General features: G+C 43.0%; 3 protein-coding genes across 7 annotated transcripts in view; 1 reads left to right on the forward strand and 2 right to left on the reverse strand.

Moving 5' to 3' along the window:
• LOC135527397 (serine/threonine-protein kinase 38) overlaps positions 1-2,943 on the forward strand; it is a 16,732-nt gene extending 13,789 nt beyond the window's left edge. For both annotated transcript variants that reach the window (XM_064955919.1, XM_064955920.1), the window contains exon 13: positions 1-2,943. This exon is cut by the window's left edge and continues 549 nt beyond it. The gene's annotated coding sequence lies outside the window, so the exon portion shown is untranslated.
• A 20,107-nt stretch (positions 2,944-23,050) lies between these two features.
• LOC135527398 (mitochondrial carrier homolog 1-like) lies at positions 23,051-61,800 on the reverse strand. Of its 3 annotated transcripts, none has more exons than XM_064955922.1 (12): positions 61,556-61,800; positions 60,861-60,945; positions 60,660-60,766; positions 60,329-60,406; positions 59,302-59,359; positions 54,924-54,975; positions 54,473-54,532; positions 51,935-52,028; positions 47,353-47,400; positions 47,096-47,163; positions 29,950-30,025; positions 23,051-29,830 (listed from the first exon to the last, which is right to left on the reverse strand). In XM_064955922.1, exons 1-12 carry the CDS (start codon positions 61,724-61,726, stop codon positions 29,756-29,758), a joined length of 972 nt encoding a protein of 323 aa, XP_064811994.1. In that variant the 5' UTR covers positions 61,727-61,800; the 3' UTR covers positions 23,051-29,755. The 3 variants fall into 3 exon arrangements, with proteins under 3 accessions (XP_064811994.1, XP_064811995.1, XP_064811993.1); XM_064955923.1 differs by having other exon boundaries at positions 47,100-47,163; positions 51,926-52,028; XM_064955921.1 differs by having other exon boundaries at positions 51,926-52,028.
• Positions 61,801-114,992: 53,192 nt separating this feature from the next.
• Positions 114,993-137,325, reverse strand: LOC135527399 (serine/threonine-protein kinase 35-like). Of its 2 annotated transcripts, XR_010453431.1 has the most exons (3): positions 136,619-137,325; positions 130,225-130,997; positions 114,993-119,761 (listed from the first exon to the last, which is right to left on the reverse strand). XR_010453431.1 is itself a non-coding variant. In XM_064955924.1 (2 exons), the coding sequence occupies exons 1-2, from the start codon at positions 137,166-137,168 to the stop codon at positions 130,282-130,284; spliced, it is 1,266 nt and encodes a 421-aa protein (XP_064811996.1). In that variant the 5' UTR covers positions 137,169-137,325; the 3' UTR covers positions 129,972-130,281. The 2 variants fall into 2 exon arrangements, 1 of the variants encoding a protein (XP_064811996.1); XM_064955924.1 differs by lacking the exon at positions 114,993-119,761 and having other exon boundaries at positions 129,972-130,997.
• Between the last annotated feature and the right edge of the window lie 6,854 nt (positions 137,326-144,179).

A 144,179-nucleotide genomic window follows, 5' to 3' on the forward strand; every position in this document is an offset into this window, starting at 1 on the left:
TTGCTATGACCTTAGTTTGGGGACCATTTCTCGTAGATCTCCACTAGCATCGGTCCAACTCGGCCAAGACTGATTCTCTATCCTTCAGTATCCCAAGGGACTGAACCAAGATACCAGCATAACCGGTCACCTTAGGGGCCAGAGCCCATTTTCACATCAGAAGAACACACTTGACTGGCTATACCAGCCTTCTTCACTTCTTCCTCCACAAACAGGCATTGAAGTCTTTAAGTTTAGCTGGGCGACCACCAGCATGGCACTAGGATCCAATATGCCTCACTTTTCTTTCAAAGGGCTAGCTTTTCTCTCTTCAGTTTCTTTCTTTTTTCCACACACACAATAGAATTTAATCTTTTTAGAAATGAGTTCCGCCATTAAAAACATTAGAAATAGTGTAATTTGACAAACTAATGATGCTTTTCAGGGAATATATCTCAATGTTTTTCATGTGTTTTTAGGGAGCTCTCTACTGAAGTATCTTGGATGATGGTGTTTCGGACCGGTTGCCTGTTGCAACAAGGCAACTCATAACCAAAAACAATGAGAGCTGAGAGTAATTGTTGTAACTCTTCAGTCTAATTTGAGGGTTTCAATGGAATTGCTTTGTCTCCATTTAATTGTCACTTCCCTACTGCCAATGGTGGAGCTGTTGCATGGACTTTGGCAAGTGTTTATAGCAATATAATCGCCTCTCTTGAATACTATTCCATTTGAAATGGAACTACCCCTTCCAGAAGCCCACATTTTTAGGGTCTTAGTTTAGGTTCTTAGTTTGACAATCATCCACTGTTAATATTAGCACCTTCATGCTCTCCTTCAACTCAATTGATTTACCAATACTCGTGGATATGTCCTTTAGCTAGAGAGCAAAATCAAATACAAAAATATGTTGAATGTACTGATTGAATGCTAAAATGTGGTGCATGTACCAACCTTTATTTATGGTACTTTTGGTGCATGGACCTTTGGAGTAGGGGAGCTATAAGTAAGGCCAAGATATTGATACTCTTATCTTTCCTTGTCTTTTTTTTGTCCTGACCACTGGTCTGTAAGGGCTTGGTAGGTGAGGTGGCAGAGCAAATTTGTTCAGCGGATATGTAAGTTACAGAGAATAGAATAGGAGCAGCATTTAGAGTATTGAGACACTCAGGCTCTGTGACCCTAGGTTAGGGTCATTAACACACCCTTTCCACTTCCTGTCTTGTCTATAGTTCCGTCTCTTCCTGTTGCTTGGCTATTTCTTAGCAAAAGTACTTTAAACATTTGTCTGGCGTTTTGTGTCAAGGATATGCCACCTGGTATGTCCTTACTTTTCAAGAGGCTAAGAGGTGTGAGTGAGAAACTCGACCTTAACTCTGTAAATAGGGCTATATGCGACTCACTGTTCTTAACACAATCCCAAATGCTGTCATTTGAATCGAATGTAATCCCAAGGTGTAGTTGAAGATGAATTTAATGCCATGTTAATTCCAAAATGCTGTAATTTGAATGGAATGTACCTAAACCACAGGAGTGGTAGGTTTGTCACACGGTGAAGATGTCTGGTATTTTGTTAAATATCTGTACGGTGTTCTGGGTAGTTCAGACTACTTGCTGAGATTTAATATCCAGACTTTTTTTTGTAGTTTTTACGACTGAGCGACAGAACTGATTTTGAGACTGGTCTCACCTTTTACTGATGCTTGGTGCCCGAATGATCCTGTTGTAATTCCGGGTTTAACAAGTATTGAGCGGATGAGTTGGCAAAGTGCGAATAACGTTTTGGAATATTTGTATTTTAAATGTATGCTGCTTGGTGTGTGAGATTTGCATGTCTTTAGAGGAATGGGTGATGTGCTCAGTAAAAATAAGATGCTGAAATATGTTGTGCTCGATTAACAAACACTGATAAGGTGGGTGCTCTTTTGTAGATGTCATCCAACTGTGTGTGTCTGCTGTTATTTCCCCCAGGCACACAAGGTGTGGGAAACAGGATGTACAAACCTTTTTATAGGGAACATTCAATCAAAGGTAGGGGAAGTTGTATTTAATCCACTGTGGTGTGGGGTTTCTATTGTATATTTTCTGCCATTTCACATTGAATAACTGCACTTAATGTCTGTGGTGTTTCCGTTTGTACAGCAAAATAATGGGCCGCTCTGAAATCTTTGTTTTGTTGGGTGAGGGAATGTCATTTCACTGGTTGAATGGGCAAGCTAGCCACGTGCAGGAGTTACATTTTCTTCTGGAAATTATTTTATCTGACAAACTGAGGTGGAATAATGTAAATGGTGAAGAAAGGTCTTAATTAAATATTCAAACATCCCTTGCTCCTCAAGACTCATTAACAACCCTTCGCCAAGAGCAATGTTTTCATCCAAACGGGAGAAGGGTGAGGTTGTCTTTTTTTTTTTTTTTTGACCAAAGCGAACCCTACACCACAAACGGGGCTAGGAGTAAAGTTAGCAGGACCCACCAGTTTCTCAAGCCCCATCATGTAAAGTCACCCAGTCATTGCTCCGTCATCTCTCAATAGTGCAAAGCAGTTCTTACAGGGCTGTTGTCATGCATGCAACCATTTAAACAGCGTAAAGTAGTCTTTGTGTAATAGATGGCACATTCCACCTGTGAAAACTAACATGGTTTTCAGAGAATTTTTCAGTGTTCCCCAAAGGTGCTACTAGGCAGCATCTCTGGTTAGATTTGGAAGCTAGTAGCCTACTACCATAGAGGATTAGAAACTACATGGTTGAGATGTGCATTTCACCATGTATCCTTTCAGTATGTTAAGGCAGAAAGTGGCTAAATTGTGTGGGTATTGGTTCTCCAGTTAGTTCAAAGGGCACATTTATTTTGCCAGTCAATGGCAGACCGCTTGTTTCACTTCTGGTAGAAATACTCACCTCCCTATTATGGTGGTAGACCTTTAACAGCATTAAATAAAACACCTAGGACTATGTTGAACCAGTGTCTGTCTTTTTCATTCCTTGTCTGTGTAGAATAGGTCAGCTAGGGCAGCTCTGCCTCCAGGGAAGAAACAAGTTATTATAAGGCAAGAACTGTGAGGCAAAAGTTATCACAGTTGGCTATGGTAACGGGTTGGGATGCTCAAAACACATCCTACTGCGGAAGATGTTTTGATATCAGCCTCACCCTCAAACAGGTTTTCTCTTTAAAAACGTGATGCTACTTATCCTTTTACTTAGCTAGTTGTGCTAGACATTATATATGTTAAAAAGAGAACTACATACAGGGCCTTGCAAAAGTATACATTCCCCTTGGTGTTTTTCCTATTTTGTTGCATTACAACCTGTCATTTAAATGGATTTTATTTGGATTTCATGTCATCGACGTACACAAAATAGTCCCAACTTGGTGAAGGGAAAAAAAACTTGTTTACATTTTTTGCTTTTTTTAAGATGGAAGATGGAATGGATGCATATGTATTCACCCCCTTTGCTAGGAAGCCCCTAAATAAGATCTGGTGCAACCAATTACCTTCAGTCACATAATTAGTATGCACACAGGTGGACTTTATTTAACTGTCATATGATCTGAGTATACATACACCTGTTCTGAAAGGCCCCAGAGTCTGCAACACCACTAAGCAAGGGGCACCATGAGGACCAAGTAGCTCTCCAAACAGGTCCGCCACAAATTTGTGGAGAAGTTCAGATCGGGGTTGGGTTATAAAAAAATATCTGAAATTTAGAAAATCCCACAGAGCCCCATTTAAATCCATTATTAAAAAATAGGACCACTTTAAGCCGTACACTCCACAGAGCTGGGCTATACAGAAGAGTGGCCAGAAAAAAGCCATTGCTTAAAGAGAAAAATAAGCAAACAGATTTGGTGTTCGCCAAAAGGCATGTGGGAGACTCCACAAACATATGGCAGAAGGTACTCTGGTCAGATGAAACTAAAATTGAGCTTGTTGGCCAAGGAAAAATGCTAATTCTGGTGCATACCCAACACCTCATCACCCCAAGAACACCATTCCCACAGTGAAGCATGGTGGTGCTGTGGGTACGTTTTTCACCGGCAGGGACTGGGAAACTGGGCAGAATTGAAGGAATGATGGATGGTGCTAAATACAGGGAAATTCTTGAAGGAAACCTGTTTCAGTCTTCTAGAGATTTGAGACTGGGACAGAGGTTAATTTTCCAGCAAGACAATGACCCCAAGCATACTGCTAAAGCAACACTTGAGTGGTTTAAGGGGAAACATTTAAATGTCTTGGAATGGCCTAGTCAAAGCAAAGACCTCAATCTGTGGTATGACTTAAAGATTGCTGTACAGCAGCAGAACCCATCCAACTTGCTGGAGCAGTTTTGCCTTGAAGAATGGGCAAAAATCCCAGTTGCTAGATGTGCCAAGCTTATAGAGACATGCCCCAAGAGACTTGTAGCTGTAATTGCTGAAAAAGGTTGCTCTCTCCAAAGTATTGACTTTGGGGGAGGGGGGGGGTTGAATAGTTATGCACGCTCAAGTTTTCTGTTTGTTTTGTCTTATTTCTTGTTTGTTTTACAAGAAAAAATATTTTGCATCTTCAAAGTGTGTAAATGTTGTGCAAATCAAATGATTACAACCCCCCCAAAAAAATCTAATTAAATTCCAGGTTGTAAGGCAACAACATAGGAAAAATGCCAAGGGGGTGAACACTTTTGCAAGCCACTACAGTACCAGTCAAAGCCACTCTCTTAACATACCCTAAGGGAACATTTTGACAATCACCGTATGGTTAGTGAGAAAGTCCCTATTGGAACTGTACGGTCCCTTACTAGACGTCCGAAAACATTTTAAAAATTCGGGGACGGCGTCGGGCCGAGCGGCAGGGCCAGACCTACCGGGAAGTCATCAAATGAACTTTGTCGGACATTCAGTTTTCGTTTAATAAAATAAACAAATTTTGGCCCATTTTTGCGCTATGCCGGAATATCCCACAAGAGGGCATAAGCAATCATATTGCTATTGGACAAAACATCCCGAATCACGACGTGCCATATCTCGAAAACTGAAAATATTTCGAAGCCGAAACTTGGTGAGCGTAGGTTTGGCATTATGGGAAGATGGCCCCGAACAAGATGGCGTCTAGGCCTCAACGGTTTTTGAGTTATGGCCATATTTCTGGGATTAAAGGTCCAAAATGAAAATAGAGAAAAGATTTTTTCACTTCACGTCAAAGTCAAGGAGCCTCCGGTGTCAATAAAAAAAAAATCGGCCATTTATCTATCGTCATTTACGAGAAATCGTACGGTGACCAGATCGTGATGTTCAGATATAGGTGGGGGTTTTTTTCAACGGTTACAGATCCAGTTGCAGGGTGTTCATACGAATATTTTTAAAATGTGCTGCGGAGCTCTGCGACATTTCTGTGATTTTCTATGATTTTCTGAAATAACACACACTCACTAAACCCTCCGTAAATAACTCAGTTCTTAACGTAAAGACTTAAAACTCAGGATTCTGTAAAGGCATACCCCAATGAGGATATGAGTTTATTTATAGCTTCCTGTGCCAACCGGAAGTGCCATAATTGGTGTCTCAGGGGCTGTTTGGAAGGGTTAAAAAAATCAGATCTGTCCAAAACTTCATATGTGTGATTAGACAAACCCCATGAACTGTAAATCAGTCATTTTTCCCAACAGATGTCAAAGAAAAGCTCTCACACACACACACAGCAAGGATGGAGTGACAAAGCGTGGTGTTTAAAGACACAGAGAGCAGGCAATGGCATAAACATAATCCCAAGGCAGGGCCGAGTCCAACGAGGTGCCCCGCTTGACCGTAGCTCACTCGGTCTGAGCGCAGCGACCATGAGAAAAATAGGCCCACAATGAAGCCTGCACCACAATGTCATTTGATTTTGGGTGACAGCGGCGGAACCGTTAGGTTTAGAAGGACAATTCAAACACAGGACTGTTCCTAAGGTCCTCCCGATCTGTGCAAGCCTAACCTTGACTGTGTGGCATTAACCTTTCACAGTTAAAAGGTGTTTACATAAAAACAGTGTGCATTGACTTCTCTCCCCATAGGAATACATTGCCTGCTCCCCTAAATACAACCTGGGGTCTTTATGGGTTATGAATGCTGTATGAACCTGTCTTCTATGACATTCCATCAGACCACTATGAGGTCTACCTGTGTCGATTCTAAGCTTCCTGGAGCAACCGGAAGTGGTTAAATTGACCCAAAAGGTATTTGGATGTACATCAACTCGAAAGGTGAAAAGGCCTCTGCATTATTCAACCCTGTGTAGATCAGTCAATTCTCAACTTAAAGACTTAAAACTCAGGATTCCCTAGGTTTCTATGTCAGTCAAGACATGTGTGTATTTATAGCTTCCTGTGCCAACCGGAAGTGCCATAATTGGTGTCTCAGGGGCTGTTTGGAAGGGTTAAAAAAATCAGATCTGTCCAAAACTTCATCTGTGTGATTAGACAACCCCCATGAACTGTAAATCAGTCATTTTTACCAACAGATGTCAAAGAAAAGCTCTCACACACACACACAGCAAGGATGGAGTGACAAAGCGTGGTGTTTAAAGACACAGAGAGCAGGCAATGGCATAAACATAATCCCAAGGCCGTGCCGAGTCCAACGAGGTGCCCCTCTTGACCGTAGCTCGCTCGGTCTGAGCGCAGCGACCATGAGAAAAATAGGCCCACAATGATGCCTGCACCACAATGTCATTGGATTTTGGGTGACAGCGGCGGAACCGTTAGGTTTAGAAGGACAATTCAAACACAGGACTGTTCCTAAGGTCCTCCCGATCTGTGCAAGCCTAACCTTGACTGTGTGGCATTAACCTTTCACAGTTAAAAGAAGGTGTTTACAAAAAAACAGTGTGCATTGACTTCTCTCCCCATAGGAATACATTGCCTGCTCCCCTAAATACAACCTGAAGTCTATATGGGTTATGAATGCTGTATGAACCTGTCTTCTATGACATTCCATCAGACCACTATGAGGTCTACCTGTGTCGATTCTAAGCTTCCTGGAGCAACCGGAAGTGGTTAAATTGACCCAAAAGGTATTTGGATGTACATCAACTCGAAAGGTGAAAAGGCCTCTGCATTATTCAACCCTGTGTAGATCAGTCAATTCTCAACTTAAAGACTTAAAACTCAGGATTCCCTAGGTTTCTATGTCAGTCAAGACATGTGTGTATTTATAGCTTCCTGTGCCAACCGGAAGTGCCATAATTGGTGTCTCAGGGGCTGTTTGGAAGGGTTAAAAAAATCAGATCTGTCCAAAACTTCATCTGTGTGATTAGACAACCCCCATGAACTGTAAATCAGTCATTTTTCCCATAAAAATTCAAAGGAAAAATAAATCACACAGATACACAACTTGGATGGAGGGACGTATTGGGGTGTGTAGAGACTGACAATGCCTCCAATAGTTAGCTTTGTTCGAGCTAAAAAAGAACCGTCAGACCTAGAGTTCCGAAACTTTAGAATCCTGTTCTAGACCTCAGGTAGATAGTGCGTGGTGAGTTACGGCGCTCTAGGAGGTTCTCGGACCGAGAAACAGCGTCGAACATTTGCAATGACTTCAATTCATTTTGACCATTACGAAAATGGCGACATTTAGAAATGTCCCAGAGACACAAGACTAGGTGCATTGTGACCGTCTCGGCCCATAGAGACAGAACCCAACATCTCTGTCCGATAGCTCATTCAAGGACCCCGTAGCAAGGCATGGAAAAAAGTGGATTTTCAGCACCAATTAGGCTTTTACTCGGACACCAAATGACCTATCGAGCCGAAACTCGGGATTCGGGGTCGCCTCACATAGGACTACACATAATGTCCGAACTGGCCCCGCAGCTAGAAAGTAACTATGTGTTTTATGGTTTTTTAATGTTTTGTACCGAAGGCCTTGTGAATTTTGGGCCAGCTCTGAAGTATGTTATACTTGGCTCCTAAATGAGTTGGGAAGAGTGGGTTTGGTGTCAGTTTGTATCAGTTTGGTGTCAGAATGATATCAAATTGACTGATGGACGGTGACTTGCAGGTGACTCTTGTCCATTAGCAATATGTTTAAGCGGTGAGGTACCATCACCAAAAGCGACATTCTGAAATCAACCCAAACGAGCGATGGAGAGGTACCAGTATCACTGCCCAGCCATCCCTATGGCATCGGGCCAGTCAATTTGGCATTCCTGCATGATTTTTATGGCATGACAAATTGGTGATGGTGAATGCCCAGTTAACCATATGGCAAATGCACAGTGACTTTGAAAGAGTGAGAAAACATTACCAAATGGACATTCTGAAATCAACCCTAATGAGCGATGGAGAGGTACCAGAATCACTGCCGAGCCATCCCGAGTTCATCGGGCCAGTCAATTTGGCATTCCTGCACAAATTTTCAGTGACTTTGCAAAAGTAAGGAACATTTGCAATATGTTTAAGCGGTGAGGTACCATCACCAAAAGCGACATTCTGAAATCAACTCAAACGAGCGATGGAGAGGTACCAGAATCACTGCCGAGCCATCCCGAGTTCATCGGGCCAGTCAATTTGGCATTCCTGCACAAATTTTCAGTGACTTTGCAAAAGTAAGGAACATTTGCAATATGTTTTAACAGTGAGGTACCATCACCAAAAGTGACATTCTGAAATCAACCCAAACGAGCGATGGAGAGGTACCAAAATCACTGCCCAGCCATCCCGAGGTCATCGGGCCAGTCAATTTGGCATTCCTGCATGATTTTTATAGCATGACAAATTGGTGATGGTGACTGCCCAGTTAACCATATGCCAAATGCACAGTGACTTTGAAAGAGTGAGAAAAATCACCAAATGGACATTCTGGAATCAACCCTAACGAGTGATGGAGAGGTACCAGAATCACTGCCAAGCCATCCCGACTTCATCGGGCCAGTCAATTTGGCATTCCTGCACAAATTTTCAGTGACTTTGCAAAAGTAAGGAACATTTGCAATATGTTTAAGCGGTGAGGTACCATCACCAAAAGCGACATTCTGAAATCAACCCAAACGAGCGATGGAGAGGTACCAGTATCACTGCCCAGACATCCCTATGTCATCGGGCCAGTCAATTTGGCATTCCTGCATGATTTTTATGGCATGACAAATTGGGGTGCGTAGAGACTGACAGTGCCTCCAATAGTTAGCTTTGAATGATATCAAATTGACTGATGGACGGTGACTTGCAGGTGACTCTTGTCCATTAGCAATATGTTTAAGCGGTGAGGTACCATCACCAAAAGCGACATTCTGAAATCAACCCTAACGAACGATGGAGAGGTACCAGTATCACTGCCCAGCCATCCCGAGGTCATCGGGCCAGTCAATTTGGCATTCCTGCATGATTTTTATAGCATGACAAATTGGTAATGGTGACTGCCCAGTTAACCATATGGCAAATGCACAGTGACTTTGAAAGAGTGAGAAAAATCACCAAATGGACATTCTGGAATCAACCCTAACGAGTGATGGAGAGGTACCAGAATCACTGCCAAGCCATCCCGAGTTCATCGGGCCAGTCAATTTGGCATTCCTGCACGAATTTTCAGTGACTTTGCAAAAGTAAGGAACATTTGCAATATGTTTAAGCGGTGAGGTACCATCACCAAAAGCGACATTCTGAAATCAACCCAAACGAGCGATGGAGAGGTACCAAAATCACTGCCCAGCCATCCCTATGTCATCGGGCCAGTCAATTTGGCATTCCTGCATGATTTTTATGGCATGACAAATCGGTGATGGTGAATGCCCAGTTAACCATATGGCAAATGCACAGTGACTTTGAAAGAGTGAGAAAAATCACCAAATGGACATTCTGGAATCAACCCTAACGAGCGATGGAGAGGTACCAGAATCACTGCCAAGCCATCCCGACTTCATCGGGCCAGTCAATTTGGCATTCCTGCACAAATTTTCAGTGACTTTGCAAAAGTAAGGAACATTTGCAATATGTTTTAACAGTGAGGTACCATCACCAAAAGCGACATTCTGAAATCAACTCAAACGAGCGATGGAGAGGTATCAGAATAACTGCCCAGCCACCCGAGTTCATCGGTTCAGTCAATTTGGCATTCCTGCATGATTTTTATGGCATGACAAATTGGTAATGGTGACTGCCCAGTTAACCATATGGCAAATGCACAGTGACTTTGCAAAAGTGAGACAACATTTGCAATATGTTTTAACAGTGAGGTACCATCACCAAAAGCGACATTCTGAAATCAACCCAAACGAGCGATGGAGAGGTACCAGAATCACTGCCCAGCCATCCCGAGTTCATCGGGCCAGTCAATTTGGCATTCCTGCATGATTTTTATGGCATGACAAATTGGTGATGGTGAATGCCCAGTTAACCATATGGCAAATGTACAGTGACTTTGCAAAAGTGAGAAAAATCAACAAATGGACATTCTGGAATCAACCCTAACGAGTGATGGAGAGGTACCAGAATCACTGCCAAGCCATCCCGAGTTCATCGGGCCAGTCAATTTGGCATTCCTGCACAAATTTTCAGTGACTTTGCAAAAGTGAGAAAACATTTGCAATATGTTTTAACAGTGAGGTACCATCACCAAAAGCGACATTCTGAAATCAAGCCAAACGAGCGATGGAGAGGTTCCAGAATCACTGCCCAGCCATCCCGAGTTCATCGGGCCAGTCAATTTGGCATTCCTGCATGATTTTTATGGCATGACAAATTGGTGATGGTGACTGCCCAGTTAACCATATGGCAAATGCACAGTGACTTTGAAAGAGTGAGAAAAATCACCAAATGGACATTCTGGAATCAACCCTAACGAGCGATGGAGAGGTACCAGAATCACTGCCAAGCCATCCCGAGTTCATCGGGCCAGTCAATTTGGCATTCCTGCATGATTTTTATAGCATGACAAATTGGTGATGGTGAATGCCCAGTTAACCATATGGCAAATGCACAGTGACTTTGCAAAAGTGAGAAAACATAAACAAATGGACATGATGAAATCAACACCACGAGTGATTGAAAGGAACAACAATCACTGCCCGGCCATCCCGAGTTCATCAGGCCAGTCAATTTTGCATTTCTGAAGGATTTTTGAGCATGTCAAATTTCTTATGACATTTGGCCCCCACAAAACATATGCCTTATGCACAAGCAAAAAAAAAAAAAAAAAAAACATTATGATAATAAAATATGACTAAAGTATGTTGATACAGTTCTTATACTTGTGTAACTGACACAAAATTCGAAAAAATTTCGAAAAACGGTCCAGAAAGCACTTTTTTAGGGGTGTGTGAAGTTTTTTATGAAATTTAATAATTTTTGACTTTTGACTTCTGACTTCCTATGAAATCATATTGCAGATGGACAAAACACATGCAATAATGCGCAAGTAAAAAAAAATAAAAAATTATGATAATAAAATATGACTAAAGTATGTTGATACAGTTCTTATACGTGTGTAACTGACACAAAATGCGAAAAAATTTCGAAAAACGGTCCAGAAAGCACTTTTTTAGGGGTGTGTGAAGTTTTTTATGAAATTTAATAATTTTTGACTTTTGACTTCTGACTTCCTATGAAATCATATTGCAGATGGAGAAAACACATGCAATATGCGCAAGTAAAAAAAAACAAAACAATTATGATAGTAAAATATGACTAAAGTATGTTGATACAGTTCTTATACGTGTGTAACTGACACAAAATGCAAATTTTTTTCGAAAAACGGTCCAGAAAGCACTTTTTTAGGGGTGTGTGAAGTTTTTTATGAAATTTTATAATTTTTGACTTTTGACTTCCTATGAAATCATATTGCAGATGGACAAAACATATGCAATGATGCGCAAGTAAAAAAATTTAAAAAATTATGATAATAAAATTGGACAAAAGTATTTTCATACAGTTCTTATACATGTGTAATTGTCAAAAAAAGCGAAAGAATTTCAAAAAACGGTCCAGAAAGCACTTTTTTAAGGGGTGATACGTTTTTTTCAAAAAATTCATTTTTTCAAAATTTGGCTTTTGGATGTTGACTTGGAGTCCAATATCAATATGAAAAACCATGGTGGAGCGCAATCGCCACCTGTTGGATTTTTGAAGTGTTACAACTGGCAATAGCCATATGGCAATTGAAGTAAACTTTGCATGAATCAACGCCGCTTTGGGTGGTATTGGCCAATGTGTACATGGTTTGTCCTATGCCAATAATTTGCCATTCATTTTTGTCCACTACGGGGGTGAATTCCCTTACTTCAGTTAGTGCTAAACGCAGCCGCTAGAATCCTGACGAGAAGCAAAACATTTTTATCATATTACTCCAGTGTTTTCCTCTCTACATTGGCTTCATGTTAGGGCTGATTTCAAGGTTTTATTGCTAACTAAAAAAGCATGACATGGGCTTGATCCAACCTATCTCTCCGATTTTGATCCTGCCGTACATACCTACACGTACGCTACGGTCACAAGACGCAGGGCTCCTTACTGTCCCTAGAATTTCTATTTCAAACAGCTGGAGGCAGGGCTGTCTCCTATAGAGCTCAATTTTTATGGAATGATCTGCATATCCATGTGAGAGATGCAGACTCAGTCTCGACGTCTTTACCGAAGTCTCCTCTCTTCAGTAGGTCCTATGATTGAGTGTAGTCTGGCCCAAGGGTGCGAAGGTGAAAGGCAAGGCACTGGAGCGAAGAACCGCCCTTGCTGTCTCTGCCTGGCCGGCTCCTCTCTCCACTGGGATTCTCTGTCTCAGACCCTATTACGGGGGTGAGTCACTGGCTTTCTGGTGCTCTTCCATGCCGTCCCTAGGAGGGTTGCATCACTTGAGTGGGATGAGTCACAGACGTGATCTTCCTGTCCTGTTTTCTGCCCCCTCGGGCTTGTGCAGTGGTGGAGATCTTCGTGGACTATTTTGCTTTGCTTATTTGAGCTGTTCTTGCCATATTATGGACTTCGTCTTTTACCAATATCTTCTGTATACCACCCCTCGTCAAACACAACTGATTGGATCAAATGCATTAAAAATGAACTTTTAACAAGGCACACCTGGTAATTGAAATGCATTCCAGCGGACTTCCTGATGAAGCTGGTTGAGAGAATACCTAGAGTGTGCAAACCTGTCTTTCAGGAAAAGGGTGGCTGCTTTAAGACCAAATTCTTCTTTACAATGACGGCTTACCAAAAGGCAAAAGGCCTTCTGCAGGGACGGGGGCAGGGAGTAAAAGTAAATATTTAGGATAAAACACACCATGACAATAGAATAATCACAACACTACATAAAGAGAGACCTAAGACAATAACATGGCTGCAACACATGACAACACAACATGACAACACAACGTGACAACGCGGTAGTGACACATTGCAGCAGCACAACATGGTGGTAGTACAAAGGGGTGTAAATTTGCTGGAATTTTCCAAGCTGTTTAAAGGCAGTCAACTTTGTGTATGTAAACTTCTGACCCACTGGAATTGTGATACAGTGAATTATAAGTGAAATAATCTATCTGTAAACAATGGTTGAAAAATTACTTGTATCATGCACAAAGTAGATGTCCTAACCGACTTGCCCAAAACTATAGTTTGTTAACAAGAAATTTGTGGTGTGGTTGAAAAATGAGTTTTGTTGACTCCCACCTAAGTGTATGTAAACTTCAGACTTCAACTGTAAGTTTTGTAGCTACTCCTATGTTGTTGATGTAAAGAATGTTTTTTTGGTATGTAGTGAGGAGCAACCCAATGCTGCACTAGACACATTTATGAAATTGCTTATCCCATTTACTAAGAAAATTACTGTAAAAATTGTTAAATCCCAGTGGATCGATGAGGAATTGAAAAACTGTATGGTTGAGAGGGATGAGGCAAAATAAATGGCAAGTAGGTCTGGCTGTACAACCGATTTGGCGAATGTACGGCAAATTGAGATCATTTGACTAAACTGAATTTAAAATAAAAAAACACTATGAATCAAAGATGAATGATAGTAAAAGCACCTTAATTAAATTGCCTTTTTGCCTAAAATGTTAACTCCACTCCATCATTCATTGAATCAGATGGCTCATTCATCACAAAACCCACTAATACTGCCAACTACTTTAATGATTTTTTTCATTGGCAAGATTAGCTAATTTAGGCATGACATGCCAGGAACTAACGCTGACACTACACATCCAAATATATCTGACCAAATTATGAAAGACAAGCATTATAATTTTGAATTCTGTAAAGTCAGTGTGGAAGAGGTGAAAAAATGTGTCCACAATGTCAAGCCACCTGGGTCTGACAACTTGGATAGGAAATTACTGAGGATAATAGCGGATGATATTGCCACTCCTATTTGCCATATCTTCAATCTAAACCTACTAGAACGTGTTTGCCCTCAGGCCTAGAGGGAAGCTAAAGTTATTCCCCTGCCTAAATCCCCCTTTACTGGCTCAAATAGCTGACCAATCATACTGTTACTAACCCTTTGTAAACTTTTGTAAAAAATGGTGTTTGACCAGATACAGTACAGTGCTATTTTACATTAAACAAATTGACAACTGACTTTCAGCATGCTTATAGGGAAGGTCATTCAACAAGCACAGCACTTACACAAGTGACTGATGATTGGCTGAGAGAAATTGATGATACAAAGATTGTGGGGGCTGTTTTGTTAGACTTCAGTGCGGCTTTTGACATTATCGATCATAGTCTGTTGCTGGAAAGACGTATGTATTATAGCTTTACACCCGCTGCTATATTGTGGATAACGAGTTACCTGTCTAACAGAACACAGAGGGTGTTCATAAAGAGTTACCTGTCTAACACTGAGGGCTTTCTTTAATGGAAGTTTCCAACATAATCCAGCTAGAATCAGGAGTTCTCCAGGGCAGCTGTCTAGGCCCTTTGCTTTTTTCAATCTTTACCAACGACATGCCACTGGCTTTGAGTAAAGCCCGTGTGTCTTTGTATGCGGATGACTCAATACTATACATGTCAGCTACCACAGTGACTGAAATGAATGCAACACTTAAAGAGCTCCAGTTAGTTTCAGAGTGGGTGGCAAGGAATAGGTTAGTCCTAAATATTTCTAAAACTAAAAGCATTTGGGACAGATCATTCACTAAACCCTAAATCTCAACTAAATCTTGTAATGAATAATGTGGTAATTGAGCAAGTTGAGGAGACTAAACTGCTTGGAGTAACCCTGGATTGTACTGTCATGGTGAAAACATATTGATACAACAGTAGCTAGGATGGGGAGAAGTCTGACCATAATAAAGTGTTGTTCTGCATTCTTAATGGCACTATCAACAAGGCAGGTCCTACAGGTCCTAGTTTTGTCACACCTGGACTACTGTTCAGTCGTGTGGTCAGGTGCCACAAAGAGGGACTGGTTGAGAACAGGGCAGCACGGCTGGCCCTTGGATGTAAACAGAGAGCTAATATTAATAATATGCATGTCAATCTCTCCTGGCTGAAAGTGGAAGAGAGATTGACTTTATCACTACTTGTATTTATGAGAGGTATTGACATGTTGAATGCACGAGATGTCTGTCTAAACTACTGGCACACAGCTCAGACACCCATGCATACCCCACAAGACATGCCACCAGAGGTCTCTTCACAGTCCCCAAGTCCAGAACAGACTATGGGAGGCACACAGTACTACATAGAGCCATGACTACATCGAACTCTATTCCACATCAAGTAAATCATGCAAGCAGTAAAATTACATTTAAAAAACAGATGAAATACACCTTATGGAACAGCGGGTGACTGTGAAGCAACACAAACATAGGCACAGACAAATGCATACGAACACACTTTAACATACTCACTATACACACATGGATTTTGTGTTGTGGATATGTGGTAGTAGAGTAGGGGCCTGAGGCGGGACACTTAATATGTTGCGAAATCTGTTGTGAATGTATTGTAATGTAAAAATAATAATAATATCTGCCTTAATTTAGCTGGACCCCAGGAAGAGTAGCTTCTGCGTTGTATTTATCTATAATAAATACAAATACAAAAATTGCATACTGTGCCATTATCTCTTTGTATGTAAATGCATTGTGTAATATTTGTAAAATGAAGTTCTAACAATTCCAGTTTGCCAGATTATCTGTGCCATTATTTTTAGCTACCAAGTGTGAAGTCTTCGTGTCAACAGTAAATCTATTTTAGTTTATGAAAACATTCCCGATTATGCAAATGTTTCTCATATCACTGGCTTTTACAAAAAATGTACCAAGACAAAAAACTTCCATCTCTGTTTTCATAATTTTACTTCAATTTGCAAGTGGTTGAATGTATCTCAACGGAGAAATTTGTGCGAACGAAACAGCACTCCTCATGTCTCAATATGTGTAGGACATCTATCTGATGCTGTCTGGTCAAAAAGACTATGACAATGTTAGCGATCATAGCATTGAATGCAAGGGAAGCCTGAGAGCATTTGTCTTCCCTTGATAAAAATAAATAATAGCCAATCAGTTAACTCAACTGTGAATGGTCCTGGTGCACCAAAAAAAAGTGTAAAGGGAAGCCAGTTTGGATTTGGCTTCACCCCAACCACATCAAAATCACACGTAATTTACAGAAAACTTTAATTGTTGCATTTTGTTTTTGTCCTCCGGTGGGTAGCTCGCTAGCTAAAATCGTCCCTTTCATAAATTAGCCATGGATGGAGATCTGTGGCGACCCGTCATTCAGGGTAGGTGGGGCAGAAAAATAATAATTGAGGTCCTAAAGCGGCATTCAAACTTGGTCTGTTTTTTTGCTTTCTTGACAAAGTCAGCTCCAAAATGCAGGTGATTCAGCCTAACCCTGTGCTTTCTGTGGTGGTGGGGCAGCCAGTGGAAAATACGGAGCGTAGGGGTTGGTAATGTTCTCTAGTTGCGCTGTGATTGGCTCAGTGTTCTGTCACTCGTGTTCCAAGATGGCGTAGCAGTAAGACGTGACAAGCATCACCACCCTGGATGGGTGGGTGACTAGCATCACCACCCTGGATGGTTCCGACCTAGAATATGTGGACATCTATAAGTACCTAGGTGTCTGGCTAGACTGTAAACTCTCCTTCCAGACTCATAATAAGCATCTCCAATCCAATATTAAATCTAGAATCGGCTTCCTATTTCGCAACAAAGCCTCCTTCACTCATGCTGCCAAACATACCCTAGTAAAACTGGCTATCCTACCAATCCTTGACTTCGGCGATGTCATTTACAAAATAGCATCCAACACTCTACTAAGCAAATTAGATGCAGTCTATCACAGTGCCATCCGTTTTGTCACCAAAGTCCCATATACTCCCCACCACTGCGGCCTGTACAGTATGCTCTCGTTGGCTGGTCCTCGCTACATATTCGTCACCAAACCCACTGGCTCCAGGTCATCTATAAGTCTTTGCTAGGTAAAACTCTACCTTATCTCAGCTCACTGGTCATGCACTCCAACAGGTATATTTCACTGGTCATCCCCAAATCCAACACCTCTTTTGGCCACCTTTCCTTCCAGTTCTCTGCTGCCAATGACGGGAATGAATTGCAAAAATCACTGAAGTTGGAGATCTATATCTCCCTCACTAACTTTAAGCTTCAGCTGTCAAAGTAGCTTACCGATCGCGGAAGCTGTACACAGCCCATATGTAAATAGCCATTCCAACTACTTACCTCTATTTATTTTTGTTTTTCTGCTCTTTGGCACAACAGTATTTCTACTTGCACATCCTCATCTGCACATTCTATCACCCCAGTGTTTATTTCTAAATTGTAAATACTTCGCCAATATGGCCTGTTTATTGCCTTACCTAATTTGCACACACTGTATACAGATTTTTCTATTGTGTTATTGACCGTACCTTTGTTTATGTGTAACTCTGTGTTGTTTTTGTCGCACTGCTTTGCTTTATCTTGGCCAGGCTGCAGTTGTAAATGAGAACTTGTTTTCAACTGGCCTACCGGGTTAAATAAAGGTGAACCAAAAATAAAAACTCACAGGGACATTACGTCACCGCAAAATCTACGGGGAGAGCTCGAAAATTAAAGCTCCTTAGGTGCTGCCATAGTTACATTAGAAGTGCCCATCCAAGAAGGCTCAAGGTCATTGGCTGCAGATAAAATGTCAATTTTGTTATTTTAAATGTAACCTTTATTTAACTAATTGTGCACCACCCTATGGGACTCCCAATCACAGCCGGATGTGATACAGCCTGAAATTGAACCAGCGACTGTAGTGACTCCTCTTGTATTAAGATGTAATGTCTTAGACCGCTGTGACACTCGGGAGCCCTCATGTTATCTCTACAGTAGCTTTGATTGGGCTGATCATGTCAAGGTCATACCTTCAAAATCTTAGCTAGCAAGCTAGCCGTCATCGTGAATCAAGTTTACAATCTACTAGCAAATCCTTTTCAATCCTTGTCAAATGAAGAGAAATAATGAGGAGATATATGATAGATAAAAAGCTCATTGGCCATTGGACAAACATTACACAAGTTAGGAATCTCAAATTCAACAATGAGTGGTTTGGAAGGAATCAGTGGCTAACTGCAAGCATTGTAAAGCAATCTCTAGCCTGCTATTCAGTGGATTGGATGTGCGGTCCAAGTCTGTGTTTTAAGGGTCTCTTTTTTTCCAAGCTTAAAAGGATAAACATTGGCCATGCTGTCAATCCAGCATGACTTCTGCCGCTTTCAAAACAACTGGAACTTGGAAATCTCAGACTTCAGAGTTCAAGAGAACTGGGAAATCGGAAAAAAAGTAGCTCTGACTGGGAAAATACGTTTTGAACTGTCATCCAACTCAGAATTCCAAGTCGGCAACTCGAGCCTCTTTCTAGAGCTCTGACCTGAACATCACTAACATCATAATTCAACCTTGTTTTTTTCCTGAGTTCCCATTTATCTTGAAAGCACCATAAAACCAGAGAATGACAGAATTTGTTGATACAATTTGCCCATGAAAGACTGCCCACCATCCTGTTCAAGTGAGCACAGCACAACAAGGTGATTCCAAAAATGTATTGTATGCTGCTGCATAAATTATGTAATATGACAGGGAGATATGTATACTGTAGCTAACAAAGTAATACTAAGTGTATGTTGTGTAGTAAGCTGCTAGTAGCCCATGTGCCTCACCCTAATAATTTGGTCCCTTTTCCCCTCATAACTTAGCCTACTGTTCTGACTTGGTGGTTCACGTGTAGCCTATAACCTGTTTTAGAGAAATGTCATCATTAAATATTGTAAGAGCTTTCACTATTATTATCTGCTTTATTTATCCTACAGTTCTGACTTTGTGTACAGGGTGAATACTGTAAGAACGGTCCATGTTCTGAATTCTGTCGTTGTACATTTCAGAAGTGCTAAACAAATAGTTATATTGACTACATCCGCCCTAGCTCGCTCATTAATGTCTAAAAGAGGTTAAATGCAGAAGACACATTTCAGTTGTACAACTGTCGAGGAATCCCCTTTCCCTTTCCTAATCAAAATTACAGATTGCCTCTTATCCGCTCATTGTCCCCTTATGCCATAGTTTTTACACCTCAATTGTCAGTAGAAACCACATTTGTTTAAGCAAGTCAGCCATATCAGCTATGTTTTTTAAAAGGCAGTAAATGAGGCTGAATGAACTGCTTTGCTGCCAGACAAGGCTTCGCTGATAGCCAGCTGTAACAGTGGTAAGGTGTTCGGACAGCTTTATGTCCTGTAGGCCTTAACAGTTTGTGGGCGCCCTGTTTGTCACCGTTATAGTCCAATTAATGTATTATTTAGTGTTGTATTGACTTTGCTGGCATGCAACATCATCAACATCATTTTATTTTAGTTTACCCCATCAAAATGTACATGCTAAAATCTCCACTGATGGAGATATGGATTTGGGTGGATACTTAATTCTCCGTACTGTTCAATGATTATGATGGTGATTCTGATCTAAACATACATTGTGCCCCTAACATGAGAGGGTGGAAGTTCATTATGTAGCTAGATGTAGTAGGATAATGTGAGACTAAACTAAAAGTGTGAATAGTATGACAGAGCCATGAGAGGAAGATGGCTTTGGCGGTTCTATACAAGTAGGGTGATTTGATGATGTTGAAATGGTGCTGGAATAGTGGAGGCATCTCCTGTTTTCTTTGCAACTTGCGTTAACTCTCTGTGGTTCTAAATCAATAGTTGTTTAGTGGTCTGAAAATGTCAGACTACTTAATTTGCTTAACCATGCTGTAGGTCATGTCTGTTACTGTACATTAATATGCTTTGGCTTAATTTATTGCACACATCAGTTTTATGAGAAGGGCTCTTTCATTAGTTTTATTTTTATTAAAGCCACATGCTCAAAGTCCTCTCTGCTGTGGGTAATATTAATACAGAGAGAACCATTGTAAATGTATTTTCTCTTTTTAATGCCATTATGTTTACCATGTCAATGCCCTTAAATATGTAGTTTGTTATTTATATATATATATATATGCTTCATTGTTTCACCTTATTACATAATCAACAAGAAGCACATTACCCGATACCTTACAAGTGTGTCTATGTTCATTCTTGGCATCCGATCAAGTTTGTTTGTCAACTAACTCTCCTGGTAAATTCATTTTTATATGTTTTAGGTTTTCAGAACTCAAGTCCCCTTACATGCATACTTAATACACATCCGAGGTTGACGAGTGCTCATTTCACTCAACAACTTTTTAAAAAGGGTAGTAGACATTTACAGATCATAGTCTAGCCCAAAACTAATGAGACTGTTTTAGCATGTTCAAAGTAACACTACAAAACATACAGTGGGGCAAAAAAGTATTTAGTCAGCCACCAATTGTGCATGTTCTCCCACTTAAAAAGACAAGAGAGGCCTGTAATGTTCATCATAGGTACACTTCAACTATGACAGAATAAAATGAAAGAAAAATCCAGAAAATCACATTGTAGGATTTTTAATGAATTTATTTGCAAATTATGGTGATTATGGTGACAAGCAAGATTTATGGCTCTCACAGACCTGTAACTTCTTCTTTAAGAGGCTCCTCTGTCTTCCACTCGTTACCTGTATTAATGGCACCCGTTTGAACTTATCAGTATAGTACAGTTATCAGTATAAAAGACACCTGTCCACAACCTCAAACAGTCTCACTCCAAACTCCACTATGGCCAAGACCAAAGAGCAGTCAAAGGACACCAGAAACAAAATTGTAGACCTGCACCAGGCTGGGAAGGCTCCACGCAAGATCTCACCCCGTGGGGTCAAAATGATCACAAGAACGGTGAGCCAAAATCCCAGAACCACACGGGGGGACCTCGTGAATGACCTGCAGAAAGCTGGGACCAAAGTAACAAAGCCTACCATCAGTAACACACTACGCCTCCAGGGACTCAAATCCCGCAGTGCCAGACGTGTCCCCCTGCTTAAGCCAGTACATGTCCAGGCCCGTCTGAAGTTCGCTCGAGAGCATTTGGATGATCCAGGAGAATGTCATATGGTCAGATGAAACCAAAATATAACTTTTTGATAAAAACTCAACTCGTCGTGTTTGGAGGACAAAGAATGCTGAGTTGCATCCAAAAAACATCATGCTTTGGGGCTGTTTTTCTGCAAAGGGACCGGGACGACTGATACATGTAAAGGAAAGAATGAATGGGGCCATGTATGGTGAGATTTTGAGTGAAAACCTCCCTCCATCAGCAAGGGCATTGAAGATGAAACGTGGCTGGGTCTTTCAGCGTGACAATGATCCCAAACACACCGCCCGGGCAACGAAGGAGTGGCTTCGTAAGAAGCATTTCCAGGTCCTGGAGTGGCCTAGCCAGTCTCCAGATCTCAACCCCATAGAAAATCTTTGGAGGGAGTTGAAATTCCGTGTTGCCCAGCAACAGCCCCAAAACATCACTGCTCTAGAGGAGATCTGCATGGAGGAATGGGCCAAAATACCAGCAACAGTGTGTGAAAACCTTGAATACTTACAGAAAACGTTTGACCTCTGTCATTGCCAACAAAGGGTATATAACAAAGTATTGAGAAACTTTTGTTATTGACCAAATACTTATTTTCCACCACAATTTGCAAATAAATTCATTAAAAATCCTACAATGTGATTTTCTGGATTTTTTTTCTCATTTTGTCTGTCATAGTTGAAATGTACCTATGATGAAAATTACAGGCGTCTCATCTTGTTAAGTGGGAGAACTTGCACAATTGGTGGCTGACTAAATACTTTTTTGCCCCACTGTATGTGGTATTGTGCTGACAAAACTGCACATTTTAGTGGCCTTTTATTGTCCCCAGCACAAGTTGCACCTGTGTAATGATCATGCTGTTTAATCAGCTTCTTGATATGCCACACCTGTCGTGTGGATGGATTATCTTGGCAAAGGAGAAATGCTCACGAACAGGGATGTAAAACAAATGTGTGCACAAAATGAGAGAAATTAGCATTTTGTGCTTATGTATATTTTCTGTGATTATTTTATTTCAGTTCATGAAACATGGTACCAACACTTTAGATGTTGAGTTTATATTTTTATTCGGTATAAATACTTGCAAGAGGTTTGTTGTTCTGGCTCTAAAATTGTTTTATCTCAACATGCACGCCAATGGATCCCATGACATTATTTACTGCAACATGAATACAAATTGTGGTAAGGTCCAGTGCAATATCAATTGACCATTTGTTAATGCTATGACCATAAACATGCAACCTTTTTAGGCGAGTGCCTTGTTCAAGTTATGTTACGTCATCAACAAGGAAAACCTGCTATTTTGGGGTTGTGAACTTATTCAGGTTAACCTGACCAGGTCACCTCTGTTCCACTGGGTGAAACAAAAAGAGTGGACACATTGAACTCTTGGCATGTACCTTAACTGGTCAGTTAAGATATTTTATATTACAAATGGGTTGAATGAAAAGCTGATGAATGATGAACTGTACAGGGAACAAAAGGTAGTGTGTGTCCCAAGACTCCCAACTAATAAATATACAGATAATTACCACTCTTCGACCCTCTCATTCAAGCCTCTGCCTGGCACCGAAAGTAGAAATGTATAGCTGTGTGTGTCTGTCCAGTTGGTAAGTCCGCCAGAAATGACTGCTTGTAGACCATCACATTCATGTCATTTCTTTTTATAAATAAAACAAGATCACAGGTTAGGTTCAAACACAGATAGATAGGATAGGCAAACATTCCAGGTTTCATGACATTTTCATGAAAATAAGAGACATTGGAAATGCAACTGCCTCGTCATTGCTTCTCCCTCTTTCAGAGATCACAGTTTACAGGGAATGTTTGACTGTGAACTCAGAACACACGAGAGTGAATACTCATGGCATTATGAGAAGAAATACAGATTACAGCACCGGACACCATATTCTTAATACATGATCAAAAAATGTTTGCTTAGAAAAATAATAAACCCACACACACACTTGGAGAAGCATGTGTCTCCTCTGCATGCCATGTCCACACAGAGTAGACATGATTGGAGGAATCCATCACTAAAACTGGAACAGGAATAAGGACACAAAACAGCCCATATCAAACCCAGTCAGGATTATTTTGTGGTCAACACTGATCACGGGGGCAGATAATGATCATGTAAAAGGTGGTAAGGGGATTCCTTATATTTATATGCTACTAGTGGTCAACTGTAAATTGGCAGGTTAACTGGGATGTTCAACTGAAGTCAGAGACTCATCCAACAGATGTGGCCGGTTCAGAGTTCAGGCACACACCCTTAACCTGAATGCAAAAAGTGGCATAATATGCACAACCACTTTCACCATTCTTCAGAAAGTATTCATTGACTTATTCAACATTTTGTTGTTACAGCCTGAATTCAAAATGGATTAAATATTTATTTTTCTCACCCATCTACACACAATACCCCATAATGACACAGTGAAAACATGTTTTTAGACATTTTTTTCAAATGTATTGAAAATGAAATACAAAAAGATCTCATTTACATAAGTATTCACACCCCTGAATCAATACATGTTAGAATCACATTTGGCAGTGATTACAGCTGCGAGCCTAAGCGCTATTGGACACCTGGAATATACAATATTTACCTATTTATTCTTTTCAAAATTCTTCAAGCTCAAATTGATTGTTGATCATTGCTAGACAACCATTTTCAACTCTTGCCAAAGATTTTCAAGCAGATTAAAGTCGAAACTAACTCGGCCACTTAGGAACATACACTTTCTTCTTGGTAAGCAACTCCAGTGTTGATTTGACCTTGTGTTATAGGTTATTGACCTGCTGAAAGGTGAATTAATCTCCCAGTGGTACTCCGTAATGTCTTGTATTTTCCCCACACATAACACCTTGTATTCAGGACAAAAAGTGAATTGCTTTGCCACATTTTTGCATTATTATTTTAGTGCCTTGTTGCAAACAATGTTTTGGAATATTTATATGCTGTACAAGCTTTCTTCTTTTCACTCTGTCAATTAGGTTAGTATTGTGGAGTAACTAAAAATGTTGTTGATCCATCAATGCCTTGGTAAGCAGCTCCAGTGTATATTTGGCCTTATACAACAGGTGGGTCTAATGCTGATTGGTAAATAGGCATTTTAACGTCATAGATTTAGCTGGTGGTATCTTGTGGAATAGACACTAGCTAAATATGACATTAAAATGCCTATTTACTATTTTCGGGTCTGACTGTGCAATCCACTGTCTCATCAGACCAGCCAAGCAATTTATAAACTTCATCTCCACTATAAAAAAACATCTAGACATTATCTCACAGTTTTTTTCCTATCACAGCCATTAAACTCTTTTTTTAGTCACCAATGGCCTTCTGGTCAAATCCCCGAGAGGACTTCTTCCTCCGGCACCTGAGTTAGGAAGGACGCCTCTATCTTTGTAGTGACTGGATGGTGTATCAATGCACCCAAAGTGCAATTAGTAATGTCACCATGCTCAAAGGGATATACAATGTATACTTTTTTTTTACCCATCTACCAATTGGTGCCCTTCTTTGCGAGGCATTGGAAAACCTCCCTGGTCTTTGTGTTTGAAATTCAATGCTCGACTGAGGTACCTTACAATTCTGTATGTGTATGTGTGTCCATGGAACTTGTGACTTGTTAAGCAAATGTTTCTCCTGAACTTATTTAGGCTTGCCATAACAAAGGGGTTGAATACGTATTGACTCATGACATTTCAGTTTTTATTAATGAGTAAACATTTCAAAACAAATTATTCCACATTGACGTTATGGGGTATTATATGTAGGTAGGTCAGTGACAGAATACATTTTTAATTGAGGCTGTAACACAACAAAATGTGGAAAAAGTCAAAAGGGTGTGAATACCTTCTGAAGGCACTGTAATTTAGCATTTCTTTGTCACTGGTAACACAAACATACCCATCACTTCACACAAATTAGAACACAAAATTTGTGATATTGACAAATGTTCTTAATATATGGCCACAAACAACCTTTTGTGGATGGCAGGCCATGTTTTTGAACATCACTGAAAACTACTGGTTGCCCTCTGAATTCCTCCGTTGTTTCTTACTTCTCTCGTGGCAAGAGTTTATTGGAGCTGCAATTTGTACAAAGTTGCAAGAACCTGTGGTCAAATTAGTTTTAAAGGAGAGCACCAGGGATGTACAATATATAGGTGGACATATCGGAATCGGACGAAATTAGCTAAAAATGCCAACATCGGTATCGCCCCGATGTGTAGTTTAACGGCGATGTTAAAAACTAATGTCAAAGTTACCGTTCATACCTATATAATGTATGGGACGTAATACAGGACGTAATGACGCCACGCAAAATGTGCTACAGGTGCAACACAGCATTCCTAACCTAGCCCACAATGTCTGCTGTGTGGATTGAGCAGTCATTTGAAAGAGTAAGAACATTTCAGCGAGACAACTCAAAAGGCGAAATCCATTAAAGCCAAGATAACGGAATTCATTGCCCTTGACAATCAACCGCTCTGTCGTGGGTGATGATGGCTTTCGCCGACTGGTCAAGCACCGGTGTGCTATTTTTCAGATGTTGCCCTACCGAAGTCACACATTGATAGCGTCACTGCTATTAGCTTCACGACATACATACTATGGAACGCCGTTTGGGTCTTTGCGTGTCAAAAAAGATACAGTAGCACTGTCAAAGCTGTACAAAAAAGTCTGCAAACACCGGCCACGAACGATGTGTTAACAATACCGCCTTGGTAATAAAGCATTATTTGTTTGACCGCAACTTCTGGAGTGGTTAGCTTTAGCTTGGTACCTAGCTTGCACCAATACAACCAGCCTGAAAACAATGACCAGTAGAAACTGCAGTCATTTTCATTATTCTTAACAAATATTTAGGGATCCTTGTGAGTAAGTATTAGCTAGATTGCTACTTGTTGTTAGCCTATTAAAATTGAACTTCGGTTCATGAAAATAAATAGCTAGCCAGCTACTTAACCCTGTTACCCAAAGCTAACTTTATAAGCAGCTAGCTAGTTTCATCTGGCTCGTGAGGCTCAACTGGACCGGGTTATGTGTTGTGAAGCTAGCCACAATAAGGATTAAGCACAATAGTGGAATTTGCGGTTTGACTTCAAAATAAAAGTATGTCATTGACAGTGATGCAAATGAATAGAAATAGTAGAATTATGCCATACTTTTATTTCAAAGGCTAAAGCGCAAAGTCCACTATCGTGGCTAATCCCACATAGATGGATCCGACCACCATTAATCAAACAAGAACTATCTTATCAATTAGGCTTATTTTAGATGACATCTAGCTATATAGTTAGCTAGCTAACTATATAGCTACTGAAACAGATTGTCATTTTGCTATGTTTTGGGGAAGAAAATTGTTTGCATCCATCAGCTAGATAGATTGTTTTTATTAATTTTTATGGCACTGTAGGTGCGCGAGACAACTTTACCAGCATCATAGCATATCGATGAATCATTGTGACATGAAATACAAGTGATAGTGCAATCAATGTGTCAAAACTACGTAAAAAATGTATGAACGAGTTAAATTATTATTTGACGTGCAGTCGTATTCAGGTCCCGATTGGTAAAATGGTGTTATTTGACACGAAAAGACCCAAACGGCGTTCCATAGAAATCCTGGTTGAGAATGAAATGACTGAACAACGAAACAGCACAGCAAGTACAGTTGCTGGATAAGAGCGTCTGCTAAATGACTTAAATGTAAATGTAAGTCTGAAGTTTACATACACTTAAGTTGGAGTCATTAAAACTTGTTTTTCAACCACTCCACAAATTTCTTGTTAATTAACAAACTATAGCTTTGGAAAATCTGTTAGGACATCTACTTTGTGCATGACACACATGATTTTTCCAACAATTGTTTACAGACAGATTCTTTCACTTATAACTCACTGTATCACAATTCCAGTGGGTCAGAAGTTTACATACACTAAGTTGAATGCCTTTAAACAGCTTGGAAAATTTCAGAAAATTATGTCATGGGTTTAGAAGTTTCTGACAGGCTCTAATTAACATCATTTGAGTCAATTGGAGGTGTACCTGTGGATGTATTTCAAGACCTACCTAAGACCTAACTCAGTGCCTCTTTGCTTGACATCATGGGAAAATCAAAAGAAATCAGCCAAGAACTCCACAAGTCTGGTTAATCCTTGGGAATAATTTCAAAACACATGAAGGTACCATATTCATCTGTACAAACAATAGTACGCAAGTATAAACACCACGGGATCACGCAGCCGTCATACCGCTCAGGAAGGAGACGCATTCTGTCTCCTAGAGATGAACGTATTTTGGTGCAAAAAGTGCAAATCAACAGCAAAGGACCCTGTGAAGATGCTGGAGGAAACAGGTACACAAGTATCTATATCCACAGTAAAACGAGTCCTATATTGACATAACCTGAAAGGCCGCTCAGCAAGGAAGAAGCCACTGCTCAAAAACCACCATAAAAAAGCCAGACTATAGTTTGCAACTGCACATGGGGACAAATGTTGTACTTTTTGGAGAAATGTCCTCTGGTCTGATGAAACAAAAATAGAACTGTTTGGCCATCGTTATGTTTGGAGGAAGAAAGGGGAGGATTGCAAGCTGAAGAACACCATCCCAACCGTGAAGCACGGGGGTTGCAGCATCATGTTGTTGTCATGTTTGCTAGAGGAAGGACTGGTGCACTTCACAAAATAGATGGAATCATGAGGACGGAAAATTATGTGGATATATTGAAGCAACATCAAGACATGAGTCAGGAAATTAAAGCTTGGTTGTAAATGGGTCTTCCAAATGGACAATGATCCAAAGCATACTTCCGAAGTTGATGCAAAATGGCTTAAGGACAACAAAGTCAAGCTATTGGAGTGGCCATCACAAAGCACTGACCTCAATCCTATAGAACATTTGTGGGCAGAACTGAAAAAGCATGTGCGAGCAAGGAGGCCTTACAATCCTGACTGAGTTACACTAGCTCTGTCAGGAGGAATGGGCCAAAATTCACCCAACTTACTGTGGGAAGCTTGTGGAAGGCTACCCGAAACGTTTGACTCAAGTTAAACAATTTAAAGGCAATGCTACCAAATAGTAATTGAGTGTATGTAAACTTCTGACCCACTGGGAATGTGATGAAAGAAATAAAAGCTGAAATAAATAATTCTCTCTACTATTACTCTGACATTTCACATTCTTAAAATAAAGTGGTGATCCTAACTGACCTAAGACGGGGAATATTTACTAGGATTAAATGTCAGGAATTGTGAAAAACTGAGTTTAAATGTATTTTGCTAAGGGTTATGTAAACTTACGACTTCAACTGTAAGTGAAAGAAATAGGTTTTGATTATGTTTGACTGGTAATGGGGACATGTAAACGCCAACAAAATAACTTTTTGGTCAGTGTGGTGTGTGTAACCTTTATTTAACTAGGCAAGTCAGTTAAGAACAAATTCTTATTTACAATGACAGCCCGGGCGACACTGGGCCAATTGTGGGACTCCCAATCACGGCCGGATGTGATACAGCCTGGATTCGAAACAGGGACGATAGTGACGCCTCTTTCACTGAGATGCAGTGCCTTAGACCGCCGCGTCCATGTGTGTGTGTTAACTATTTACCTGTACTAGAGTACTTAAAAGGCCGCTAATTTCTTAAAATATCGGTATCGGTTTTATTTGGCAAGGAAAATATTGGATATCGGTATCGGCCAAAAAAGTCATATCGGTGCATCACTAGAGAGCACTCCAGTTTTTGTGGGCTTATGGTGTTTGTGAATATGTATAATTATTGGGTAAAGCACTTCTGATAGGAGGCAAATTAGCACTTTCGAATGCAACCATATATCATGCTACTACTCGTGAGACCCTTTGAAAAATAAACATTTGGCATTTTTTCAATAGATGGAAATCAACTATCCAATTTTAAAGCCTACATAGAACTTAATTAAACTGTGGCCTATAAATATGGCAAAATTAAGTCATAGATTCAAATAAATAAAAAAATAGTGCAACTTTGCTGGTATAGTAAAAGGAGATTATACCCTCAGCATTCAACCAAGACAAAATATATTGGATATCATTTTGATTTGTTCACATTAAGTCTCACTCCTCCAACCTCTTACTTTTGAGTGGCTACATTATTATTTAGATTAAAAACAAGATTAACAAAAAACTCTTAATTTGTAAGTAACTTTACTTCAGTAAAACACCTAGCCCATTGATAACATGCTGCTCCGGCTTTATCCACTGGGGGGTTTAAGGTGAGGGGGTGGTTGTACATTGGTCTCACTGAGGTACCGGTTAGGAAGGAGAACAGTGGCACAGGTTGTGCGGTGGTTGATTTTATCACTCCTCAGTCAAAGCCATCCCTGTCACAGGCACGCGGCGATAAAAGAAGCTGGATCCTCGGAAGAGATGGCCCTAATGGTTGAGAAATAAAAAGACAGTTTCAGACATGCACTACCAGAAAAAACAATCACACACACACACACACACACGAGTGTGTTCCATTTGCTCCAGCTGAATGAGCGTGACTGTACCTCGTGGCTCAGATGAGCCCAACAGTGGACCCAGGACTTAAAGATGGGAGAGTTAGGTGGAAGACCAGCCACCAACCTGTGAACACACAAGCCAGAGATCCATTATAAGCTGAAACCACAAGCTGATACTTCATGTTATTTGTCTCTCAAACAAACACATTTAAACTGTATCCTATTATTTTGTGATATATCAAGTCTATACTTTGATATGAAAGTTGTGACAGATACACCATTATTCTCAAATGGCACCAGCTATAGGACAGTTAAGTACAGGTAACAGACAGTAACAAGGCCATGTGGTACTTTATATTGTTGTACTCTTGACTTAAATCAAATGTGCTTCAGTGAGAGATCACTGACCTGGGTATGCTTGGAAACCTTATAAATTCAATCTAGTTATTCAAATATGCAATGTAATAACAAATGATACATGATGTTGAGTAATCTTAAGTCAAAACTTTAACTAGGCCACTCAGGAACATGCAATGTCTTGGTAAGCAGCTCCAGTGTATATATTTGGCAGCTCCAGTGTATATTTGGCCCCAACAGCTAGCCAACCTCTACCGAATAGAACTTCAACTACCCGGTCAACATTCCGCTTCGCTCCACAGGTAGTATCACATTTTCATTTCACTTCATTACAGTACAACGGTTTGATTTGTTTGATCGTAGCTAGCTAGCTACATAGCCGTCTTTGTATCTAAGACAATTGTGTAGTCTAGAGCGATTTTCTAGGTTAGCTAGCCAGCTATTGTCGTTCTTTTAACGTAACGTAACGCAATCAACACTGCTAGCTAGCCAGCTAGCCCCCGAATAGCAGCACTGTAGAAACTATTACACTCGACGGAACGACTTGATTAGTGTAGTGTCAACAACACAGCCACTGCCAGCTAGCCTACAAAGTCAACAACGCAGCCACTGCCAGCTAGCCTACTCCAGCAGTACTGTATCATTTCAATCATTTTAGTCAATAAGATTCTTGCTACGTAAGCTTAACTTTCTGAACATTCGAGACGTGTAGTCCACTTGTCATTCCAATCTCCTTTGCATTAGCGTAGCCTCTTCTGTAGCCTGTCAACTATGTGTCTATCTATCCCTGTTCTCTCATTTCTGCACAGACCATACAAACGCTCCACACCAGGTGGCCGCGGCCACCCTAATCTCTCTTCGTCCGCCCACGTGTTCTCGCACACCCCGAGAGCTTCTGGTCAGCGGGGTGGTGGCACCGGGATCCTCATCTCTCCCAAGTGGTCATTCTCTCTTTCTCCCCTTACCCATCTGTCTATCGCCTCCTTTGAATTCCATGCTGTCACAGTTACCAGCCCTTTCAAGCTTAACATCCTTATCATTTATCGCCCTCCAGGTTCCCTCGGAGAGTTCATCAATGAGCTTGATGCCTTGATAAGCTCCTTTCCTGAGGACGGCTCACCTCTCACAGTCCTGGGCGACTTTAACCTCCCCACGTCTACCTTTGACTCATTCCTCTCTGCCTCCTTCTTTCCACTCCTCTCCTCTTTTGACCTCACCCTCTCACCTTCCCCCCTACTCACAAGGCAGGCAATACGCTCGACCTCATCTTTACTAGATGCTGTTCTTCCACTAACCTCATTGCAACTCCCCTCCAAGTCTCCGACCACTACCTTGTATCCTTTTCCCTCTCGCTCTCATCCAACACTTCCCACACTGCCCCTACTCGGATGGTATCGCGCCGTCCCAACCTTCGCTCTCTCTCCCCCGCTACTCTCTCCTCTTCCATCCTATCATCTCTTCCCTCTGCTCATACCTTCTCCAACCTATCTCCTGATTCTGCCTCCTCAACCCTCCTCTCTTCCCTTTCTGCATCCTTTGACTCTCTATGTCCCCTATCCTCCAGGCCGGCTCGGTCCTCCCCTCCCGCTCCGTGGCTCGACAACTCATTGCGAGCTCACAGAACAGAGCTCCGGGCAGCCGAGCGGAAATGGAGGAAAACTCGCCTCCCTGCGGACCTGGCATCCTTTCACTCCCTCCTCTCTACATTTTCCTCCTCTGTCTCTGCTGCTAAAGCCACTTTCTACCACTCTAAATTCCAAGCATCTGCCTCTAACCCTAGGAAGCTCTTTGCCACCTTCTCCTCCCTCCTGAATCCTCCTCCCCCCCCCCCCCTCCCTCTCTGCAGATGACTTCGTCAACCATTTTGAAAAGAAGGTCGACGACATCCGATCCTCGTTTGCTAAGTCAAACGACACCGCTGGTTCTGCTCACACTGCCCTACCCTGTGCTCTGACCTCTTTCTCTCCTCTCTCTCCAGATGAAATCTCGCTTCTTGTGACGGCCGGCCGCCCAACAACCTGCCCGCTTGACCCTATCCCCTCCTCTCTTCTCCAGACCATTTCCGGAGACCTTCTCCCTTACCTCACCTCGCTCATCAACTCATCCCTGACCGCTGGCTACGTCCCTTCCGTCTTCAAGAGAGCGAGAGTTGCACCCCTTCTGAAAAAACCTACACTCGATCCCTCCGATGTCAACAACTACAGACCAGTATCCCTCCTTTCTTTTCTCTCCAAAACTCTTGAACGTGCCGTCCTTGGCCAGCTCTCCCGCTATCTCTCTCAGAATGACCTTCTTGATCCAAATCAGTCAGGTTTCAAGACTAGTCATTCAACTGAGACTGCTCTTCTCTGTATCACGGAGGCGCTCCGCACTGCTAAAGCTAACTCTCTCTCCTCTGCTCTCATCCTTCTAGACCTATCGGCTGCCTTCGATACTGTGAACCATCAGATCCTCCTCTCCACCCTCTCCGAGTTGGGCATCTCCGGCGCGGCCCACGCTTGGATTGCGTCCTACCTGACAGGTCGCTCCTACCAGGTGGCGTGGCGAGAATCTGTCTCCTCGCCACGCGCTCTCACCACTGGTGTCCCCCAGGGCTCTGTTCTAGGCCCTCTCCTATTCTCGCTATACACCAAGTCACTTGGCTCTGTCATAACCTCACATGGTCTCTCCTATCATTGCTATGCAGACGACACACAATTAATCTTCTCCTTTCCCCCTTCTGATGACCAGGTGGCGAATCGCATCTCTGCATGTCTGGCAGACATATCAGTGTGGATGACGGATCACCACCTCAAGCTGAACCTCGGCAAGACGGAGCTGCTCTTCCTCCCGGGGAAGGACTGCCCGTTCCATGATCTCGCCATCACGGTTGACAACTCCATTGTGTCCTCCTCCCAGAGCGCTAAGAACCTTGGCGTGATCCTGGACAACACCCTGTCGTTCTCAACTAACATCATGGCGGTGGCCCGTTCCTGTAGGTTCATGCTCTACAACATCCGCAGAGTACGGCCCTGCCTCACACAGGAAGCGGCGCAGGTCCTAATCCAGGCACTTGTCATCTCCCGTCTGGATTACTGCAACTCGCTGTTGGCTGGGCTCCCTGCCTGTGCCATTAAACCCCTACAACTCATCCAGAACGCCGCAGCCCGTCTGGTGTTCAACCTTCCCAAGTTCTCTCACGTCACCCCGCTCCTCCGCTCTCTCCACTGGCTTCCAGTTGAAGCTCGCATCCGCTACAAGACCATGGTGCTTGCCTACGGAGCTGTGTGGGGAACTGCACCGCAGTACCTCCAGGCTCTGATCAGGCCCTACACCCAAACAAGGGCACTGCGTTCATCCACCTCTGGCCTGCTCGCCTCCCTACCACTGAGGAAGTACAGTTCCCGCTCAGCCCAGTCAAAACTGTTCGCTGCTCTGGCCCCCCAATGGTGGAACAAACTCCCTCACGACGCCAGGACAGCGGAGTCAATCACCACCTTCCGGAGACACCTGAAACCCCACCTCTTCAAGGAATACCTAGGATAGGATAAGTAATCCTTCTCACCCCCCCCTTAAATGATTTAGATGCACTATTGTAAAGTGGCTGTTCCACTGGATGTCAGATGGTGAATTCACCAATTTGTAAGTCGCTCTGGATAAGAGCGTCTGCTAAATGACTTAAATGTAAATGTAATACAACAGGTGGGTCTGATGCTGATTGGTAAATAGGCATTTTAACGTCATAGATTTAGCCGGTGGTAACTTGTGGAATAGACACTGGACACTGACGTTAAAATGCCTATTTACGATTGTCGATCTGACTGCGCAATCCACTGTCTCATCGGACCAGCCAAGCAATTTATAAACTTAATCTCCACTATAAAAAGCATCTAGACATTATCTCACATTTCTCTTAGACTAGTTTTCAACAGCAGAGATTTGTATAAACCTTGCAGTCTGTCTCTCCGACATTTGCAACATTGTTTCAATATTCAAATTCGACCTACAGCTGTCCCATAGTAATGAACATGTCTGTAGTTGGGACGAGAGACAGGCAGGCAGTGTTTCTCAGCCAGTCGAAATCATGAATCAGCTGGCATTAGAGCCAACCAGGTTCAATGTTAGCTAGCTAACATTAGGCTATAACTAGCAATGCAAATGGCTCTGAGATAAGAATAATATAACAACTACACAGATCATACACATAACGTTAGCTAGCGAGCCAGCCAGCTAACGTTACTTAGCTAACAGTACACTAACTTGAAATGAAAACGACTGACAAAATTAGAAACGTGTAATATCTGAAAATGTAGCTAGCTAGACAATTATACATGGATGCTTTCCCTCTCTGTCACGGATGCCATTGTTGCCTTTAGTTTGAAGATGTTATCAGCAGACAGGTGTTTTATACAACAGCCTTCTGTGTGTTCTCTTTATCGACTGTCTGCATATTTGCAATCAAAACGGCAGAATTTTCTCCATCTCCTCAGCTATCATACTCTAATTCCACTGATTTCAAACTTATGCCGTTCTGCTACGTAATATCTTTCAAAAAAGCCGCTTTAGAAAGAATTACCTACACATACTGACCAGCTCATGTTATAGACAGAAGCATGCTACATGGCAGGCCAATCCGAACTCATCTCTCAGCATGTTCCAGAAGGCATGTCTGCATTCGTCTCGGGTCTAACAACACCCATGTCAATCTATTCTCCAAACACCGGCTTCTCTGGCATTTTCACTTAATTGTGTTTTAGGTTATTGTCCTGCAGAAAGGTGAATTTGTCTCCCAGTGTCTGTTGGAAAGCAGACTGAAGAAGGTTTTCTTCTAGGATATTGCCTGTGCTTAGCTCTATTCTATTTATTTTTTATCTTAAACTCCCAAGTCCTTGCCGAGGAAAAGCATACCCATAACATGATGCAGCCACCACCATGCTTGAAAATATTAAGAGTAGTACTCAGTGATGTGTTGGATTTGCCCCAAACATAACACTTTGAATTTAGGACATAAAGTACATTTTTATTGCAAACAGGATGCATGTTGTGGAATATTTTTATTCTGTACAGGCTTCCTTCTTTTCACTCTGTCATTTAGATTAGTATTGTGGAGTAACTACAATGTTGTTGTTCTCATCCTCAGTTTTCTCCTATCACAGCCATTAAACTCTGTAACTGTTTTAAAGTCACCATTGGTCTTATGGTGAAATCCCTGAGCAGATTCCTTTCTCTCCGGCAACTGAGCTAGGATGGACGCCTGTACCTTTGTAGTGACTCTGTGTATTGATACACCATCCAAAGTGTAATTAAAACTTCACCATGCTCAAAGGGATATTCCATGTCTGCTTTAAAAAAAAAAATCCCATCGAACAATAGTTGCCCTTTACGAGGCATTGGAAAACCTCCCTGCTCTTGGTGGTTGAATGTGCTTGAAGTACACCTTGGAATTGTATGTGTGGGGTAGTCATTCAAAAATCATGTTCACTACTATTATTGCATACTTAGTCCATGCAACGTATTATGTGATTTGTTAAAGTTATTACTCCTGAACTTATTCATGCTTGCCCAAAACAAAGGGGTGGAATTCTTATTCACTGTAGACATTTCAGCTTTTCATTTTTATAAATTTGTGAAAGTCCACTTTGATATTAAGGGATATTGTGTGTAGATTAGAGACACAACATTTCAATGTAATCCATTTTTAATTCAGGCTGTAACACAACAAAATGTGATTTGTTTCAGGAAACTAGGTGTACGTCGCGGGTCACTACTTCATAGGAGAGCCATTTGAATGTAATCTTTACAAAAAATCTAAATGCGTTTTTAATCAGAAATGCCTTCTGGAACATGTGAGCATTTATGTGCCTTAATAACAATAATAACATTTATGAATATAATTGTTGGATTACAAGCCTAGTTGGTTTATCCACAGAAAAAGTCAGCAACCTTCCTGCTAGCCATAATTGGCTGAGATAATGAGTGGTCTGGACATGCCGAGAGATGATTTCAGATTGGTCTGCCATATAGCATGCTTCTGTCTATTTGAGCTGGTCAGTAGGTGTCTAACGCAGCTTTAAAAAAAATATATATATATATATTTTTTTAGATATATATATATATATCATAGCAGAACCGTATAAGTGTTGCTCTCCACTTTTGAAATCAGTGGAATAAGAGTATGACAGGTGTTTTCTCCATCCCCTAAACTGTCTCCGGATTACATCTTCAAACTAAGGGCAACCATTTGTATTTTTAGCTATTATGGATCCCCATTAGCTGCTGCCAAAGCAGCAGCTACTCTTCATGGGGTTCAGCGAAATGAAGGCATCTGTGACAGGGAGAAGCGTCTATCCATGGTGTATATGGGCAAGATAGTCTAGCTAGCTATTTTCAAATATTACACGTTTCTAATTTTGACAGAAAGTAATTTTCATTTCAAGTTTAAAGTGGCTGGCTCGCTAGCTAAATGTTACGTGTATGATCTGTGTGGTAATATTATTTGTATCTCTCAGAGCTATTTGCTTTGCTAGTTATAGCCTAATGTTAGCTAGTTACAATTGAACCTGGTTGTTTAGCTAACTGCAGATTCATGCAGGGTAGTAACGTCATAGTAACATACATTTCTTAACAAAAAATACTCCACTATGCAAGTAACCATTGCAATAGAATGTCACTGTGACAACTGTTGATAGACGTAGCTGGTAAATTCGCTCTGGCTATCTACTCCTATTTCAGAGCACTCTCGTCTGTGTGTGCTAGAGATCAGAATAACTGACAAATTTACAAACGCTCAACATCTGAATATGGCCGGTGTCAGTAAACCTGGCAAAAAAGCGTAAATTGTTGCCAGCAGCACAGTTGCAGTCACCAACACTGGATAACATAAAAACAGCCTAACCAGCTCTGCTAGGGTGAGTAAAATGGTCAGTGAGATGTTCTCATTTGTGTCTGGAAGTAGCTAGCATGCTAGCCAACATTTGCCAGTTAGCTTGGGTGCTTGACTACTGCTGTTAGGACAGAATGCTTGGATCAACCCTTAAAGAGATGGGTGTGGCTAAAGCTTAAGAGGGTGTGAACGATGCTGAATGGGTGTAGACAAAGAAGAGCTCTCCAGTAGTTACCAAAACATTCAAAAGTGAGGTTACAAGTTTATCAACTTTCAAAGCAGAATTGCTTTCCCATTGTTCTTCAACTGTAGTGTATGATATACCATTTTCTAGCTCTCTACTTTAATCCAACGTAAAAAAAAATGTGGAAAAAAGTCAAGGGGTGTGAATACTTTTAAGGTACTATATTCAAATCGGTTCAAGTAAGATAAGTGTTTTGCCTTTATGAATACAAAGTAACTTGTTTGTATGTGCATTTTTGGATTACATTTTACACCAAAGTCAAAGGCAGCAGTTTTGTGATCTCAACCATTTTTGTGATGGAAAGGACAGTTGTGTGAAGACCTAACGAGGACAAATAAAATATCCCGGCAATACTGATATGCTATTCTTCATAACCAGTGACCAAAACAATATTGGAATTATGCAACATGCAACAGACGAATGGTCATGTCAACCTATGATGTATTTTGACTTGAAAGCTTACATAGTCTGCTCCTATGGAATATTTCTAGAGACTAATTTGTCAATAGGAACCTCATTTTGATCTCAGCTATCCTTCTTCACACCTAAATGTCCCCTTCATTTCAACAAGAGCAGCATGTTTGCCATCTCGTCACGATCGTATTCTTCCATGATGTGTCCATCAATCTTGAAGGAAAGAGAAAAGATTCATACTTATCAAGCAAAATATAATAATGGTGTCCACAACCTCAAACAGTCACACTCCAAACTCCACTATGGCCAAGACCAAAGAGTTGTCAAAGGACACCAGAAACAAAATTGTAGACCAGCACCAGGCTGGGAAGACTAATGTGATTTTCTGGATTTTTTTTCTCATTTTGTCTGTCATAGTTGAAATGTATCTATGATGAAAATTACAGGCCTCTCTCATATTTTTAAGTGGGAGAACTTGCACAATTGGTGGCTGACTAAATACTTTTTTTGCCCCACTGTAAGCCCCAACTAAAGAGAAAATTCTACAAAACGAAACTTCTGTTTGTTTTGGGCCAATCATTGTATTCTCAACCTCTTCGCATTTTCATAAATATAATGAATGACTAATTGCAAAACTGATGAACATGTTGCTACTACTTTGAACAGCTTTTGGGTCACGTGTGTTCACAAGTCTACGAAACAAAACAAAAAAAGAGTATTGATATGAAAATGAATCGCTGAATTTCTAGCCACATTTCTTGGAGAATTCAAAAAACGAGTGGGTAAGTGCATAATCTTTTTACGATTATATAAATGGCCTACGATTATATAAGGGTGGCTACTTTGAAGAATCTCAAATATAAAATAAAACTTTATGGGTTACTTACATGATTACATGTGTTTTTTCATAGTTTGTCGTCTTAACTATTATTCTACAACGTAGTTAATGCCCTCCCAGGCCCACCCATGTTTGTGCCCCTCCTCAGTCATTAGAAATCCATCACTTATTTCACTCAAACTCAATAAAATCTTTCAAACTGTTGCATGTTGTGTTCATATTTTTGTTCAGTATAGCTAGCTAGATATATTGATATTGCCAGGTACAGCTAGCATTAGCTAATGGTTGCTTCACTTTTCCCAGTGACCATTTTGTACATAAATATTTTGCTGTGTGACCTGCAATTTTTTATTTAGGAGCACCATTGTGCCTAGAACAATACCAGATTGGAGTATTTAATATCTCAAATATTTCTCATGGTGCTCCGAAATTTCCTTGTGTGTGTGCCAAGGGCTGTGGCAGGGATTATCAACTAGACTAAGCCGCGGGCTTAGTCTAGTTTTTGTCTTGAGCGAATGGCCGGAACATACAGTTGAAGCCGGAAGTTTACATACACTGAGGTTGGAGTCATTAAAACCTGTTTTTCAACCAATCCACAAATTTCTTGTTAACAAACTATAGCTTTGGAAAGTCGGTTAGGACATCTACTTTGTGCATGACACAAGACATTTTTCCAACAATTGTTTACAGACAGATTATTTCACTTATAATTCACAATTCCAGTGGGTCAAAGTTTACATACACTAAGTTAACTGTGCCTTCAAACCGCTTGGTGCGGAAAGTGCGAATCAATCCCAGAACAACAGCAAAGTACCTTGTGAAGATGCTGGAGGAAACAGGTACAAAAGTATCTATATCCACAGTAAAAACGAGTCCTATATCGACATAACCTGAATGGCCGCTCAGCAAGGAAGAAGCCACTGCTCCAAAACCGCCATAAAAAAGCCAGACTACGGTTTGGAACTGTGCATGGGGACAAAGATCGTACTTTTTGGAGAAATGTCCTCTGGTCTGATGAAACAATAGAACTGTTTGGCCATAATGACTTTCGTTATGTTTGGAGGAAAAAGGGGGAGGCTTTCGCCCAAACTCTGTATGCCATGGGCTGTCCAACCCTGTTCCATCAGCTCCCTGTTGCTCATCTGCGTGAACGTGCCTTAGGCAAGCTGCAAGGAGGCATGAGGACTGCAGATGTGGCCAGGGCAATACATTTCAATGTCCGTACTGTGAGACGCATAAGACAGCTGATCGGCCTCGCAGTGGCAGACCATGTGTAACAACACCTGCACAGGATCGGTACATCCGAACATCACACATGCAGGACAGGTACAGGTTGGCAACAACAACTGCCCGAATTACACCAGGAATGCAGAATCCCTCCATCAGTGCTCAGAATGTCCTCTATAGGCTGAGAGAGGCTGGACTGAGGGCTTGTAGGGCTGTAGTAAGGCAGGTCCTCACCAGACATCACCGGCAACAACGTCACCTATGGGCACAAACCCACCATCGCTGGACCAGACAGGACTTGCAAAAAGTGCTCTTCACTGACGAGTCACTGTTTTCTCTCACCAGGGGTGATGGTCGGATTCGCATTTATTATAAGGAATGAGCGTTAAACCGAGGCCTGTACTCTGGAGCGGGATCGATTTGGAGGTGGAGGGTCCGTCATGGTCTGGGGCGGTGTGTCACAGCATCATTGGACTGAGCTGGTTGTCATTGCAGGCAATCTCAACGCTGTGCGTTACAGGGAAGACATCCTCCTCCCTCATGTGGTACCCTTCCTGCAGGCTCATCCTGACATGACCCTCCAGCATGACAGTGCCACCAGCCACACTACTCGTTCTGTGCGTGATTTCCTGCAAGACAGGAATGTCAGTGTTCTGCCATGGCCAGCGAAGAGCCCGGATCTCAATCCCATTGAGCACGTCTGGGACCTGTTGGATCGGAGGGTGAGGTCTAGGGCCATTCCCCCCAGAAATGTCCTGGAACTTGCAGGTACCTTGGCAGAAGAGTGGGGTAACATCTCACAGCAAGAACTGGCAAATCTGGTGCAGTCCATGAGGAGGAGATGCACTGCAGTACTTAATGCAGCTGGTGTACACACCAGATACTGACTGTTTGATTTTGAACCCCCCTTTGTTCAGGGACACATTATTCCATGTCTGTGGAACTTGTTCAGTTTATGTCTTGACAGTGGGAGGATGTTTCTTTTTTTGCTGAGTTTATTTCACTAAACTTGACAGCCCCTCTGCGCAGAAATGAAAGGAATAAAGGAGCGAGAGGTGGTGATGGAAATGCATGGTGCTGCGATATTCTGTATAGCTAAAGGTAAATTGTCACCCAATTAATTGTGGAAATATAAAAAATTAGTAGGCTGTTCAAAATTGCCCTGCACAATCAATGAACCAACTGGCTATATGTTCTCTCCCAGACTTGTGGACAGAAATGTTGAAGCATAGCATCAGGTAACCAGTCCATCCAGTGTGCATAATAATATAGTCCACATTCAAAGGGGATTACTCTCATTTTTTACATTTTGTAGTATAGGCTAGACCAATTATGTACCAAAAGACATCTTAAATCCGTTTTGTGTTATATGTTTATGCCAAGCGTAATATGTGGTAGGCTATGTATTGTTGGGCTTGGAGTGTGTATGTATATGCATAAACTCTAATATGCATATGGAGTTTTGAAATAACCGTCACCTTAGAAAGCTGTCCATTTCGTTGTATTAGGCTTTGAAACATCCACAATGACCATGTTTTACACTCAGTTTCAACCTGCTGTTGAACTTTTCTTCCAATTTATCATCACAGTGAGCTGAATTTTACTAGGGTAGGTTTGGCAGCGTGAGTGAAGGAGGCTTTGTTGTGAAATAGAAAGCCGAGTCTAGATTTGATTTTGGATTGGAGATGTTTTATATGAGTCTGGGAGGAGAGTTTACAGTCTAGCCAGACACCTAGGTATAGTTGTCCACGTATTCTAGGTCAGAACCGTCCAGAGTAGTGATGCTAGTCAGGCGGGCGAGTGTGGGCAACGAACGGTTGAAAAGTATGTATTTGGTTTTGCTAGTGTTTAAGAGCAGTTGGAGGCCACGGAAGGAGTATTGTATGGCATTGAAGCTCGTCTGGAGGTTAGTTAACAGTGTCCAAAGAAGGGCCAGATGTATACAGAATGGTGTCGTCTGCGTAGAGGTGGATCGTTGATATATTCAGAGAAAAGTGTCGGCCCGCGAATTGAACCCTGTGGTACCCCCATAGAAACTGCCAGAGGTCCGGACAACAGGCCCTCCGATTTTACACACTGAACTCTGTCTGCGAAGTAGTTGGTAAACCAGGCGAGGCAGTCATATGAGAAACCAAGGCTATTGAGTCTGCCAATAAGAATACGGTGATTGACAGAGTCGAAAGCCTTGGCCAGGTCGATGAAGACGGCTGCACAATACTGTCTTTTATCGATGGCGGTTATGATATCGTTTCGTACCTTGAGCGTGGCTGAGGTGCACCTGTGACCAGCTCGGAAACCGGATTGCACAGCGGAGAAGATATGGTGGGATTCGAAATGGTCAGTGATCTGTTTATTAACTTGGCTTTCAAAGACTTTAGAAAGGCAGGGAAGGATGGATATAGGTCTGTAACAGTTTGGGTCTAGAGTGTCACCCCCTTTGAAGAGGGGGGTGACCGCCGCAGCTTTCCAATCTTTAGGGATCTCGGACTAAATAAAAGAGGTTGAACAGACTGGTAATAGGGGTTGCAACAATGGCGGCGGATAATTTTAGAAAGAGAGGGTCCAGATTGTCTAGCCCAGCTGATTTGTACGGGTCCAGGTTTTGCAGCTCTTTCAGAACATCGGTGATCTGGATTTGGGTGAAGGAGAAGCTGGGGAGGCTCGGGCAAGTAGCTGCGAGGGGTGCGGAGCTGTTGGCCGGGGTTGGGGTAGCCAGGAGGAAAGCATGGCCAGCCGTAGAGAAATGCTTATTGAAATGTTTTATTTTCGGTGGTGACCGTGTCACCTAGCCTCAGTGCAGTGGGCAGCTGGGAGGAGGTGCTCTTGTTCTCCATGGACTTTACAGTGTCCCAAAACTTTTTGGAGTTAGAGCTACAGGATGCAAATTTCTGTTTGAAAAAGCTAGCCTTTGCTTTCCTGACTGACTGTGTGTATTGGTTCCTGACTTCCCTGAACAGTTGCATATCGCAGGGACTATTCGATGCTATTGCAGTCCGCCACAGGATGTTTTTGTGCTGGTCAAGGGCAGTCAGGTCTGGAGTGAACCAAGGGCTATATCTGTTCTTAGTTCTACATTTTTTTGAATGGGACATGCTTATTTAAGATGGTGAGGAAAATACTTCTAAAGAACGACCAGGCATCCTCGACTGACGGGATGAGGTCAATATCCTTTCAGGATACCTGGGCCAGGTCGATTAGAAAGGGCTGCTCGCAGAAGTGTTTTAGGGAGCGTATGACAGTGATGAGGGGTGGTCATTTGACCGCGGACCCATAGCGGATGCAGGCAATGAGGCAGTGATCGCTGAGATCCTGGTTGAAAACAGAGAGGTGTATTTAGAGGGCCAGGATGATATCTATGAAGTTGCCCATGTTTACAGATTTAGGGTTGTACCTGGTGGTTTCCTTGATAATTTGTGTGAGATTGAGGGCATCTAGCATAGATTGTAGGACTGCTGGGGTGTTAAGCATATCCCAGTTTAGGTCACCTGACAGAATGAACTCTGAAGATAGATGGGGGGCAATCAATTCACATATGGTGTCCAGGGCACAGCTGGGAGCTGAGGGGGGGGGGGGGTCTATAATAGGTGGCAACAGTGAGAGACTTATTTCTGGAGATTAATTTTTAAAATTAGAATCTCAAACTGTTTGGGCATAGACCTGGAAAGTATGACAGAACTTTGCAAGCTATCTCTGCAGAAGATTGCAACTCCTCCCCCTTTGGCGGTTCTATCTTGAAGGAAAATGTTGTAGTTAGGTATGGAAATCTCAGAAGTTTTGGTGGCCTTCCTAAGCCAGGATTCAGACATGGCAAGGACAGACATTGGGGTTGGCGGAGTGTGCTAAAGCAGTGAGTAAAACAAACTTAGGGAGGAGGCTTCTGATGTTAACATGCATGAAACCAAGGCTTTTTTTCGTTTGCTAGCCGGGAGATGCGCCTGGCTCAGGGCTAGCTTCGGGGCTGGGTCACTCAGTTGAAGATAGCTAGTTGTGATGATCAATGGTTGGCAGAAATCTCGCGTTGTAGTGGAGAAAAACAGTCTGAGGCCGGCAGGTATTATCCAGGCTAAAAAAAACGGCTGGTGCCTGAGCAGAGGGTGAAGGCCGCTAGCAGTGGCTAACAATGAAAAATGGCTAGTAACTTTTTTTTACCTGACTGGCTTTTCAAAGAATATCAACAAATGTGCATACTGCTCTGATCTGAACTGATCTAAAAAGCGCAATCACTCTGGGATGATTGAAAGACAATTCGTCCACCAATAGAATTCTACTCCTTTGCGCTCTGACTCTGCCTACAACAAAATCAGACTCAATCTTGCAAAGTTACGGCCTGGCATTTCTCCTGCGCGGAAGTCCTGGAGAAGGTGTGCACGCAGCTTAGAGGGTACATTGGTCTTAACCGGTTTACCTTTCATAAAGATATATTTTTTTAATGAATGAGTGAATGACTAAATGCAAAACTGATGAACATGTTGCCACTACCGTGAATGATGCATGCCTGCTTTTGGCTCTACGTGTGTTGACCTGCTCAGCAGCTATGCTAAACTACTAAAACAAGTAGTGATTAAAAAATGAACCGCTGAATTTTCACGCACATTTCTGAGAGGATGCGAAAAACTTGCGTCTTATAACTGGGTAAAGTTCATATGTAATTCCAACTCTCTCTTTCCCCTCCCTGTCTCTTTTGACCTCACCCTTTACCAATCCCCTCCAACTCACAAGGCAGGCAATACGATTGACCTCATCTTGACTAGCGGCTGTTTGCCTACTAATCTCACCGCAACACCCCTCCAGGTCTCTGATCACTACTTTGCTAAATCCTTTTCCCTCCTGATTCTGCCTCTTTGACCGTATTCTCCTCCGTTTCCGCATCCTATGACTCGCACTGTCCCCTTTCCTCCCGGCCGGCTCGGCCCTCCCTTCTCCTCCGTTTCCGCATCCTATGACTCGCACTGTGCCCTTTCCTCCCGGCCGGCTCGGCCCTACCCTTCTCCCCCGTGGCTGAGTGACTCACTGCGAGCTTACAGAACAGGGCTGCGGGCAGCTGAGCGAAAATGGAGGGAAACTTAACTTCCTTCCACTCCCTCCCTCCCTTCTTTCCTCTCTATCCACTGCTAACGCCACTTTCTATCACTAAATTTCAAGCTTCTGCCACTAAACCCAGGAAACTCTTTTCCACCTTATCCTCCCTCCTTAATCCTCTACCCACTCCTCTCCGAGGACAACTTTGTCAACCTCTTTGAAAACAAGGTTGACAACATCCGCTCCCCATTCACTTAGTCTATTGGGTCCACTGGTCCCACTCAGAACTACCATACGCCTTGACCTCTTGCTCTCCTCTCTCTCCAGATGAAATCCTGAGACTAATGAAGTCTGGCTACCTGACAACCTTCCCGCTCGACCCCACCCCCTCTTCAGACCATCTCTGGAGACCTTCTCCCATTCCTCACTTCCCTCATCAACTCATCCTTGACCACTGGCTGCATCCCCTCAGACTTCAAAATGTCGCTCCGCTCCTCAAGAAACCAACACTCGACTCATTTGACGTCAAAACCTAGACCTCTATCCCTTCTTTCTTTTCAAAACTCTTGAGCGTGCTGTCGCTGATCAACTCTCTTGTTATCGCTCTCAGAATGAGCTTCTTGACCCTAACCAGGCTTCAAGATGGGTCACTCACTCCAGACTGCTCTTCTCTGTGGCACAGAGGCAATCTGTACTGACTGCCAAAGCTGACTCTCCCTCCTCATCCTCCTCGATCTATCCGCTGCCTTCAACATCGTGAACCATCAGATCCTCCTCTCCACTCTCTCAGGGCTGAGCGTCTCAGACCTTGACGTGACCCTGAACAGCAGCCTTTCGTTCTCCGCAAACATCAAAGCAGTGACTTGCTCATGCAGGTCCATGCTCTACAACATCCATAGAATACGACCCTACCTCACACAAGAAGTGGTGCAGGTCCTAATCCAGGCACTTATCTGCTATCTAGACTAATGCTACTCTCTGTTGGCTGAGCTCCCTACTTGTGCCATCAAACCCCTGCAACTTATCCAGAACGCTGCAGCCCACCTGGTTTTCAACCTGCCCAAGTACCCTTCATGTCACCCCGCTACTCCACACACTCCACTGGCTTCCAGACCATGGTTCTTGCCTATGGAGCAGCAAGAGGAACTGGCCATCCCTACCTTCAGGCTATGCTCAAACTCTACACCCCAACCCGAGCACTCCGTTCTGCCACCTCTGGTGTATTGGCCCCTCCCGCTCAGCCTTGCCAAGCTCTTCTCTGTCCTGTCACCCCAATGGTGGAACCAGCTTCCCCCTGAAGCTAGGAGTCCCTGCCCAACTTCCGAAAGCACCTGAAACTTTACCTCTTCAAAGAGTATATTAAATAATCTGCCTCCTCACCTCGACCTCAAATACAAAAAAAATATTCTAAACCAACACTTGCACTTGACCACCCCCTATACCTGTAAAAAGGGGTATTCCCACCAAGCTAACTTTAAGTCACTCTGGATAAGAGCGTCTACTAAATGTAAAAAAATATTGATACGCATTTCATTGATTTGATAGTCTATACCATGTATTTGCTTAAAAATGAATTAGCTAGATAAATTAATAATGCCAAGTACTGCTAGTTAGTTAGCATTAGCTAATCCTTGCTTCACTTCCCAATAATAAAACTGTCTAAACAGTAAATGATGGTAGTTAAGCCAAAAAGGTTGATACACCACTTTCCTTTCTATTACTGTTTTCTGCAGGCACATGCTAGCTTTGTGAACAATCATTGTAGTCTCAACCTCTTAACCTTCTCATCTCCAGAAAATAAATAAAAATGGATCAATGAGTTACTAATTGTTAAACAGATGAACACCGTTACCACTTCTGTGAACAATAAAATGTTGGCTCATGTGTGTTGTAACTCAGTAAAATGTTTAAAATTGTTGCATGTTGTGTTTAGAATTTTTGCTCAGTGTAGAACACAAATAATTTACATTTTAGTAATTTAGCTCTTGTCCAGAGCGAATTACAGGAGCAATTAGGCTTAAGTGCCTTGCTCAAGGGCATAGACAGATTTTTCATCTAATCACCTCGAGAATTCGAACCAGCGACCTATCAGTTACTGGCCCAACGCTCTTAAACACACGGCTCCTCCAAAGCATGTATGTTTTTGTAGTGCGGGGGCTCCGGTAGTCTGGACTTGAAAACATTTAGACTTTTTTAAACAGAAAAACAAACATGGGTGTGATCCCAGCCTTACCCACAGTTGTTAACTGCCATTAGGTCTGCCACCAGCATAAATGGGTACGTCAACACACTCACTGCAATCTGGAGACAGGGGTAGGGAGATCAAACACGGGACAACAAGTGCTGTCGTTGCAACACCATCAGATAAACAAAGTAAAAGGAGGCTTTTAGAGATAACCTAGGGAAACACATATTCAAAATATCCTCACCACATTTCAGTTTCAGAAAAATGTGTACAAAGACATGTAGAGGTTGTGCAGCTTAACTTACCCCCATCACAAACTTGGTGTAGCTTCTCACTGCTGGGGCTTGGCTGAACTGCAGAAAAGTGAGAGAGGGAAGCATTTACAAAATAATTGTGTTAAGACATAATTTTCTTGCACAAAACACTGTTTTCCAACACATGATATCTTCTGATGACTGGCTCTGGGGCATCTGCCCTGATCTGTTAGATATTGAACCGGTGTGAGAGACTAGATGCAAACTGGCTACCCAGTCATCACTGGATTTACCAGATCCTCCAGCCCAGTGTTGAACTGCCAAATATCAACCCCTACCCTGTACCCCATTGTCATTGGGTTTACCAGACCCTGCCTCAGAAGGATCCAAGGGAGGCCTTGAACCATGGACCATCACCCTCCAGTACCAACCTCATACTTATTGTGCATATGTGCACATTCATTTTAAACAGAATAGCACGACGATCTTAGAGATCATGTGCTGGAAAACAGTATTTTCATGACGGAACACTGTAGATAACCAACATAAGTGTTTAACGAGATTTTTGAATGACTACCTACCTCATCTCTGGTGCTCTCTAGCTAAACCCACTTCCTGTTGAACGCGGACCAGCTCTGTGTTGTTTTGGAAAGTTTCTGAAAAAGTGTTCTATTGAAAAAGCTTGGTAACTAGCAAGCTACCTTTTGAGTTTGGATCCCATGACGCGGTTTGCATCAGTTGCTGGGACCGCTGCTATCTGTTCAGGGATCCTGCCAAACATGGGTCTGAGGAGCTGCTTGGCGTAGCAGCTTGCCTAGCTGCTAACTGCCTATCAAGCTATCTGGGTTTTCTTGAGGGCTTGAGCACAGCCCACGACGCAGTTAGCCCCTGTGGCTGGGACACAGATTGTCCCGGGCTTGTGGCTGTCTAGATCTATGCTGTTTGTGTCTGTTTCCATCTTCCCTGCGACCTGACTGGAACTGCGAGGAGTAACAGCGTAGCCTACATTGGTAACATGACCAAAGCCAGTGGTACCGTTGAGGACAGTGGTGTCTCTTTACTACAGGTGAAGGTTATTTTAAACAAACAAAAATCATTCTATATGCAGTTGTTAAACAAGAAAATAGATTCAAGTGTTGTGTGAAAATACTGGTGGAGTCAACTAATAAAACAAATGGATGACCTGACCAGAGGTCCAGGACCTGAACAGTTTGCAGTTCCACCAGGGTCAGCTCATTAAGTTTAAACAGGAGAACGGTAAGAAGACAGCGATTTGTAAGTCATTGAGGGAGGACATCAGTTCTATATGTGAATCCATGACAACAATTACAGAGAAATCAAATTATCTCGAGGGACAATCGAAGAGGAACAAGATTGTTGTGGACGGAATTGCAGCGTCTGAGGACAAAGTGAGGGAAATGATCTTGGAGAAACTGAAGATGGACCACAGGAAGATTGAGGTGGAGTGCAACCACGGGACAGGAAAACCCACCAACGGCCCTAGTGACAGGCCCAGGCAGATAGTGGTCAAGTTACTGAGGTTTAAGGACAGGGTAGATGTTCTGGAAAGAGCCAAGAACTTGATAGGAACCGACATCTTCCTCAACGAGGAATATCCTGAAGCTGTGCGCTAGAAGAGGAAAGAACTTATCCCAGCTATGAAAGCTGCCAGAGTGCGTGGGGACATTGCTTACATCCACTATGACAGGCTCATTGTCCACCATCCCTCCCAAAATCCTGGAAGGGATGAGAGAGCCAAGCCTGTGCGTTCGTAGCTTCAGCACACACACCAACTGATTAATGGACTGCTGAATGTTAGATTTTTTTCTCTTGCTTTGTTTGCCATTTTCCAAGTTTAGTCTATCTCTTATAAGCTACCCAGGAAAGGGCAGAAAAGTCCCCATATTAATATATGTAGCCTTAGAAACAAGGTTCATGAAATCAATAACTTGTTCAGACAACATTCATATATTAGCTATTTCTGAGACTCCTCATTTGATGATACAGAACTAGCAATACAAGGATATAACATCTATAGAAGAGAGAGGAATGCTTATGGGGGAGGTGTTGCTGTATATATTTATATATTCAGAGCCATTTCCCTGTAACACTAAGAGAAGATCTCATGTCAAGTGTAATTGAAGTGTTGTGGTTGCAGGTTCACCTGCCCCATCTAAATCCTATTATTTTGGGGTGTTGCTATAGGCCACCAAGTGCTAACAGTCAGTATCTAAATAATGTGTTTGAAATACTTTGATAGTGTAGGTGATGTAAACAGAGAGGTATACTTTCTTGGGGACCTGAATATTCAGAGAACGCTTCTCACTGTAACCAGTGCCTGTAATCTGGTTCAGGATATTAATCAACCTACCAGGGTGTTTACAAACACTACAGGAACAAAATCATCCACATGTATCAATCACATTTTTACTAGTACTGCAGAACTTTGTTCTAAAGCTGTATCCGTACCCATTGGATGCAGTGTTCACAATACAGTGAATTCAGAAAGTATTCAGACCCCTTGACTTTTCCCACATTTTGTTACGTTACAGCCCTATTCAAAAATGTATTACATTGTTCATCCACCTTAATCTACACACAATACCCCATAATGACAAAGCAAAAACAGGTTTTAATACACTTGTGTAATTTATCAAATAAAATGTAAATATGACATTTACATAAGCATTCAAACCCTTTGTTAAAGCACCTTTGGCAGCTATTACCCAAGAAGACTCAAGACTGTATGATGCTACAAGCTTGGCACACCTGTATTTGGGGAGTTTCTTCCATTATTCACTGCAGATCAGAAGCTCTGTCAGGCTGGATGGGGAGCATCGCTGCACAGCTATTTTCAGGTCTCTCTAGCGATGTTTTATCAGGTTAAAGTCTGGGCCAGGTTTCCTCTAGACGTGACGGTTGGCATTCAGGCCAAAGAGTTCAATCTTGGTTTCATCAGACCAGAGAATCGTCCTTTAGGTGCCTTTTGGAGAACTCCAAGTGGGCTGTCATGTTCCTTTTGCTATAGAGTGGCTTCCGTCTGGCCGCTCTACCATAAAGGCCTGATTGGTAGAGTGCTGCAGAGATGGTTGTCCTTCTGGAAGGTTCTCTCATCTCCACAGAGGAACTCTGGAGCTCTGTCAGAGAGACCATCGGATTGTTGGTCACATCCCTGACCAAGGCCCTTCTCCCCCGATTGCTAAGTTTGGACGTGCTGCCAGCTCTAGGAAGGTGCTTGGTGGTTCCAAACTTCTTCCATTTAACAATGATGGAGGCCACTGTGTTCTTGGAAAACTTTTTTGGTACCCTTCCCCAGATATGTGCCTCGACAAAATCCTGTCTCGGAAGTCTACGGACAATTCCTTTGACCTCATGGGTTGAATTTTGCTCTGACATGCACTGTCAACTATGGGACCTTATATAGACAGGTGTGTTCCGTTCCAAATCATGTCCAATCAATTGAATTTACCACAGGTGGACTCCAATCAAGTTGTAGAAACAACTCAAGGATGATCAATGGAAACAGGATGCACCTTAATACTTAAGTAAATATTTATGTTTTTTATTTTGAAAAAGGTCAAGGGGTCTGAATACTTTCCGAAGGCACTGTAGATTCAATGATTGTAAAGATGGGGGAAGAGGTTTGTCCCTAATAAAGAGATGCTCTGCTTTTTGACACCACACTCAACAAAGCAAGTCCTGTAATCTCTAGTTTGATCTTATCTTGATTATTGTCCATTCACATGGGAAGACCTAATTAAACTGCAGCCCAGAACAGAGTGACATGGCTAATATTAATAATATGCATGCCAGTCTCTCTTGGCTAAGAGTTGAGAAAAACTGCATCACTTCCTGTTTTTATAAGAAATGAGTGCATGGTGCTCCCATCTCATATAGCGCAAGTGAACAGCAAACCTGGGTTCAACAAAACAAGCATTTCTCCTCACGGCACAAGCATTTCCCACAATGTGACCTAGTTGTTGTGTGTATGTACTGACATGTATGTGTAACTGATAGATGCACACAAAATGTATGTACATTTTACAGTCTTTTGTCTGTAATGTTTTTTTTTGTTATGTGTCAGACCCCAGTAAGACTAGTTGTCGCCACTGGAGATCCTAATATGTATTTATATATTTTTTGTACTATTCCTATGTAATGGGTATCATTAAAGAAAAAGTACAAAGAATACATTGCTGACTTTTTTCTGACTTTAACTATGAAACTCATGTCCAGTGCTGAACCAAGGATGAACTAGAATTTGTTTCCAGGTTTATTTTCCTGTTATTCAAGAGTTGGTAACAAAGCAAGTAGATTATTGTATTCTTCCTGCCCCCATGGGGCTCCCGAGTGTACTGCATCTCAGTGCTAGAAGCGTCACTACAGACCCTGGTTCGATTCTAGGCTGTATCACAACCGGCCAATTGGCCCAGCGTCGTCCGGGTTTGGCCGGGGTAGACCGTCATTGTAAATAAGAACTTGTGTAGTTAAATAAAGGTTAGATAAAAAAATACAAATAGAAATGGCTTCGTAAAGTATATACAACTTCAACTGAGATGTGTTGTCTCACTTAGGTTATTAAAGTGACCACTGATCTAAGATCAGTGCTTAGAGGTGTAGGTACCGTGCTTACATTGTCGTCCACGGCGTAGGTGTTGATGAAGTGGGCCAGGAGGTTACAACACCACAGAAAGATGACCTCACCCAGGACATGGGGCACAACCCCCCTGCAAACATAAAGCGTCCAATAAGGGGAAAGGACATAAATACAGTACAGATCAAAACAATGTCAATGGTTTTGAACCAGGGCCCTATAAAATCAGTTGTATTTTTTGTTTGATTACGTAATTTTTTCCCCGAAATTCCGTTTTCACCGTTACGTTTTTACAGATTTCAGTGTTTCCAGGTTTTTGCTAAAAAACAAAACATTTGAACTTCTAAGTCCACAACAATGTTTAAATCACATCAGGAGACTATTTCTGACGTCTGGGATTTTTTTTATTTTTATGTTGATTATGGGTGGAGACACCCTTTAATGCAAGTGTGTACCAGGAAGAGATTGTTGTTTGGTGGTCGGTGCTATCCGGAATACTTGGGATGTCTGTACCCTAGACCCCGATGGAATTATGTTTTTAGAATTGTTTTAAAGTAATACAAAATGAAAGTCTGAAAGTATGAAGACTTTCTGAAGGCACATACTGAACAAAAAGATAAACATGCTACAATTTCAAAGATTTGACTGAGTTACAGTTCATATAAAAGGAAATCAGTCAATTCAAATAAATAAATTAGGCTCTAATCTATGGATTTTACATGATTGGGCAGGGGTGCAGCCATGGGTGGGCCTTGGAGGGCATAGGCACAACCACTGGGGAGCCCAGCCAATCAGAATAATATTTTCCCCATAAAAGGGCTTTATTACAAATTCTCTAAAACAACGTTGAGGTGGCTTGTGGTAGAGAAATTAACATGCAAATCTCTGGCAACAGCTCTGGTGGACTTTCTTTTTCTCTGTATATATCAATGATGTTGCTCTTGCTGCGGGCGATTCCATGATCCACCTCTACGCAGACGACACCATTCTGTATACTTCCGGCCCTTCCTTGGACACTGTGCTATCTAACCTACAAACGAGCTTCAACGCCATACAACACTCCTTCCGTGGCCTCCAACTGCTCTTAAAACGCTAGTAAACCAAATGCATGCTTTTCATCCGTTCGCTGCCTGCACCAGCACGCCCGACTAGCATCACCACCCTGGATGGTTCCGACCTAGAATATGTGGACATCAATAAGTACCGGTGTCTGGGCAGACTGTAAACTCTCCTTCCAGACTCATATCAAACATCTCCAATCTAAAATCAAATCTAGAGTCGGCTTTCTATTCCACAACAAAGCCTCCTTCACTCACGCCGCCAAACTTACCCTAGTAAAACTGACTATCCTACCGATCCTCGACTTCGGCAATGTCATCTACAAAATAGCTTCCAATACTCTACTCAGCAAACTGGATGCAGTTTATGACAGTGCCATCCGTTTTGTTACTAAAGCACCTTATACCACCCACCACTGCGACCTGTATGCTCTAGTCGGCTGGCCCTTGCTACATATTCGTCGCCAGACCCACTGGCTCCAGGTCATCTACAAGTCCACGCTAGGTAAAGCTCCGCTTTATCTCAGTTCACTGGTCACGATGGCAACACCCATCCGTAGCACGCGCTCCAGCAGGTGTATCTCACTGATCATCCCTAAAGCCAACACCTCATTTGGCCGCCTTTCGTTACAGTTCTCTGCTGCCTGTGACTGGAACGAATTGCAAAAAAGAAAGAGAAAAAAAACGCTGAAGTTGGAGACTTATCTCCCTCACCAACTTCAAACATCTGCTATCTGAGCAGCTAACCGATCGCTGCAGCTGTACATAGTCTATCGGTAAATAGCCCACCCAATTTACCTACCTCATCCCCATACTGTTTATATTTATTTACTTTTCTGCTCTTTTGCACACCAATATCTCTACCTGTACATGACCATCTGATAATTTATCACTCCAGTGTTAATCTGCAAAATTGTAATTATTCGCCTACCTCCTCATGCCTTTTGCACACAATGTATATAGACTCTCTATTTATTTTTTTTCTACTGTGTTATTGACTTGTTAATTGTTTATTATTACTTAAATGTATGCTCACTCAGCTGTGCCTCAAGTAATACAACAATGGTTCTATTACCGGTGTGATCAGATAGCCCAACTCAAAATGTGAATTAGAATTTCAAAAAATGTCCTGAACAACAATACATTGGCAGGTAAATTCAAGCAAAGCCAGTATGCTGTGTTAATGTATTGGGCCTGTAGCTTACTGCACAAACCTAATTGCTACATTACTGTTTTTAATTGGTTAATGTTGCATAGGCTTACATTTTTTAAGTTATGTTAATTAAAAAAATCATAGTGGCAGATCTCGGCATGCATTTTGACTCAGAAAGTGATCTTGACTCAGAAAATGTTGGTGACCACTGTACTACACAAACTAGGAGATTCACACTACCATTAGGGTCATGTCAGTAAGAATTACACTTAATGACAAAGAAGGTCTCACTTCTCCTACTTACAAAATCTGACTAGTAAGAAATTAAATGACTTTACAAAGTGGAATAAAAAAAGCATTACTTACACAAAGAATCCCCCAATGCCCTCATCGTTGAAGATTTTGGTGATGCTGCTGAACAGCCCCCTGTCAGTCAATCCCAGAGGAAACCAAGATGAAAACTTCAAATTAAACACAAATCACCCAAGTGTTAATCTTTTACAACTACATGTTTAGAACCTCTGAGTGCCTCTCATTAAACTAACCTATCCATTATATTACTTCAACTAATGTAGACTGCTTAGAATTTTGGAATAAACATTCTGTATTGTACCATGTCACTGTCAATGGAGTCATGAAGTTGCAGTAATGAAATGGACACTTTCTTGTCAATTATGAGATTCATGCCAAGTGTTAGATGAACTACCATGACACTCATGACACACTGAGAAACTGTAAGGTAACTGAGTCAAGTCAACAACTCCCTTTGTTAATTTGCATTCCCTATCTGAGGTATGCTGTATGTGTCACACCTTACCTGTACTTGACTTCTCTCCCCACAAACTGAGCCATGCATCGCACTGAGATCACTGAAAAACAGGGCAACAACGTCAGGGGAGCAAACAGTGTTATCTGCAGGACATCACAAAGAAACCAAATCTGAGAGCTAACAAATGAACGAGACCAGCAAATCTTAAGATAACTGCTTCTAGAAAGCTACACTAACCAGGTTTCCATCCAACCAACTCATGCGGATGAATTAGAAAAGAAAAAAACTCACAGCAGGCCTGATGGAAACGGCAAATTTGTCAGCAAAATATCCTAATTAATTATGTGACAATTGCAGTGGAAACGCTGTTAAGCTCAACTACTGATATAATAACCATACAAGGAGGAGCATGCGTGTACCGATAGGACAGATGGGGAGTGAGTAGCTCTGTTTTGAACTGACAAAAATGTGGTTATATGTAGAAACCAGACAAAGTTTAAATGAAGCCTCTAAAATCAACATACCCCCAAGTACCGCTTGCCGTACGGTAGCAGAGAAAACAGTCTATGACTCGGGTGGCTGGAGTCTTTGAACATTTTTAGGGCTTTCCTCTAACACCGCCTGGTATAGAGGTCCTGGATGGCAGGAAGCTTGGACCCTGGGCCGTTCGCACTGCCCTCTGTAGTGCCTTGCAGGTGGAGGCCGAGCAGTTGCCATACCAGGCAGTGATGCAACCAGTCAGGATGCTCTCAATTGAGCAGCAAATAACTTTGAGGATCTGGGGACCCATGCCAAATCTTTTCAGTCTCCTGAGGTGGGAAAATGTGTTGTTGTGCACTCTTCACAACTGTCTTGGTGTGTTTGGACCATGATAGTTTTTTGGAAATGTGGACACCAAGGAACTTGCAACTCTCGACCCGCTCCACTACAGCCCCGTCGATGTTAATGGGGGCTTGTTCGGTCCTCCTTTTCCTGTAGTCCACAATCAGCTCCTTTGTCTTGCCTCACATTGAGGGAGAGGTTGTTGGCCTGGCACCACACTGCCAGTTCTCTGACCTCGTCCCTATAGGCTGACTCAAAGTTGTCGGTGATCAGGCATACATACCACTGTTGTGTCGTCAGCAAACTTAATGATGGTGTTGGAGTCGTGTTTGGCCACGCAGTCGTGGGTGAGCAGGGAGTACAGGAGGGGACTAAGTACACACCCCTGATGGGCTCCAGTGTTGAGGATCAGCGTGCCAGACGTGTTGTTGCCTACCCTTACCACCTGGGGGCAGCCCATCAGGAAGTCCAGGATCCAGTTGCAGAGGGAGGTGTTTAGTCCCAGGGTCCATAGCTTAGTGATTAGCTTTGTGGGCACTATGCTGAGCTGTAGTCAATTAACAGCATTCTCACATAGGTGTTCCTTTAGTCCAGGTGGGAAAGGGAAGCATGAAGCGCGATTGAGAATGCGTCATCTGTGGAACTGTTGGGGCGGTATACAAATTAGAGTGGGTGTAGGTTATCCAGGAGGATGCTGTTGATGTGAGCCATGACCAGCCTTTTATAGCACTTCATGGCTACCGACGCGAGTGCTACGGGTGGTACTCATTTAGGCTGGTTACCTTCGCTTCCTTGGGCACAGGGACTAAACACAAACAAAGCATTTGTGTTTAGTGAGTCTGCCAGATCAGAGGCAATAGGGACGAGCAGGGATGTTCTCTTGATAAGTGCGTGAACTGGACCATTTTCCTGTTATGCTAGCCATTCAAAACGTAACGAGTACTTTTGAGTTTCAGGGAAAATGTATGGAGTGAAAAGTACATTATTATCTTTAGGAACGAAGTGAAGTAAAAATACAATTTGTAAAAAATATAAATAGTAAAGTACAGATACCCCCCCAAAAATACTTCGGTAGTACTTTAAAGTATTTTTACACCACTGCCAACTAATTGCAGCATTGCCGCAAAAATGGAAGAGGAAAGAGTTAAGACCTTGTCTGTCAGCCCTGCATTAAAACCTCTACGGGATCGGTGTCTCTACACCGGGACGGTTGTTGCTAACATGCACTAATGCGCCTAGAATGTCGCTGTAAGGACATAGACATGTCTTATATGTGCAGAAAGCTTCAATTGTTAATCTAACTGTGCTGTCCAATTTACAGTAGCTATTACAGTGAAAAAATACCATGCTATTGTTTGAGGAAAGTGCACAACAATAAAACAATACCCCTGGAGGTAAATAATGTAGTTACATTCAGTAATCTTGCTCTAATTTGTCATCCTGGAGGTCCCAGAGATGAAAATGTAGCATAGTTTTGTTTGATAAAATGAATTTGTATATTCAAATATAGGAACTGAGTTAATTTCACATTTCCACAAACTTCAGTGTTTCCTTTCAAATGATATCAAGAATATATGTATCCTTGCTTCAGGTCCTGAGCTACAGGCAGTTAGATTTGGGTATGTCATTTTAGGTGGAGACTGAACAAAAAGGGTCCGATCCTCATTAACGACCAAAATTGATTAAAGAAAATTGTGATGAATGAAAAAACTATACCAGTTTCACTTAAGGACCAGAAAAAGTACAGCTGTGCCATATAGATTGCAAAATAGTTGGGAAGAGATTCAATGTACCGATTCTATGCACATGGTTTATGAACTAATACACAAATCGGCACCGGATTCAAAACTTTTTTTATTTAAATGATTATATCTTGCAACCAATAGAATCTTATATACTGTATATGGGGGATACAACCATCCCAGTTCGGCAGATTTTGCTGCAAAGAGACAATCATTAGATCCTTTGTTTTGGTGCATATGTAGCTAGTTTTTGGTAGCAAGTGCAGGAATGGCTAAAGAATTGCAAGATTTGCCTGAGGCTAACTATGCAAATAGCAACGATGTGTGATTTTTATTTATTATGGATCCCCATTATCTACTGCCAAGGCAGGATTTACTCTTATTGGGGTCCAGCAAAATGAAGGCAGCTTATACAATTTTAAAAACATTACAATACATTCACAACACACGGTGTGCCCTCAGGCCCCTACCCCACCACATATCTAAAGTACAAAGTCCATGTGTGCGTGTACTGCGTATGTTATCATGTCGTGTATGCATGCTACTGTGCCTGTTTGTGTTGCCTCACAGTCCCCGCTGTTCCATAAGGTTTATTTTTATCGGTTTGTTTTTTTAAATCACATTTTACTGCTGCATCAGTTACTTGATGTGGAATAGAGTTCCGTGTAGTCGTGGCTCTATGTAGTACTGTGCACCTCCCAAAGTCTGTTCTGGACTTGGGGACTGTGAAGAGACCTCTTGTGGCATGTCTTGTGGGGTATGCATGGGTGTCTGAGATGTGCGCCAGTAGTTGAAACAGACAGCTTGGTGCATTCAACCTCTCATAAATACAAGTAGTAATGAAGTACATTTCTTCTCCACTTTGAGCCAGGAGAGACTGACATGCATATTCTTAATATTAACTCTCCGTGCACATCCAAGGGCCAGCTGTGCTGCCCTGTTTAGAGCTAATTGCAATTTTCCTAAGTCCCTTTTTGTGGCACTTGATCAGAAGTCCAGGTGTGACAAAACTAGGGCCTGTAGGACCTGCCTTGTTGATAGTGCTATTAAGAAGGTAGAGCAGCGCTTTATTACGGACAGAATTAGCTACTGTTGTATCAATATGTTTTGAACAAGACAGTTTACAACTAATAAAAAAAATATATATATATATATATATATATATATATATATATATATACAAATATATAATAACCATAATGTTGAAGTAAACTTGGATTCATGTGATGATATGTTACGCTGTACCTTATAGCCCACCACGATGTGGAAAAAGCATGAAAAGTTTATAGGCAGATTAAATAAGCTATGATTAACTTTTTCATATTGTAGTTAAAAGTGCACAGTGATGAGATTCAAATTTCCAATAAATATCGAGGGTATTATTTGAAAGCTGGTGACATGATGATCGTTGCTGGGCTTCCATTATCAAATAAAAATAATATTTCTCTTATCCATTTCTCATCATATAACCTACCCTGTCAAATTTCTCAGCGGCCACTGTCTAGACTAGAGAGCATATGCCAAAAACAGATTGGGCAAGATGGCTATTTATCGCATCAGTTTCTGTGACAAAGCCATCAGTAGAGTTGAAAATGCGATGTAAACACGTTGAACTTCTGATTTTTATTCGGTAGTTGGAAACTTAAGCTCAAAAGTGCTTTTTATGTGCACTACGTCATCAAGCACAGCTTTTTATCCACAACATGCCAGTTTGATGGAAACTCAAAATTCTATGTGGATTTTTTAATATTTGCATGAAAATATGTGGCATATTGGATGGAAACCTAGCTAGTCTGAATTAAAAAGCAAAGCTATAAACTCCAATAAAGAAAATAAACAGACAGACAATCGCCAGGATTTACCATGGAAGGGATGAGTGGCTATTCTGGACAGGCACTGGATGACCATCTCATGTGAGGTCTTGAGTGAGAGAAAGAGGAAATCAAACTGTGCCAAGTATCAGTGGGCAGAGCTATACAAAACTGCTACATCTAACCCGTTCAGAAATGACCAAGTAGGCAACACTGGAATCTATTGCGAACACTAAAAATAAGACCAGCAAATATAGAACTGCACAACAATGTTATATATCATTAACCACAACATAAGAGGGGATTTATGAATATCTTATTACAGGTATTATACATATATTAGAAGTCCATGCTTTGATTCAAAAGTTAATGTATTGATGTGTTTATTTAAATAATACACTGAGTATACCAAACATTAGGAACACCTTCCTAATATTGAGTTGCACCCCTCCCCTTTCGCCCTCGGACCAGCCTCAATTAATCTGGGCATGGACTCTACAAGGTGTCGAAAATGTTTCACAGGGATGCTGGCCCATGTTGACTCCAATGCTTCCCACAGGTGTGTCAAGTTGGCTGGATGTCCTTTGAGTGTTGGACCATTCTTGATACACACAGGAAACTGTTGAGCGTGAAAAATCAACAGCGTGGCAGTTGACACAGCCTGGCACCTACTACCATACCCCGTTCAAAGGCACTTAAATATTTTGTCTTGACCATTCACCCTATGAAATGGCACACACGTCTCAATTGTCTCAAAGCTTAAGAATCCTTCTTTAACCGTTCTCCTCCCCTTCATCTACACTGATTGAAGTGGATTTAACAAGTGGCATCAATAACTAATCATGGCTTTCACCTGGATAGTCCATGTCACGGAAAGAGAAGTTTTGTGCGTGCGTGCGTGCGTACATGCACACACATACACATTATATGGATATCGTAATCATAATACTTCCAGACCAGAATGTCTAGAAAATGGAGTGAATTCACTCCAACCTAATAAACTCAACTGGCTTCACATGGACACACTTGACATTTTATACTTTCATATTATGCTCCCTATCACACTTCGACCTCTCACCTCTTTCATCACTTTCCTGAGGGAGGTCTTCAAGTCGTCTCTGTTCGATACATGCTCCGCCTGCTCTGCTGGGACGGCCTGGAGAGGAAAAAGAAGGGCTTAAATAACTTGATATACGGGGTTCTTCCCACATACTGTCACAAATGCATTATACAATTACACGTGTCTCTCTCATTTGATAAGGACACTGACGACACATTGGCAAACTCCGATGATTGGTTGGATTATAGGCTTTTGTGGCCAGAGTGGCGAGTTTCAAAAACCTATTGAGAGCAGTTGCAGTTATGAGTGATTATGAACTACCATTCCTCTGGGTTTAGGATTCCCTTACCTGTTTGACTTTACTCCGGACCATGGTGGAGATGGCACTGGACATTATACGAGGGGATAGACCTCGGAAGAGTCCCATCTTTCCATCAACCCTTACGATGTGCTGTGCTGTGGACAGACAGCCATCACAGTCCTATCAACTCATATTCCCCATATATACAGGGTGACAAAGGATGATAACCCATGGGCAAGACTCACACACCATAGGAAAAGAATCCAGGTAGGTACAACACTTTCCTCCCAAACATGGTGGTTCCGACAGTTGGGGTGAGGGGCTCATGTCCAATCTGAAAGCACACACAACTCACTGGAAGCAAGCTGGCATACTGAAGGGGAATCATTTTGAAATATATTTTTCATAGCTGTCGTAGCTAGCTAGGCCCTAGTTGTAGTGGTAGGATCTTGGCACTTGCAGTTGGCAGAGAAGTGGCATCTTGGATAGTTAGGTACTGAAAAAAGGGCAGGCTGGCACGCAGAGAATTTGACCAAATGTAGCTAAGATTGAATGCAAATAATGTCAATTTCGCTTTATCTGTCCTCCCCAGACACACATACTTATGAGAGATAATATTGGCTATGCTCAACGCTTGAGGCTTGACTAAGGGTGGGCCAAACCAGGGCAAGAGATGATGCCATTTCTGACGTTAGTTATTTAGTTAGCAAGCTAGCATGTTCGAAATATGGTAGAAAAAGGGGGTAAAATACCAAAACATTTATAAATAAGCTAACGTTAGATGTTGACCGCAAACTCCCTAGCTAGCCGGCAAGCAAACTCAAACACCCCAATCATAATCCTGAAAGTGGGACCTCAAAGTGATAGCCCTCGTGCTTGTTGGCATAATAATAAATAACTCAAACCAATGTAGATTTAGCTAAATTGAGTAACTAGCTAGCTACCTGAATGAGCAGTTTGACGTACAGCAGCGGGTGTGTGATAGCTGTCACGCCGGCTCCAAGAAGCACAATTGCCGTGTCCATGTCCACGGCCGTCGCGGACGCATCCTGGTCAAATCTGAGGGGCTCCCTTCGCCCACCTGTACCGCCAGACAGGTTCTCAGGTGTCCCCATTTTCACGGCGATATTGAGAGGAGTCGTCCAGTCCACGGGCTGTGCGGGGAACGGGATGCGCAAAACAAGAACATGTCACGTGATTCCGTCGAGGATCATAACAAGAGGCTGGACTACTTTACCTCCCTGCCGAAGGAGCTGCATGCTCCTTTCTATCCAGCAGATGGGACTGTTTACTTCTTCTTTTGACAGTTCACTACAGCTCAGTACAAGAGCCTAGTTCTACTGCCGAAGATGAACCCATATTCATTTGCCGTGTAAACTCCGATGATGTAATTGTGAAATGGAAAATGTGAAGACATATGTGGGTCATTCTATGAAAATGGTGGCTTTTTGAACAGCCAACTTTGAGAAATTGTAATTACTTTTTTAAATCAAAACTTAGATATTAGTTAACCACTTAACATTTTAAATCAACATAATTGACAGCTTAACATATTTATTTTTTATTTTTACTACATTACATAAAAAAATGCTTGTGCTGCCTTTTTGTCACTGGTGTTACCTATATTTTAGATGAGAATTCAGGCTTTCTAGAATGTAATTCCAGTCTTAATTTGAATATATAATCAAAGACAGAAAAGGTTAATGATAATACTAAGAAATTGTTTGGATTAGTAATAATGTACTTTAAACATGCATGTGAAGAGTTCTATTGTCTGACACTTTTCCATTTATACTATTGTTTTTTGTAACGTTAGAAATAATTCAGGTTGAGTCGTGAAAGTTGAATGATCATATCCTTATAATGTTTACTAATGAATGTAGCAGCAGTTAGGTAGATACAAAAACCATGTTACATTAAATTGGGCAACTCTGATGCCAGAACACCAATATGCCATGAAGTAATACCAGTGATGCAATGTAACACCAGTGACACAATGTGAAAGCAATGACAAACATAAGATTACTTGAAATACATTTGAACAATTAGTAATATTTTTTATTACAAATAATTTCAGATTTAATTTAAATGAACAATAAAATGAGGGTTATTGGTCAAAGATTAAGACCAAAAGATGAAGCCTGTTGTCACGTTCTGACCTTAGTTCCTTTGTCTTTTGTTTTAGTATGGTCAGGGCGTGAGTTGGGTAGGTTGTCTATGTTAGTTTGTCTAGGATTTTCTATTTCTGTGTTTGGCCTGGTATGGTTCTCAATCAGAGGCAGCTGTCAATAGTTGTCCCTGATTGAGAACCATATTTAGGTAGCCTGTTTTCCATTGTGTTTTGTGGGTGGTTATTTTCTGTTTAGTGTTGTACCTTACAGGACTGTTCGTTGGTTGTTTATTGTTAAAATATGAACACTAACCACACTGCACCTTGGTCCTCTGCTTCCCACGACAGCCGTTACACCTATTGACTGAATGTGTCTGTCACGGCCGTTAAAGGAAGAAGACCAAGGTGAAGCTTGGTGAGTGTACATTTATCTTTTTATTTGGAAAAAAACACACCGAACAAAACAATAAACACTACAAAAAGAAATTGTGAAGCTAAAGGCTATGAGCCATAAACAAAAGTCAACTTGCCACAAAGACAGGTTGTCACGGTTTTCATATGGTGAAGGAGAGTCGGACCAAACTGCAGCGTGTCTATTGTGAAAACTTGTAAACGTAAATTGTAAACGTAACATGAATCAATACAAAACACTACAAAACAAATAACCGAAACAGCCTAAACTGGTGTCAACTAACACAGCACAAGGACATCAACTCACTAAGGACAATCACCCACGGCAAACTCAAAGAATATGGCTGCCTAAATATGGTTCCCAATCAGAGACAACGATAAGCACCTGCCTCTGATTGAGAACCACTCCAGACAGCCATAGACTTTGCTAGATAACCCCACTAGCTACAATCCCAAATACATACACACCAAAACCCCAAGACAAAACACAATACAAAAACTCCATGCCACACCCTGGCCTGACCCAATACATGAAGGAAAACACAAAATACTTAGATCAGGGCGTGACACAGGTGGGAAAAGGGCTACCTAAGTATGGATCTCAATCAGAGACAACGATAGACAGCTGTCCCTGATTGAGAACCATACCAGGCCAAAACATAGAAATAAAAAATAGAACATAGAATACCCACCCCAAATCACACCCTGACCAAACCAAATAGAGACATAAAAAGGATCTCTAAGGTCAGGAGGGAGTGACAGTGTCTTTCATAACACAACATTGTCATACAAACATATTAAACATGTCCATTAGAACATTAGAAACACTAACATTGAACATAAACTAAAACTGTTTTCCTAACCACACTGATATGAACATTTTGTATGCAGTACAACCTGTTCATGGAATTTTTCCTGTATTGTTCTTCACTTTTACTTCAGGTGTGTTTGTCTTTGCCATGTTATTGTGTTGCGTTCATCACTTATCATATCTGAGCCAATCTACATTGCTTTCTAGCTACTGACAGCTTCTTCACTTGTAGCCAGTGCACATCTGCCACTTTCACAGTCAGTTGCTCCTCCAAGTACTTCCAGATACTGTGGCAAATTTGAACTGATCTTTTGTTCACTGGCAGCGGCTCTGGCATTAGACAAACAATCTCCATACCAGATATCATCTCTTGGGCTCAGCCAGTAGAACTTGTTGACATTATGTTCTTCAATCTCCAGTACAATGCCAGGGTTGTTGGTCGTAGTTCACGATACACCACTGTCCACTGTGGTGAGACTCGATGTCATTTGGGGATGATGTCATCTTTGGGGATGATCAGTGAGATATACCTGCTGTAACGTGTACTACGGGTGGGTGTTGTTATCGTGACCAGTGAACTGAGACAAGGCGGAGCTTTACCTAGCATAGACTTATAGATGACCTGGAGCCAGTGGGTCTGGTAATTCTAAAGGGTTCACATACAGTGGGGCAAAAAAGTATTTAGTCTGCCACCAATTGTGCAAGTTCTCCCACTTAAAAAGATGAGGGAGGCCTGTAATTTTCATAATAGGTACACTTCAACTATGACAGACAAAATGAGGAAAAGAAATCTAGAAAATCACATTGTAGGATTTTTAACGATTTTATTTGCAAATTATGGTGTAAAATAAGTATTTGGTCAATAACAAAAGTTTATCTCAATACTTTGTTATATACCCTTTGTTGGCAATGACAGAGGTGAAGACAGAAAACGTTTGACAAGGTTTTTTTCACAAGGTTTTCCATATTCCTCCATTTGGAAATCGCTAAATGAATCGTCCTCCAACAATCTCTGTCTCACTTTCCTGATCAATTTCTTCTAAAATGATGTGTACATCTGTATATCTAGACTTAGATTTAGCTTTCCCTGACTTAGTCGCCATACTGATTGATATATAAACAGCTGAAGATGCGCTTTACCAAAACAATGCTGTGCGTAACATGCATGGCTCCTTCCGGTAAGAATCTTCAATGGCGAATGAACCTCTTTACGCTGGAGTTTACTACATGAGTTGGTCTTCCAACACATAAACATTACATATTGCCATTTACCTCAGCTCATTGGCTATCTACCCAGCTAGATTTCAAGACGATCAGTGGTCATTGGGTTAAAATACAGTCAATCAACGAAACAGCGGTCATATCATTGGTGCACAATAATGTCATTGTCTTCAAATCGGTTTCTTTCAGTCAATATGTCCCGCGAAATGACCCATCAGGTTTGCTTGTGTTACAAACAAACCTTGTGTTACAAACAAACCAGTTGATTGCAATAAAACCAAACATGACTGGAAAAGTCATGTTTAGTGTGTGTATTTACATCGAATGTGTCGTCGAAAATGGAATGAGACGGAATTCACGACACAAACGTTCACAAAATGTTTCGTGTTAGGCTATAAAAATGAATTTTATCAAACAAAAGACCATTCATTGTGTAACAATGAGCATTGGGATTGCAAACAGAGGAAGATTGTCAAAGGTAAACTATTATTTTATTGCAATTTGTGATGTTGTTACGCCTGTGCTGGTTGAAATAGTTATTTTTTATGGGGCTTTGTTCTCAGATAATCACATCGTATTCTTTCGCAGTAAATCCTTTTTTAAATCTGACAACGCAGTTGGATTAGCAAGATTCTACGCTTTCGACCCATGTGAGACATTTGTATTTTCATGAAAGTTTAATATGACTATTTATGTAGCAATCACCGTATGTTGTCGAATTTAATCCCAGTGATACGATAAAATTGAAGATGGATCAATAGCATTGTAGTTACTCCACAATATTGACCTAATTGACAGAGTAAACAAATATTCAAAAACATGCATCCTGTTTGCAACAAGGCACTGACGTAATACAGAGTTTTCTGAGTTGATCGCATCTTTGTGTCCTACCATCTCCAATGTTGTTATCCTAGGTGATATTCACATTGATTCAAGAAAATGTTCCTCTGCTACTGAACTCCTGAACGTGCTTGACTGTCTCAACCTGGTACAGCATGTCAACGTCCCCACACAATCGTGGAAATACACTAGACCTCATCATCACTGGAGAAGTCCCTGCCTCAGACCTGGATGTACATGAGCTAGCTATATCTGATCATAGGTCTGTGACAAAATCTGTGAGTACTCCTGGACTTCCAACCCCGACGAGATGTTCGATCTGTATTTACCTGCACTTTAGGCAACACAAACAGCCTTGTCCCTAAAAAAACACGTTAAGTATCCTTCCAATGGTCATCCCCGTGGTTCACAGAGGTGCTAGAGCATCTGTGGAGAAGTACTGGCCTAACTCTTCATGTGTTTGCGTATAAAGACCACCATGCTTGCTATTTCAAGGTACTAAAAGCAGCCCGCTCCACCTTCTACTCTGCCATGATAGACAACGACCGAGGAAATCCCAGGACCTTGTTTTCCCCATCAGTGGCCTTCCAACAGCAATTACGGAAGAATGCAACCAATTTTAGTTCTTCAAGGCTAAAATCAACACCAACACCATCCGGATAGTATCCCCCAACCCGGCTCCTACTCCCCCAACCATATCTGCCCCCCTCTAAGTGACTTTGCTCTAGTCTCACCTGCTGCCGTATTAGAAATCTAAAACATGAAAACTACCAGTCGCCCACTCGACCCTATTCCAACATCACTGTTCAAAACTTGCTCATCTGCTCTCATCCAGTTTGTAACCAACCTGTTCAACAAGTCCCTCCACACTGGGCAGGTGCCATCAGTGTTAAAAATCGATGTCATTAACCCCTTGCTCAAGAAACTATCCCTTGACAAGACCTTCTCTCAAACTATAGGCCTATTTCCAATCTCCCATTTTTGTCTTAAGTCCTGGAGAAGGTAGTGGCAACTTAGCTTCACACACACCTCAGTACTAGCCAGCTTTGTGAGGCTCTCCCGTCTAGCTTTATGGACCATGCACAGTACTGAAACAGCCCTGGTGAAGGTTGTAAATGATATGCTCATGGCTGCAGACACAGGATACCACACCATCCTGATTCTTCTGGACCTCAGTGCTGATTTTGACACAGTAGATCGCACCATTGCAGCGCCTCAGAGAGCACACTGCCATCTGTGTGACTGCACTTAACTGGTTCACGTCCTTCCCTTGTAACCCTAAGCAGTACATCACCTTTGGTGAGGCAAGATCAGGGGATTCCACAATAACCTGCATTGTCCCACAAGGCTGGTGTTAGGATCTATCCTCTTCCTGCTTTACATGCTCCCACTTGGCCAGATCTTCATACAGTACAGTGTCAAATCCACTGCTACGCAGATGACACACAGGTGTCCATTAAAACAAAGCCTGACACAACATCTACTCTGTCAACATTGTCCAACTGTCTGGAAGAGGTAAAATCTTGGATGCAGAACAACTTTCTCCAACTCAACATCGGCAAGACAGAGGCAATGGTGATAGACACCCCCCAGCAGATCACCAACTCCTGCAGCATCCACCCTGCCATAGATGGCCACATCATCCCCCTCTCCTCAGTCATCTCTAATTTGGGTGTGAAAATCGACCCTGCTCTCTCCTTCAATGCACACCTTAGTCAAGTCTGTAAAAAGTACATTTTTCACCTGAAGAACATCTAAGGCCTAAGACCCTCTCCCACCACATCTGATGCAGAAGAGCTAATCCATGCATTCCTTTTCTCCAGAATTGAGAAAATTCAATTAATCAACTACAGCTCATCCAAAACAGTGCAGCTAGGATTCTGACCCACAAAAAAAGTCTGCCCACATTGCCCCCATCCTTGCTGATCTCCATTGGATAAAATTATCCTCCTTGTCTGCAAAACCCTAAATGCCATCAGATCCTCCTACTGTCACGCCCTGACCTTAGAGAGCCTTTTTATTTCTCTATTTGGTTAGGTCAGGGTGTGATTTGGGTGGGCATTCTAGTTTTCTATTTCTATGTTGGCAGGGTATGGTTCCCAATCAGAGGCAGCTGACTATCATTATCTCTGATTGGGAATCATACTTAGGCAGCCTGTTTTCCGCCCTAGTTTGTGGGATGTTGTTTTTGCACAGTAGCTGTATTAGCCCTGCAACTTTACTTTAGTTTTTTTCCCTTTGTTGTTTTTTTGGTGTTCATTCTAATAAAGTACGATGAACACTTTCCACACTGCGCTTGGTCTCATTCTGATGACGGACATAACAGAACATCCCACCACCAAAGGACCAAGCTGCGTGGCCAGGAGGAGCAGGGATCGTGGGCTCGGGAGAAAAGTGAGTGGAGGACATCATGGACATGGAAGGAGATTATAGCGAGGGACAAGACCCTGCCATGGAAGCAGGGGGAGGCAGCGAAGGAGGATCAACGACAACTCCGGGAGACGCAACCACAACGGAGGCCCGAGAGGCAGTCCCAAATTCTTTTGGGGGAGGCACACGGAGTGGTCGGCGGAGCCGAGGGGTAACCAGAGCCAGTCAGGGAGTCGAGTGAGGAGCTCGATGCAAGATTCCGGAGAGAGGTGCTGGTGTTGAGAGCGCTGTAGAGCGGGTAAGGAGCGTGACACCAGTCCAGAGCTTCCGGCAACAGTTCCCAGTCCGGAACCTCCTGAGACGGTCCGCAGTCTGGAACCTCCTGAGACAGTCCGCTGTCCGGAACCTCCTGAGACGGTCCGCAGTCTGGAACTTCCTGAGACAGTCCGCTGTCCGGAACCTCCTGAGACAGTCCGCAGTCTGGAACTTCCTGAGACAGTCCGCAGTCCGGAACTTCCTGAGACAGTACGCTGTCCGGAACCTCCTGAGACAGTCCGCTGTCCGGAACCTCCTGAGACAGTCCGCTGTCCGGAACCTCCTGAGACAGTCCGCAGTCCGGAACCTCCTGAGACGGTCCGCTGTCCGGAACCTCCTGAGACAGTCCGCAGTTCGGAATCTCCTGAGACGGTCCGCTATCCGGAACCTCCTGAGACAGTCCGCAGTTCGGAATCTCCTGAGACGGTCCGCTGTCCGGAACCTCCTGAGACGGTCCGCAGTCCGGAACCTCCTGAGACAGTCCGCTGTCCGGAACCTCCTGAGACAGTCCACAGTTCGGAATCTCCTGAGACGGTCCGCTGTCCGGAACCTCCTGAGATGGTCCGCAGTCCGGAAGCTCCTGAGACGGTCCGCTGTCCGGAACCTCCTGAGACGGTCTGCAGTTCGGAATCTCCTGAGACGGTCCGCAGTCCGGAAGCTCCTGAGACGTTCCGCTGTCCGGAACCTCCTGAGACGGTCTGCAGTTCGGAATCTCCTGAGACGGTCTTCAGTCCGGAGCCTCTGGCGACGATCCACGGTCCGGTTCCATGGAGGCGGAGGGATCAGCAAGCGGAGCGGGGTCTATGCCCCGAACCGGAGCCGTCACCGAGGCTAGATGCCCACCCGGACCCTCCCTCATAGAGTCAGGTTTTGCGGCCGGAGTCTGCACCTTTGGGGGGTACTCTCTATTTGGTTAGGTCAGGGTGTGATTTGGGTGGGCATTCTAGTTTTCTATTTCTATGTTGGCAGGGTATGGTTCCCAATCAGAGGCAGCTGACTATCGTTATCTCTGATTGGGAATCATACTTAGGCAGCCTGTTTTCCACCCTAGTTTGTGGGATGTTGTTTTTGCACAGTAGCTGTATTAGCCCTGCAGAGCTTTACGTTCATTTTTTCCGCCTTTGTTGTTTTTTTGCTGTTCATTCTAATAAATTCATTCTAATAAAGTACAATGAACACTTTCCACGCTGCATTTTGGTCTCATCCCGACGACGGACGTAACACCTACCTAATTCCCTCTATTAACCTTTTTATTATTTCTCTATTTTGTCTTTTTATTTTATGCACTTTGAGCTCATTCTTGTATAATGAAAAGTGCTTTACAAATATATTGTTATTATTAATACATGATCGAGGGATACTACAGGATACTACAAGTCTATATTAAGCACTACACAATCAAGGCATACTATGGTGTGGAGTATATTCATGTCATAAGGAATTCTCCTCGACCACGTCCACAAATTAGGGAAAACAAACACTCTTTCCCATTGACCCCCATTGTAAAGGAGACAACTTCGTTGTAAATATTTTGTTATACAGAAATAACAAAACATGCTGAAAATCTGCTGTGTTGTTGAATGTCCATGTAACCAGGTAAAAACTCTATGGTTCGCAATGCTTCCACATAGGGAAATAGAGCCTGCGAGAAGAGCCCTTTGCTGTGGCTTCAGTCTATTTGGTGTGGAATAGTAGGACATTTTGGAGACCCGGTGTCCAAGAAGGCTACACGTAGCTCTGTGTGTGAAAAACATTTCATCACAGTTAAGACATTTAACTTATTTAGTATAACGTTAGTCTGTGTGTAACTCCACTCACTACTTGAAGCTTTATATTCCATTTGTTTGTGTCGTTGGTCTTGGCTAGCTAAATGTTCTGGTTGAAAGCTAGATAGCACTTACTTGCCATCATGAAAAGAGACAATATTACGTTTTTATAAGTAGTAAAAATGATATCTTTAGAGATGTTGTACTTTCCTAAATATAGTTTTGTAATTGCCCAAAACAAGCAGACCAGAAAACTGTGTTTGAAAAAGGTCAAGTTTTGCTGTGAGCCAATGATGTAACCATGGGTTGTTTTCTCCACAGGTGGGCGGGGCCCACAAAGTTTTATTCAATACTGACTGGGAGTATAGGATTCTACAGTTTACTAAAGTTTATTGCAGAATTCTACAGTAAATTGTAGTATTTTTTATGTGGACAGTGTCTGAGCCCACTTGCTTTAGATCCGATTACAATAGCCACAACATCAAAAAACATTTGTAACTGTATGCATTTTTGTTAGGCAGGAAACAGCGCTGAATACAGTGCTGAATGACTTGGAAAAGTTGTCTATTGAACAGCTACTAAAAAGTGAAGTGGAAACTGACTAACTGATATTCATAGTTGATATTTCCAAGATATCCTAATGTTATTTGTTTGTTTAAATAGGGCAGAAAACTGACAACTTGTATTCAACATTTTATCAATATCAGAGCAATTCTGGGTTACATGGGCTTAGGTGGACCCCCCTCCAGGCAATTTAACCAGTTTTTCTGTCAAATATATTTATACAACCATCCATTTAATATATGGGAGACCTTGGATATTAGGAAATACAAGGTTGTGCTTTGTTATTTCTCGGGTAGGGGTATCTCAAAAACTAAAGCCCTTTGAGGATTGGCCACTAAGTAATACAATAGCCCTCTTTTCCTCCAAATGTTGTCTACCATTTGCTGTGATCTGATTTATGAAAAAAAGAGCGCTATATATTTGAAGCATGATTGAAACCGTTGAAGAAAGTCACGCACCTGGAAAAACTGTAGGCTTATTATGTATTTGTGGAAGTAGGGATGTGTAACGTAGACGCTGGGAGTCGAGAAGCAGTTGGTGAGTTGAATAATATAAAGAACATGGAACAATACAAGACAAGAGTAGCATCTAGAAATGAAACACATAGTAAATACTGCCTGGGGAAAGGAACTAAGGGGGTGACAGATATAGGGGAGGTAATCAGTGAAGTGATGGAGTCCAGGTGTGTCTCATGATGAGGCGCAGGTGAGCGTAACGAAGGTGCCAGGTGTGCGTAATGATAGTAGTCAGAGCCAGTGATTAGTAAACCGGAAACTTTGAGTGCCGGAGAGGGAGTAGACGTAACAGTACCCCGACGAGTGGCTCTAGCCGCAGGACGACACCGGCCAAGGGGACGGCCTCGAGGGTGAGGAGCGGGCCGGACCGGACGGCGAAGGTGGAAATCCTGGATGATGTTGGGATCCAGAATGTCCTCCACCGGAACGCAACACTGCTCCTCTGGACCGTACCCCTCCCAGTGCACCAGTTACTGGAGCTGACCCCCATGACGTTGGGAGTCCAGTAGGAATGACAGCATAGGCGGGACCACCATGGACATCCAGGGGAGGAGGAGGGGTGTCATGGGGGACAACCTCAGCCAGGGGACCAGGAACCACCGACCTGAGAAGGGAGACATGAAAGGAAGGTGAGATACGGCAGTCACTGGGGAGCTGTAATCTATGCGTCACCTCATTGACCCTCCGGAGAACATTAAACGGCACCACAAACCAGGGGCTCAGCTTCTACAGGGCAGGTGGAGTGGGAGGTTCCTGGTGGAGAGCCAGACGCAATCACCAGGATGAAACACAGGAGCCGGTGGACGTGCCTCCCCAGATCCTGGTTCATCCTCTCCACCTGCCTGACCGTGACCCCAAGCTTCTCTATGATGGCTCTCCATACTTGTGATGTGAATTGAGGGCCACGGTCAGAGACGATGTCCTCCGGAAGGCCACAATGCCGGATGACCTGCTGGAACAGTGCCTCAGTGACCTGTATAGCAGTAGGGAGAGATCAGAGAGGGATGAAACGATATGATTTGGAAAATCTATCCACAACCACCAAAATGGTGGTGAAACCGTCAGAGGGGAGATCAGTGACAAAGTCAATGGATAGATGAGACCAGGGACACTGAGGCACGGGAAGGAGTTTCCCTGCTGGAGCATGCTGGGGGGACTTAGTTTGGGCACACACAGAACAGGAGTTTGAATAACATCCTGCGCCAAGGTGGGCCACCAATACTTTCAGGAGAATGATTGTATCGTACGGGTGATTCCAGGACGTCCAGCGACGACAGCTATGTGTGCCCAGGTCAACAGCCGCTCCCTTATCCCCGTGGGAATGTAGATGCGCTCAGGTGGTGGGTGCGCATTCCCTCTCCAGAGCCGGGAGAATATCTGCATCTTGCGTCCCAGACCACAGGGCTTGAGAGGGAACAGGAAAACATGTCCACCGGCATTTGGGTGACCAGTCCGTGATTCTCATCCTCGACCATGAGATGGTGGGGTTATGCCGTTGGATCCATGGGAGGCAGAGGAGGATCTTGTGAGCTGGTGGACTAATGATGAACAAGGGAATTGTTTCCTGATGAATGGACTCCATGTGAGGGTGAGTGGTGTGGTGATGTGTGTGATGGTTCCGGATCCTAGTGGCCGATTTATCAAAAGCTTGAACCCGGAAATGGAAAAGAGAGCGGGAATGAGGGGATGTTCAGAGAGGAGGTAAGGGTCTGGTCAATAAAATTCCCAGTGGCAATGGAATCCACCGGCGCTGTAGAAACAGCACGAGGGACAGCCAGCTAGTATGATCGACACTAAAAAGTGTTTGGCAGAAAATTATGAAGATGAGATACTCACACCTGCCCCAGGAGGTGGAAGATCACATGACCATCCCTCTGTTCTCATGGATTCCGAGTTGGGACTTACCGGACACTGTTAAGGCTGGTGCCCCCCTTGACCACAATAAAGACAATATGCCCCAGCAGTCTCCGTCTGCTTCACTCCACCGCGGGGAGTCGTGTGACCCCTACCTCCATAGGGCCAGGCTCTGAAACAGAGTGTTCACTGAGGGAGGGAGAGAAGCAATGTGGGAATAGATTCTCCCGAAGTAGGTTATCCAAATTGATGGCCATTGCGATGAGTGCGTGATGAGAGGTTGTCGTCACGACATGCCAGCTCCGTTTAGAACTCCAGCTCCGTTTAGACATGCCAGCTCCGTTTAGACCTCCTTGGGCAGTCCTCTTCTGAATTGCAAACGGAGTGCCGGCTCATTCCATCCGCTGGATGCTGCTAATGTCCAGAAGATGAGCTCGTACTCGGCAGCGGTGTGGTGTTCCTGTTGTGGTTGGAGTAGGCGCACACCCCTCCCTCTGCCCTCTGGTGGATGATTGAAGATACCTCTGAACAGAGCCATGACCCCCCTATACGAAGCCAGCTCCTCCTCTCCTCTCTCCCAGATGGCAGTAGCCCAATCTAACGCCCGCCCAGTCAGCAGAGAAATAACAGTGGCAACCTTGGACCTCTCGGTGGTGGGTCTCCCACTTGGTGTGCAAAATAGAGGGAGCACTGGAGTAGGAAGCCAGGCATTTAGATGGGGTAATGTCATATTTATCCAGGAGGGTCAAATGGGCATTACTGACCTGGGCGGACTGCTGAATGGAGTGGTGTGCCTGCCCGCCGGTTGCAGTGTATCCTCCGCTAGTGGAAGGCAACGCTTATGTTTGAGACGTTGAAGACTGCGAAGAACCTCTTCCATGTGTTATTAGTTTACGCACACTATGTTTGTCTATAGATGAAGATCAGATCAAATTTGATGACCAATTTATGCAGAAATCCAGGTACAGTGCCTTGCGAAAGTATTCGGCCCCCTTGTACTTTGCGACCTTTTGCCACATTTCAGGCTTCAAACATAAAGATATAAAACTGTATTTTTTGGTGAAGAATCAACAAGTGGGACACAATCATGAAGTGGAACGACATTTATTGGATATTTCAAACTTTTTTAACAAATCAAAAACTGAAAAATTGAGCGTGCAAAATTATTCAGCCCCTTTACTTTCAGTGCAGCAAACTCTCTCCAGAAGTTCAGTGAGGATCTCTGAATGATCCAATGTTGACCTAAATGACTAATGATGATAAATACAATCCACCTGTGTGTAATCAAGTCTCCGTATAAATGCACCTGCACTGTGATAGTCTCAGAGGTCCGTTAAAAGCGCAGAGAGCATCATGAAGAACAAGGAACACACCAGGCAGGTCCGAGATACTGTTGTGAAGAAGTTTAAAGCCGGATTTGGATACAAAAAGATTTCCCAAGCTTTAAACATCCCAAGGAGCACTGTGCAAGCGATATTATTGAAATGGAAGGAGTATCAGACCACTGCAAATCTACCAAGACCTGGCCGTCCCTCTAAACTTTCAGCTCATACAAGGAGAAGACTGATCAGAGATGCAGCCAAGAGGCCCATGATCACTCTGGATTAACTGCAGAGATCTACAGCTGAGGTGGGAGACTCTGTCCATAGGACAACAATCAGTCGTATATTGCACAAATCTGGCCTTTATGGAAGAGTGGCAAGAAGAAAGCCATTTCTTAAAGATATCCATAAAAAGTGTTGTTTAAAGTTTGCCACAAGCCACCTGGGAGACACACCAAACATGTGGAAGAAGGTGCTCTGGTCAGATGTAACCAAAATTGAACTTTTTGGCAACAATGCAAAACGTTATGTTTGGCGTAAAAGCAACACAGCTCATCACCCTGAACACACCATACCCACTGTCAAACATGGTGGTGGCAGCATCATGGTTTGGGCCTGCCTTCCTTCAGCAGCGACAGGGAAGATGGTTAAAATTGATGGGAAGATGGATGGAGCCAAATACAGGACCATTCTGGAAGAAAACCTGATGGAGTCTGCAAAAGACCTGAGACTGGGACGGAGATGTGTCTTCCAACAAGACAATGATCCAAAACATAAAGCAAAATCTACAATGGAATGGTTCAAAAATAAACATATCCAGGTGTTAGAATGGCCAAGTCAAAGTCCAGACCTGAATCCAATCGAGAATCTGTGGAAAGAACTGAAAACTGCTGTTCACAAATGCTCTCCATCCAACCTCACTGAGCTCGAGCTGTTTTGCAAGGAGGAATGGGAAAAATGTCAGTCTCTCGATGTGCAAAACTGATAGAGACATACCCCAAGCGACTTACAGCTGTAATCGCAGCAAAAGGTGGCGCTACAAAGTATTAACTTAAGGGGGCTGAATAATTTTGCACGCCCAATTTTTCAGTTTTTGATTTGTTAAAAAAGTTTGAAATATCCAATAAATGTCGTTCCACTTCATGATTGTGTCCCACTTGTTGTTGATTCTTCACAAAAAATACAGTTGTATATCTTTATGTTTGAAGCCTGAAATGTGGCAAAAGGTCGCAAAGTTCAAGGGGGCTGAATACTTTCGCAAGGCACTGTAAATTGTTATTGGTATATTTTAGTCGTCACTGTATTATCCAAGGTGATTTGACGATGTTGACGTTGAATTGGTGCTGGAATAGTGGAGGCAGCTCCTGTTTTCTTTGCAACTTGTCAATGAACTGACTTGTTGGAAAGGTGACATCCTGAAGTCACAGAGCTCTTCAGTAAGGCCATTCTACTACCAATATTTGTCTATGGAGATTGCATGGCTGGGGGCTCGATTTTATGAAATAGCCAAATCCACTCATTTGAAGGGGAGTCCACATACTTTTGTATATAATGTATGTTTTATGAATATAAATGAAATATTGTGTACTAGAATAATGTGACATTACAGTATTTAGATTACAAACGTTGATGTAAAAGTGGAACGTGTGGTCTTCCGTGGGTCCAATTAAATTAGAGATGGGACGAATGGCAGCCTGTCCTTTGTCGTAAGCCTTTAGGCTATTTCGTGAGTTTCAAACCATCACAGTCAGAAAAAGTGAGAAATGTATTATGCTATGACCATCGAAACAAAATTAATAATAGGAAATGCCTATTTCTAATTATTTTAGAATGCATTGATTTTCACTCTCCTCAGAGTGATTACATCTTGTTATTATATGTCTACCTGTTTTTTTGTTATGAATAAGTTTCTCGTCATCTATTTCCCATTTGCACAAGACTACTACTAATATAGGCTACTTTTGCCTTCTCCCATTGCAATACTTACTCTCAATATAAACTCTGATTACGCAGGGTCTGAAATTTGAGAGAAGATAAGCACATTCTTATGTCAAGTTCAGTTCTGATAAATTCCAACTTTGTTGTGAAAACTGCGCATATTTTGTGCATACACAACATTTATAAATGAGGCCCCTGGTGTTCAGTAACCACGAGGGGAAACGTTTTCTCTGAATTTATGGCCAACCCAATAACCTGTAACAGCAATGGGCAGTGTAGAGGCTCCAGTCTTTCATAAAATATTGAACTGTATTCCTGTATTCAGAAAGTCATAACCTGATTCTCAGTCATGTAGAATAAGACATGATATGACATTAGTCATCTTTACATAATATATTTTTTATTTGATCTTTTTTTGGACATAGAATGGAATTCTGCTGCATGGGGGCCATGTGTAGGTTGATAGTGCTATCATTTGACCAGACTCGAGTAGACTGGCCAGAGTCAGGCTGTGTTTGGGTTAGGATTGGGGTGAACATTTATTTTGTTTGAGTCACTCACGACATCGACATTTTAAAGTTAATACAACACTTTACCGCAAGTTTGTTTACTGTCTTGATTGTCTGTCTTTGTCTCATCAGACAAGAAGGTTGATAATCCTGTCATATCTAACACATTTAAATGAGGTCTCACTATGAAATATGACATTTTAATCCAGATTTCGCAACCCTCGGGTTTCAATACCCCACCTAGGTATGGAACATAATGTGGTCTCTTGGTTTCTATCTGATTGCAACACATTTTGAGACAATTGAACTACATTTATCACAACCTTCCATGCAAGCCAATAAGTGTAAGGTGTGATCATCACCCTTCAACCTGTGGAATGAAATGTTATTTTCAGGGTGCTAAGTTGCCTATGCATACATACAAATATGCAAGTTGTAATGTCAAGAACTTGGTGACAGGAGAAAGTGGGAAATGTTTAATGAATAAGATATTGCTGCTTTAAAGAAAAAAAAATGGTTGTCAAAAAATCCATATAGGGCACATAAAATGCACCTTACACATGAAAACAATGATGTTGATGGCACATTTGTATTTGAAAGAGTAGAATACCGTAAAACTGACATGCACTGTCAACTGTGGGACCTTATATAGACAGGTGTGTGCCTTTCCAAATCATGTCAAAATAATTGAATTTGCCACAAGTGGACTCCAATCAAGTAGTAGAAACATCTCAAGGATGATCAATGGAAATAGGATGCAACTCAGCTCAATTTTGAGTCTCATAGCAAAGGGTCAGCATTTTAGAATAAGGCTGTAACGTAACAAAATGTGGAAAAGTGAAGGGGTCTGAATACTTTCCAAATGAACTGTATAATAATAAAGTTAGCCTAAAGACAAGATTAAATTGACAATAGTCTGATGGGTGACAATATAATACATTTTTAAATTGTACGAATCTGAAGGCGTAGCTTGGAATTCCTCAATGTTCCTTGAGACCTGCCCTTAATGAATGAATAATTCATGATATTTGTGATGTTGTGTTTTTAATGGATTTTGACACTTGACATTTTTGTTGTTGTGGTGGTTTTTCGTTTTTACATACAGCCTACAGTACATAAACTAACGCCAATGATATTGCGTTCTTTGAAATACATTTTATTTTGTATTTTAATATTACATAAAACCTTCATAAACAAAAACAAATCAGTATTATTTTTGCATAGGCCTGTATGAAATGCATTTATTAAACTGTTGTTAGAATGTTGACGTCAAGAAGACATTGACTTAAGTATGGGGGTATCGAGGCCCGGCTTTTCTAGTGTTAAGGAAATAGACTCTTGGCTCAAATAGAAGCCTGTCTCTAATAAGCACTGGTTGTGTTCAGTGATTGACTGTATGCCCCAACTCTGACCTGACACCCATATTCAGTGATCTTTCTCCCATTGCCACTAATTTCAACAACAGGAGGCGCTATTTTATATGTTGAAGAATGATCCATTCACTTTCCTTAGAGAAGATTGTGTCAAAAAACTCTTGCTGGCTCGATGATGTAGTGCTCATTAAATCAACTGAAGGACACTTTCTTTGTTGTCCACTTTATAGATGGGCACGGACACACGGTACAGCTTCAGGCAATATAGCTGTTGCATAGGCCTATTACTCACCATAGTCCTGGTTTTGACATCTTAAATATATGTTTTTGCCATCCTCCTACACCATGGAGCTGGAACCTTACAGTGATAAATCATACCAGGGGCCGAGTCCCATGAAAAACAGTGACAATGGATTCTCTGTTACGCATCTGTCCGTCGGCTTCGATGTGGGCGATGTGTTTGGAGTCCTTGTCTTTTGAGCCATGGGCAGCCAACTCAGAGATTACAAGACCAACTGGAGCTGTAAGGGAAGAGAGAGACTAAAAGACGACCACTCTTCAACTAAATTCACAGGTAGAAGAATTCATATGTGGTGCAACTTCATCTATGTCTTTGTCTGTTGTGGATAGACCATGTTTGTGGCCCAGGGTGGGGGGGGGGGGGGGTGGCTATGTAACCAACCTGTTGAACTATACACGGTAATGCTCAAACCTCCAGGTTGTAGATAACTGTGAAATAATTGCACTTTCATTTTGGTTCCTGGCATATTCATTTTAGTTATCTAATATGGCCCTTGAAGTTTGAGATGTTGAGAGGCTGTCTGCGCTCTTTAAAGGTCCTTTAAAAAAATAGTGTCAGTTCTAGGTGAGTAAGTATAACAAAGAGGAATAGTTAGAAAGCACATTGTACTACAGAAATCAACTTTAAGAATGAGGCTATGATAATGTACAGAGTTTGAGGCTTGTTCTTACCCTAAAGAATGGCTTGATGATTCTCTTAATAATGTAGCAAATACAGACACCAGGTCAACCAGATGGTATCAATACACCCAATCACTACAAAGAAACAGCTGTCCTTTCTAACTCAGTTGCCGGAGAGGAAGGAAACCACTATGGGAGGCCAATGATGACATTAAAAACATTACAGAGATGAATGGCTTTGATAGCAGAAATCTGAGGATGGATCAACAACATTGTAGATTCTCCACAATTCTAACCTAAATGACAGAGTGAAAAGAAGGAAGCCTGTACATAATAAAAAATATTTGTAATAATAATGCACAAAAGTAAAAATGCAAAAAATGTGGCAAAGAAATAAACTTCATATCTGTAATGGCTCTAGGTGTAGCTGGTGTAGAGAGTCAGGCGCAGGACAGCAGATATGAGTAATCAAACGTACTTTAGTCAATATACAAAGTAACAAATCCACTTACACCATGACAGACCGAAAATACAAATAAACAATCACTCACAAAAACCATGGGGGGAACAGAGGGATAAAACATGTCAGGTGGTTGTGGGATTGAAAACAGGTGTGTGAAACAAAGACAAAACAAATGGAAAATGAAAAACTGGTTTGGCCGGTGACGTCGACCGCCGAACGCCGCCCAAATAAGGAGAGGGACCGACTTCGGCGGAAGTCGTGACAATATCCTGAATGCAAAGTGTTATGTTTGGGGCAAATCCAACACAACACGTCACTGAGTACCACTTTTCATATTTTCAAGCATGGTGGTGGCTGCATCATGTTATGGGTATGCTTGTCATTGGCAAGGACTTGGGAGGTTTTTTTAAATAAAAAGAAACAGAATAGAGCTAAGCACAGGAAAAATCTTAGAGAAACATTGAATGTTCCTGAGTGGCCTGGTTACTGTTTTGACTTAAATCAGCTTGAAAATATATGGCAAGGCTTGAAAATGGCTGTCTAGCAATTATCTAGCAACTTGACAGAGCTTAAAGATTTCAAAAATGAATAATGTGCAATATATTGTACAATCTGGGTGTGCAAAGCTCTTAGAGACTTACCCAGAAAGACTCACAGCTTTAATCAGTGCCAAAGGTGATTCTAACGTGTACTTTCTACTCCATACATTTTCCCTGACACCCAAAAGTACTCATTACATTTAGAATACTTGGCAGGATAGGAAAATTGTCCAATTCACGCACTTATCAAGAGAACATCCCTGGTCATCTCAACAGCATCTGATCTGGTGGACTCACAAAACACATGCTTTCTTTGTAAATGATTTCTGAGTGTTGGAGTTTGCCCCTGGCTAGCCGTAAGTAAAAAAAAACAAGAATCATGCTGTCTGGATTGTTTAAATAGTTTTTACTACTTTATATTTTGCTAGTTACATTTACTTTTGATACTTAAGTATATTTTAAAAACCAAATAATTTTACTCGGGCAGTATTTTACTGGGTGACTTTTACTTAAGTCATTTTCTATTAAGATATCTTTACTTTTACCTTTTACTCAAGTATGACAATTGGATACTTTTTCCACCACTGCCCTTCAGTCTCCCTGACGGAGACATGGATTACCCCAGAGAACACTGCTACATAAGCGGCTGTCTCTTAATCTGATTATGCTTTTTCTCATAGTTTTAGAGCATCTGGTCTTCCCGGTGGTGGCACAGGGCTACTTATTTCTCCTAATTGGAGATGTTCTCTTTTCTCCCTCTCTCACCTGTCCATCTGCTCTCTCACCTGTCCGTCTCCTCATTTGAATTCCATGCTGTCACTGTCACTTGTCAACTCAAGCTTAACATTGTTGTCATATATCACCTACTATGTGCCCTTAGAGTTCTTCAATGAGCTTGACACCTTGATAAGCAAGGCAAGACAGGCTGTTCCTCTACTAATCTCACTGCAACCCCCCTCCAGGTCTCTGATCACCACTTTGCTTCCTTTTCTCTCCCTTTCCTCCAACCCTCGCTACTCAGCCTCCACCCAGATGTTCATGTGCTGTTGCAATCTTCGATCTCTCTCTTTCTCCTCCTAAGAAACTATTTTCCAACTTCTCCTCCCTCCTTAATCCTCCAGCTCCTCCCCCTCCCTCCCTCTCTGGGACGACTTTGTCAACCACTTTGAAAACAGTGGGGCCTCCTCAGAGGAGGAAGGGGAGAGCCATCCTCCTTAGTGAAGTTCATAAAATAGTGAAACATTAAAGTTATCCTTTTAAGATCAAACTATACTAAATATATTCACGTCACCAAATAATTGATTAAAACATACTTTGCAATGGTCTACAGTAGCCTCAACAGCACTCTGTAGGGTAGCACCATGGTGTAGCCGGAGGACAACCAGCTTCTGTCCACCTCTGGGTAAATTGACTTCAATACAAAATCTAGGAGGCTCATGGTTCTCACCCCCTTCCATAGACTTACACAGTAATTATGACAACTTACAGAGGACGTCCTCCAACCTATCAGAGCTCTTGTAGCCTGAATTGACGTTGTCCACCCAATCAAAGGATCAGAGAAAGAATCTCGTACTGAAGCATAAACTACAGCTAGCTACTGTAGCACTGCAGTGCATAAAATGTGGTGAGTAGTTGAGAAGGAGAGAGAAAGATAGTTGAAGAGTTTTGAAAAAAAAACATTTCTTCCAAAATTAGGGAGGCGCAAGAGCTAGCTATATTTTGTAGTATATATTTTTTTCACTTTCACCTACTTAGCTAGTGTCAAATGCAGTTAGCCAGTTAAGCCTACTCAAACACCCGGCTAAACAGAGAGGGATGCTATATTAGCTAGCTTGTTATGGCTATCCAACACGGGAACTCTTCCAAGTCAAAATAAATCTTTGGTTTTATAAATGTATTGCCACTGGAGCCCGCCGGTGTAACTGCTAAACTGATTGCTGCTGACTTCTCTATACTGCATGATTGTAGCGGGTTTAGACTTAGAGTGATTATCTTAATTTACCGAGGTTAGCTAGCCAGCTATTTGTCGTCCTTAACGTAGGAGATACTGCTAGCTAGCTAGCCAACAGCTAGCCAACCTCTACCGAATAGAACTTCAACTACCCGGTCAACATTCCGCTTCGCTCCACAGGTAGTATCACATTTTCATTTCACTTCATTACAGTACAACGGTTTGATTTGTTTGATCGTAGCTAGCTAGCTACATAGCCGTCTTTGTATCTAAGACAATTGTGTAGTCTAGAGCGATTTTCTAGGTTAGCTAGCCAGCTATTGTCGTTCTTTTAACGTAACGTAACGCAATCAACACTGCTAGCTAGCCAGCTAGCCCCCGAATAGCAGCACTGTAGAAACTATTACACTCGACGGAACGACTTGATTAGTGTAGTGTCAACAACGCAGCCACTGCCAGCTAGCCTACTCCAGCAGTACTGTATCATTTCAATCATTTTAGTCAATAAGATTCTTGCTACGTCAGCTTAACTTTCTGAACATTCGAGACGTGTAGTCCACTTGTCATTCCAATCTCCTTTGCATTAGCGTAGCCTCTTCTGTAGCCTGTCAACTATGTGTCTATCTATCCCTGTTCTCTCGTCTCTGCACAGACCATACAAACGCTCCACACCGCGTGTCCGCGGACACCCTAATCTGGTGGTCCCAGCGCGCACGACCCACGTGGAGTTCCAGGTCTCCGGTAGCCTCTGGAACTGCCGATCTGCGGCCAACAAGGCAGAGTTCATCTCAGCCTATGCCTCCCTCCAGTCCCTCGACTTCTTGGCACTGACGGAAACATGGATCACCACAGATAACACTGCTACTCCTACTGCTCTCTCTTCGTCCACCCACGTGTTCTCGCACACCCCGAGAGCTTCTGGTCAGCGGGGTGGTGGCACCGGGATCCTCATCTCTCCCAAGTGGTCATTCTCTCTTTCTCCCCTTACCCATCTGTCTATCGCCTCCTTTGAATTCCATGCTGTCACAGTTACCAGCCCTTTCAAGCTTAACATCCTTATCATTTATCGCCCTCCAGGTTCCCTCGGAGAGTTCATCAATGAGCTTGATGCCTTGATAAGCTCCTTTCCTGAGGACGGCTCACCTCTCACAGTCCTGGGCGACTTTAACCTCCCCACGTCTACCTTTGACTCATTCCTCTCTGCCTCCTTCTTTCCACTCCTCTCCTCTTTTGACCTCACCCTCTCACCTTCCTCCCCTACTCACAAGGCAGGCAATACGCTCGACCTCATCTTTACTAGATGCTGTTCTTCCACTAACCTCATTGCAACTCCCCTCCAAGTCTCCGACCACTACCTTGTATCCTTTTCCCTCTCGCTCTCATCCAACACTTCCCACACTGCCCCTACTCGGATGGTATCGCGCCGTCCCAACCTTCGCTCTCTCTCCCCCGCTACTCTCTCCTCTTCCATCCTATCATTTCTTCCCTCTGCTCATACCTTCTCCAACCTATCTCCTGATTCTGCCTCCTCAACCCTCCTCTCTTCCCTTTCTGCATCCTTTGACTCTCTATGTCCCCTATCCTCCAGGCCGGCTCGGTCCTCCCCTCCCGCTCCGTGGCTCGACGACTCATTGCGAGCTCACAGAACAGAGCTCCGGGCAGCCGAGCGGAAATGGAGGGAACCTCGCCTCCCTGCGGACCTGGCATCCTTTCACTCCCTCCTCTCTACATTTTCCTCCTCTGTCTCTGCTGCTAAAGCCACTTTCTTCCACTCTAAATTCCAAGCATCTGCCTCTAACCCTAGGAAGCTCTTTGCCACCTTCTCCTCCCTCCTGAATCCTCCTCCTCCTCCCCCCCCTCCTCCCTCTCTGCAGATGACTTCGTCAACCATTTTGGAAAGAAGGTCGACGACATCCGATCCTCGTTTGCTAAGTCAAACGACACCGCTGGTTCTGCTCACACTGCCCTACCCTGTGCTCTGACCTCTTTCTCCCCTCTCTCTCCAGATGAAATCTCGCTTCTTGTGACGGCCGGCCGCCCAACAACCTGCCCGCTTGACCCTATCCCCTCCTCTCTTCTCCAGACCATTTCCGGAGACCTTCTCCCTTACCTCACCTCGCTCATCAACTCATCCCTGACCGCTGGCTACGTCACTTCCGTCTTCAAGTGAGCGAGAGTTGCACCCCTTCTGAAAAAACCTACACTCGATCCCTCCGATGTCAACAACTACAGACCAGTATCCCTTCTTTCTTTTCTCTCCAAAACTCTTGAACGTGCCGTCCTTGGCCAGCTCTCCCGCTATCTCTCAGAATGACCTTCTTGATCCAAATCAGTCAGGTTTCAAGACTAGTCATTCAACTGAGACTGCTCTTCTCTGTATCACGGAGGCGCTCCGCACTGCTAAAGCTAACTCTCTCTCCTCTGCTCTCATCCTTCTAGACCTATCGCCTGCCTTCGATACTGTGAACCATCAGATCCTCCTCTCCACCCTCTCCGAGTTGGGCATCTCCGGCGCAGGCCCACGCTTGGATTGCGTCCTACCTGACAGGTCGCTCCTACCAGGTGGCGTGGCGAGAATCTGTCTCCTCGCCACGCGCTCTCACCACTGGTGTCCCCCAGGGCTCTGTTCTAGGCCCTCTCCTATTCTCGCTATACACCAAGTCACTTGGCTCTGTCATAACCTCACATGGTCTCTCCTATCATTGCTATGCAGACGACACACAATTAATCTTCTCCTTTCCCCCTTCTGATGACCAGGTGGCGAATCGCATCTCTGCATGTCTGGCAGACATATCAGTGTGGATGACGGATCACCACCTCAAGCTGAACCTCGGCAAGACGGAGCTGCTCTTCCTCCCGGGGAAGGACTGCCCGTTCCATGATCTCGCCATCACGGTTGACAACTCCATTGTGTCCTCCTCCCAGAGCGCTAAGAACCTTGGCGTGATCCTGGACAACACCCTGTCGTTCTCAACTAACATCATGGCGGTGGCCCGTTCCTGTAGGTTCATGCTCTACAACATCCGCAGAGTACGACCCTGCCTCACACAGGAAGCGGCGCAGGTCCTCATCCAGGCACTTGTCATCTCCCGTCTGGATTACTGCAACTCGCTGTTGGCTGGGCTCCCTGCCTGTGCCATTAAACCCCTACAACTCATCCAGAACGCCGCAGCCCGTCTGGTGTTCAACCTTCCCAAGTTCTCTCACGTCACCCCGCTCCTCCACTCTCTCCACTGGCTTCCAGTTGAAGCTTGCATCCGCTACAAGACCATGGTGCTTGCCTACGGAGCTGTGAGGGGAACGGCACCGCAGTACCTCCAGGCTCTGATCAGGCCCTACACCCAAACAAGGGCACTGCGTTCATCCACCTCTGGCCTGCTCGCCTCCCTACCACTGAGGAAGTACAGTTCCCGCTCAGCCCAGTCAAAACTGTTCGCTGCTCTGGCCCCCCAATGGTGGAACAAACTCCCTCACGACGCCAGGGCAGCGGAGTCAATCACCACCTTCCGGAGACACCTGAAACCCCACCTCTTCAAGGAATACCTAGGATAGGATAAGTAATCCTTCTCACCCCCCTTAAATTATTTAGATGCACTATTGTAAAGTGGCTGTTCCACTGGATGTCAGAAGGTGAATTCACCAATTTGTAAGTCGCTGTGGATAAGAGCGTCTGCTAAATGACCTAAATGTAAATGTTAAATGTTTAGTAGCACGTTAGTTCTAGTAGCTATGTTGAGTATTGTGACAACGGTGTGTAGCGGTTAGTGGTCATGACATGAAGGATTGTCTGGAAAAGGTTTTTTCGCCTGGTCCACAGACAGCTGATGTGTTGTGCACTGAAGTCCACAATCGAAAGACAAAAGGTGAGAGGAGGAGACGGTGTATATGGATCCGAAAAGGAATTATATATAGAGTGCCTTGCAAAAGTATTCACCCCCTTGGCATTTTTCCTATTTTGTTGCATTACAACCTGTAATTTATATTGATTTTAATTTGGATTTCATGTAATGGACATACACAAAATTGTCCAAATTGGTGAAGTGAAATGAAAAAAATAAAAAATGGAAAAGTGGTGCGTGCATATGTATTCGCCCCCTTTGCTATGAAGAAAAATGGAAAGAATACGGCACCACAACAAACCTGCCAAGAGAGGGCCGCCCACCAAAGCTCACAGACCAGGCAAGGAATGCATTAATCAAAGAGGCAACAAAGAGACAAAAGATAACCCTGAAGGAATTGCAAAGCTCCACAACAGAGATTGGAGTATCTGTCCATAGGACCACTTTAAGCCGTACACTCCACAGAGCTGGGCTTTATTGCTTAAAGATAAAAATAAGCAAACACATTTGGTGTTTGCCAAAAGGCATGTGGGAGACTCCACAAACATATGGAAGAAGGTATTCTGGTTAGATGAGTGTCACGTTCTGACCTTTATTTCCTTTGTTTTGTCATTATTTAGTATGGTCAGGGCGTGAGTTGGGGTGGGCAGTCTATGTTTGTTTTTTCTATGATTTGGGTATTTCTATGTTTTGGCCTAGTATGGTTCTCAATCAGAGGCAGGTGTCATTAGTTGTCTCTGATTGAGAATCATACATAGGTAGCCTGGGTTTCACTGTGTGTTTTTGGGGTGATTGTTCCTGTCTCTGTGTTTGTTTTCACCAGATAGGCTGTTTAGGTTTCCTCAAGTTTATTGTTTTTGTTAGTTTATTCATGTATAGTGTCTTTATTAAAAAACATGAATAACCACCACGCTGCGTTTTAGTCCACCTCTCCTTCACCTCAAGAAAACCGTTACAATGAGACTAAAATTGACCTTTTTGGCCATCAAGGAAAACGCTACGCCTGGCACAAACTCAACACCTCTCATCTCCCCGAGAACAGCATCCTCACAGTGAAGCGTGATGGTGGCAGCAGCATGCTGTGGGTATGTTTCTCATCGGCAGGGACTGGGAAACTGGTCAGAATTGAAGGAATGATGGATGGTGCTAAATACAGGGAAATTCTTGAGGGAAACCTGTTTCAGTCTTCAAGAGATTTGAGACTGGGACAGAGGTTCACCTTCCAGCAGGACAATGACATTAAGCATACTGCTATGGCAACACTCGAGTGGATTAAGGGGAAACATTTAAATGTATTGGAATGGCCTAGTCAAAGCCCAGACCTCAATCCAATTGAGAATCTGCAGTATGACTTAAAGATTGCTGTACACCAGCGGAACCCATGCAACTTGAAGGAGCTGGAGCAGTTTTGCCTTGAACAATGGGCAAAAATCCCAGTGGCTAGATGTGCCAAGCTTATAGAGACATACCCCAAAAGGAAGGTTGACGACATCCGCTCCTCATTCACTCAGACTATTGAGTCGACTGGTCCCACTCAGAACTACCATACGGCTTGACCTCTTGCTCTCCTCTCTCTCCAGATGAAATCCTGTGACTACTGAGGTCCAGCCGCCTGATCCTAACCAGTCAGACTTCGAGACGTGTCACTCAACCGAGACTACTCTTCTCTACGTCACAGAGGCTCTCTGTACTGACTACCAAAGCTGACTCTCTCTCCTCATCCTCCTAGATCTATCCGCTGCCTTTGACACTGTGAACCATCAGATCCTCCTCTCCACCCTCTCAGGGTCTGCACACTCTTGGATTGCATCCTACCAGGCAGGCTGCTCCTACCAGTTGATGTGGAGAGAATCTGTCTGCACCACGTACTCTCACTACTGGTGTCCTTCAGGGCTCGGTTTTAGGCCCTCTCCTCTTCTCTCTATACATATAGCTCTGTCGTATCCTCACATATTCTCACCTATTATTGCTATGCAGATGACACTCAACAACTGTTCTCCTTCCCCCCTTCTGTCACTCAGGTGGTGTAACGCATCTCTACGTGACTGGCAGATATCTCAGCTTGGAAGTCGGCCCACCACCTCAGGCTCATCCTTGACAAGACGGAGCTGCTATTCCTCTCGGGGAAGGCCCGCACGTTCAAAGACCTCTCCATCATGGTTGAAAAATCTACGGTTTCCTTCTCCCAGAGTGCAAAGCACCTTGGCGTGATCCTGGACAACACCCTGTCGTTCTCTGAAAAACATCAAAGCAGTGACTCGCTCCTGCAGGTTCATGCTCTACAACATCCCTAGAGTACTACCCTACCTCACACAAGAAGTGGCACAGATCCTAATCCAGGCACTTGTCATCTCCCGTCTGTTCTAATGCCACTGGCTGTTGCCTGGGCTCCCCACTAGTGCTTTCAAATCCCTTCAACTTATCCAGAAAGTTGCAGCCTGCCAGGTGTTCAACCTTCCCAAGTTCTCCCATGTCACCCAGCTCCTTCGCACACTCCACTGGCTTCCAGTGGAAACTCACATCCACTACAAGACCATGGTACTTGCCTACGGAGCAGCAATATGAACTTCCCTTTCCTACTTTCAAGCTATACCCCAACCCAAGCACTCCGTTCTGCAACCTCTGGTCTCTTGGACCTCACACCCCTATGGCAGGGCAGCTCCTGCTCAACACAGTCCAAGCTCTTCTTGGTCCTGGCAGCCCAATGGTGGAACCAGCTTCCCCTGAAACTAGAACAGGAGAGGACCTGCCCATCTTCCCGAAAGGACCTGAAACCCTACATCTTCAAAGAGTATTTTAAATAATCCCCCCTCCCTGTCACAATAATTTTCAATCCCAATGATAATAACTAACAATTTTTTTAAGCTTTGACCAATCTCCGAGGTTTGTAAGACCCTGGGTTTAATAATAATTAGGCAAAGACTCAGCTTATGCAAAAGGTCCGTCAAGTGTATTCATGAGAACGTTCTAAAGTCCATAATACAAAGACATGCCATTTTATAACTCACCCCCTCCCTACCTACTATACGCACTTACCTACACACAAACAGTAGGTGGGATGTATCTTTCCCTATAGTTCTCACCACTCGTTTATCACTACCAAGCTGGCAGTACCATCCTCCCGAGATTAGAGGAACCTTGACAGAACTCCCCTTCCTGTCGTAAGTTTCTCAGATTTCTAACCAGGTTGTAGTCATACATAGTTTAATTGTTCTCTGTATTTTCCTAGACACACGCACACACTTTTCTCTCCCTTACTTGTCTTTACTGAACCTTATTGAACTTAAGTTTATCACTTTAATTATTCATTATACTTGTTATATAATCTAATAATTACGTTATAATTACGTTTCAGGGTGGAACTCTTTCGTCATTACCTTAAATATATAAATTCCCTTATCACTCCCCCAACTGGATGTCACTCTGCTAAATGACTAAAATGTAAATATAAATACGCTCTCCTTCCCTTGGCCCCCTTTCTACATCCCTGACCCCTTTCAGTGTTCTCATTCCTTCCAATGGTGAGAGCCCAGTAAATTGGATAGACCATATCCTATTGTACCTTATCTGGGCTAAAGCGCTGACTGGTCTACCTCTTCTGGCCTACAGAAACCAGGTGATTAGCGTCCCGTGGGCAAAGGATTAGTAGAAGTTTGTCCTGGAGGGTATTCATAACATAAACCAGTTCATTAAAGGGCGCTACTCCTTCTTACAAACAACCTACCCCCCTTTGTTCTCTCAACGCAGGACCTTTTTGGTGACAGATGGATGTCACACCAGGCTTTTTTGGCTCACCATCAAATAACGTCTGAATGGACACGTCAAAGGATGCAGATTGTGACACAACAGTCTCGTAAATGATGCACATAGTAGATTAACTTTAGGTAAGTAAACACACCAGAGAGCATTAGTGACAGAGGTGCCATGGCACATCTAATAGGTGTCATAGGTCCTGTTCACACAATGTCAGAGATCAAAGAGGGCGTGCTTATTGTGTGGTGTAATGATACACTGTCTTCTATTTCATTGCAAAATCACTATTCCTCTTCACTCTCACTAATCTTTTTCGGATTTTAATCCTGTGTGTGTGCACGCAAGCACAGATGGGCTGTTCCATATTTAGTCTAAATTACTACACATTGCTCTTTTTCAGGGGGGTTACGCAACAATTCAATTACATGCTATGTTTCAGTCAGTTTGCTGCACAGGGGAAAACAATTAAATTATCCTAACAATTCCCAATCTAAGATTAAAGAGTGCTGATTTTATCCCAGCACTGCTTAGTCAATGGACTCTTTTCACTGCGCCAGTCCTATCTGTTTGGCTTATCCATTCATAGTGTTGTCTCCTCTCCTGCTTGTATGAGCCAATGGCCATCTAGACCAGAGGTTTATAGCTTCTAGGGTTAGGATTGGGTAATTATTCCAATTTGTGTGGGTGCGTGTATGTTTACAACTTCAAATGTCATATCAACATCAGCTCATAACAACAGAACAGATACAATGCCTGTGATGGCTCATAGAGGGCAGTAATGCATGTGTCAGTTCAGCATCGTGTGTGGGTTGTAGCGCATTGCTTATAGACATCACTCTAACCACTGGCTCCAGCCCAGCTTCCAGCACATAGTTTTCTAATTACTAGTGTACTAGTGAACATGTGCTTCTTTGTCTGTGTATTGTAGTGTGTAGTTTTTTTTAAATCACTGATTGGCATACAATGCGATATACTTTATTGTCCATTTACATGGAAATTCATTCAAATACACAACACAATATACTACACGCAGCACGGAAAACTGGAATGTCAATACACAAGTCAGACATTTACATTTTCACATATTCAAAGTCTGCGGCCATCTGTCCGATGTGTATTGGGCCTGCATCTGTCTTACCGTATGTCACACTGTTCAGATGGCTGATGGAATTACACTTGCCTTGCTCCTATTCGTGCGGAACAGTGGGGCCATTAATCTCCTTCTGGAAGGCAGCAGCTCATAACATTGGGCAAGATTGTGTGTGGGGTCATCTGTGATGCGCTTGGCCTTGTTCTTTGCTCATTTATCATAGAGGCCCTGATATGAAGCCCCCTGCACTGCAGCCCGCAGAGCTTGGTCCCCAGGTTCACAATCCGCCTGAGGATACCCTTATTAGCCACTGACAGCCCATCATATTTTTCTTCAGACTAGTTCTTCAGAATGCAGAAAATCCACATTTTCACATAATATAAACACTATTATAAACTGGTTGATTCGAGCTCTGAATGCTGATTGGCTGACAGCTGTGGTACTGTATATCAGACCGCATACAACGGGTATGACAAAACATGTAGTTGTACTGCTCTAATTACGTTGATAACCAGTTTATAATAGCATTAAGGCACCTCTGGGGTTTGTGCTATATGGCCAATATACCACGGCTGGGCTGTTTCCAGCCACTCCACATTGCGTCGTGCATAAGAAAGCCCTCAGCAGTGGTATGTTGGCCATATACACACCCCTTCGTACCTAATTGCTTAAATATGGGTCTGGCAATAATGAAAATGAGGTTAAACATGTATTTACTGGAGTTTGCATTTCTGGGACTATTCCATTGGTTCCCTTGTTCCAGGCAATCAAATCAAATGCAACAAAAGGTTTTGACAGACAATATACGCACTCGTGATAATCTGAACTGAGTTAAGACATAACCACGATGCCACTTCATTGGAATCTGTCACCGGCTGTTCCTTTATGTGTGTGTGTGTGTGCGCATATGTGTACAGTAAACATGTACTGTCATGTTTGCTACTGCTGCGTCACCTCTCCCAGGGCACAGTGTGTTCAGCTGGACCTGTCCTCTCATCAGATTACAGCTACGGAGATTGGATTAGGATTAGTAATCTACCTGTGTCCAGACATAACCAGTCCTCGTGTTAATGAGAACCAGGACAGGAAGTGACGTGTGTGTGTGTGTGGGGGAGGCTAACACATAAATCAGCGCCCTGTCCAAAAACCCAGAGAGCAACAATACAGCACTGAAGTCCAAAACAGGGCTGTGTTCCTTAGGGCACAATGTAGCACCACATTATAAAACACAACCCACGTATCTCTGTTTGGAGTTGAGATTTGGGAAAAGAAAATAACACCATTTATCACATAAGCAATAATAAGCATTTGTTTTTCATGTACCAACAAAGCCCTACAGGTGGCAGTACACATGGCAGGCAGCCCAGTGTATGTATATCAAACTTCAAGAGGAGCTAGAGGCTGATAACGGTTTATCTGTCCATTCACAGTTGTGCAGATCCAACTTTGGACAGTGAGGTGGATGCACAATGACATGTGACAGAGCTATGCTTCAGCCTAGAGTGGCTTGAGAAACAGACTCATACAGTGGCTTGTGAAAGTATTCACCCCCTTGGCATTTTTCCTATTTTAGTAACTTACAACCTGGAATTAAAATACAATTTTCGGGGGTTTGTATCATTTGATTTACACAACATACATTTTGACATACACTCAATAAATTACGCGTTAGAATAGGTGGTTATGAAACACAAGGATGATAAATACTGTAACTGCAGTTCACATAGTCAGTTTATCACACAGGTCAATATGAAGATGCAATTATTTTTTATTGTGAAACAAATAAGAAATTAGACAAAAAAATACAGAAAACTTGAGCGTGCATACAAAGGCAATACTTTGTAGAGCCACCTTTTGCCGCAATTACAGCTGCAAGTCTCTTGGGGTATGTCTCTATAAGTTTGGCACATCTAGCCACTGGGATATTTGCCCATTGTTCAAGGCAAAACTGCTCCAACTCCTTCAAGTTGGATGGATTCTGCTGATGTACAGCAATCTTTAAGTCATACCACAGATTCTCAATTTGATTGAGGTCTGGGCTTTGACTAGGCCATTCCAATACATTTAAATGTTTCCCCTTAAACCACTCGAGTGTTACCATAGCAGTATGCTTAGGGTCATTGTCCTGCTGGAAGGTGAACCTCTGTCCCAGTCCCAAATCTCTTGAAGACTGAAACAGGTTTCCCTCAAGAAGATCCCTGTATTTAGAGCCATCCATCATTCCTTCAATTCTGACCAGTTTCCCAGTCCCTGCCGATGAAATACATACCCACAGCATGATGCTGCCACCACCATGCTTCACTGTGGGGATGCTGTTCTCGAGGTGATGAGAGATGTTAGGTATGTGCAGACATAGCGTTCCTTGATCTAAAAAAGTAACATTTTAGTCTCATCTAACCAGAGTACCTTCTTCCATATGTTTGGGGAGTCTCCCACATGCCTGTTGGCGAACACCAAACGTGTTTGCTTATTTTTTCTTTACGAAATAAAGCCCAGCTCTGTGGAGTGTATGGCTTAAAGTGTTCCTATGGACAGATACTCCAATCTCCGCTGTGGAGCTTTGCAGCTCCTTCAGGGTTATCTTTGGTCTCTTTGTTGCCTCTCTGATTAATGCCCTCCTTGCCTGGTCCATGAGTTTTGGTGGATGGCCCTCTCTTGGCAGGTTTGTTGTGATGCCATACTCTTTCCATTTTTTATTAATGGATTTAATGGTGGTGCGTGGGATGTTCAAAGTTTTGGATATTTTTTTATAATCCAACCCTGATTTGTACTTCTCCACAACTTTGTCTCTGACATGTTTGGAGAGCTCCTTGGTCTTCATGGTGCTGCTTGCTTGGTGGTGCCCCTTGCTTGGTGGTGCCCCCTGCTTGGTGGTGTTGCCGACTCTGGGGAATTTCAGTACAGGTATATATATATACTGAGATCATGTGACAGATCATGTGACACTTAGATTGCACACAAGTGGACTTTATTTAACTAATTATGTGGCTTCTGAAGCTAATTGGATGCACCAGATCTTATTTAGGGGCATCATAGCAAAGGGGTGAATAGATACATTTGAAGTCAGAAGTTTACATAAGTTTACGGAAGTTTACCTTAGCCAAATACATTTAAACTCAGTTGTTCACAATTCCTGACATTTAATCCTAGTAAAATTCCCTGTTTTAGGTCAGTTAGGATCACCACTTTATTTTAAGAATGTGAAAGGTCAGAATAATAGCAGAGAGAATGATTTATTTCAGCTTTTATTTCTTTTTACACTCAATTAGTATTTGGTAGCATTGCCTTTATATTGTTTAACTTGGATCAAACGTTTCGGGTAGCCTTCCACAAGCTTCCCACAATAAGTTTGGTGAATTTTGGCCCATTTCTCCTGACAGAGCTGGTGTCAGGTTTGTAGGCCTCCTTGCTCGCACACACTTTTTCAGTTCTGCCCACACATTTTCTATAGGATTGAGGTCAGGGCTTTGTGATGGCCACTCCAATAGCTTGACTTTGTTGTCCTTAAGCCATTTTGCCACAACTTTGGAAGTATGCTTGGGGTCATTGTCCATTTGGAAGGCCATTTGGAACCAAGCTTTAACTTCCTGACGGATGTCTTGAGATGAATCTTCAATATATCCACATACTTTTCCTGATTCATTATGCCATCTATTTTGTGAAGTGCACAAGTCCCTGCTGCAGCATAGCAACCACACAACATGATGCTGCCACCCCCGTGCTTCACGGTTGGGATGGTGATCTTTGGCTTGCAAGCCTCCCTCTTTTTCCTCCAAACATAACGATGGTCATTATGACCAAACAGTTCTATTTTTGTTTCTTGAGACAAGAAGACATTTCTCCAAAAAGTACGATCTTTGTCCCCATGTTGCAAACCGTAGTCTGGATTTTTTATGGCCGTTTTGGAGCAGTGGCTTCTTCCTTGCTGAGCGGCCTTTCAGGTTATGTCGATGTAGGACTCGTTTTACTCTGGATATAGACACTTTTGTACTTGTTTCCTCCAGCATCTTCACAAGGCCCCTTGCTGTTGTTCTGGGATTGAGATGCACTTTTCGCCTCAAAGTACGTTAATCTCTAGGAGACAGAACGTGTCTCCTTCCTGAGCGGTATGACAGCTGCGTGGTCCCATGGTGTTTATACTTGCGTACAATTGTTTGTACAGATGAACGTGGTACCTTCAGGTGTTTGAAAATTGCTCCCAAGCATGAACCAGACTTGTGGAGGTCTACAATTTTTTTCTGAGGTCTTGGCTGATTTCCTTTGATTTTCCCATGATGTCAAGCAAAGAGGCACTGAGTTTGAAGGTAGGCCTTGAAATACATCCACAGGTACACCTCCAATTGACTCAAATGATGTCAATTAGCCTATCAGAAGCTTCTAAAGCCATGACATCATTTTCTGGCATTTTTCCAGGTTGTTTAAAGACACAGTCAACTTAGTGTATGTAAACTTCTGACCCACTGGGATTGTGATACAGTTATAATTATAAGTGAAATAATCTGTCTGTAAACAATTGTTTGAAAAATGACTTGTGTCATGCACAAAGTAGATGTCCTAACCGACTTGCCAAAACTATAGTTTTTTAACAAGAAATTTGAGAAGGGGTTGAAAAGCTTTTAGTTTAAATGACTCCAACCTAAGTGTATTTAAACTTCCGACTTCAACTATATGCACTCACCACTTTTCCGTTTGTATTTATTTTTTTATTTTTTTAAACAAGTTGTTTTTTTCATTTCACTTCACCAATTTGGACTACTTTGTGTATGTCCATTACATGAAATCCAAATAAACATCTATTTAAATTACAGGTTGTAATGCAACAAAATAGGAAAAATGCCAAGGGGGCGAATACTTTTGCAAGGCACTGTATGCAACATTGTTATCAGATTGTTGTCAAAGACAATCAATGGCATCAGGAGAAAAAAACCCACATATGCTACTGCACACTTCTGTAGGTAAAAATCGTCCTACAGTGTATGTATAGAGAGCTAGTTCCCGACCACGAAATTAGATACATAGATCAGACTCGTAGTTATAGTGAGAAAAAGACAGAAAGTAGTTCCAGTGCATTCGGGAAGTATTCAGACCCCGTGCCTTTTTCCACATTTTGTTATATTCCAGCCTTATTCTAAAATGGATCAAATACATTTTTCCCTCATCAATCTACACACAGTACCCCATAATGACAAACTGAGTTTTTAGAAATTGTAGCGAATGTATTGAACATTTTAAACAGAAATACCTTATTTACAGTACCAGCCAATAGTTTGGACACACCAACTAATTCAAGGGTTTTTCTTTATTTTTACTATTTTCTACATTGTAGAATAATAGTGAAGACATCAAAACTATGAAGGAATCATGTAGTAACCAAAAAAGTATTAAACAAATGTAAATATATTTTACATTTTTGATTCTTCAAAGTATCCACCCTTTGCCTTGATGACAGCTTTGCACGCTCTCGGCAACCAGCTTCACCTGGAATGCTTTTCCAACCATTTTGAGCGAGTTCCCACACAATCTGAGCACTTGTTGGCTGCTTTTCCTTACTCTGTTGTCCAACTCATCCCAAACCATCTCAATTGGGTTGAGGTTGGGTGATTGTGGAGGCCAGATCATCTGATTCAGCACTCCACCACTCTCCTTCTTGGTCAAATAGCCCTTACACAGCCTAGAGTGTGGTCATTGTCATGTTGAAAAACAAATTATAGTCCTAAGCACAAACCAGATGGGATGGCTTATCGCTGCAGAATTATATGGTAGCTATGCTGGTTAAGTGTGTCTGACAGTGTCACCAGCAAAGCACCATCAACCCTCCACCTCCATGCTTCACAGTGGGAACCACGCATGCAGAGATCATCTGTTCACCTACTCTGCATCTCACAAAAACACAGCGGTTAGAACCAAAAATCTCAAATTTGACCAAAGACAGATTTCCACGGGTGGGACCTTTCAACTGTGGGACCTTATATAGTCAGTTGTGTGCCTTTTCAAATCATGTCCAATCAGTTGAATTTACCACAGATGGAATCCAATGAAGTTGTAGAAACATCTGGAAACAGGATGCATGGAAACAGGATGCACCTGAGCTCAATTTTGATGCTCATAGCAAAGGGTCAGAATACTTACATAATAAGGTATTTCTCTTTTTGTTTTTTTCATTTGCAAAAATGTCTAAAAACCTGTTTTTGCTTTGTCACTATGGGGTATTGTGTGTAGATTGATGAGGCAAACAAATAATTGAATCCATTTTAGAATAAGGCTGTTGTCACGTTCTGATCTTAGTTCTTTTATTATGCCTTTATTTCAGTGGTCAGGGCGTGAGTTGGGTGGGTTGTCTATGTTCTTTTTCCTATAATTTGGGATTTTCTGTGTTTGGCCTGGTACGGTTCTCAATCAGAGGCAGCTGTCAATCGTTGTCCCTGATTGAGAATCATACTTAGGTAGCCTGGTTTCACTTTTGAGTTGTGGGTGTTTATTTTGCGTTTTGTTGCACCGTTCAGGACTGTTCGTTTGTCGTGTATTGTTTTTGTTTCAGTATTCATTCTTTATTAAATTACAATGAAAACTTACCACGCTGCACCTTGGTCCTCTCTTTCTCCCGACGACAACCGTTACAGCTGTAATAAAATGTGGAAAAAGTCAAATGGGTCTGAATTCTTTTGAATGCTCTGGACATAACGCACAGTCAATAGCTAAAGACAGTGCTATTCAAGAAGTCTGAGAATGTGCGCTAAATTCCCTGCTCAAAATAAACAGCATTCTCAATCTAAATTGTTGTCAAATTAACAGTCAAAAGACAGGAACACTGTCCCTGTTTGAATACTCTTACAATACATGCCTCTTTTCTATCTTCCTTGTAGTAATTACTGATCTATAATGTAGTGACTTTAGTAAAGCTTCCACCTTATGTCACCAAGCATATATCAGATCAGTGATTACATCAAGGAAGGGAAGAAAGAAGGATACTCTTCAAGACTATTCCAACAGGGCCTGTAGTTTAATGTGGACTATGTAAACAGTCCTGTCTGCCCACGGCCCTGGAGATGCTGTCATCCAGTCTGTCTGTCTGGGACACGTGCTGGGACGAAACGCAGCAACTAAATTTAACAAGTGGGTCAGCTTAGTCCAGTGGAGAGATGGAGAGATTCTGCTGTAGGCGGCTAAACACAGCTGTGCAGAGCTCTTTATTCTGGACATCCTGTACTGTCCTGTCTTGTTCTGTTCTGTGTTGTCTGGGCCCTAAAGGCATGTCCTAAATCTCTCTCACCCCCTTAAAAATCCTTGCTTTAGATTTAGCCAGGAGTATGACGTTTATGTGAGGCTCTTGTCCAGACGGGGTTTTCAAATCTGCTCCTGGAGGGCTACTGGAACTTTTTGTTTCAGTCCATCACTAACACACCTGATTCAAATAATCAACCTGTCAGGGTTTTCAGTTTGGACTGGGTTTTAGGTGTGTGTTACTGCAACGCTGTAATAAAAGAGTTCCAGACTTTTTAAATGTCTTCTTTATTTACCTAGGCAGGTGAGTTAAGAATAAATTCTTATTTACAATGACGGCCTACACCGGCCAAACCCCGGACGACGCTGGGCCAATTGTGTGCCGCCCTATGGGACTCCCAATCACAGCCGGATGTGATTCAGTCTGGATTCCAACCAAGGACTGTAATGCCACCTCTTGAAGTGCCTTAGACCGCTGCGCCCCTCAGGAGCCCAGCTGTCACAGGGAGGGGAATGATTGTCTGCTGATTTAGCTGAAAGTCAAACCCTGTTGAACCCTGTTGTAGAGACTGTAAATGAGTGGTGTGGAACATCCCAGAAGGACCAATTCTTCATCCACTTTACCATAATATTTGACATAAGCCATCGAGCCGCTTGCCTGTCAGTCCTATTCGATTGTATTGAATAGCGATTTTATAACTTCCTTTAAAATGTCCTCAAACCATATTCAACATTCTGGACTCATTTATACACTATATATACAAAAGTATGTGGACACCCCTTCAAATGAGTGGATTCGGCTATTTCAGCCACACCTGTTGTTGACAGGTGTATAAAATCGAACACACAGCCATGCAATCTCCATAGAGGATATTGGCAGCAGAATGGCCTGACTGAAGAGCTCAGTTTGTAAAATTTCTGCCCTGCTAGAGCTGCCTCGGTCAACTGTAAGTGCTGTTATTGTGAAGTTGAAACATCCAGGAGCAACAACGGCTCATCCGCGAAGTGGTAGGCCACACAAGCTCACAGAATGGTAGCGCTATCGTCCGTATCTTCATGAAATGGGTTTCCATGGCCGAACAGCCACACACGAGCTCACCGCCATTGGACTCTGGAGCAGTGGAAAGGAGGAATAATGATCTGAGGTTGTTTTTCATGGTCGTGCTAGGTCCCTTAGTTCCAGTGAAGGGAAATCTTAATGCTACAGCATACAATGACATTCTAGACTATTCTCAGCTTCCAAACTTGTGGCAACAGTTTGGGGAAGTCCCTTTCCTGTTTCAGCATGACAATGCCCCTGTGCACAAAGCGAGGTCCATACAGAAATGTTTTATCGAGATCGGTGTGGAAGAACTTGAATGGCCTGCACAGAGCCCTGACCTCAACCCCATCGAACACCTTTGGGATGAATTGGAACACCGACTGCGAGCCAGGCCAAATGACCCAACATCAGTGCCCGACATCACTAATGCTTTTGTGCTGAATGGAAACAAGACCCCGTAGCAATGTTCCAACATCTAGTGGAAATCCTTTCCAGAAGAGTGGAGGCTGTTATAGCAGCAATGTTCCAACATCTAGTGGAAATCCTTTCCAGAAGAGTGGAGGCTGTTATAGCAGCAATGTTCCAACATCTAGTGGAAAGCCTTTCCAGAAGAGTGGAGGCTGTTATAGCAGCAGATGTGATATGTCACACAGACAAATGCGTCACAGACGCACACATTTTGGAGAGATGTTTGAGGAAGTGATGTGTTGAAGCATTAAAAAGCCGCAGGAGTTTCAAACCCCACAGTAGTGTTGTCGGTGGTGTGCGTGCGCACGTCTGTCTGTCTGTCCAAGTGTCTGCCTGTCTATCTATGGGCCTGCATGTTTGTGTGTGCGTACACGCACACATGATTGTGTACCTGTGCGTGTGTGCCAGTCTACAGTACTCTCTGTCCTAACCATGATTTCCTGTCAAAGGCTTTCATGGCGCGTGCCATGTCCAGACCACAGAAGTCCCCTCTTCCCCTTTCTGTCTCTTACAAAACCGGTTCATTTTTTACATTTCCACCCATTTGAGCCACAGGAGGCTGTAGAACAGGGGTGTCAAAGTCAAATGGACGGAGGGCCAAATAAAAAATTTAGCTACAAGCCGAGGGCCGGACTGTTCGAATGTTCATTGAAAATTTTTTAAATGACGCATATAGTCTAGTGAACCTAATTGAACCTACTGAAAACCTAACAAATATATTCCAATATGATCAGATAAATAAAGCAATATTTTCTTATGGCTCTGTCAGTAATCTTTAATTTTCAACAGACACAAAAGACAAATTTCCTTTATATAAAAATCCCCATAACATGAACATTAAATGAAAGAAACCGGTATTCAAGGCACCATCAGTAGCCTATATTTTCTATTTTAGCAAAAGTGGGCTAAATTTACTTCAAAGAAAAAAACAATAATAGCAATTTTCTATCATCCACTCAACTGAAATATTTTTAAAATATAATTGGATTGAAATACAATAAAATAAAGTGCAAAAATCTATTAATCAAAAACAACACTTTGTTTAAGGAGAAGTAACATGCAGTGAAAACAAATATTAAACTTTAACTTTTAAACTTGAACTGAGTAAAAACTCTAAATATGTGATTGCACAGTAATGTTCACTTGTTTGAGGTTGAGGGTGATACTTGGTGGTGTCCCATCTTTTCCACAAGTTCATCAATGTTCGGGGTAAGGCTCTGAGCTGAGGAAATCCTCAGAATTGAGTGGAGGTGTTCAGCAGTAAGTCGACTTCTGTGTGATGTTTTGTTCAGGTTCATCAAAGAAAAAGTTGTTCACACAGGTATGTGCTGCCAAACATAGACAACGTTTGAGCAGCCTGGATGCGCAGCTGGGGCATTGTGTCGGGGAGGAAACGGGCGAACTCCGCAGCACCCACTGCCGCATATTTTGCCCTCAGTGCATCATTGCATTGGAGGTCAATCAACTCCATTTGGAGGTTTGGTGGTGAGCTTTCCACGTCAACAGCAAATGGGTTACCGAGCAGTTCCAACCTGCTTTTTGTGCTTCAAAGTCAGCAAATCGGCGTCGAAAGTCAGCGGCAAGCATACCTATTTTATCAGCCAACTGTGCGCTCGGGAACGCACTGGTAGAGAGCTTCTCTTTCATGGTCTGGCAGCTGGGAAAGTGGCTCAAATTTTCTTTCCGCATCTGCGTCTCCCACAGAGTCAGTTTGGTTTTAAATGCCTTCACTGTACTGTACATATCAGAGATGACATGATCCCGACCCTGCAGCTGCAAGTTCATTGCATTCAGATGACTCGTAATGTCACACAGAAAAGCCATTTCACACAGAAACATTTCGTCTCGGAGTTGTGTTGTGTCTTTCCCTTTGCTGTCCAAGAACAGACAAATCTCCTCACGAAGCTCGAAACATCTTTGAAGCACCTTTCCCTGGCTTAGCCATCGCACCTCTGTGTGATAAGGCAAATCACCATGCTCCGTTTCTAACTCCGTCAGAAATGCCTTGAACTGGCGGTGATTCAAACCTTTGGCTCTGATAAAGTTAACTGTGCGCGTGATGATGCTCATTACATGCTCCATTTTCAAGGCTTTACCGCACAACGCTTCCTGGTGTATGATACAATGATAAGCTGTCAGCTCACCTGTCGCGTTTTCCTCTTGCATCTTTTCCCGTATCTTCGCCACCAGTCCGCTCCTGTGTCCACACATCGCAGGTGCTCCGTCGGTTGTCAAACCCACGAGTTTTTCCCAAGGCAGCTCCATCTCATTTACACATCTTGACACCTCTTCATACAAATCATGCCCCGTAGTTGTGCCATGCATAGGACGTAAAGCCAAAAACTCCTCTGTCACGCTTAGGCTGGAGTCCACTCCGCGGATGAAAATTGACAACTGGGCAATGTCAGAAATGTCGGTGCTCTCATCCACAGCCAAGGAATATGCAATGAAATCTTTTCCCTTTTTCACAAGCTGCTCTTTTAGATTGATGGACAACTGGTCTACTCTCTCGGCAATGGTGTTTCTGCTCAGACTCACATTTAAAAAGAGTTGCCTTTTTTCTGGGCAAACTTCGTCACAAACTTTAATCATGCAGTTTTTGATGAAATCCCCCTCCGTAAATGGCCGGGCTGATTTAGCGATCTCTTCTGCCAAAATAAAACTGGCCTTGACAGCAGCCTGGCCTTGTGATTTGGCTTTTTGAACAGAGCCTGTCGAGATTTGAGGCCTCGTTTTAATTCCTCTGCCTTTTGTAGCCTTTGTTCCATGTCCATATTCTTGTTTTTGTCCGCGTGTTTCGTTTCATAATGTCGTCTCAGATTATACTCTTTCAGTACCGCCACACTTTCTCCACACAGAAGACACACAGGTTTTCCAGCTACCTCCGTGAACATATACTCCGACTCCCACCTTGTTTGAAACCCCGGTTCTCAGTGTCCACCTTCCGTTTTGCCATTTTTGATGGGTATCTGAAAGTTAATTTTACTGTGATGCTGACGACTGCTGTGCCAATAAATATTGAAATGAAGCAGCCTACTGCTCGGTGCGTCACCGTTGCATTGTGGGAAATGTAGTATTGGTGCGTGTAAAAGATCTGCGGGCTGCCGGCTTGCTGCGGTCTGCGGGCCGGTTCTAATAATAAATCAAGATCATCCCAGGGGCCGTAAAAAACCTTCTCGCGGGCCGGATGTGGCCCGCGGGCCTTGACTCTGACATATGTGCTGTAGAACAATGCAGGTGGTATCAACATGTTACTGATCCTCTATTGGCACAAGGGCCAAGGCCTTAATGCACAACAGCCCCTTTCACTCGAATACTCCGCCTGACGTATATACCTACTGTACTAATGGTCTACAAAGGGGTTACTCGGCTGTCCCCATAACGGTTCATAAACTGTTAATGTGCCCTTGAGCAAGGCACTTATCTCTAATTGCTCCTGTAAGTCGCTCTGGATAAGAGTGTCTGCTAAATGACATATCATTGTATTTTTTACAAATATAGAACCTTTTGTGGAAAGGGAACCTTTTTAGCTTCTAGATAGCATATTTTTTTTCCTAAATGTGAAGTTACTTTAGACAGAAACAAAAGTAGGGAGGTTGGTCGGGGAGGATGGGTTGGCATAATCCGCGACCGTCTGGCAATCCAAATGTTGAGTTTTCGAGTCGCATCAGGGACAACTGTAGAATTTTAGCTAACCTTTCCCTTAACCCTTATTTCAAATGTAACCCAATTCACCTAACCTGCTACTTAAATACATCTAACCGTTGTCGTTTTAGTTCTCCTAACCTTTTACGTATATTATCCGAACCTTTGTTGTTAGTTCCCCTAACCACCAAGGTACATTTTCTCCATAAATCTATTTTTTTGTGCAACAAGCAACCTGGTCTTAGAGAAAGACGTGTAATAGTGTTCGTCCTCCAAGAAGTATGATACTATACGTCATATCATTTCTATGACATTGTATGATTGTTATTCCTATCATAATGTCACCAAACATCATGTAATATATCATACGATATGGAATGTCACAGAATAATACGAATTGCCCTGAGACCACATTGGAATATTATACAAACGGTTCTGCAGTGGAAGATACCAATCAAGAGGCAGGTAAAGGGGTGAATCCTAAGTGCCACTCAAGTCAAAGTTTCTCTTAGTTATGCATTGTTGTCAAAGGGAGAGTAAGGACAAATTTGACTTAAGTGAAAGTTGGGATTGGCCCCTTTAGCCTTTACTGGCATGCTAAACTCCCCTCTCTATAAAGTCATCATGGATCAGCTCTTGGCCCAATAGTGATTGGTCAAAACGGAGGATATGGGCTTATTGGTATACATATGAATGGTATTACTCACACATTACTTCAACAAATTAATGTAAAGCATATACAGTGCCTTCAAAAAGTATTCATACCCCTTGATTTATTTCACATTGTGTTGTGTTACAGCCTGAATTCAAAATGGATTAAATGAATTTATCACCCATGTACACACATAAACACACACATACCACATAGAATTTTTTTAGCTAATTGGTTGAAATTTAAATAAAGAAACATCTCATTTACATAACTATTTCACACCCCTGAGTGTTAGAATGTTAGAATCCCATTTGACAGTCTTTCTGCATAAGTTTACAAGAGCTTTTTACATCTGGATTGTACAATATTTGCACATTGTTCTTTTAAAATTCTTCAAGCTCTGTCAAGTTGGTTGTTGGTCATGGCCAGACAGCCATTTTCAAGTCTTGCCATAGATTTTCAAGAAGATTTAAGTCAAAACTTTAACTCGGTCCCTCAGGAACATTCAATGTCGTCTTAGCAAGCAACTCCAGTGAATATTTGTGTTTTAGGTTATTGTCCTGCTGAAAGGTGAATTCGTCTCTCTGTGTCTGGTGGAAAGCAGACGGAAAAAGATTTTCCTCTAGAACTTTGCCTGTGCTTAGCGCCATTGCATTTATTTTGATCCTATCCCAGTCCTTAACGATGACAAGCATACCCATAACATGATGCAGCCACTACTATGCTTGAAAATATGGAGAGTGGTACTCATTAAAGTATTGGATTTGCTTGGCCACATTTTTTTCAGTATTATTTTATTGCCTTGTTGCAAACAGGATGCATGTTTTGGAATATTTTTAAGAATACTTCCTTTTTACTCTGTCAATTAGGTTAGTATTGTGGAGTAACTAAAATTTTGTTGATACATCCTCAGTTCTCTCCTATCACAGCCATTAAACTCTGTACCTGTCCTCATGGTGAAATCCCTGAGCAGTTTCCTTCCTCTCCGGCAATTGAGTTAGGAAGGGCACCTGTATCTTTGTAGTGACTGGGTGTATTGATACACCATCCAAAGTGCAATTAATAACTTCACCATGCTCAAAGGGATATTTAATGTCTGTTTTTCTTTTTACTTACCCATCTACCAATAGATGGCCTTTTTGCAAGGCGTTGGAAAATCTAACTGGTCTTTGTGTTTGAATCTGTGTTTGAAGTTCACTGCTCGACTGAAGGACCTTACAGATAATTGTATGTGTGGGGTACAGAGATGAGGTAGTGATTCAGAAATCATGTTAAACGCTATTATTGTACACAGAGTGAGTCCATGCAACTAATTATGAGACCTGTTAAAGATGCACTATGCAGAAATCACTCCGGCCATTTCCTGGTTGCTAAAATTCTAATAGTTTGCATTATTTCAGTTTATGTGAAAAAATAAGCAAGTAGTGTAGAGAATCATTGTAAAACCTCTGTGGAATATCTTTTCTATAACCATAAATATTGTATTTTCAGCTGGTGTACAAAAACAAAAGTAAATGTCGCAAAAACAAACCTTTAGAACGGGAAGCATAGAAATAGCGCTCATAGAACAGATCTACCACTTCTTACACTTGCTTTAAATGAGAACTACAGATCTATAACACATTTCTATGAGAATTTTGTCAGGTCGCCAAAAACGTTAAATATTGTAGCATTAAGCAACTTTATACTCCTGAACTTATTTAGGCTTGCAATAACAAAGGGACCTGATTACTTATTGACTCCAGACATTTAAGCTTTTCCATTTGAAATCAGTTGTAAACATTTGTGTGTGTGCCAGTGACACACAATCTCACTTTAATCAATTTTAAATGTGGAAAAGGTCAAGGGGTGAGAATACTTTTTTACCGTGCAAGTTTACATGGAAGCTTCAGTGTGCCACAGTACTATTATATCAGACACACATTATACAACTGTTATGACCTGCTGTGAGTGACAAGTGACAGGTGTTGTCACTTTCATAACAGTGCAGTGTAGCCTCTATATTGGGTGGCTTTACTGTGCATTACCTGATCTAACATGCTTCTCCTGCAGGGTATTTCATATGTGAGAACATGTAAGAGTGGGAACCTGAAACTCCCTACTCTACTTACATTGCATTTACTCGCCTTCAGGTAAAGTATTTACTGTATGTATGGCCTGTATGCAGCCCATACAAAAGCATACAGCGTGTAACCAACTGTAACCAATGTGGGCAGAGGTGGATGTGTGTGGTTGTGGTCCGTTAGTGTGTGTTAGGCAAGCCTGTAAATCTCATTGTTTCCATGAGTATGTGTACATGTGAAGATGTGTATATGTCAGTATGTCTAGACATTGACATGTCTGCACATGTGTTTGTGAGAGTGTTTGCATTCCTACTACGAGGAGGGGGGTATTCAACTACGTGTCACTGACATCACTGCGACCCAGACGATCTACTCAGCTGTCCCATACCTGATTTTTGACCCTCTCTCACTCTCTTTCTCTCTGCAGCTCCATGGGGATAGCAAGATCCACTCTCACCCCTCAACCTCCCTCCTTTTAAAATACGGTTACGTATCTCTAGCGCTCGCTCTCTCCCCCTCCCGTCCCTTCCTATAGCCCATGTTAAATTTCACTCTGTACACCGGCACGCTCCCCTGTTAAAGACTGGCCCTCTGTTTTATAGGCGACACTCGCTTCCTGTTTTATCTCTCAGCTGTACACAGTCAAAGCTCTCTCTCTTCCTCTCTTTTGATCACCCTTCTGAGTGCTGCTGAGTCATTAGCTTTCTCAACCATTTTCTATACAAAAATTAAAATAACAAAAATGAGAGAGCGGAAGATAGAATAGTTAATAAAATGGCGTGAAATCATTGACTCGTATGGTTTGTGGCAGTTTGTCTGATGAAAAAAATTGTAATTTGAATTAGAATGAAAAAATAAAAATATTGCTTACAAAGATAAATGCTTTCCCAAGCAAATTGTGATTACTTAACTGATCAGACAATGTGAATGTAGTTGCAATGCATATACTGTATGTATGTCATACGCTGTTGTGTTATGCATCTCTATAGCCTACACTGTATATAGGTGACACAGAGGGAAAGAAACTATTGCACCTGGTGAAAACATGCAAACCTGTGACACACAACTCCAGATGACGGTTTCTCGCCCTACAACTTCTGTGGCTTCTGTACTGTTGTCCAAACCGCAGTTTCTTTGTGACCACAATATTTATTTAATGTTGTACTCCTAGCAAGGTGCTTTAGGTAGAACTGAACTTGAACAGGACAAAATGTACAGCAACAGCTGTCTACATGATCTTAAAACGCCATCCCATATTGAACATAAATTAAGAATCTTCCCCAAATCACTTTTTAAAAGCTGCAATATGTCACTTTTTGGGTGACCCGAACAAATTCACATAGAAATGTGTGTTATAGATCTGTCATTCTCATTGAAAGCAAGTCTAAGAAGTGGTATGTTCTCTATTCATATGCTTCCCGTTTTGTTTTTGCGTCTTAATTTCGGTTTTGTACACAAGCTTCAAAAAGCTGAAAATACAATATTGTTTGATATTGAAAATATATTTCACAGCAGCTTAGATGGTACAATGATTCACTACACTATAGATTGCCTAATTTCAATTTGTGACAAAACAAGCCAACTCTTAGAATTTTAGCAACCAGGAAATGGCTGAACGATTTCTGCATATTGCACCTTTAACCCGTTGAAATGTTATCTCCATTGTAAAGATATTTATCAAAGAAAACCACAATTTGACAATGGAATACCATAACTCTTCTAATCATATCATTAAATTGCACCACCACATCAATTGTAAAATTCCAAATAACTTAAAAAAATAAAATAATACCAACAGCTGCCCCATAACATGATGCATTAGTCTGTAATATCCCTGACAAGTGTATTCGGTGCTTTTGGACATGACTCATTCTCACCAGTCTTCCTATTCGAGTCATTACCATGTCAGAGCTGTTGTTGTCTAAGCATCAACTACCCCAGCCCTCCCTTCCCTCCCTGTTGAATGTCTCCCTCCCTCAAACCCCTTTAGCTCAATTTCACAGCCCTTGCCACCCTGCTGCACCTCTCAAATCTCCCCCTCATCATCCCGCTCCATATACAGTACTCTCAATACATTGTGTACCCAGCTGAACATGAGAACATGAGACAGTGACACAGTCTGCCAAGTGTGTCTCATATACGTTCTCAGAGACAGTGTGAGGCGGTTAGCATGTTCCAGTGTAATAGTGTGATAATAGTGCTCTACCTATGGGGCCAATTAGGGGAGTTCGGCAGGGTTCCCCACTACCCCAGCTCCTCTTCTATCTAAATAATACAGGTCAGACAGACAATAGGGCTGATGAGAGAGGGGTTAAAGGTAGCCTGGTAGGCTTTCATTGGGTTTAGTTTTTTTTTTTACCCTAACTGGGGGGTGGACGTGACCTATGATCTGAGATAGGGTTAGTTCTCATTGTGACTAATTACTTTACTCTCATTCCTCTTATTCTCACCAGGGTGTCCCACCACCTCTGGAACAAGCCGGATGGATGCCGGTGGATGAAGATGTTACCCCTGTCAATGTGAATTCTCTCTGGTTCAAGGAAAGTGGTGAACGGACATATGGCCCTTGGCTGTTCCCAGACGTAAATGTAGCTAAATGGCGCGGCTGTGAATATTGAGCTATACAGTACAGTCAACAGCTCAAGATGTCAGATAATCTATTTCTATTGGAGACGTTTCAGTCAAAACTTCACAGGGATGAACCATGTTTACAACTAACATGACTATAAAAAAACATTAAGAACACCTGCCTTTTCCATGACTTAGACTGACCAGGTGAAAGCTATGATCCCTTATTGATGTCACTTGTTAAAACCACTTCAATCAGTGTTGATGAAGGGGAGGAGACAGGTTAAAGAAGGATTTATTGAGACATCCTCATCCCGTTATTAGAGGATGCCTGGTTATTTAAAAAAAAGCCTTCCTCACCATCTTAAATAAGCATGCCTCATTCAAGAAATGTAGAACCAAGGACAGATATAGCCCTTGGTTCTCTCCAGACCTGACTTCCCTTAACCAACACAAAAACAACCTATGGCGTTCCGCATTAGCATCGAACAGCCCCTGTGATATGCAACTTTTCAGGGAAGCTAGAAACCAATATACACAGGCAGTTAGAAAAACCAAGGCTAGCTTTTTCAAGCAGAAATTTGCTTCCTGCAACACTAACTCAAAAGTTCTGGGACACTGTAAAGTCCATGGAGAATAAGAACACCTCCTCCCAGCTTCCCACTGCACTGAGGATAGGAAACACTGTCACTACTGATAAATTCACTATAATTGAGAATTTCAATAAGCATTTTTCTACAGCTGGCCATGCTTTCCACCTGGCTACCCCTACCCCGGTCAACAGCACTGCACCCCCCACAACAACTCGCCAAAGCCTTCCCCATTTCTCCTTCTCCCAAATCCAGTCAGCTGATGTTTTTTTAAATTTCACCTTTATTTAACCAGGTAGGCTAGTTGAGAACAAGTTCTCATTTGCAACTGCGACCTGGCCAAGATAAAGCGTAGCAATTCGACACATACAACAACACAGAGTTACACATGGAATAAACAAAACATACAGTCAATAATACAGTAGAACAAAAGAAAACAAAAAGTCTATATACAGTGAGTGCAAATGAGGTAAGTTAAGGAAATAAATAGGCCATGGTGGCGAAGTCATTTCCACTCAGGGGTATACTCACTTTTATTGCCAGCGGTTTAGACATTAATAGCTGTGTGTTGAGTTATTTTGAGGGGACAGCAAATTTACACTGTTATACAAGTTGTACACTCACTACTTTACATTGTAGCAAAGTGTCATTTCTTCAGTGTTGTCACATGAAAAGATACTCAAATATTTACAAAAATGTGAGGGGTGTATTCACTTTTGTGATATACTGTATATCTATCCTACCTTTCTAAGGTCTTCGAAAGCCAAGTCAACAAACAGATTACCGACCATTTCGAATCCCACTATACCTTCTCCACTATGCAATCTGGTTTCAAAGCTGGTCATGGGTGCACCTCAGCCACACTCAAGGTCCTAAACGATATCTTAACCGCCATCGATAAGAAACAATACTGTGCACTCGTATTCATTGATTTGGCCAAGACTTCCGACTCTGTCAATCACCACATCCTCATCGCAGACTCGATAGCCTTGGTTTCTCAAATGAGTGTCTCGCCTGGTTCACCAACTACTTCTCCATCAGTGTGTCAAATCGGAGGGCCTGTTGTCCGGGCCTCTGGCAGTCTCTATGGGGTTGCCTCAGGGTTGAATTCTTGGACCGACTCTCTGATCCACCTCTACGCAGACGACACCATTCTGTATACTTCTGGCCATTCATTGGACACTGGTTAACAACCTTCCAGACAAGCTTTAATGCCATACAACTCTCCTTCCGTGGCCTCCAATTGCTCTTAAATACAAGTAAAACTAAATGCATGCTCTCCAACCGATCGCTGCCTGCACCTGCCCTCCCATCCAACATAACGACTCTGGACGCTTCTGACTTAGAATATGTGGACAACTACAAATACCTAGGTGTCTGGTTAGAATATAAACTCTCCTTCCAGACTCATATCAAACATCTCCAATCCAAAGTTAAATCTAGAATTGGCTTACTATTTCGCAACAAAGCATCCTTCACTCATGCTGCCAAACATACCCTTGTAAAACTGACCATCCTACCGATCCGGTGATGTCATTTACAAAATAGCCTCCAATACCCTACTCAATAAATTAGATGCAGTCTATCACAGTGCCATCCGTTTTGTCACCAAAGCCCCATATACTACCCACCACTGCGACCTGTATGCTCTCGTTGGCTGGCCCTCGCTTCATACTTGTCGCCAAACCCACTGGCTCCATGTCATCTACAAGACCCTGCTAGGTAAAGTCCCCCCTTATCTCAGCTCACTGGTCACCATAGCATCTTCCACCTGTAGCACACGCTCCAGTAGGTATATCTCTCTGGTCACCCCCAAAACCAATTCTTCCTTTGGCCGCCTCTCCTTCCAGTTCTCTGCTGCCAATGACTGGAACGAAACAGGAAACACATCTCCCTCACTATCTTTAAGCACCAGCTGTCAGAGCAGCTCACAGATTACTGCACCTGTACATAGCCCACCTATAATTTAACCCAAATAACTACCACTTCCCCTATTGACTTTATTTATTTTGCTTCTTTGCACCCCATTTTCTCTCTCTACTTTGCACATTCTTCCACTGCAAATCTACCATTCCAGTGTTTTACTTGCTATATATGTATATGTATTTACTTCGCCACCATGACCTTTTTTTTGCCTTCACCTCCCTTATCTCACCTCATTTGCTCACATTGTATATAGACTTATTTTTCTACTGTATTATTGACTGTATGTTTGTTTTACTCCATGTGTAACTCTATGGTTGTATGTGTTGAACTGCTTTGCTTTATCTTGGCCAGGTCGCAATTGTAAATGACAACTTGTTCTCAACTTGCCTACCTGGTTAAATAAAAGGTTAAATAAATAAATTAAACATGGATTGTGTATGTGTGACATTCAGAGGGTAAATGGGGAAGAGAAAATATTTAAGTGCCTTTAAATGGGGTATGGTATTAGGTGCCTTTCAATCACGCACGTGGGTATATGCTCCTAAAAACCAATGAGGAGATGGGAGAGGCGGGAATTTCAGCGCATCAAGCATCAAAAATATAACCAAGTTCTATTTTAGCGCCTGGCTCTGCAGATGCTCGTAATGATTGAATAACGCGTATGTGTACATTTATTTTGAAAGGCAGGGGTGTGGTTACCATGTTAGCCTATTATAAAGGTGATATCGATGTGAACAGCTACAGTTGTTAGTAAAAGTATTTGGATTTAATTGAAATCCTACTGTATTTCACTATTTCATGTAGTAGGCCATGCATGATGCAAATATATAGCCCATGATGCTGAAGTTAATGAGGAAGCCTGTGATCGCCAACAGGCCATGACAACGCGTGGAACATGACCATGGGCATGTAGATCTATGCTGTGCATTTAATACAGGTGTGAAATGCTCTAGAACAATGGGAATTCTAATTCTAAGCCCACCCATTGTATAAGTTGCATTTTTACACCTCAATAATAAAGGCTGTTGGCACCTCCATGAAAAAACGTTCCATGGAAATGGAATGCCCCTCCAACTGATTTGTTTTGGCGCTGGGGCTGATGCGTCTGTCTTTAGTGTTTGCAGTAATAAAGGCTTTTAAAAAAGCAGTTACAAGACTCTTTGGTACAATTATAATGTGTTTAGTGTTCTTTACACTGTTCCAAATGGTCCGATTTTTAAAATATTGTATGCTTCTACAACTAAGTCAAATGTATTCCATACATTGGACTTCCCCTTTCCTTCCTGAGCAACCACTAAACATTAAGTTTATTTTACACGTCCTCCGCATCCGTTATGCTATCACGTGTGCTACGGTGTAGGAGTTTGTTATAACAAATGTATTGATGTGTTTATGGTATGCTATACAGTAGGTCAGGCCCACATGCGATACATGTGCCACGTAAAAAGAGCAAGGGTTTAGGCAATGTTCTCCTAAACTAATGAGGGATTTCGGTAACTTAACTTTTCAGTGAGAGAAAAAACAAGAAACTAGAAATGAATTCTTGCAGCTTCAGCACCACGGACAGCGCAAAAACACTGTTGCTATGCTATGGTCCCTGCAGCAGGGAGGAGAGGGAGAGAGCATGCGGCAGTCACACAGGGCCTCTGCACACAGTCTGGCAAGTACGAGCCTGGCCCAAATAAATGGCAGTCAGGCTCCCTCAAGTGATTTTTATCAACACAGTAGTCAGGCTCCCTCATTTTTTTTATCAACACTGTGCTTAAAATATCAGACAAGCTCAGTGCATATACTGTAGTTGATTTTATTAAACCACATACGCTGTTTTTAAGCCTATGGAGAAATACATTTAAAAAATGTATTGGTCGAAAGAAAACTCTCGGTCGTCCAAGACAGGGGCAGCCCTAGTCCATACCTTGTAGGCTCACCCAGTATCAAAGGCTTGGTTTGGCAATCTCCAAATGTCATTCAACTTTTTGGTGTTTTGTAACAGAGGTCTTTTTTCATTCATCAGATGGCTGCAGCACAGTTTGTAATGATTGGATCAGTTAACTACATTATTTTGGAGGAATACAATGGTTTTAGGGTAGTGAGGGATAATCTTTGAGGGAAAACAGCCACTCTAACTGAAAGGATTATTGACGGCTGTGGGAAACAAGTTTGTCCATTTGGGCCTCTACTAAATATACAGTGACAGGGAACGGCAGCAATAAAACCAACATATAGGCATCACAGTCTGATGCAGATCAGTTGCGCTCAGATGAGCACCAGACTAACAGAGACAGTTGGCGGCTCGATTAAGCTGGTTGACAGACAGCAGACATAATAGCTGGCACTCTCAGAGATGCTGACAACTACAATCATTTATTACATTTTTAAAGACGAGGACCAAATTAGTCAGAATAGTTCTCAAACTGGGAGTATCAAAAAATAATTATCACGTCATCTAATATATAATATTGTAAGCCATTTAGCAGATGCTTTGATCCGAAGTGACTGAGTCATGCGTGCAGGAATTGACTTTGGATCCCAGGAATTGAACCCACTGTAGCGTTGCTAGTGCCATTATCTACCAATAGAGCTACAGAGGACCACTACTCACTACTGTTGTGCCATGAACTTGGTGGTTACATAAGTGGGGTTCAACCAGTTCATTAAGGATCATCACTGCCTGGTATGGCAACTGCTCGGCCTCTGACTGCAAGGCAATACAGAGGGTAGTACATCACCAGGGCCAATCTTCCAGCCATTCAGAACCTCTACACCAGGCGGTGTCAGAGGAAGGCCCTAACAATTGCCAAAGACTCTAGCCACCCTAGTCATAGACTGTTCTCTCTGCTACCGCACAGCAAGAGGTACCGGCGCGCCAAGTCTAGATCCAAGAAGCTTTTTGACAGCTTCTACCCGCAAGCCATAAGACTTCTGAACAGCTAATCAAATGGCTAACCAGAATATTTGCAGACTATTTGCATTGCCCCCCCGCTACTCTGTTATTATCTATTTAATAACTCTACCTACATATTATCCTAATACCAGTTGCCCCGCACATTGACAATGTACCTGTATCTAGCCCCACATGGACAATGTACCTGTATCTAGCCCCACATGGACAATGTACCTGTATCTAGCCCCACATGGACAATGTACCTGTATCTAGCCCCACATGGACAATGTACCGATATCCCCTGTATTTAGCCCTACATTGACAATGTACCGGTATCCCCTGTATCTAGCCCCACATTGATAATGTACCTGTATCCCCTGTATCTAGCCCCACATTGACAATGTACCGGTATCCCCTGTATCTAGCCCTACATTGACAATGTACCTGTATCCCCTGTATCTAGCCCCACATTGACAATGTACCGGTATCCCCTGTATCTAGCCCTACATTGACAATGTACCGGTATCCCCTGTATCTAGCCCCACAATTGTTATTTACTGCTGCTCTAAATTATTTGTTATTCTTCATTTTTTTTTCTTTTAGGTATGGTCTTAAAACTGCATTGTTGGTTAAGGGCTTGTAAGTGAGCATTTCACTCTAAGGTGTATTACACCTGTTGTATTCAGCGCATGTGACAAATACAATTTGATTTAAAGACTGCTATCAGAGGTTGGTTTGAGCCCACTGTACAAGAACATAAGTATTTGTTGGGGTGAATTGCAAAATGCTACTTTTATCATGTCTAATTAATGAATTGATGATATTAAAACCAAACAAAGACTTGTGTTTTGGATCATTTATTTCAAGAAAAACATGTCAAACATTTACAGCAAAAAAACAATGCTTTGCTAAAACACCTAATGGCTCCAGTCAGCTTTTTGAACAACAGAAATTTCATATTTTACATGACATTGTAAAGACACGTAATGTATGAACACTGACATGTGATGAAAGTAGTAGTTCAGGAGAACAAAGCAGAACAGAAATGCTGTGGTTCCTTACACAATGTGTCGTGAGAGAACGTTGCATAGAGGAGTGTTGGATTTTAAGAGGAATGAAGATGGTAATTTAACCTACACGCTAACATCTTCACTACTCCAACAAGATACGATGTCAAGAATGAACAAGTAGGTGGCAGAAAGAGCTTCGTTGTGGCGGTGCCTGACATTAAAGTAGGGTAGTCATGTGACAGTTGATGTTGCTATGACGTTTAATGGAGCGCTCACATACTTGATTACACTGTGAAAGAGGTCAGAGGTTACAAGAGGTTTTCCAGGTAACAAACTGGTCCCTTCGGTGAAGCTGAGTATGAGGAATCCCGGTTAATGTACAGGCTAACTAATGTTAATTAAAACAGAGGTATCAAAGAGAGAGGTGTGTTACTCAAAAACATTTCTAAAAAGGCAAAAGCCAAATATTTTCTGCAGCTAAGCTTAAAAGGTAAATTATTCAAAATGTCAAACGGCAATAAAAGTAGCTAAATGAAAAACCACATCAAGAAGCCTTTGAGGAGTTTGACCTGAGGTTGGTTGATGTTAAAGAGAAACAAACAGTCCCAGGTTTAAAGCTATCACATTTAAAGAAATTGCCCGTCAAAAACGCAAATGCAACACAGGTCTGGACTGATATCAGTTTTGAATGAATCTACTGAAACGATCTAGTGAAAGAACTGTCAGAGAAGTAGAAGACCGGTAGGACCGGCTAGGCAAATACAGATTGAGTTTGTCAATAGCTGTAAACTAAAAAAGGTCAAATGTGAAAACAGGATGCTACACTGGGCTAGCAAATATGGAGGATGGATTGCCTCGACCGTGATGGGGCAGCACAAGCTGCTGTCTCAACTGAATCCTGGAAGCACGTTTACGAGTCAACCATCAACTACCGTGCTCACTTCAAACAAAACAAAAGCTAGTTAAGACAGTGGACAATATGCCCAATATACTGTTCGTTAAATAGTCCACACTCGGCAATCAAGAATGAGCTTTTGTAATGATCCAGCCCTGGTTTTAGACAGTCAACCATTACCTGAGCGGGTATTGTAACTCAGACTTCGCGTGACAAATTCTCATGAGCCAAAGTACTACAATATAAAAATCACTAAAACATTTTTTTTTAAAGACTTCATAATCCAGAAGGTAGCCTCTTCAAAGTGGTAGTGTTTGAAAGACGTTGACAACAACTATCTTGGGGGGGGGTGTACGTCTGGGGTGTATAATACCTGTCCATTCAACTGCGATTTCCACTCACACACACACACACACCACTCGTTTACCGTGTGAAATGAAACGACTAAAAACAGGCCCAATGGTAAGCAAGGAACATGGCACCATGCAGTATTCACTAAAGTTACAGAACACAGATGGGAAACCAACTGATGGCTCAACATGTTATACAAAGCTTTACTGTGTACTGAACATGACGTTCTGCCAGTTTGGAAACGCTTTCATGAAGAGAAGAGGCTTCAGTTAGGCAGTTGTTGTGGACTAAAGTGGACCCATTTTGGAAAGGTGTTTCTAACCTCGTCTTGGTGTTACTTGGGGAACTATTCCCAATCAGACTTCCAAAACGGAAGTACCTCCCCAACAGATATTCAAGAACTACTCAAAGATCAGATGATATTGATTCAAACTGTCCTTTCGATCCCATTCCATAGCATTATTTACACAATGTTAACAGCAAATTTTATTACAACACTATCCAAAGTCAAATAAGTAAATGAGTCAAAAACATTATTTTTTTTGAATCACTCAAAAGGTTCCCACGTTCCCCTTACATGGCATTAGACTGCAAAGTGAGTGAGTAGCTAGAATACAATTCACTTGGTTTGGGTACTGAATCTTCAATGCCCCCAAAACCAATTTTATAATCTCATATAGAGACAAACAGTTGTCTTCAAATGCACAACATATTATCAACTGATATAGGCCTGCTACCAGGGACAAATTATATATTGCATCAAAACATTTTTTTATAAAAATATATATTTTTGTGAATCAAATGAGTTAGCCCTCTATTTGATGAAGGTAAAATAAGGCACAAGGGTGTAGAGGGAGGAAAACAGGGGTGTTGATGCAGCTTGGTTGATACTAGGTCCGTGAGTCCACATTGAGGACGGGGAACTGCTTACTCAACTACCCAACAAGAAGGGCCTAACCCACCGTTCTTAATTGCCTGTATAAAGTTGCATTGCATTTAATTCCCATTCACAGTATACAAGTCATAGAGATGCTGTTAGTTTACTCGAGGGGCTCCGTCATAGACCCTAAGTTCCAGAATGGGGTGAAAATAGCAACCCTATTGGCCAAACCAGTCTAATTGGAATGAATGGCAGTAGAGGAAGAATCCTGAATTTACTTAAATGCCTTTGATCTTTCTGCATATCAGAAATTGTGTAATAGACTTGTCAACGTAAAATAGTCAGAATTATAAATGCATTTGTTTTTTTTAATAGCAATTTTCTGTATAAATAGCCTTTAAAAAACAGACCATACCAGTTTTCTTGGAGAGCTGGGAGTGCCATTATATGATACGATATCAGTCAATACCTGTTGCATTTACAACTTGTCTGAGTCCTATCATCAATTTCAGCCAGTGTATGGCTGTGGATTGACTGCATTGTATGAATGGAATGTTGGCATTTATAAACTGGGTAGTTTCGAGCCCTGAATGCTGATTGGCTGACAGCTGTGGTATATCAGACCGTAAACCACAGGCACAACAAAAATGTTATTTTTACTGCTTTAATTGTGTTGATAAACCATTTATAATAGCAATAAGGTACCTTGGGGTTTGTGGTATATGGCCAGTATACCACGGCTAAGGGCTGTGTTCAGGCACTCCACGTTACGACGAAGAGCAGCCCTTAGCCGTGGTATATTGGCCATATACCACAAACCCCTGGAGGTGACTTATTGCTTAAATAGACCCATTTGTTATTAGAATAGAATTAGAATAGAACATTTCCCCAGCACGCCTGAGGGGAAAACAACCTGTGGTTACCTAGGTTACCCCATTGGCTCACAGCAAATACTTGGGCCTTTTTCAAACAATTTTATTTTTGTCTGCTTGTTTTAGTCAATTACAAAATTAAATTTAAGCAAAGTACACGTCTAAAGATGACTTTTCAACATTGCCTGATCCTGAGTGTTCTCACTACTTAATATTGTAGGGCTTCCCTCAAGCCCCTTTTCATGACAATGCTAGCAGCCACATGACCTTGTCATTACATAACAATTATCTTGCATGAAGACCTCATCACTGATGATTGAGTTTGTTTTTTAATGTCTTTCTGCTCGCATTTTGATGTGTATTTTCTGTAACTGATGTAATTCAGGGCTCATCTGTAAAGAGCCCTTTGTCTCAGTATGACTCTAAGCTAGCCAAGACCAACAACACAAACAAAGGGACAATACAGCTACAAGTAGTGAGTGGTGTTACAAAGACTACACTACACAGACTACATGTCTCACCTGTGATGAAATGTTTTCCACACACAGATACGTGTAGCCTACCTGGACACGGGGTCCCCACATTTCCCACGCCGAATAGCCTGAAGCCTCGGGGCTCCATTTCCCTACGTGGGAGCATGACCAACTGTAGGTCGGGATTTCAGATCTGGCTACATGTACATTGAACAACACAGCAGCTTTTCGGCCATAGGGAAAACATAAAAATAAATTGCTCCTTTACACTAAGGGGGGGGGGGGGTGGAGAAGAATGTTTGTTGTTTGTGGGGCGTGGGCGAGGGTAATTCCTTATTGTTTTGTGAATAGACAATTGGCAGTTAAATTATTAAAAAGTGGTCTAAATCTGGCTGGCCAGCTAATAAACAGACAGTGCAAATACGTTATTGTATCTGGTACCATGGTCGACCAACTCCCTGACCAAAATGTCTGACATTTATCCCATCATAAGAACGTTCATGTCCATCCTAGAACAAATTCTATGACACAAATTGAGTTCCTTCTTCTACATCATTATCATCTGTCATTTTAGGAATACTTTTTAAACCTTTGGCATAGAGGGTCCACAGTGCAACCATGACAGATTATCCATTCATACTAGCCTGTGGCCCCATCCAACAACACATGTCAACATTGGAGGAGAAGGAAGAACCCGTCCATAACTGAACAGGCAGTTAACCCACTGTTCCCAGGCCGTCATTGAAAATAAGAATTTGTTCTTAACTGACCTGCCTGGTTAAATAAAGGTAAAAAAAAATATATATATATATATATAAAAATAACTTAAATCATGATTACTCCTTCAGGCCATTTCAAACCAGGTGTGCAAAGGAGCACTGTTCTGGCATTGCTGACCATCACACATTGGCGATTGTCTTTCGGCTTTTGGTGACAACGTTCCAAATTTAAAATAGAAGATGCTGGGAGAGAACTTGACTTTCCATACGATTTGATTGCATAGCTTTTCCTAAGATGGTGTCCTGATTTTTGAAGTGCTGACCTCAATCACGGAGGTTTTAAAGTTCAGAGATGATCAGAGTCCCCTTTTCCACCTCTGTACAGACTTGGGATCCCACATTGAGTTAGTAAACATCTGGAGAGAGGGGAGAAAATAAAATGGGTGAATGTCAGCCAATATGAAATAGAGGCTTACAGGTTATGAGTGTCATTTTTCTTTAGGCAGTGCTGTGGAACTCCAGTGCATTTTACTGAACCAGCAAGCAATATCTGTGCATACAAAATGAAGCCTATATAATTGCGCTAATATGCAAGACCATTCAGATGTGCATGATTGGTGGGATTCATTATGTTTCATGGTATAAATACACGCAGGTTCACTACAACAAATTCTTTACGGTGGTCTCCACTGGGGCAGTCGACACACCCCTCTTATGCAGCAACCACTGCAGCACCTGAGGTTCCTCAAGCAAAAAGGCCCCTTCGTTAACCCTGCGCTCAGCAGCTGACAAGGACAGGCTAAATGCCAGCCATTATTGATTGCCCTTAAGCTCAGCGGCGGTGGCCGACTTCACCTCCCTTTCTAAGTCATGTGCAGGCTTGTTGAGGAGGATGCACGCTGCCATGAACCAGGGTCACGGTCCTAAGGGCAAGCAACAGGAAATGCTTTCAAATGTGTTTCTCATTGAACAAGTTCAACCATTTCCAGTGAGTCTTCTTCCGTTTAGTGCCTAATGAACACGAGCCAGCTTAAAGGTCCTGTCCAGACTCTGGGTGGGAGACACCTACTCTGAGCACAGGGCCATTTAAAGACTGCTGAAACAACCTCCCCCATGCCGCTAGCATGCTTCCCATACCGCGAATCAAACATGCAAGATTGTAGTTATGCAAAGACTCTTGCAACCTTTTGCCATTTTAGGCAGCCAATTAAACCCCCCCCCTTTTTTTTTACACTAAGTGTCAAATTGAATCAAACAAATCCAAAGTCTAATGTTTTAAATTAGCTAACCTATTGTTGGTTTGATTGTTGTTGGTCTGGAAAAAGGGGTGCACAGTTTGCTAGTGCCCGTGCCTGCAGCAGGAAGCAAGGCAAACATCACATGAACAAGAGGTGCTGCAGGGTGAAACTGAGCCACATTGTAATTCTTCAACCATCCCACTACGTGTTGCGTAACATGCTTCCCAAAAGGGCTACCTTGTTAAAACCAGTAGAGACTGGTATCTGCAGTGGAGACGTGGGGGAGGAGGGCTTCCTCTAATTTTTCCGATACATGCAACTCTTTACCATTCGAGGTTAGGAAAATAACATTCATATTTTTACGAGTGGTTGTGTTAACCAAACCACTGCATGACCCTCGCTGCTGGCTGGGTGACAATAGTTGAAAAACGGTGGTAAATTTGGTTTGGTAACACTGAACAATGTGTAGCTTTTACACAGAAAGCACTTCACTTGTACTCTATTAAAGATTGATATGATGATTTATGCAAGTAGGCCTAAGAATGCAGATGCCAACGTGGGTTTATGTGGATAATTATTCATGCTCCTGCATTTGAAAAGGCTGAAAAGCCTCAGTCCACCCACCACTGCCAGACAAGTTCAGTAATTATATGACAAGGCGTGACAGAGAACATTTCACCCTTATGGTGTCAGTATGCTTCAGTTCGGCTGGCGGCTACCTGAATGAGTATGGTCGCACACTCACTTAAAAAGTACATTCTCTTGAAAAACGAGAAGAAAGCAGGAATAGTGCTGTTCGTCCATTCTGAGATGCCGCAGCAAGTATACACTTAAAGAAATAATTCAAGAAATCTGTCATTAATTTTGATGTTTTTGCCAAGGAGATCTTAGTTGGATGTAAAATTATGCAACTAAGATGTTTGGTACGGTATTTCTAGATGAAAAAAGAAATGTGCATGAAAACGAGTCATCTCCCGTTGAATGACCAAGACTTTACGGAAGAATCTCTACTGTTGACCAACCACTGACGAAGGGGCGTAGACTTCGGTTAGCATCAAGAAAAAAATGTGCCCCAAACCACCCGAAAAAAACCTTACTCGAGTCCAAAACAAACAATTGTCACAAAATGTCAATATATGCACAAACTCTTTCGAACCGTTTCGGCTGGGAAGCATGCAGATGCCTTTACCCTCTCCAGAGAAAGGGAGAGGGGGATGGAGAGAAAAAGGCAGGCAGGCCTCGTTCAGCATAGCAATTAAAACCAGCAGAGGAGTCTGGTCCTCACCAAAACCGGTTATAACTAGATCTGTACAAACCACAACCGCACCATAGAAAAGCATTAAATAGAGCTTAAGGAACGGAAAGCACAACAGAGAAACTGACAAACTTATGCAATGCCCAAACTGACACTGAGGTTAGCTGTGCCTGTGTGTTTGATTTCAGGTTTGGGATGAATTCACCTCAAGTAATTCACCCATTTTAAGGGATTAAATATTAGTGTGAGTTGAGGATTTGTGGGAAAGTGGTGGTGGTTTATGGCTCTGGTTGGAGTTGGCAAAGTGTGTGGATCTTTGAGACTCTCAGTGAAGCTACCGCAGTGACGCTTATCTAAAACGTTCATAGTGGAAAACATCCTTGAGAGCAGGCTCAACTGCTTTTCGCGACAACTGATCATCCAGCTCTCATCCATCAATTAGAGTTTAAAAGGCTCCAACCACAATCAGAAGAACAATGCTGAAAGACAGAGCATCAGAAATAAGTGTTTAACAAAATAAAGTGATTTAAACCAAACATGGCACCAAAGAGCACTGACTACTCTATGCCTACGCAGAACCCTAGCACTGCCATAGCACTGGCGACCAGACAGAACCCTAGCACTGCCATAGCACTGGCGATCAGACAGAACCCTAGCACTGCCATAGCACTGGCGACCACACAGAACCCTAGCACTGCCATAGCACTGGCGACCACACAGAACCCTAGCACTGCCATAGCACTGGCGACCAGACAGTGATATAGACAGAGTCTAAGGCAGGGTGAGACGAGACCCTGAGGGGTGCGTACAAAAGCAGATCCATTAGATTCAATTACATCACCAGCCAACCGTGCTGTTTGACTGGGGGCAGAGGAGCAGAAAGGCGAAGGCCCTCCAGTTATGACAGTGACCCAGCAGAAGGGGTGGGGGTGTATAGCCAAAGAACAATGCCGAGGTGTGGATGTGCACAAAAAATATATATATATAAAAAATAAAATAAAAACATACTTCCTAGTATTACTTGCACAAACAGGTATTACGACTATCAGCTTTCATACAACTTGTGCTTTCCATACGACTTGTGAAGCTCACAACAAATGTATATTTGTGTTGTTAACCCAAGTTTCAGGCAGGCTTCTTTGAAAGCCCTTTCATTACAAGGGACTTATCATTTTTTACAACCCCTAGTTAAACACACCCCGTTACATAAGTAATCCAAAATGCTCTTCAACACCCACCCTTTTCTCCCCCAAAATCCTATAAAGAAAAAGTGCCCTCCTGCTGGCATTTCACAGTCAACTCTAATATTGTGTTTAGCTTATGCTGACTTGTCATCCCCACCCTTCCACTCCCCGACCAGTACCCCTGATAACAAGCCTCTATACATACAGTAAGACACGCCCAGAGAACACATATAGTACATACTGTACCATACAGCCAAACCACTGCGTAAACACCATTTCCATAAAGACCATAGTAAAGAGAGTGTGAGTGAGTTTCAACACGTTCTTCTGCTCGTGTGCCCTGGGCCAGTTTTGAACTAGACTCTGTATGGACCTATACACCGTACATAAAAAGACTTATGTAAAGCACTAGTCAGTGCTCCTTGTTGATGTCACAGACTTAGTTAAACACATTCATTAGACAAGCCTTTTACGTGCCATGTTACACCATGTGCAGTGCACTCTAAATCCCCCAGTTCATACAAAATCTACTACAGTATTCACATCGTCAAAACATTAATTCAAAAGCTAATGCACATTGGTCTGGTTTATCTGGGTACGGAGGCAGACAGACACACAGGCTGGCAGAGACACAGAGGACAAAATGTTCCAAAAGTGAGCCTCATTAAGCCCTCACCGAGAAGGAGCAGCAGCCTCATTGTCTACCAGAGGGAAAGGGGTGGGGGAGCGAGGGAGGGAGAATGGAGAGTGGAAAAGTGGAGTAACCATGGACCATAGGCTAACACTAACCATGGACCATAGGCTAACACTACCCATGGACCATAGGCTAACACTACCCATGGACCATAGGCTAACACTAACCATGGACCATAGGCTAACACCAACCATGGACCATAGGCTAACACCAACCATGGACCATAGGCTAACACTAACCATGGACCATAGGCTAACACTAACCATGGACCATAGGCTAACACTAACCATGGACCATAGGCTAACACTAACCATGGACCATAGGCTAACACTAACCATGGACCATAGGCTAACACTAACCATGGACCATAGGCTAACACTAACCATGGACCATAGGCTAACACTAACCATGGACGATGGGCTAACACTAACCATGGACCATAGGCTAACACTAACCATGGACCATAGGCTAACACTAACCATGGACCATAGGCTAACACTAACCATGGACCATAGGCTAACACTAATCATGGACCATAGGCTAACACTAATCATGGACCATAGGCTAACACTAATCATGGACTGCTCTCAGAGTGCGCAAGTGTAGTGTGTGTGTGTGTGCACAACAACAGCGATGGAGGATGCCAACAGCAGTGGTTGGTGGTGTTGATACTGGCCTGAGATGATGATCTCACCTTAAGTTCTGCATAATCCTCCTACACTAACTTGAGCAGTGAAAGGATTAGTATTTAACACAGGATTAACCCCCCCCCGTAACCCTCCATTAACTCCTCATATTCACCCACTCTGGTTCAGAGCGACAGATTGGACAGTGCAGGTGTAAAAGCATGGTGGCTAGGAAAACCTCTTTACAAAAAGGCAGGAACCTAGGAAGAAATCTAGAGCAGAGCGAGGCTCTGAGGGGTGGCCAGTCCTCTTCTGGCTGTGCCTGATGGAGATAAGAGTACATAGATCATCATAGATGACCAGCAGGGTCAAATAATAAGCAGTGGTTATAGAGGGTGCAACAGGTGGTTACAGAAGTTGCAACAAGTGGTTATAGAGGGTGCATCAGCACATCAGGAGTATATGTCAGTTTGAGTGGGCGCAGATCAAGTATTTTAAAGAAAACAAAAAGGCTACTATTTGAACACTAGTGCCTTACGCCCAACCAAAGGCACTGGGAGTCATCCACTGAGAGATAACAAGTCTTAATCGTCTCTTAGAAAAACAAGGTGAGGACAATCCCGGCCCAAAGACTGACATGGCACAATGCCCTACAAGGAATTAATCAGCCTACCAGGGAAATCCCGTGTCATGATTAAAAAAAAACAGGATTAAGGAAGGAAGAAGGTATAGTCTGCAGGGAAATGAGTTCACGCCAACCCGTGGTGTTGAAAAAGTGAACATGGTTGGGGTGTGATGTGAGTGTACCTGACAGGTAAGGCAAAGGGAGTCTGTCACTCAACTTAGCCCAGGAATAATAGGGCTTGTTTACAGATAACTGATACCGTCTCTCACACAGAGGAGGAAGGGTTTGGCTGGGCTGGGTTTGCCTTGGGAAAGGTGACAAGCCCAGCTGATCTGCTCATCTACAGGCATACAAAGTGCTAAACGAAAAGGCCCCTGAGGCAATGATCTGTCAGAGTAGGACAGTGTTATGAAAGAATGAAAAGTGGGCCAGAGAGAGAAGGGGGAGGGGTGGAGTTTGGACTGGTACTGGCAACTATACAGGGTACATGTTGGCCCCTGGGCAAGTAGCATGGTTTTGATTAAAGCCAGAGAGCAAAAGAGAGAAAGAGGGTGAGGGATTGGCTGAATAAGCAGACAAACAACGAGTGGTAAGAGACTGAGCTAGGGGCCTCCAACATGCAGAGTTACCTCTCGAAACTTGAAAACAGCAGACAGAGCGTCAAGGCATTACCAGCCTAGTTGTCCCTCTACTACTGTTGATCGGCTGGCTGAACAGAGAAAGGAGGCCAAAGCCTCTACGGAGTCAAAAACAGTACCTCAGATTAAAGTCAATCTGGCAGTGAGGAGAATACCTCATGTTTGCCCATGGTAGAAGTTCTCAGAAAGTGACTGTTTAGACTTGAACGCCAAAACATTCAGGAGATTGAGGTTCTCAAACTTAACCCATTTTGCATACCCTACCATGAGACATCCATGTCTTCATCACTGAAATAGATAAACGGTTGAGTTTGATATAAATTTAAAAGCTTACAAGGTTGTCAAACTGTTTAATTGAAGAACAATAATCTGATGCGTATCTGCTAAATTGCAATTCCATTTCTATGATCAGAATGACACCCAACCTGAATTCAAGAGTATAGTGTGTCTCAACCGATGATGGGCACAACAAACACTTCAGATTATGTAAAATAAGGTCTAAACTACAATATTTGTGAAAATGAGACAAATATGACTTTACTCGTTTTAAGATCAATGACGTTAAACTTAATTTATTTCAAGAAATCATAGAATAGTTTGACAACCCTGTTTGTAAGCTTTCAAAGTATATAAAATTCTACGTTTATCCATTTCAGTGATGAAGACATGGATATGTCATGGTAGCGTGTGGTAAGGAAAATGGGTCAACTTCGAGCACCTCTATGTTTTGGCATTCAGGTCCAAAAAGTTAATTGGGCAAACATGAGGACCAGGATGAGACCAGTATTGCAATACTCATTAGTATCATGGCAAGGAAACAAAACACAGAGTGAATTTAACTTCAGGAAAACAGCCCTAATGTTGTAAATAAACATCAGTATGTTGTTATCCAGATTCACCTTTAATCGGGAGTATGCTTCATGATTAATGACTCATGGTGTAACCATAACATACAGGCTTTCAAGTCCTTCTGTTCACCTGACCTAGAATTACTTAATCAAATACGGACCATATTATCTCCCAAGAATTATCTTCAGTTATCGTCGCTGTGTATATACCTCCTCAAGCAGATACCACAACGGCCCTCAAGGAACTTCACTGGACTCTTTGTAAACTGGAAACCATATATCCTGAGGCAGCATTTATTGTAGCTGGAGATTTTAACAAAGCAAATTTGAGAACAAGGCTACCTAAATACTATTAGCATATTGATTGCAGCACGGGCAATACACTGGACCACTGCTACTCTAACTTCCGCGAGGGATACACAGCCTTCCCTCGCCCTCCCATCGGCAAATCCGACCACTACTCCATCTCGCTCCTACCGTCCTATAGCCAGAACTCAAACAGGATGTACCCATGACTTTAACCATTCAACGCTGGTCTGACCAATCGGAATCCTCGCTTCAAGATTGTTTCGATCACACGGACTGGGAAATGTTTCAGGCAGCTTCAGAGAATTGATATATGCTGACTCAATGAGTGAGTTTATAAGGAAGTGCATTGGAGATGTTGTACCCACTGTGACTAATAAAACCTACCCTAACCAGAAACCACAGATGGCGGCATTTGCACAAAAATGAAAGTGCAAACCACCGCATTTAACCATGGAAAGGGGATTGGGAATATGGCCAAATATAAACAGTGTAGTTATTCCCTCCGCAAGGCAATCAAGCGAAATGTTGGTATAGGGACAAAGTGGAGTTGCAATTCAACAGCTCAGACAAGAAACATATGTGGCAGGGTCTACAGGAAATCACAGATTACAAAAAGAAAACCAGCCATGTCACGGACAGACGTATTGCTTCCAGACGAATTAAACATATTTCCCCGCTTTGAGGATAACACAGTGCAACCGTCACGGCCCGCTAACAACCACGGGTCCCCCCTCTCCTTCTCCGTGGCCGACGTATGCATGACAGTTAAACGAGCTAACTCTCGAAAGGCTGTCGTCCAAAACGGCATCCCTAGCCGCGTCCTCAGAGCACGCGCAGACCAGCTGACTGGTGTGTTTCCAGACATATTCAAATCGCTCCCTATCCCAGTCTAGACCCACTTCAATTTGCATACCACCCCAACAGGTCTACAGACAATGCAATCGCCTTCACACTGCACCCTGCCCTGTTCCATCTGGACAAGAGGAATACCTAATGTAAGAATGCTGTTCATTGACTACAGCTCAGAATTTAACACCATAGTACCATCCAAGCTCATCATTAAATGCTGGAGGCCCTGGGTCTCAAACCCACCCTGTGCAATTGAGTCTTGGACTTTCTGAAGTGCCGACCCCAGGTGGTGAAGGTCGGAAACAATACCTCAAAACTGGGGCCCTACAAGGGTGAGTGCTCAGCCCCCTCTTGCACTCCCTGTTCACCCATGACTGTGTGGCCAAGCACGCCTCCAACTCAATCATCTAGTAGGGTGGCGCGGAGGGTGGTGCGGTCTGCACAATGCATCACCTGGGACAAACTACCTTCCCTCCAGTACACCTACACCACCTGATGTCACAGGAAGGCCAAAAAGATCAAGGATAACAACCACCCGAGCCACTGCCTGTTCACCCCGCTATCATCCAGAAGGCAAGGTCAGTACATGTGCATCAAAGCAGGGACCGAGAGACTGGAAAACAGCTTCTATCTCAAAGCCATCAGACTGCTAAACAGCCATCACTAACTCAGACAAGCTGCTGCCTACATAGACTCACTGGTCACTTTGAACTAACCACTTTAATAATGTTCACATATCTTACATTACTCATCTCATACGTACAGGGATTGGAGTCATTAAAACTTGTTTTACAACCACTCCACAAATGTCTTGTTAACAAACTGTAGTTTCAGCAAGTCGGTTAGGACATCTACTTTTTGCATGACAAGTGATTTTTACAACAATTGTTTACAGACAGATTCCGGTGGGTCAGAAGTTTAAATAAACTAAGTTGATTGTGCCTTTAAACAGCGTGGAAAATGCCATGGCTTTTGAAGCTTCCGATTGACTCAAATTATGTAAATTAGCCTATTGAAGATGTACCTGTGGATGTATTTCAAGGCCTACCTTCAAACTTAGTGCCGCTTTACTTGACATCATGGGAAAATCAAAATCAGCCAAGACCTCAGAAAAAAAATTGTAGACCTCCACAAGTCTGGTTCATCCTTGGGAGAAATGTCCAAACGCCTGAAGGTACCGCGTTCATCTGTACAAACAGTATGCAGGTATAAACACAGCCATCATACTGCTCAGGGCGGAGATGCGTTCTGTCTCCTAGAGATGAACGTACTTTAGTGCGAAAGGTGAAAATCAATCCCAGAACAACAGCAAAGGACTTTGTGTAGATGCTGGAGGAAAACAGGTACAAAAGTAACTATATCCACAGTAAAACGAGTCCTATATCGACATAACCTGAAAGGCAGCTCAGCAAGGAAGAAGCCACTGCTCCAAAACCGGCATTAAAAAAAGCCAGACTACGGTTTGCAACTGCACATGCAGACAAAGAACGTACTTTTTGGTCTGGTCTGATGAAACAAATATAGAACTGTTTGGCCATAATGACCATTGTTATGTTTGGAGTAAAAAGGGGGAGGCTTGCAAGCCGAGGAACACCGTCTCAACCGTGAAGCACGGGGGTGGCAGCATCATGTTGTTGGGGTGCTTTGCTGCAGGAGGGACTGGTGCACTTCACAAAATAGATGGCATCATGAGGATGGAAAATTAGGTGGATATATTGAAGCAACATCTCAAGACATCCGTCCGGAAGTTAAATCTTGGTCGCAAATGGGTCTTCCAAATGAAAAATGACCCCAAGAATACTTCCAAAGGTCCGGCAAAATGGCTTAAGGACAACAAAGTCAAGATATTGGAGTGGCCATCACAAACCCCTGACCTCAAATCCATAGAAAATTTCTGGGCAGAAGTGAAAATGTGTGCGAGCAAGGAGGCCTACAAACCTGACTCAGTTGCACCAGCCCTGTCCGGAGGAATGGGCCAAAATTCACCCAACTTACTGTGGAAAGCTTGTGGAAGGCTACCCAAAATGTTTGACCCAAGTTAAACCATTTAGAAGGCAATGCTACCAAAATGCTACGAAAAATGGAGTTTAAATGTATTTGGCTAAGGTGTATGTAAACTTCCGACTTCAACTGTATATACTGTACCTTATTCCATCTATTGCACATTGCCTATGCCGCTCGGCCATCGCTCATCCATATATTTATATGTACATATTCTTATTGCATCCCTTTAGATTTTTGTGGATTAGGTAGTTGTTGGGGAATTAGATTACTTGTTAGATATTTCTGCACTGTCGGAACTACATTACATTTAAGTCATTTAGCAGGCACTCGCATTAACATCTGCATGTGACCAATACAATTTGATTAGATTTAGGCATTTATTTTCCAGGCTATAGCACACGTTTTACATACAGCAGTTTTTAAAAAGGTCCAAAGACTTGGGTCTCCGTCGTGGTTTCATATTTGCCATGGGAAAAAATAGTGATCGTCACAGCCCTAGCAAACATGTATGTAGGTCTTGTTCAAATCAAAAGGGGTCCAGTCAGAAAGTGATTGAAATCTTATGGAACAACCCACATGTGGCGTCCTCACCATGTGAGGAAAACCTACCTGGTAAAAAAAGCAGACTGGCCATGGTTTGGAAAGGGGAATGGGAGAGGAGCGGTGTCACGCAGCACACGTGACTAGGTTCACCAGCACCTCCAGTTGGAAGGCGTCGGGCCGGTCCAGGGGGTTGACCGCAAGCATGTCCTGCAGAAGCTTCTTCACCCCCTCAGACATGGTGCTGCGTGTCTTCTGCGGGATGTGGAGCACCATCTTGGGGTTCCCCAGGAGCGCCTCACCCACTGGCACAATCTCAGTGCCCCGACGCACGTAGGTGCCCAACAGCTCGCGCTTGGACTCGGCGTCGATGAAGGTGATCCGCTCCAGCATGGCCCAGATGATGATTCCCAGGGCAAATATGTCAGCCTTGGCCGTGTAGTGGCCCTCCCACACCTCGGGCGCCATGAAAAAGTCTGAGCCACATGTTGACGACAACCAGAACTTGTTCACGTTGTTTCTGTCGCCTCCAGCTTTGGGGTGCTCATTGCCATCTTTGCTCAAGCCTGCGCAGACCTTGCTGAGGCCGAAGTCAGCCACTTTGAGGACAGGCAACCCTGACTTCTGGGAGATGAGGATGTTGTCGGGCTTGAGGTCGCGGTGCACAATGTTGTTCTGGTGCAGGAAGGCCACGGCACTGGTCAGCTGGCGCATGAAGCTCTTGTTGGTGCGCGGATCGGGCCGTCGCGAAAGGATGTACTGGTTCAGGTCCCCACTTTCGCAGAACTCCATGATGAACCATAGGTAGCACGGCTCCTCCGGGTAGTCCAGAATTCGCTCACCTAGGGAAAGAGACAGACAAAACAACATTTAAGAGTGGCAAAACCAATGGAACCTCGCCAATCTTAAAGGCTGTCATCTTGGCCGCAGACTAAATCTGGATGTTTTAAAGACAATTTCCTGCAATTCTACACATTTTGCCATGACTTGTCATCAGAGTGCCTCAAACATTATAAAATCAATGGAGGCTCCATGCCATGTTTTGAATTTTAGATTGTCTAGCTCCTTTATCTTTTCTACATACTTTATATCAGGTTTTAGTCATTTAAGGTTGCACTGAAAACATTTTAGCATTCCAATTATATATTTGTTAAAATTTAAGTACATATTTTGGACAGTCGGCAATGACAGCGGCCTGCCACTGCTAAAAGAATATATAAGAAACACTGCCCCCTTTCCACATGCGCAGTGATGGCTATGAAAACAAACGGGACTTGTTTCCCCAAATAAACTGTGGCAAGCTATCTACACACATTAACATAGGCTGGGCTGTGTGCAACAGCGCAATCATCAACGCACAGATCTTGGCTAGGGTCTCTGGGACTGTGTCCAAAGAGCACAGCTAATCTGTCTGTGCCCCACAATGTTCCCAGAATTTCTCATCTACAATGTTTGTTTGGTTAGGGTTATTTCTGTTCATAAAAATATTGAAAACATTATTATTACTACCACGACGACGGTCTTACCGTTGTCATCGTAGTAGTTGGACACGTTTGCAGAGCACACAACCTAGGCTACACTTGTGAGAAAAAACTAGTTGGTTAATTTCATTCCATTTACTAGTTGTCAATTATTTAATTGTCTTTTGTTTGGAGCGCTCCTGTCAATCTTGAGGAAGAACACACCTGGTTACGCATATAGAAGTAGGCCTAGTCTACCAGGCCTTCGGGGAAATGTAGGTCTATAAGTGTGCCCATTTGGGGATCTGATAAGACAATCAGAAATTGCAGGGGAAACTAGCGCCGCAGAATATTTTATACAAACTTGTAAGTTTGCTAGCACGAGCTTCGGGTCAGACCAAGTTAATGCAATAGTTGATACAATGTTTCAAGTTCCTTGCAGACAGGCCATGCATTGCCAATGTGATTTATAGGATATTTATTTTCCTCAGGATATTTTCTACCTGCAGGCTGCAATATTTGTTGGCTTTATGTGGGCTATTTTTACATATTAGCAAAAGAAGTAACTTCTAGATTTGTATCATTTTCATTTCAAATGTTGATTAACCACATGACATTGATTTTGACATATGAAGACTATTGAAAGTGAAATTAAACTGTTCCACAAAAATGTGCATATGAAAATCATAACTGGCACGCAGATCAGTAGAAATGGTAGGACAACTTGGCACTCTAAATTAAAAAGTTGCCGACCGCTGGTGTAGCCTATTACCTGCAACTTCAGGAGCGTACTGCCAGCAGCAGAGAGCAACCGAAACAGGAGGGTCGGGAACAGGTTCTCGTCTTCTGGTTAGGCTATATTGATCTCTCGGCTACTTCTTTAGTAATTTGTGTGTCTTCATTTTTATTGGCAGGTCTTAATGCAGAAGACAAGTTCAGTAGTATTCAGACCCCTTTCTGTTACATTTTAGAATAATGCTGTAATGTATTAAATAAATGTTTTTCCAGTGGTGGAAAAAGTACTCAATTGTCATACTTCAGAAAAAGTAAAGATACTTGAGTCATTTTCTATTAAGGTAACAGCCATCCAGTAAAATACTACTTGAGTAAAAGTCTAAAAGCATTTCATTTAAAAATATACTTAAGTGTCAAAAGTAAATGGAATTTCTAAAATGTACTTAAGTATTAAAGGTAAAAGTGCAAATCATTTCAACTTCCTTATTAAGCAAACCAGACAGCACATTATTATTATTTTTTGACAGATAGCCAGGGGCACAGTAACTCTCAGACATAACTTACGAACGAAGCATGTGTGTTTAGTGAGTCTGCCCGATCAGAGGCAGTAGGGATGACCTCTTGATAAGTGTGTGAATTGGACCATTTTCCTGTCAAAATGTAACAATTATTTTTGGGTATCAGGGAAAATGTATGGAGTAAAAAGTACATTATTTTCTTTAGGACTATTGTGATGTAAAAGTTGCCAAAAATACAAATAACCTGACCATATGAAGATCATCAAATGTAAGGGATTTTTGTAAGGCTTCTGCTTGGCTGGTTACTGTTGGCTGGTTACTGTTTGTAATAATTTGTCAACTGGCTATGTTCTCGGCTAGGTATGTTCTGGGCTAGGTATGATCTTGGTTCTAGGTATGATCTGGGCTAGGTATACTTTCGCCGAAAAGCATTTTAGAAATCTGACACAGTGGTTGGATTAACAAGAAGTTAATCTTTAAACCTATTTAAAATATGTTTTGTTTTCTGAATTTTTATAATGAGCATTTCTGTATTTCAATTTGGCACTCTGCAATCTCACTGGATGTTGGCCAGATGGGACGCTAGCGTCCCACATACCCTAGAGGGGTTTTAACTTGTCTAGGCAAGTGGTTCCCAAATTAGGTGTCGGCAGGGGGTCGTGCCCACCCAGTATTTTTTTTTATTACTCTTGAAAGTTGTAATAGTAGAATGCACAAGGTGCAATTAAGAAATTGGGTAGTGAATCATCAGTTCCTCTTGTCATGTTAGTTATTACATACCTTAGAGCTATTTATAACTAGATGTTATTTTTTATCTCACTCAAATATCACATGAATACATTAGATATTGCAAAATTTATAGAATTGCAATAAAATGTGCATTAAAAAAGTGAAATTCTTGCACCCCATGACAAAATGTGTCGAATTGCAGGAAATGAGCTTTAAGACAGTGCTGAAGTGTTAGCTGAACATTATTGTCCAACAAACTTTCACAGATAAAAAGAAACATCCCTTTTTCAGGACCCTGTCTTTCAAAGACATTTGGATTTTTACAGATTAATTTCAGATCTTCATTGTAAAGGGTTTAAAAACACTGTTTCCCATGCTTGTTCAATGCACAATAAAAAATAATGAACATGGACCTGTGGAACGGCCATTAAGACACTAACTGCTTACAGACGGTAGGCAATTAAGGTCACAGTTTTGAAAACTGAAGAGGCCTTTTTCTACTGACTCTAAAAAACACCAAAATAAATATACCCAGGGTCACTGCTCATCTGCGTGAACGTGCCTTAGACATGCTGCACGGAGGCATGAGGACTGCAGATGTGGCCAGAGCAATAAATTGCAAAATCCGTACTGTGAGACGCCTAAGACAGAGCTACAGAGGGACAGGACAGAGAGCTGATCTTCCTTGCAGTGGCAGACCACATGTAACAACACCTGCACAGGATCGGTACATCCTAACATCACACCTGTGGGACAGGTACAGGACGGCAACAACATCTGCCCGAGTTACACCAGGAACGCACAATCCCTCCATCAGTGCTCAAACTGTCCGCGATAGGCTGAGAGGCTGGACTGACTGCTTGTAGGCCTGTTGTAAGGCAGGTCCTCACCAGACATTACCTCCAACGGGCATAAACCTTGTCGCTGGACCAGACAGGACTGGCAAAAAGTGATCTTCACTGAAGAGTAGTGGTTTTGTCTCACCAGGGGAGATGGTTGGATTCACGTTTATTGTCGAAGGAATGAGCGATACGCTGAGGCCTGTACTCTGGAGCAGGATCGATTTGGAGGTGGAAGGTTCGTCATGGTCTGGGGTGGTGTGTCACAGCGTCATCGGACTGAGCTTGTTGTCATTGCAGGCAATTACAGGGAAGACATCCTCCTCCCCCATGTGGTACCCTTCCTGCAGGCTCATCCTGACATGACCCTCCAGAATGACAATGCCACCAGCCATACTGCTCGTTCTGTGCGTGATTTCCTGCAAGACAGGAATGTCAGTGTTCTGCCATGGCCAGCGAAAAGCCCAGATCTCAATCCCATTGAGCACGTCTGGGACCTGTTGGATCTGAGGGTGAGTGCTAGGGCCATTCCCCCCAGAAATGTCCGGGAACTCGCAGGTGCCTTGGTGGAAGAGTGGGATAATATCTCACAGCAAGAACTGGCAAATCTGGAGCAGCCCATGAGGAGGACATGCACTGCAGTATGTAATGCAGCTGGTGGCCTCACCAAATACTGACTGTTACTTTTGATTTTGACCCCCCATTTGTTCAGGGACACATTATTCCATTTCTGTGGATCTTGCTCAGTTTATGTCTCAGTTGTTGAATCTTATTATGCTCATACTAATATTTACACTTGTTAAGTTTGCTGAAAATAAACACTGTTGACAGTGAGTTTCTTTTTTGCTGAGTTTAGGATGATCACCATACAGTATATTCATTCTAGGATTCAAAACACCATGCTTTCAAAGCTGTGCAAAAAGTGACAAATATTGATGATTAAATGTTAATCAAAATGTTGACTATAGACTAGAGAAGCTCCTTTTGTTTTTTTTTAAATTATGCATATTGGCTAAAATGATGTTAAGTCCAGATTAATATTTAATTTGTTGACAAAAGAAATGGCCTGAAATGACACTTACATAATTTACTATAAAAAGACGACCAGCAAAGGCAGTACTGAGGCTAGGCTCTGAACAGTGAGCCTAGATATTAAAAGCAAGATTCAGCAGTATCTGAAGGTCTCAAAACAACAATCTAATCCTAATTAATATTGGCATATTTCACACTTAGCTCAAATAAGCTTGACAAGGGAAAAAAGGTCAAGTGATGTACATTTCATACTAATATAAATATAATAAGTAAGAGGCAATAGCTTGGGTTAATACCATCAATTGCAAGAAAATATTGATTGCTTGATTCAGTCATGTTTGCAAATTTGCAGCCAACCAGGAAAGGGTTTACTGATGGCCAACTAGAACACTTCTCAAATCCCAGTAGGGCTGTTCCCTCAAGCTGGGAATAGCACACTGTGCCTATAGCGCATTATGGCAGTTAACCTATAAGTGGCACATGGGCATTTTGAAATCTTGTTCCTAAAAACAAATGTATGAGACTGAGCAACCTGAAAAATAAAGCATTATGACTGTCCATTATGCATCCCCCCAGACATTTACCCTGCCCCCACCCCCAATTGACATTTATCATTGCCACAGCTGTTCATGTGTATATTATTTCTATTGTTATTGTTTTTTCACTTTGTACTGCATTGCCAGAGCTCAGAGTGCAAGAATTTCACTGTACCCTATCATTACGTCTGCAACCCTGTACACATGACTATTAAAACTATTATAATAACTTCCCATTATTCTGTTTGCCATTCACAGTTACCAAATAGAAACAATAGGTAACATAACATGTTACACAATGTTACATTCGGTTAAAAAAAATAAAAAAAAGTGTAGGTTTATTTCGCGTATCTACCTCGTTTGTATGTGCTGATCAGCAACTTGGAAAAATGTGTCTCCTTTTTGCAAACAATGGGTCAAACACTGAGTTAGTAGCAAAGTTAATAAGGAAAAATGTTGTTTTGATTGGCCTGCTCTGTACTGATCACAGCGAGCTAATTTAGCAAACCATTTTACCGTTTCAATCTAGGTAGTTATAGTAGCTACTAAAGAATGACAACAAGAACCAATCAGGCAGTGGATTTCATCGAGGTAAAAATTAGCTAAAAAGGTACCTTTTAGTGAAGTCTCCACCAACCGCAGGTATTGTTTTGACCTTTTATTTCCATGACTCATTTTCTGGGCCATTCCATTCCTTTGTAGCACACATTCGTCGAGCTGCACCACATTCTCGTGCTTCTTTTCCAGGCTTGCCAAAGCCCAGAATTCTGACAGAGCGAGTTCCACATTTTCAGGAGCGTTACACTGGAGTTTTTTAACCGCTACCCTTGCCCCTGTCCTCCGTGCAATTGCCTCGAACACTACCCCATAGCTGCCCCTTCCGACCTCTCGCAACAGACTGTAACGTGGTGCCATAACCATGGCATGCTCCTCGAGGTTCTCGTTCTTGCTAAAGTTCATAGAGAAACAGTGCTCCTCCATGGGGACATCGATGTCCACGTTGTTGTTCTCTACCGCTAGCGACCTCAGGACTTTGCACACCTCTCGTTTCACCTCCCGCTTCGTCATGTTGGCGGTAGCGTTCTGTGCTTCAACCAGCCTTTTGTAAGCCCTCAGACTTCTTGGGGTTCTTATTTTTCGCCTCCTCCCGTTGCATATATCCATAACTTATTTTTTTGTCGAAAATATGTGTATTTTTCATTACTTCATTACTTGTATTTTTCAAACTTATGACGCTTAATTGTTATAGATGAACGTCAGATAACCCTCCCTTTCTTCAAATACTGTAAATCTGTTTAGCTGGCTAATGACGCCATGATGCCGCTCTAAAAGAAATGTGATTAATTAACACCTGTCTGTATAGCCTCCAATGTATAAAAAGAGAGGGAGGGAGTGGCTTGCTCCGATTGGTCCATCTGACAGATTAAGCAGGTAAAATGCCCCCGACTAAATTACAATTTCCGCTGTTACTCAACATTTAACGTAAACAATGATCATTTCGCCATTATATCACACTTTATGAATAACTTTTAAAGTCAAATGTGTCATGTAATAATAACATACACGTACAATAACATTAGTAATACACATTGAAGTTTAACGCGGTCCCATTGATATGCAAATGTGGGAGAGATAACTATGGTCGTAGGTGGAACTTTAGAGGACGTCAGTATATTCCGACAATAAAAATGATTTTATATTCAAATTGGAAGTTTAAACATATGTTCTCATAAAATCATAGTGCTAATTGCATTTATCTTGTGTATTTGTGCATATTTCTTTCTTTCTCGTCATCCCATTGCCTTGCTATGTTGTTGTCTTATAGGTCTCTCTTGTCGTGATGTGTGCCCAGCCCCCCTCCCCGCAGGAAGTATTTTGCCTTTTGGTTAGGCGTCATTGTAAATTAGAATTTGTTCTTAACTGACTTGCCTAGTTAAATAAAGGTTAAGTAAATAAATACAAATTGTGCTCATTGTAAACATGGTTTATCCAGTACAGCATGTACTTTCAAGTGTGCTCAAGCCTGGTACTGAGTGCACCTGTACAAAGCATGTGATTGGACTGGGAGGGGCCTGGCACCTAATCAATAATGAAATAATAAAAACAAGTTCATTATTAATACATTTCAGAGTTAAAAAATTGAATAAACATCTTAATATATGCCTAATATATAACACTTATAACACATATATAGGCTGTTATTTAAACATGTGGAACATGTTTCATGTCAGATTGCGTTACTCATCCGCGACTCTTGTCCCTCAACAGATCTGTCTGTTTTGAGCATCCTCAATTTTTTTTTTTTTTTTTACATAATTCCTCATTTGTTATCACTGCGCGCTCGTATTATTTTTCTTGAAAGAGATAGAATAACTAGAAGGCTAAATTATTACAAATGTTGTGACAATTATATAATAGTTTGCAATTGTGTGAAAATAAACACAAACCGGTGGCTATCTCCTGCACAAATGATGTGCAAGGACGTTGGTCGCCTGTGCAGTGATTTGATCAACTATGTAGCTAACTAGTTTACTGACACAGCCAGATGGCTATAGATCTTCTTTCACTTACATAAAAATATAGCTTATTCTGTTTAAATTAACCTGAAGTTGTAGACATGCAGCCCCACAATTAAGAGGACCTGATTTATCTCAAATCAATCCGTAGATCAGATTGTTTCTCTGCAACCGTATCATTGGGTCAGCTGTGCAAAGCAGCTGACTTAGGAGGCTACCACAGAACAGCTGCTTCATGAAAACTCATAATAATGTAAACATTAGCATTATTAGCTACTGTAGCTTGCTTCTGATGGAAGATTCAACATTGTGTGTGCAGCACTAAGTAGCTAGCTTGTTGGTTAGCAGCATCGTTTAAAGGGAAAATCTACCCAAAACCACTAATTCCGGTAATTTACAGTGTTAAATAGTAATTACTAATATGTGAGAACAATATTTTTTGTGAACAAATATTTAATTTTGGCATTATAATAAGGTTGGAAGCAACATGGAAAATCGTTCTGGAAATTTTGCAGTTCAAGTAGACTACAAAATCCACAATACCATGCCCTCTCTATGGGCTGGCTAGGTAGCTAGCTAGCAAACGTAGCTACACACAGTAATACCAAATACCATATCAGCCTGTAACCATAGCTAGTTAGCTGTAAAATCACCTAAACAAACTGCACTATCAATTTAGGAGTCTACAATCTCACCATGTTCAACCTGCAAAATAATAATCTACATTCGTAACGGCAGATATACTTTTGAGGAGATGGGAAACGTTGTCCATGCTACGGAATGGGCCGCGCGGTGTATTCTGGGCTATTCGGGACAAGGAGTGACTCCTTCAAGGAGGGAATGATATTGTAGCGACCCGCACAGACAGCTGTGTGTTATGTCTTAGGCTAGGATGTGGTTGTGTTGTACTGACCAGTACCCGGTGTTCGCGGGGTCCGACATGTCAGTCAACCTGCTATCTGCCAATCACGGGAATGCCTGGAATGTTCTGATGCCGGGCATCCTGGTGGTTGGCGGAGTGGCGTGGAGGGGGTTGGGCAGGGGGTGAGCATTGGAAGTTAAGACCAGGTTCAGCCTTTATTCTCTCTCTCTTACGTCTGGGCTGCCCAAGAGAAGGTCACGATTGGCTTATGGGTTATCTGTTATCTTTTTGGCGTGTGCTACGGCCCAAACAGTAGCCTGTGAAAAGTTGGTTTAATAAACCGTCAATTCGCAAACTCAAGCCTCTGTCTGGACAATTGTTCCTTTATGATCTAGTCAGGTCATTACATTGGTGTCAGAAGTAAAAACGTTGATACAAGTTAGCCAGCTAGCTAGCTGACTTATGTGGCTAGCTACCGTAGGTGAGAACGGGGGGTTGAAAATGCGTCGAGGAATCCGAAAGTGAAGGTGGAGGTAGGGGACGATTATGGCCAAGGAGGTGCGTGTGAATGGACGTCAGGGGTTCTGTCTGAGGAGATCGCCAGGGCGTCGGAGCGCAGAGGCCGCTTGAGGGAGGACGTTAGAGCGATGGCGGCTGAAGCAGGCATGAGTGCTTCGTCGACTGTATTTCGCGCGGATTCTGGTGGGCGGACCGAAGTGGCGACGTCGACGCGGCGTGACGAGGAATCTGGGGCTCAGGATGTAAACAAACATGGCGGCGCCCAGTTCCCGGCTGCGTCCGTATCTGTTAAGACCCCGAAGTATTCCGGTAAGGCGGATTGGGAAGCTTTTCATGCTCAGTTTGAACTGTTAGCTCATTTTAGGGGTGGTCGGATGAAGAAAGGGCACTGCAGTTGGCTTTATGCCTCACGGATGAAGCTCTGGCCTGTTTGATATTGATTAGCCCCGAGGACAGGCATGATTATGGTGCTTTAGTGGGAGCACTGAGGAGGCGCTATGGACAGTGTGTACAGCCCGGGCTACTGCGCTCCGAACTGAGTAATAGACGCAGGCAGCCTGGAGAGCCTCTACGGGGGCTAGCTAATGACATTGAGAGCCTCTCTCGGCGGGCATATGCTCACATGCCCCCCTCCGTGCAGAGCGAGCTAGCACGGGACCAGTTCATACGGGCGCTCTCTCCTACGGAGCTGCGCATACAGACCCAGCTGGCTCATCCTGAGTCATTGCAGACAGCCTTGGAGATGGCTTTGGAGAGGGAGCTGGTGTGGGCTGGGGCTTCAGCTGGGGCTTTGGTGGGGGTGCAGGGAGACACACCCTCTGTGCAAGCTGGAGGGCAGAGCAGCCCGGAGCCGGGAAAGCCTGCTTGGGTGGCCGAAATGACAAAACTCATTCTGGCTGTGTCGCTACAGGCGGCACGAAAAACAAGCCCTGGTCCCAGGGTCTGCTGGGGTTGTGGACAGCCAGGCCATCTGCGCCGAGATTGCGCCAGTCACAGGTGAGCTGGCACCCATGAAAGGGAAGGGAATAATGACTCTGACAGTAGGGGGCAGGACTGTGCATCATCCTGTGTGGGTGGCGGCTGTGCAGGACCCTTGTATCCTGGGGTTGGACTTTCTTAGGAGCACAGGCTGCCAGTTAGACCTAAATAGGGGCACACTGAGCTTCCAGGGAGGGACGGAAGTCACCATGGCCCCCCCTAATGTCACATTCACTCAACCCAACAAACCCTTTACTCCAACAGTTAAAGCAGCAGAGACTCATGGCTGCGCCCCCTCCCCACAGCTGTGTGTGACTTTTCCCCAGTCCCCCTGTCACCTACGGCGGTGTGTTACATTCCCCCAGCTACCTCCATGACACAGCCCTCTGTGAGCCCGGGCCGCAACCCCCAGCCCAGCTACCCCAGATGGGAGAGGAGAGGACACTGTCTGCAGTGAGGGAGATATGGGGGAGGAACTGTGTTGGTCTTGACCCCGAGCAGCAGGAACGGTTGTGGCAGTTGCTGTTTGAATTCAGAGACAGTTTTGCGTTGAGTGAGGGAGAGGTGGGTCAGACTCATCTGGTGCAGCATGAGATCGACACAGGTGATGCTCGACCCATCAAGATGCGTCCCCGCCGTATCCCGCTGGCACGCCAGGAGGCGGCAGACAAGGCTGTGTTGGAGATGCAGCGGGCAGACTTCATTGAGCCCTCAGACAGCCCCTGGGCGGCGCCAGTCGTCATGGTTCCGAAGAAGGGGGCAAGCTGAGGTTCTGTGCGGACTACAGGCGGCTGAATGAGGTAACCAGGAAGGACTCATACCCCATACCACGTATCGATGAGTCGCTGGACCTGGTTAGGGGTCCTCCTGGTTCTCCTCACTAGACCTCCGAAGTGGCTACTGGCAGGTGCCCCTCTCCCCAGAGGCCAGAGCCAAAACTGCGTTCTCCACTAACAGAGGACACTGGCAGTTCAAGGTCCTGTGCTTTGGCCTGTGCAACGCTCCAGCTACTTTTGAGCGTTTGATGGACAGGGTGCTGGATGGCATCCCCGACAGCAGTGTCTGGTATACCTCGATGACATCTTGGCCCATGGCAGCTCCTTCCAGTCAGCCCTGGAGGCGCTACGGCGTGTGCTGGAGAGGGTGGCTGCCGCAGGTCTGAAGCTCCACCCCGAGAAGTGCCACTTCATGAGGAGAGAGGTGTCCTTCTTGGGCCACCGAGTGGGGAAGGAGGGGATCAGCACCATGGAGGACAAGGTAGAGGCTGTCAGAGACTGGCCCACCCCCACCGACCAGCGTCAGCTGAAGAGCTTCCTGGGCCTGGCCTCGTACTACAGGAGGTTTGTACGGGGCTTCTCAAGCGTTGCTGCTCCACTGAACCGCCTGCTGCCGAAGGACAAGGCTTTCACTTGGACAGTGGAGTGTGAGGAGGCGTTCAACACCCTCAAACGTGCACTGATCGAGGCCCCCGTGCTCGCCCCCTGACCTCACCTTGCCCTTTATCCTGGACACAGACGCGAGCAATGTGGGCATGGGTGGGGTGCTGGCCCAGGTGGGGCCAGAGGGGGAGAGAGTGGTGGCGTACTTCAGCAAAACATTTGACAAACATGAGCGCCGCTACTGTGTCACCCGGCGGGAGCTCTTGGCTGTTGTGGCTTCCGTCAAACACTTCAAGTACTACCTGGGTGGTCTGCCCTTTACTGTAAGGACTGACCACTCTGCTCTCCAGTGGCTCATGTCTTTCAGAGAGCCAGAGGGGCAGGTGGCACGCTGGTTGGAGGAGCTTCAGCCGTATGACTTCACGGTGGTGCACAGGGCAGGGGCACGCCACTCCAACGCCGACGCCATGTCCCGTCGGCCCTGTACTGCAGACGGCTGCCGCCACTGTGAACGGAGAGAGGGACGGGAGAGAGAGCTGCGGGCAGAGGAGGTGTCTGTGCCACAGTGTGTCGGGCGGCGGGCCTGTCTGCTGCGAGCTGCAGACTGTCGACGTGGCTGAATGGCGGCAGCAGCAGGGACGGGACACAGACCTACAGCCAGTGCTACAGTGGGTAGAGGCGCAGGTGAGGCCACCATGGGAAGAGGTGACAGCGCTCTCACTCGCGACCAAAGGGTTGTGGTCGAAGTTTGAGAGACTGCGGCTGGCTGATGGCGTGCTACAGCGGGCATGGAAGGAGTCAGCTACGGGAGAGGAGAGGTGGCAGGTGGTGGTCCCAAAAGCATTGCGGGAGGCTGTGCTCCAGAGTACTCATGGGGGTGGGGACTGGACACTTTGGGGTCACAAAAACACTGCGCCGTCTCCGTCAGGGCTTCTACTGGGGGCAGCACAAGAGGGATGTGGAGGACTTTTGTCGCCGCTGTGACAACTGCACAGCGAGAAAGGGCCCCCAGGCCGCTCTCATGCTCAGCTCCAACAGTTCCCAGTGGGGGCTCCCATGGAGAGGGTGGGAGTGGATGTAGTTGGGCCGTTCCCCACCACAGACAGTGGAAACCGCTGGGTGCTCACGGCCATGGACTATTTCACAAAATGGCCCGAGGCCTATGCTCTGCCTGACCAGGAGGCAGAGACCATCGTCGACGCCCTGACAGCGGGGATGTTCAGCAGGTTTGGAGCTGCAGAGTCCATCCACAGCGACCAAGGCAGAAACTTTGAGTCCCGTGTGTTCGCCACCATGTGTGAGAGGCTGGGTATGCACAAGACCCGCACTACTCCTCTCCATCCTCAAAGTGATGGCCTTGTGGAGCGCTTCAACAAAACGCTTGGACAGCAGCTGGCCATCGTCTCTTCCAAACACCAGCGTGACTGGGACAAGCACCTGCCTATGGTCCTCATGGCATGCCGCTCCGCTGTCCAAGACTCCACCTCCTGCACGCCTGCCCTCCTCATGCTGGGGAGAGAGGGGTGCGGGGGTGCGGAGATGGCGTTTGGTCGGCCCCTGGATAGCCCTCATGTTCCTCCGGGGCCGGAGTATGCCCGGAGACTCCAGGACCGCCTGGAGACAGCCCACACCTTCGCCAGAGAGCAGCTGGTGAATGCAGGTGTGAGGCAGAAAAGGAACTATGACGTGCACACCCGGGGAAGGCACTTTGTGGCTGGGGAGCTGGTCTGGGTCTACAGCCCCCTAAGAAAAAAAAAAAAAAGGCAGATGCCCCAAGTTGGACAGTCACTGGGTGGGACCCTGCAGTGTCCTGGAGAGGGTAGGGGAGGTTGTGTACCGGGTGCAGCTTCCTCCCAGGGGGAGAAAGGTGGCACTGCACCGGGACAGGTTAGCCCCATACAGAGGGGCCTCTTTTCCCCAA

The sequence above is a fragment of the Oncorhynchus masou genome, chromosome 33 (genome assembly GCF_036934945.1).
Source record: "Oncorhynchus masou masou isolate Uvic2021 chromosome 33, UVic_Omas_1.1, whole genome shotgun sequence".
In the NCBI taxonomy this organism is placed as follows: domain Eukaryota; kingdom Metazoa; phylum Chordata; class Actinopteri; order Salmoniformes; family Salmonidae; genus Oncorhynchus; species Oncorhynchus masou.

Bases quoted from the DNA above. Each gene is read 5' to 3' on its own strand.
- LOC135527398 (XM_064955921.1), bottom strand. From the start codon at position 61,726: ATGGGGACACCTGAGAACCTGTCTGGCGGTACAGGTGGGCGAAGGGAG. The intron at 59,360-60,328 runs GTGAGAGGTCGA...CTCTCACTCAAG, and splicing joins TCAGGAAAGTGATGAAAGAG to ACCTCACATGAGATGGTCAT. The intron at 52,029-54,472 runs GTAAGTAATGCT...TTATGTTTGCAG, and splicing joins GGCATTGGGGGATTCTTTGT to GGGGGTTGTGCCCCATGTCC.
- LOC135527399 (XM_064955924.1), bottom strand. From the start codon at position 137,168: ATGGATATATGCAACGGGAGGAGGCGAAAAATAAGAACCCCAAGAAGT. The intron at 130,998-136,618 runs GTACCTTTTTAG...CTCTTTCCCTAG, and splicing joins GGTGGAGACTTCACTAAAAG to GTGAGCGAATTCTGGACTAC.